This window comes from Musa acuminata, chromosome BXJ3-10 (assembly GCF_036884655.1).
Source record: "Musa acuminata AAA Group cultivar baxijiao chromosome BXJ3-10, Cavendish_Baxijiao_AAA, whole genome shotgun sequence".
NCBI classification, from domain to species: domain Eukaryota; kingdom Viridiplantae; phylum Streptophyta; class Magnoliopsida; order Zingiberales; family Musaceae; genus Musa; species Musa acuminata.
Window position 1 is genome coordinate 656680 of NC_088358.1, and position 144179 is coordinate 800858.

At 38.8% G+C, this 144179-nt stretch overlaps 1 protein-coding gene across 1 annotated transcript; it reads left to right on the forward strand.

Moving 5' to 3' along the window:
• Positions 1–21491: 21491 nt before the first annotated feature.
• LOC103999783 (lipoamide acyltransferase component of branched-chain alpha-keto acid dehydrogenase complex, mitochondrial) lies at positions 21492–84809 on the forward strand. Its single transcript, XM_009421632.3, has 8 exons — positions 21492–21754; positions 21840–21989; positions 23323–23448; positions 24680–25092; positions 26142–26389; positions 52025–52113; positions 83114–83341; positions 84434–84809. The coding sequence occupies exons 1-8, from the start codon at positions 21527–21529 to the stop codon at positions 84545–84547; spliced, it is 1596 nt and encodes a 531-aa protein (XP_009419907.2). The 5' UTR covers positions 21492–21526; the 3' UTR covers positions 84548–84809.
• Positions 84810–144179: the final 59370 nt, after the last annotated feature.

Genomic DNA, 144179 nt, shown 5'->3' on the forward strand with positions numbered 1-144179 from the left:
TCCTTACACACCTCAGCTCAATGGTGTTTCTGAAAGGAGAAATCGTACGTTATTAGATATGGTACGGTCCATGATGAGTTTCGCTGACCTACCCATCTCATTCTGGGGATATGCCCTAGAAACCGCAGCTTACCTTTTGAACAAAGTTCCAACTAAGTCGGTAGTGTCTACACCATATGAGATATGGAAAGGGAAGAAGCCTGATCTTAAGGTTGTTAAGATTTGGGGCTGCCCAGCCCACGTTAAAAGACACAACCCCGATAAGTTAGAATCAAGGACAGAGCGATGCATATTTGTGGGATACCCCAAGGAAACTTGTGGGTATTACTTCTATCATCTCGAGGACCAAAAGGTCTTTGTAGCTAAGAGAGCAGTGTTCCTTGAGAAGGAACACATTCTTGGCGGAGACAGTGGGAGAATGATAGAGTTGAGCGAAGTTAGAGAACCAAGCTCAAGCACCACTCTATAGCCCGAGTCTGTTCAGGTACCTAATACACAAGTTTCAACTTTACGTAGGTCTGATAGAGTATCTCATCCTCCTGAGAGATATGTGGGACATATTAGAGGAGAGGATGCTGAGGATATTGATCCTCAGACCTACGAGGAGGCTATTATGAGTATAGACTCCGGGAAGTGGAAAGAAGCCATGAATTCTGAGATGGATTCTATGTACTCCAATAAGGTTTGGAACCTAGTTGATGCACCCGAAGGTATTGTACCCATCGGTTGCAAGTGGATCTTTAAGAAAAAGATCGGAGTAGATGGAAAGGTAGAGACCTATAAAGCAAGGCTAGTGGCTAAGGGGTATCGTCAAAGGCAAGGTGTTGACTACGACGAAACTTTCTCACCCGTAGCAATGCTAAAATCCATCAGAATTCTATTGGCTATTGCAGCACACTATGATTATGAGATCTGGCAGATGGATGTGAAAACCGCATTCCTCAACGGGAACCTGGAGGAGGAGGTGTATATGATGCAACCTGAGGGATTCGTGTCCAAGAACTGCCCAGATAAGGTGTGTAGGTTGCTTAGATCCATTTATGGACTAAAGCAAGCTTCCCGAAGTTGGAACATAAGATTTGATGAGGCAATCAGATCTTATGACTTCGTTAAGAACGAAGATGAGCCTTGTGTATACAGAAAGGTAAGTGGGAGCGCTATTAGCTTTTTGGTGTTATATGTGGATGACATCCTCATCATTGGGAATGACATAGGAATGCTATCCATAGTAAAGACTTGGTTATCTAGACACTTCTCCATAAAGGACTTAGGGGAAGCATCCTATATCTTGGGGATTAGAATCTATAGAGATAGATCCAAGAGGATGCTTGGCTTGTCCCAGTCCAGGTACATAGAAACCATTGTCAAAAGGTTTGGCATGGAAAATTTCAAAGGGCAAACATGAATATGATACCTTATGCAGGTATCAGGCGGATCCAGGCTTGGAGCACTGGAAAGCAGTAAAGTGTATCCTTAAGTACTTGAGAAGGACTAAGGATCTTTTACTAGTATATGGAGGTAATAGCCTTAAGGTTGAAGGCTTCACTGACTCAAGTTTTCAGTCTGATGTCAATGATAGCAAGTCGAATTCAGGGTATGTGTACACCTTGAATGGAGGAGCAGTGTGCTGGAAGAGTTCCAAGCAAGATACCACTGCTGACTCGACCACAGAGGCGAAGTACATTGTTGCATCGGATGCAGCAAAGGAGGGAGTCTGGATGAAGAAGTTTATCACAGATTTGGGAGTCGTGCCGAGTAACGAGGAGCCGACTTCCTTATAATGCGACAACTACGGGGCGATTACTTAAATAAGGGAACCCGGGTCTCATTAGAAGTGTTCTGAGGAGGTTCCAACTTATCAGAGAGATCGTAACCCGAGGAGATGTAGTAGTGGAAAGAGTTTCATCCGAAGATAACATTGCAGATCCACTTACAAAGCCATTGTCTCAGATTGTCTTTGAGCGTCACAGGGGTCTGATGGGGATCAGACACATAGGTGATTGGCTTTAGGTCAAGTGGGAGATTGCTAGTCATAAGTGCCCAGCAAGCCAATCACGTGAGTGATGGCACGTGTGACTTGATACAGAATCTTTTTGCTTATTATATTTTGGCATATATCACTTTATAACTATTGCATAAATGCATATATATTGTGATGTCCTTGGATTTGTGCAATGGGAATCGGATCGTGATGAGATCACGATAATGAGATCGATTCACCTTTAAACACATATCCTAAATAATCCCGGTCATAGGTTACTCGAGAGGGACATCGTGATAACCGGATAGACTGGTGTGCTGTATACCCGTCCATATGATGGATGCAGCTGGTCTCATAGCTGCTCGTGTAGGGACACTAGGGATACAGTACAGGTGCTCATTGGAGAATGAGTTCACTGATTGATCCGCTTACGGAATGCTGGATGGTTGGTGATGCCTTATTGTCAGACAACAATTCCGTAGTCCTAGTGGTGTATCTGGTTCTTAGACTTGAGACACCAAGGATGTCCTGTATGAGTGCTCCACTCTTTGATACCAGACTTATAGGTTTGGCTGTTCCCAGATCTAGTACAGCTGGTCATTGGGAGTGGTAGTCGACCTTACGAGGGCTATTGAGTGTCGATAGAGGATCATCCACTCTCGGTATCATGAGAGGAATATCCCATGTGTTCTTGCTCAGACAAATCCCTGGCCAGGGTCATTCGGGTTGAGAGAGAAAGAGTTCTCCGGGAGAATCCGATTAGAGCGAGACATGAGTAGAAACCGTATGGGTCTGACAGCACCATGCTCGATATACGGTCTCTGGGATATTAGATGGATGAGGGACTATAGGTACATGGTAACTGAGGACAGACAGGTCCAATGGATTGGATTCCCCTGTATCGTCTGGGGACTACGGCGTAGTGGCCTAGTACTTCCGTAGTCGATGAGTCGAGTGAATTATTACAGAGATAATAATTCACTTAGTTAGAAGGAGTTCTGATAGGTATGACTCACGGCCAGCTCGATATTGGGCCTAGAGGGTCACATACATATGGTAGGCATTGCGATGAGTAGAGGTTCGGATATGAGATATCCGACGGAGCCCTTGTCTTATTGGATGCAGATCCAATACCCACTAGGGAAAGGACCCATTAGGGTTTTGACACGGGATCTCTATAAATAGGAGGGATTCACAGCCTCATAGGCTAGAGTCTTTGCTTGCCCTTCCTATTCTCCTCTCCCTCTCCACCTCAGAGTAGGCCTGGAGTTTTGAGGAGCGTCGTCGCAACCCTGCTGTGTGGATCACCGCTAGAGAGGAGGACGCTTGACCTCCTTCACCCTCTCCTAAGGATCTGCAAGGAAACAGGGATATACGATCTCCCTAGGTAACACAATCTCTATACGCAGTTTTTTGTGTTTTTGCGGATTTTGCGCACCAATCTTCGCACGACGATGAACATCTTTTTGGGAATCGGGGATTTTTGTTTTCTTGTTCTTCCGCTGCGCATATGATGTCGCCCCCCCTATGATTTCCCAACACCCGATGCTGGCGGTGCCACCGCCCAGCTCTCGGGTGCTGGGCGGTGCCACCGCCAGACCATTCGATTCACTTGTTGGGCTTCAAATTTAGCCCAAACCAAGTCTAATTTTGGGCCCAATTGGCCCCTAACTAGGATATAGGATTATCTCTTAATCCTAATCCTAATTACAAGTGAACTACATAACAAAAAAACATCCTAAGCAAGTTTTCAACCGCGAACGTCGAGTCTTGTTCCGGTGAGCTTTCCGACGAATCTTCTTCCGACGGACTCCCAGCAAGCTCCCAAACTTGTGATGACTTTAACGAGTAGCCGAGCCTTCTTGGTGATCTCTGTGAACCTCCGACGATCTCTTCGGTGAACTTCCAAAAATTCCGATAGGTTCCCGATTTCTTCTCGGTTGGTTCCGGCAGCATCTCCGACGATTCTTCGAACTCTTAAGCGTCCATCGAACTTGACTCCGATATTCTTGCTTTGTGTTTTCTAGTTATCGTAGTTAATCCTACACACTTAACTCAATAATATGGATTAGATCAATTAACCCATCAATTGATTTTATCATCAAAATCTGATATTCAACATTATCATCATGTAGTTTTGAAGCTAGGAAATTTAGCAAGTATTACATCATGCTTCGAACATTCAAGCTATCAAGTTTTAGATATGCAAGTTTTACAGCATACAAGATAGCACTTTTGGTAATGTTCAAGATAGCAAGTTCTACATCATGCAAGCCAGCAATATTATAACATATAAGCTAGCAGTTTTGAGATGTTCAAGAAAGCAACTCTTGCTTCTTGAAATACGCAAATTTGTCAAGTTTTGCTAGATGTGCAAGTTAGCATTTTTGCCTCTTGAGATAGGCAAGATAGCACATTTGCTTCTTTTGAGATAGCAACTTTTTGCTTCTCTTTAGACTACAAGCTAGCAATTTTTACGATATGAAGTTTCACAATATACAAGCTAGCAAAAATTTTGAAAGCAAATGCAAGATAGCTTTCTTGTGTAAGCTCATGATTCTTGCTTCCTATTGCAATGTGCAAGTTGCAAGTTTTGCTTCTTGAGATAGGCAAGATAGCACTTTTACAATTTTTGTTTCTTAAGATAGGCAAGCTTGTGATGTTCAAGATAACAAGCTCTTTCTTCTCTTTTGAGAAGTGTCATTTGTGCTTTCTTTGCAAAGTGCAAGCTAGCTAGTTTGCCTCTTTTCATGATGTCCACGCTAGAAATTCTTGCTCCCCCTTTGTCATTGTCAAAAAGAAGGGAAGACCCTTATATCAATTTTCATATTATGACAAAGGTAAGTATTAATCTTATTTGCGCATCATTATGTATTCAAATTAAAACATACATAATTTCAAAAACCTTATTTTTCATGCACGATACCGAAAAATAAATCAATCATCATTAATAGGCATATCATACATGATACTCAAACATTAAAATTTTTAAGCATTTATCAACATGTTGATCATAATACCAAACATTCATCATTTAAAGCATTCATGAGACGCATCATATGCAATAAATACATCATGTACATCATTATCATAAGTATTGCATACATCATTTTAACTTCATGAATATTTCATCATTGCATGCATCATACCAAAACATTTCAAGTCATGCAAGCCATAAATACAAAGAAATCATGTCATGAAGGATAAAATCATTTGAATACCAAAAGACATTATTCATATAGTAAATATCTTCTTTAAATAAAATATCAAGAAAAATCATAGGAGTACAAAGAAGAGATCTTGTTTTAAAAGAAAATCAAGTAATAACTCCAAAAACTCACAAGGAAAAATCATGATTCATTTAGAAAATCTCCTCTTAAGAGAATATCAAGTAAAATCATAGAAGATCGTTTAATGAGAAATTTTGATTTATAATAAAATCTCATGTATCGAATGTCAAGAAATCAAAATGATGATTTATGTAAAAAATATCACAAGTTATATTCAAGAGAAAAATCATCATTCATTTTCAACTCATTTAATTTATCACACCAATATTTCTTAGATATGCATGATACCAAAACATAGTTTCAAATCTTCAACATATAACATGCATAAATTCAAAAATTGAAAGAAGAAGGGAAGAATTCAAAGGTACAAATGTAAGACCAGGTCATGAATCCAAAATTCCATGAATAAAAAAAAATGATCATCAAAGGTAATCTCATGTTATTCCAAGAAATCAATATCATGATTTTGATAAAATTTATTTCAAATTTAAATCATAAAACTCACTTTTATGGTTCACAAAATTCATAACATAGGTAGATTCATGATTTCATAATATATTTTCCCCTTTTTTAAGTATTTGATTTCATGTTAGCAAGCTTTTTCATTTATGTTAAATAAAAACATGCATCAACGTTTAGGATCGAAAAATGAATTTCGTCATAAAACCATCAAGATCAATAGATTCTAAAAAATTAATTGTTATGGTCAAGAAAATCCGAAAATAAAATTTAACACTTTCATGCATTCGGACATGGTTTTGCCATATGTTTTTCAAATACACTCATGAAAATAATACATGCATATCATCATGTATAACTTAAAATCTCATGCATAAAATTGTCAATATCAAAAACATCTAATATTTTCATTACATCGTTATGCATTACTTCAAATCAAACATGATTTCATTTAATAATGTTAATCAAACATGATACACATTATTACTTCTTAACCATGATTTCATAATTTCAATCAAAATTATTTTGTTTGTTTATCATAAAATATGTGATATTATCATTTTCGAAATTACTAGCATGACCATAATTTTTGTATTTTTATTTTTAAACATATAATTTTCAAGAAAATTAATTCTAAATTGAAAAAGAAAATACATCATGAAAGCATCCAGTAATTTCAAAATAAATCAGGGGGATTTCGATTACCTTTTCATTGAAAGCGGTTAAGGCGTAGTTTGCCACCTCGCCTTTCTTAATTTTCTCCTCGTCTTCGGATGAGCTCGATTCAACCCAATTTGTGATCTTCTTCTTTGGCCTCTTCCTCTGTTCAAGTTCATTGTTTATTTTAGATTTATGTTTAATAAACTTATTAAGATTTAGTGTTCAAAGTTCAAGTTCATCATTGTCCTCATCACTTGAGTCATCGCTCAAGTAGTATTCATTTGTCCAGGGTTCCAAATCCTTCCTGTTCTTTGGAAGGTTGTTTTGTTCATTATGTTCATCATATGCATTGTGCACCATTTCATATATCATCAACGAACCAATTAGTTCTTCAAGTGGTAAGTTGTTTAGGTTTTTAGCTTCTTGTATTGCAATTACTTTTGAATCCCACTTCTTAGAAAGAGAACGTAAAATCTTGTTTACGAGTTCAAAATCTGAAAAACATTTGCCAAGAGCTCTTAAATCATTGACGACATCCGTAAAACGAGTGTATATGTCACCAATGGTTTCGCTTGGTTTCATTTGAAAAAGCTCGAAATCATGCATCAAAAAGTTGATTTTTGAATCTTTAACTCTGGAAGTGCCTTCGTGTGTGATTTCAAAAGTGTGCCATATGTCAAAAGCCGTTTTGCACAAAGAAACCCGATTGAACTCATTTTATACTTCTTCTCCAAATCCGACCATTCGTTCATCGATTTAGAGGGAAGTTGAAAACCGTTTTCAACAATATTCAATAAATCCAAATTCATAAAAATCAAGAAAACTCTCATTCGAGTTTTCCAATAAGTGTAGTCCAATCCGTTAAACAATGGTGGACGAACAACCGAAAAACCCTCTTGAAAGCCATGAAGAGCCATTTCTCTCGGGTGTAAATCCGAAATGAGAAATACCGGGCTCTGATACCAATTGTTAGGATCAAGAGCACTAAGAGGGGGGGGGGGGGGGTGCATGAATTAGTGCAGCGGAAAACTTTCAACGATTAAAACTGCGTTCGTTCGATAAGAGCGATTTCGGTAGAAAAGTCAATTCGTAAATCACTTTAACTTGTTATCAAGCAAGATGCAGTTAAAGCGAATCTATAAAAGCAGTTTGCAGTTATGATGGAAATCAGAATGTAAGCACAAACTGAAATATGATGTTCGTACGATAAAACTGATTTACGTCTAAACACCGATTCGGAAAATACTAAACTTTAAAATATGATCGTAAAAGCACAGAAGGTAGTAAGCTATTGAGGAGGTTTGCAGTAAAGATAATATGCTCAAAGTAAATGCAAACCAGAGAGCACCGCGATTTTAGAATGGTTCGGTCAATCTTGACCTACATCCACTTCTGGCTTCCTCCACCGACGAGGTCACCGACGTCCACTAGAGGCCTTCCTTCAATAGGCGAAGGCCAACCACCCTTTTACAGTTTCACTCCTTTTGACGGGCTTAAGAGACAACCCTTATAGAATTTTCTCTCCTCTCTTGAAAGATCAGAACTTGGAAAAAAAGAGGGAGGAGAACTTCTAACTCATACAACTCTTTTGAGCTCTAAAAATCACAGAGTAAGATCAGGATTTCGGTAGTTTTGGTTGCTCTTTTATTGCTGAAAGAGTGGGGTATTTATAGGCCCCAACCCAATTTGAATTTCGAGCTCAAAACTGTCATCTCCAGGAATTCCGGGGTCTGGCGGTTGCACCGCCTGGCAGAGCTCGAAGACTGAGCCTCTGGGTGGTGCCACCTCCTGTCAGGGGCGGTTGCACCTCCTGCCAGAGCTCGGAGACCTCTGTCAGGCAGTTGCACCGCCCAGTCTCACTCGGAGATTGAGCCCAGGTGGTGCCACCGCCTGCCTGGGGTGGTTGCACCGCCCAGCTTTCCTGGGAGACCCTCTCCTGGGCGGTGCCACCGCCTAATCTGGCGATGCCACCGCCTACACTATTTCAGCTCATTGGTTGGGCTCCAAACTTGGCCCAAACCAGTCTGAACCGGGCCTAATTGGCCCCTACGTAGGTTATAGGATTATCACCTAATCCTAACCCTAATTAACATGCTAACTACGAATTTAAAGATATTTCCTAAGCTATTACAAAGTCCGCAAGTCAAGACTTCTTCCGGCGAGCTTCCGGCGAACTTCCGATAGTCTTCCGCTAAACTCTCGGAAACCATTCTGCGGACTTCCAGCAAGCTCTTAGACTTCACGATTTGATCTTGATGAGTTCTGACGAGCTTCTTTTGGCAAGCTCCTGGACTTCTCAGATTTGTTCCCGCAGAACCTCCGATGACCGTCCGGACTTCCGTCGAGCTCTCAAACTCCCAACGCGATCATAGTCTTGACTCTAGCGTAACTCCTACTGCATGTCTTTCTTTCATCGTAGTTAATCCTACACACTTAAAACAAAACTTCGATCGAGACAATTAATCCTAAGTAATTAACCAAGTTGTCCAGCATGTCATTGGTCCCTCGACTCTTCGTCCGATTCTTCGGCGCATCGTCCTCTCTTGCGGTATATTGCCCAATCGGTCATTTGACTCCGCAACTCCGATATCCTTGGCGTAATACCCGCTCTTCTTGGCCCGATGCCCAAGTCCACGACCCGAAGCCTTCTGTCGATACGTCGATCGATCCACCAGCCCGACGTCCAATCTTCTGACATGTTCCTCCAGCACAATATAATTTTTCCTACTTTAATTGTCTCATCCTGATCGAAGCATCCCGCGTTACTTCAAACGTAGATTAAATCATAAACACATATCAAGTGGTTTCATCATCAAAATACGAGATTCAACAAGTTTCTCCATCCACTCAAGCATCTTTAGGACATTGTTCTGAACTGGTATCCCCTCAGTCATCCTAGCGCAGAAGAGGCTCTTAGATATCTCATATCATTAAGCCCTTCCTTGTTCCTCAAACAGTTTATGGACATGTAGGAGAATGGATCTGGCATCCATCTTTTCATGTTGTCTCTATATCTCAGGAGTCATGGAGCCTAACATATAATATTGAGCAAGAGTGGAGTCATCAATGTACTTCATGTAGTGAGGGGTCTCATCCTCGCTTGCCCCTTCCTCGGGCGTCAACATCACTGTATCAAGGACGTACGTAATTTTCTCCGCCATGAGAACAATTCTCAAGTTGCAGAGCCAATCCGTATAATTTGGACCAGTGAGGTGGTTGACATCAAGCATGCTATGTAAAGGATTTGAAAGCGACATTTTTAAAAATAAAGATGTAGTAGAAATAAATAACATACAAATTTTATAAAAAAATAAATAATCAAAATATGGACTTCTATCTTTATCTGCTCCCATTATTTTACTGGCAAGTTACGTGACACCCTCAACACATGAAACGAAAGTCTCCGACAGACTTCTAGTGGAGATCAGGATCCAATTAATATCTTAGGTAACCTCGAGGGACTCAACCAATCATACTAAGCCCAAAAGGTAGGCAACTCTTGCCGATCACAACTCCTTATGATTTCCGTCCTGTTCAGGCTCCGAATCACTATAGTCTCGAGGGACTCGACCAATCATGATGTTCGGTTAAGTCAACACTATCGTTACAAGATGAGTCTGATTCGATGATATACCCTCGAGGGACTTGATCAAGCATACCATGTCTCCAAGTCACCAGTGACATCTCTATACTATAGGCAAGATAGCGACTGAGAATCGGTCCCTACCTATAACAATGGAAGGCCACGTGGGTTAATCTAATTGCCTCACATTTTGCCGACTTAATATTATTGAGAGATGGGTTTCTATGATTTGTTCTCTTAATATGACATGTCACACATATACATATTTAATATATATCTATATCGCATGCAAATATACATACATATATAGTAGATGAATAAGCAATCACACTAGATGATCATGGACCATAGCCTAATGTGATCAAGCCTGAGCTAGTGGGTCTAGTCACTCACATCAAGATCTATGTGTGCAGCGGTGCATCTTCATGCCCTGTGATCGTCCATCTCATCCTCGTCGGTTCCGTCGACATCTCGACGCATCTCCATGCATCGCGATCGTCCGTCTCGTGGGTCCCGCTATCGCTTCCATTCTCCCGCTACGCCTCCTCATTTAATTACAACTTAATCAAAGGCATGCAGGCCCAATAATAAATGAAAAATAAAATGGAGTCTCATAAGCCCCAATAATAATAATCACAAGTACACACATCACACGATCCATGATCATCTGTCCACATATTATACATCACATGTATAAATCATCATCATGTAGGACTACTAGATAATAATAAAATAATAATCAATTAAATATTTTTAATTAATTAATATTTACTAAATTTAGGGATATGTAGAGATTTTTTTTAAATTATGAGGGGTACTTTCATAATTTGGATAAAGGACCAAATTAAAATTTCTTAAATTTCGAGGGGCAAAACTATCTTTTGCCTAGAAACCCTAACTACCCTCCTCCCTCTCCCCTGCTGATGTGGCTACCGCCACCCTATTGGCGGCGGCCCTCTACGGCGAGGGGCGGGGGCGACGCCCTTGCTTGCAGGCGGCTCGCCCGCGGGCAGCACCCTCGTGGGTTGGCGCCCCTACAAGTGGCCTTGCCCCCCGTGAGTGCTATGCCCATGGGTGCAGTGCCCTCAGGCATCGGGCCTATGGGCGAGTACTCCTGTGGGTGGTGCTGGCCCCGTGGGTGCTAGTCCCCTCCCCGCCAACCGCCGGTCGGCTGCTGTAGGTGCACATTTGCTTGCCTATGGTCGTCGCTGTAGTGGTTGCATGCTCGCAGAGGGCAGCAACAATTGCTGTCTTTTCTCGCTTTTGCGTCAATGATTTTAACGTCAAAAGAATTACAAAAACATGACACACGTAGTTCAAAACCAATCTTTCGCGCGAACAACCTAGCTTTGAGACCACTGTTGGGAAATCTTGGGGGTGACATCACATGCGTATCAGAAGAATAGAAAATAAAATCCTCAATTCCCATGAGATATGTTCATCGTCATACGAAGATTGGTGCGCAAAAATCCACGAAACATAAAACTATGTATAGAATAGATTGTGTTACCCAGGGAGATCGTATATCTTTGTATCTCTGCAGATCTCTATGAGAGGGTGAAGGAGGTCAAGCCCCCTCCTCTCTAGCAGTGATCCACACAGCAGGGCTATGATGACACTCCTCAAAACTCCAGGTCTACTCAAAGGTGGAGAGGGGGAGGAGAATAGGAGAGGCAAGTAGAGGCTCTAGCCTATGAACCACTGATTTTCTCCTATTTATAGAGGTCCCTTGTCAACTTAACCCCAATGGATCCTCTCCTATTGGGTATTGGATCTTCATCCAACTACCTAAGCCTCTTAGATTAGTAGATCTCTATCCAATAATCTCTCATGGGCTCTTATTGGATCTCATCCATAGGATCCAATAATTCAGGGGCTTATTGAATATCTAATAAGATAGGAGCTCCGACGGATATCTCATATCTGAAACTCTACTCATCGCAACGCCTACCATATGTGTGTGACCCTCTAGGCCTAATATCGAGCTGACCATGAGTCATATATGTTAGAACTCTCTCTAGCTCAGTAAATTATTATCTTCATAATAATTCACTCGACTCATCGACTACGGATGTACTAGGCCACTACGCCGCAGTCCCCACACGATACATGGGAATCCAATCTATTAGACTTGTCTATCCTCAGTTACCATGTACCTATAGTCCCCTATCCATCTAATATCCCAAAGACCATATACCGAGTATGGTGTTGTCAGACCTATACGGTTTCTACTCGAGTCTCACTCTAATTGGATTCTCCTAAAGAACTCTTTCTCTCTAAATCCAAATGACCCTAGCTAGGGATTTGTCTAAGCAAGAACACATGGGACATACCTCTCATAACACCGAGAGTAGATGATCCTCTATCGACACTCAATAACTCTCGTAAGGTTAACTGCCACTCCCGATGACCGACTGTGCTAGATCTGGGACATCCAAATCTATAAGTCTGGTATCAAATAGTGGAGCACTCATACAAGACATCCTTGGTATCTTAAGTCTAAGGACCAGATACACCACTAGGATTACAGAATCACTGTCTAACAATAAGGCATCATCAACTATTCAACATTCCGTAAGCGGATCAATCAGTAAACTCATTCTCCAATGAGCACCTGTATTATATCCCTAGTGTCCCCACACGAGTAGCTATAAGACCGGCTACATCCATCATATGGACGGGTATATAGCATACTAGTTTGTCTGGTTATCTCGATGTCCCTCTCGAGTAACCTATGAATGGGATTATTTATGATTTGTAAAGGTGAATCGGTCTCATTATCATAATCTCATCACGATCTGATTCCCATTGCACAAATCCAAGAACATCACAATATATATATATATATATATATATATATATATATATATATATATATATATATATGCAATAAGCAATATAAAGTGATAAATACTAAAATATAATAAGCAAAAAGACTGCGTGTAATGTCATATGTGCCATCACTCACGTGTTTGGCTTGCAGGGCACATATGACTAGTAGGTCATGACTATAAAATTGGTGTGTCTCCCTTTTTCTACTTGTTTACTTATTTTGCAACTACTTTACCTTCTTATTCCTACTCTTGTAAATGTTTTAAGTTTAAACGTCTTTCCGATACGATTTTATGGAACGAGATTTTTGAATCGACATAACTTTTACAAAAACACTATTTCATACCCCCCACCAACCCGCCCACAACCCCTCCTCCCCCCACCCTCTCTTAATATCGACTTGATCCTAACATAGATTTGAAAACTATAACAAAAAAATCACAGCAATCGCCCAAAACAATTTCAATGCGATTGAACACAACATATGTAGTTTAAAATCTAATCTTTTGCATGAGTAACCTGGCTCTGATACCACTATGGGGAAATCTGAGATGACATCACATACGCAGTGGAAGAACAGAAAAATAAAATCTCAGAATTCCCACAAAAAAGAAGGTTTCATCATCGTGTAAAAGTTGGTGCGTGAAAACCCGCAAAATAAAAAAACTACGAGTAAGAGAATTACCTAGGGAGATCGTATAATCCTAAAAACCTATAGATCTATGAGAGAGGATAAAGGAGATTAACTATCCTCCTCTCTAGCGGTAATCCACATAGTAGTGGCTATGAAGATGCTACTCAAATCGTTACCCAAAACTCTTTCTCGCGCATACCACACAATCAAGAATGGGCTACCCCTTCTTACTATCCATACACCTTGAATATGGGCTGCAATATGAGGAGGAGAGAGAGAGAGAGGAGAATAGGAGGATGCAGCCAAAAAGAACCTCTAGCCTATGGGTCTTTGGTTCCCTCCTATTTATAGGGCTCCCATATCAACTTAACCCTAATGGATCCTACCATATTGGGTACTGGATCTCCATCTAACTACCTAAGCATTTTAGATTAGTGGGTCTCTTAATCTCTTATTAGCTCTTATTGGATCTCAACCATAGGATCCAATAATTTAGGGGCTTATTGGATATCCAATAAAATAGGGGCTCTAGCGGATATCTCATATCCGACCTCTACTCATCGCAATGCCTACCATATGTGTGTGACCCTCTAGGTCCAATATTGATCTGGCTATGAGTCATACCTATTAGAACTCATTCTAGCTTAATGAATTATTATCTCCATAATAATTCACTCAACTCATCAATTGCAGACATACTACGCCACTACATCGTAGTCCCTATATGATACAGGGAAATCTATTCATTTGGACTTATCTATCCTCAATTACCATGTACCTATAGTTCCTTATCCATCTAATATCCCAAAGACCATATACCGAGCATGGTGCTGTTAGGCTTATATAGTTTCTACACAAGTCTCACTCTAATTGAATTCTCTTGGAGAACTCTTTATCTCTCAATCCGAATGACCTTGGCTAGGGATTTGTCTGAGTAAAAACATATAAAATATTCCTCTCATAACATTAAGATTGGATAATCTTTTATTAACACTCAATAGCTCTTATAAGATTGGCTACCACTCCCAATGACCGGTTGTGCTAGATCTTGAACCGGCTATGCTAGATTTGGAACCTCTAGACCTATAAGTTTGATATCTAAGAGTGGAGTACTCATATAGGACATCCTTGGTATTGTTAGGATCGGAGCGGCACTAAGAGGGGGGGGTGAATTAGTGTAGTGGATTAAAACTCGTAACTTTGAAATCGATTTCGTAAGTGTGTAGAGATTTTGATTTGATAAAAGATGACTTAGCTAAAATAGCTCGAGTAAAGGAAGTCAGGAGTAGGGAGAAGAAAACCAAAAGTTTGCTGCTAAGATGATAGGTGGTTCAGAAAATTAAACACTCACATATTCAAGAAACACAACAATGTAAAGTGGTTCAGTCAAATGACCTATATCCACTTGCGAAGCCTTCTTCGATGAGGCTCTCAACTTCCACTAGCAAATCACTTTGAAGGGGAAAGACCAAATCCCCCTCTTACAACCTTTTTATAAGTGGTTCACACTTTTACAGATTTTCCAAAGAGAAAGAGGGAGGTGAACACTTAAGCTATTGAAAACAAGACTTTACTAAAGTTTTTTCTCAATTTCTAACTTCTCAAAAAGGTGTCATCTCTGCTGAGAATTGAGGGGTATTTATAGGCCCTAAGAGGATTCAAATTTGGGCTCCAAATTTGAATTGCTTTTGGGTTTTCTGGTGCTGGCGGTGCCACCGCCTATCAGTGTCTCACATTAACAGTGTACTGTCGGTGCCACTGCCAGACCTCTCGGGTTCTGGGCGGTGCCACTGCCCAATCCAGCAGTGTACTAGTAGTGCCATCGTCGGACCTCTCGGGTTCTGGGCGGTGCCATCGCCCAGTCCGACAGTGTACTGGCGGTGCCACGGCCGGACCTCTCGGGTTCTGGGCGGTGTCATTGCCCAGTCCGGCAGTGTATTGGCGGTGCCACCACTGGGCCTCTCGGGTTCTGGGTGGTGCCACCACCCAGTCCGGCGGTGCCACCGCCTAGACTGTTCCAACTCACTAATTGGGCTCCAAACTTGGCCCAAATTAGTCCAAACTCGGGCCCAATTGGCTCATAACCGGGTTATAGGATTAACCCTTAATCCTAACCAAAATTATATGCAAACTATGAAATTAAGACATAACCCTAAGCAAATTTTAACTGGCAACGTCGAGTTTCCTTCCGGTGAGCTTTCTAGCGAACTTCCAACGGACTTCCGATACACCCTTAGATTTCTTCCGACGGACTCCCAGTAGGCTCCTAGTCTTGTGGCGAGTTCAACGAGTCTTTAGCAAGTATCCAAACCTTCTCGGTGATCTTTGCGAACCTCCAACGATCTTTTCGGTGAACTTTCAAAAACTTCGGCAAGTCCTTGATTTTTTCTCGGTTGGTTACGGCAGCACTTCTGACGATTCTTCGGACTTTCGGTGGACTCTCGAACACCCATCGAACTTGACTCCAGTAAACTTGCTTTATGTCTTCATACTATCGTATTTAATTATGCACATGTAAAATACACTTTGATCTAGACAATTAATCCTAAGCATCTAATCAATTTGTCCAGCATGTCAGTGATCCCTCGACACTTCGACCGATTCTTCGACGTATCGTTCTCTCCTGCGGCCTATTGTCCAATCGGCCAGTTGACTCTGCAACTCCGATATCCTTGGCGCAATGTTTGCTCGTCTTGGCCTAATGCCTGAATCCACGGCTCGAAGCCTTCTGTCGATACATCAACCGATCCATCGGTTCGACGTCTAATCTTCTGACATGTTCCTCCACCCCAATATGATTTTCCTGCTTTAATTATCTCATCCTGATCGAAGCATCCTACATCACTCAAAACATAAATTAAAACATAAACACATATTGATTGGTTTCATCATCAAAATCTGAGATTCAACAGCTATCTCAAGTATAAAGACCAGATATACTACTAGAATGATGAAATCGTTGTCTGACAATAAGGCATCATCAACCATCCAACATTCCGTAAGCGGATCAATCAGTAAACTCATTCTCCAATGAGCATCTGCATTATATCCCTAGTATCCTCACATGAGTAGCTATAAGACCAATTGCATCTATCATATGGACATGTATACAGCACACCAATAAGTTCGGTTATCTTGATGTTCCTCTCGAGTAACCTATGACCGAGATTATTTAGGATTTGTGTTTAAAAGCGAATCGGTCTCATTATCGTGATCTCATCACGATCCGATTCCCATTGCACAGATCTATGGACATAATAATATATTCATGTAATAGATAAAATAAGCAAAAAGACTACGTGTCAAGTTACATGTGTCATCATTCACGTGATTAGCTTATAAAGCACATATGACTAGCATCTATATATATGATGCCACATCAGTGCCATCGCCATCACCATCGTCGTCTTCGACCCAAAAATAATCTCAATGATTGTGATATTGTTGAGAAAACGAGATAAGATTATGATTGAGAATGATGCTATACAAAAGCCTTGGAAAAAGATTAAAAGAAGGGAGAGGAGTATGAGAGTAGAACGAGAGTAAAAAGGGAAAAGGGGTTGGAGAGCAGGTTTGACAAATTATGTTACTTGTGATGAGAAGAAGGGTTGGTAGCAGTTAAGATATGATGATTTGAGGTGCATAGTGGGATAGAGATATTTTTATTAAATTGATAAAAAAATATAAAATAAAAAATAATTATAAAGACACTATTTAGTAAAAATAGAAGAGTAAACATTTTTTTAAAAGGTAAAATATACTATTTTATTTGGCAAAGCCTCGTTGATAAATCTGCATACATGATGTCGCGTCAATGCTATCGCCATCACCATCATCGTCTCTGACCGATATTGTTGAGAAAACAAGACAATATTATGATTGGGAATGATGTTGTAAAGAAACCATGGAAAAAGAGTAAAAGAAGGGCAAGAAGTATGAGAGGGGAAAGCGAGTAAAAAGGGAAAAGGGGATGGGAGAGTAGGATCGACAAATTATGTTGCTTGTGGTGAGAAGAAGGGTTGGTAGCAGTGAAATAATGATTGGAGGTGGGTAGTGGGAGAGAGAGACTTTTATTAAATTGATAAAAAAAATTAAAATAAAAAATAATCATAAAGGCACTATTTGGTAAAAATAGAAGAGTAAACATTTTTTTATACATAAAATATACTATGTTATTTGGCACTATCGCAATCACCATCACCGTCTCCGACCCAAAAACAATCATAATGATTGTGATATTGTTGAGAAAATGAGACAAGATTATGATTGGGAATATAAGCCATGAAAAAGGAGTCAAGGAAGGGAGAGGAGTACGAGGGGAAAGAAAGTAAAAATGGAAAATGGGGTGGGAGATCATGTCACAAATTATATTACTTGTGGTGAGAACAAGGGTAGGTAGCGGTCAAGATTTGATGATTGGAGGTAAATAGTGGGACAGAGATATCTTATAATTATTTTTTATTTATTAAATTGATAAAAAAATTTAAAATAAAAAATAATTATAAAGGAACTATTTGGTAAAATAGAAGAGTAAACATTTTTTTAAAAGGTAAAATATACTATTTTATTTGGCAAAGCCTTGTTGATAAATCTGCATACATGATATCGAGTCAACGCTATCGTCATCACCATCATCGACCCTAAAATAATAACAATGATTGTGATATTGTTGAGAAAACGAGATAAGATTATAATCGGGAATGATGCTGAACTAAAGTCATGGAAAAAGATTAAAGAAAGGGAGAGGAGTACGAGAGGGTAAAGGTAGTAAAAAGGGAAAATGGGATTGGAGAGCAGGTCTGACAAATTATGTTGGTCGTGGTGAGAACAAAGGTTGGTAGCAATCAAGATATGATGATTGGAGGTGGGTAGTGGGACAGAGATATTTTTATTAAATTAATAAAAAATTTAAAATAAAAAATAATTATAAAGGTACTATTTGGTAAAAATAGAAGTGTAAATATTTTTTAAAAGATAAAATATACTATTTTATTTGGCAAAGCCTCGTTGATAAATCTGCATACATGATGCTACATCAGCGCTATCGCCATCGCCATCGTTGTCTCCGACCGCAAAACAATCGTAATGATTATAATATTGTGTAGAAAATGAGACAAGATTATGATTGGGAATAATGCTGTACAAAAGCCATATAAAAAGAGTAAAGGAAGGTAGAGGAGTACAAGAGGGGAAAGAGAATAAAAAGGGAAAAGGGGGTGGGAGAGCAGGTCCGACAAATTATGGTGAGAACAAGGGTTGGTAGCAATTAAGATATGATGATTAGAGATAGGTAGTGGGATAGAGATATTTTTATTAAATTGATAAAAAATTAAAATAAAAAATAATTATAAAGGTATTATTTGGTAAAAATAAAAGAGTAAACATTTTTTTAAAGGTAAAATATACTATTTTATTTAGCAAAGCTTCGTTGATAAATTTGCATATATGATGTCACATCAGTGCCATCGCCATCACCATCTTTGACCCTAAAACAATTACAATGATTATGATATTATTGAAAAAACGAGACAAGATTATGATTTGGAATGATATTGTATAGAAGTTATGGAAAAAGGGTAAAGGAAGGGAGAGGAGTCAGGATATAATGATTGGAGATGGGTAGTGGGATAGAGATATTTTTATTAAAAATTGATAAAAATAATTAAAAATAATAATTATAAAGGCCGTAAAAATAGAAGAGTAAATATTTTTTTAAAGGTAAAATATACTATTTTATTTGGCAAAGCCACATTGATAAATCTACATACATGATACTACATTAGCGCTATCGCCATCGCCATCGTTGTCTCCGACCCCAAAACAATCGCAATGATTATAATATTATGTAGAAAATGAGACAAGATTATGATTGAGAATAATGATGTACAGAAGCCATATAAAAAGAGTAAAGGAAGGGAGAGGAGTACAAGAGGGGAAAGAGAGTAAAAAGGGAAAAGCGGGTGGGAGAGGACAAATTATGTTAGTTATGGTGAGAACAATGGTTGGTAGCAATCAAGATATGATAATTAGAGATGGGTAATGGGATAGAAATATTTTTATTAAATTAATAAAAAAATTAAAAATAAAAAATAATTATAAAGGTATTATTTGGTAAAAATAGAAGAGTAAATATTTTTTTAAAGGTAAAATATACTATTTTATTTGGCAAAGCTTTGTTGATAAATCTGCATATATGATGTCGCATCAGTGCCATCGCTATCACCATCTTCAACCCCAAAACAATTGTAATGATTATGATATTATTGAGAAAATGAGACAAGATTATGATTGTGAATGATGTTGTATAGAAGTTATGGAAAAAGGGTAAAGGAAGGGAGAGAAATCAGGATATAATGATTAGAGGTGGATAGTAGGATAGAGATATTTTTATTAAATTAATAAAAAAATTTTAAAAATAATTATAAAGGCAAAGAGGGGAAAGGTAATAAAAAGGGAAAAGAGGGTGGGAGAGCAAGTCCGACAAATTATGTTGCTCGTGGTGTGAACATGGGTTGATAGCAGTCAGGATATAATGATTTGAGGTGGGTAGTGGGATAGAGATATTTTTATTAAATTAATAAAAAATAATTATAAAGGCCGTAAAAATAGAAGAGTAAACATTTTTTTAAAGGTAAAATATACTATTTTATTTGGTAAAGCATCGTTGATAAATCTACATATATGATGCTACATCAGTGCCATTGCCATCGTCGTCTCCAACCCAAAAACAATCGTAATGATTGTGATATTGTTGAGAAAACGAGATAAGATTATGATTGTGAATGATGCTATACATAAGTCTTGGAAAAAGATTAAAGGAAAGGAGAGGAGTACGAGAGGGGAAAGAGAGAAAAAGGGAAAAGGGGGTACCAGAGCAGGTTTGACAAATTATGTTACTTGTGATGAGGAGAAGGATTGGTAGCAGTTAAGATATGATGATTGGAGGTGCATAGTGGGACAGAGATATTTTTATTAAATTGATAAAAAAATTAAAATAAAAAATAATTATAAAGGCACTATTTGGTAAAAATAAAAGAGTAAACATTTTTTTAAAGGTAAAATATACTATTTTATTTGACAAAGCCTCATTGATAAATCTACATACATGATGTCGCGTCTACGTCATTGTCATTGTCGTCTTCGACCCTAAAACAATAACAATAATTGTGATATTATTAAGAAAACGAGATAAGATTATGATTGGGAATGATTGAGAAGCCATGGAAAAAGAGTAAAGGGAGAGGAATACGAGAGGGGAAAGAGATTAAAAAGGGAAAAGGGGTGGGAGAGTTAGTTTGACAAATTATGTTGGTCGTGGTGAGAATAAGGATTGGTGCCAATCAAGATATGATGATTAGAGGTGGGTAGTGGTACAAAGATATTTTTATTAAATTGATACAAAATAAAATTAAAAATAATTATAAAGACATAATTTGGTAAAAATTGAAGAGTAAATATTTTTTTAAAGATAAAATATACTATTTTATTTGGCAAAGTCTCGTTGATAAATCTTTATACATGATGCCATGTCAACACTATCGTCATCATTATCTCCGACTCCAAAATAATCATAATGATTATGATATTATTGAAAAAATAAGATAAGATTATGATTGAAAATGATGCTGTACAAAAATCGTGGTAAAAGAATAAAGAAAGAGAGAGACTATGAGAGGAGAAAGAGAATAAAAAAGGAAAAGGGGGTGTGATTATATTGCTCGCCGTGAGAACTAGGGTTGGTAGCCATTGATTATAGGTGGATAGTGGGACAAAGATATTTGTATTAAATTAATAAAAAATTAAAATAAAAAAAATAATTATAAAAATACACTTTGGTAAAAATAGAAGAGTAAATATTTTTTTTTAAAAATATACTATTTTATTTGACAAACCTCGTTGATAAATCTGCATACATGATGCCGCGTCAGCGTCACCCCCATCGGTCCCTAAACTTTGTACTATCCTGTTCCCAGTATCTTCCAGCCAAAAAACAATTATTACACGTTTCGCGCACGCCTCCTAAGTCATGGTTATCTATAAAAACCGGATGTGATTGGCTCGTTTCATTTCTGTATCTCCGTACCAACATGATTCCAAGGCGGTCGCCAAATCCTCTTTTCCTTGCGGCCTCGATGCGCGTCTCTCGCCTGCCGCTCCGCCGCTCTCCGGCCGGTACTCCGGTCTACGCCGCAACACTCCAGCAACCGGTGCCGTCGCCTCCGCTCGAATCCGGACCCTCTAGGTCGGATCTGTCTTCTCTTCTCCCCTTCTCGCCGCTCCACGCCGGCGGTCGGAGCTTCACCCGTCTCTCTTCTGTGAGCATCTACACTCGTTTTCCTTGTTCGAGTTCATTCCGAGTATGCGCCTTGACAGTTTTCTTCGGTCAAACTGATTGCACAGATGGAGGGTTTTTGTGCGAGATTTACGAATCGGCGCTTTTCGAGTCAGGCGTGGGTTGATGTTCCCCGAGGCGAAGTGGTGGACGTGACTCTAGCGCAGACTGGGGAAGGGATTGCCGAGTGCGAGCTCCTGAAATGGTTCGTGAGTGAGGTGAGATAGGTTTCTTCTCTTGTTGTTGTAAATGGCTGATTCCTTGCGGAGATTATTATGCAGACCTTATAAGATGAAGGTGATTATGTTAGTAGATTGGTAGTCGCATTTTTCACCATGGTTGTGGTTCTGTCAGTAGTTCTAAAGAATATGAATTTTATGATAGCCAATAGCTGCACATATTTTGAAATTAACGTAAACTGTAATTAAATCACAATTTCGAAACTTACAAGTCCTTGTGATCAATTTTTATAAATGTTATTTGGAGTTGTTTTTCTATTCAATTGTAATGGAGTGTTCACTATTTTGACACTAGGGAAGTTTGTTGAATATCCATTGGAGGTCTGAATTATTGTTAAGAAAAAAATTGTCAATATACTGTGATAGGCCAAAAAGAGATGTTGGGTCTTTAGTAAACATAAAGGATTACGGGAGTCGAAAATATTGTGCAAACTATTATTCATCAAAATAATGATAAGACAGTGATACATAATCTAATATAAATTGCTTTTATTTTTTTCAATGCAATGTATTATGTTTAGTACATCTTATAAAGTGTGTAACATAAGCAACAGTCTGTATGTATACTACAACATTCTTCTGGCAATGTAATATTCGTGGAGGCTCCTTACATATGTAAACAGCTGGACTTGAACCCTTAATACCTGGTCACAATAAAGAAACTAGTTAACTCACTATAATCATTTAAAATAGCTGCTTGTTAATTGTGATTATGTCAGATAATATTCAAGGAGATTCAAGTTTCCATCTCGTGGACTTTGTTTTCATGCATGAAAATGATAGTGTTCACCAGTATTCAACAGTTCAAAAAGTTAGAATTGTTTGGAACTAAGTGAAGCAAATTATAGACCTTAAATTATTAGATATCTTTAGGAATTTTCTTTTGTGCAAAATAAGCATGCAATTTCTTTTAATAAAAAGCAGGATTGATTACATCTTTGTGGATCTACTTTTGGCTGATATTGCCATATTCTTTAGTCTAAGTACAAGAAGATATGTCATTATACCTGCATAGCCAACTTTGTCCCTTGGGACAACAGATCATGTAAACTTAAGTGGAAAACATTACTTCTCTTCCATTGATAATGAAACATGATGCTTCCTTCACTCATACTCAAGTTAGTTGTAAGGTGCTTGCATCTCACATGAGACCCTTTATTTTTTGTCTGAATCAGATATTACTTATATTCCTGATTGAATTCACTGAGATCTTAACAGAACATGATTTTTGGTACTTGTTAAAAGCTAAAATCATATTCATCTAATAATTTAGTCATGTAATAGATGAATTTTGAAAATTATTTTTGCGCAGGGTGATCTGGTAGAAGAATTTCAAAGGCTTTGTGAAGTACAGAGTGATAAGGCAACTATAGAAATTACCAGCCGATTCAAGGGGAAAGTCGTTCAGATGCTTTATGTTCCTGGTGATATTGTGAAGGTGGGTTGACATGTCTAATTGTCTACAAATGGCCTTGTCATTCATTAATAAAATCCGTTTTCTCATTTCAGGGGTAATTGAATGAATTACATGGTATTCTGTTGAACATCGATGATGTAATAATCAGTGTCAATTGACCTTTTCAGCTGTCACTATAAATAGTCTTTGATTGGGATTTTGATCACCAACATTACCATATGCAGCAGCAAAAATCTGGAGCTTACATGCTAGGAGTAATGTCTATGATATTAAAGATATGGTGCAAAACACTATTACAAAATTGAATAATATACTTTTCTACCACTTGAACTAGGAAATTTAGTTTGATTATCTGACATTACTTAAATGAAGTTTTTAATCTAATCATCTTAGCTATCTTGTTTCAGTTTAAACTGTTTTGGCAATACAGGCACTAAACTGAAAAGATGGGAGTGAGCACCAAGGAAAATTAAAGAACAAAACAGTGCAAGCTTTTAAGACTTCAAATGTTTGTTTCTGTAAATGTAGATTCAGAAAAATACGGAACATCTCCAATTTGTTTTGGATGTAGAATTCCGAAATCACTGTACTGCAGAATGTTTGAGTACAATTTTCCCAAGATCAGTCTTCCTTTGAAAAAAAAATGAATGAATTGAATTGGATTGGTGACACCAGTACAGGTATACTTTTAGTCAATTTAACAGGGCAAAATTCATACTGGCAGTGATAATCCAAATTTTCTTTGTTTGTCATGTTTATTTGTGGTCGTCATGTTTTTTATGTGTAGTATATATGTTGTGTGCTATGCACCATTGACCATTTTGAAATAAGTTCTTGTTGCATATAGTATAGAAATAGTTATCACAAATGGATAGGAGGTGAACATGGTGGGAGGCATTAAAATCAAATAAAATTTGGCTGTCAATTTGAAGCACTACCTAAATAGTGCATTTATTGGAGTTAACATATTCCCTAATTAGTCTGATCTAGTTCACTGAAGATTTATCCTGGTTGTTGATTAGTGTTTATCAGCAGCTTTGTTTGTCAGTATTACCTTTTCTTTTATCTTGATTCACTACCCTACTTCAGTAGTATTTGCCTTCTTAGCTGCTCATGTGATGTTAGCAAAGTGACCTTGTTTATTATCAACCCAGAAGTCAAAGAAACCAATGGATAAATATGCATGCAAATGTATACTTCCTGGATTTTTAAATTCTGGAAGATCCTTCAGTTTTCGAGTTAAAATTTTCAGGTTGGAGAAACATTGGTGAAGATAGTAGTTGATGATGCTCAAACTCCTTTTGGATCTGAGGATGATGAAAATATGACATCTCTGGATGTTGGATCAACTGGTTTAGATTCTCAAAGTACATCAAGGAAACCAGAAGCTTCAGGGGGAGTCCTATCTACTCCTGCTGTCAGGAATCTTGCAAAACAATACAGTGTTGACATAAATGATATCTGTGGAACTGGAAGGAATGGAAGGGTTTTGAAAGAAGATGTTCTGAAATATGCTGCTAGCAAGAATATCTGCAAAGAAGGACCATTTCTTTTGGATGTTGTTGATGAGCATACTGAAGAACTTGAGCTGTTGAAAGATGGGAAAGGATTTCATGTGGATATTGGTGATGCAATGTGTTATGCAGATAAGAAAATTCCTCTCAGGTAAAAAAAAAGGCATTCCTTAGCTAACTCAAATCATAATTCATATGGAGTTCTCTGTTGGCCGCATGTTGAATGACGACCCATAAAGAACATTTCTATTTGATGCTATACAAAACATCATCTAGATTGATAACTTATGAGGAATCATGTTGCATCTAATTGTGAGATAATAAAATGTTTCTTAAACTATAGTATAAATAAGCTAGCAAGCCATGCACCATTGGAATAGTGGGAGAGTTGATTAAACAAGGACTAAGTCAAAGATGAGCGTTTCTGAAAATTAGTTTGGTTTTTTATTAACTTATCAAAGCCCTATAGCAGAGTTGCTAATATTTTGTGATGGGTTTTATAAAGGAAACAAATATATAGTAATATTAATGTGGTATAATTACATATACATATGTATATACATACATATATATAGACACACACGTGCACACAACAAATATATGAGGTTGGGCTAGTACAACAAATATATGAGATTATTAAGAAAGATAGAAGAACAAATATTTTCATTGATACATAGGTGTAGCTCCAAGTAAGATTAGGAAGAACTGTATACGATGGTATGAATAGGCCCAAAGGATAGGGGCCTCCGCCAAGGTTTTAGATATTGGTTCAACATTGCTTTCGGCAACTAGTTGGATTGGTTCTGTACCAATATATGTGATGATCTACCAACTTGAAGAATTAGTTTAAAAAAAAAAAGAATCTATATGATTTGGTACTAATAATTTATTGGACAGTGACTACCCATCAATATGTGCTGGTCTGGCCTATATTTGAAATCTTGGTCTCAACTCAATGAGTTGGGTTGATTAAGATTATAGTATGATGAAGAGATGGAGGGAGACTTATGAAACATTATTAGAAACAATAAATAAATTGATTTCTTTTGATTTGACTATTGAAAAAGTTAATTGGTGGGAAAGGATCCTTGTAGCCAATCCTAAATAGTTGGGATACTACGAGTTCATATTGTTTTCTTTATTTAACTTCATTGATAGAATGTTTGTGGTGAGAATGACCAAATGCTAATGTTATTTCAGGGGATTTCAGAGGTCTATGGTTAGATCGATGACCATGGCTGCAAAAGTTCCACACTTTCATTATTTTGAAGAAGTAAATTGTAATGCTCTTGTAGAACTTAAAGCGGCTTTGCAGAAAGAAAATAAGGATCAGAGTGTGAAGCTTACATTTCTTCCGTTTCTGATAAAGTCTCTGTCAATGACATTGAGTAAATATCCCCTACTAAACAGCTCCTTCCATGAGGAATCCAATGAAATCATCATGAAAGGTGACAAACTTCCTTTTTTCTCATGATTGCTCTAGTGATTTTATGTTGGTCTCCAGTTTGACATTTCCTGCTTAATGTATAGGATTTAGAAGAATTAGCTTTTGTTCTGAGGCACAGATTTATGTTTCTTTATCATAAAATTTTCGAGAGTTGGTATGCTTCTCAGGTTAGGATGTCATTTTGAAAATAATAATTTCTCATGAATGGAGGCAAAAACCCATCCCCTAACTGTTAGCAGGGTCACCTTCTGTAGCAATTTCAGGTTAGGTAGGGCAAACTCCAACTTTGTGACCCTTTCTACCTTTTGGGATACACATTCCATGGAATCAAAAGTTCTTTGATCACATTCCATCCATCAATTTCAACACCAATGTACAGCCTGGGAATGCCAAATATGTTGCAGTGGTCTTAATACAGACAAAAGGTACTCAAAAGAATCTCAAGAGAACATACAAGATGCTAGAGATATGTTGTTCTGTAACTGTATCCTCAGCTAGTGAAAGTGCAGTCCCTGAATAGGTGCTGCATTTTTCTTTTATGATGGGACATAAGCTGCATTTTTCTGAATTGCTCCCTGAATAGGTGATTAACTGCCACTGACTCCAAAAGAACATCCATGGGAAGGTTCTAATAAGGGAAAGCGGTACATGGATCTTCATGTCACACTCTATAGTTGATATGCCTTATGTGGGTGAATATGCAGTTTTCTGTTAAAGTTAAATATATAAGATCTTTAATGAAATATATTTCAAGCACTAATCAATTCAAGGTGGATGACAAATATTAATAAACATGCACAGTATGTCAAGTAACAATATTGTGAATATTGGTTCAAGTGGTGGCTCAAACTGCTGAGAAGTACCAGGACCGACATGTAGTGTGTCTTTGCATGTGCTAGCTCATGTTTAACAATGTCAATGGTTACCATATAAGTGAAATTTTGGTCAAGTCTCCTTGCTGCTCAGTACGGCTTGTATCTATTGGTTCAATGAAGTATCGAGAAGTATTTGTTGGTTCATTGAGCCGGAAAGTGGAGTTGGCGAATGCCATGCAACTAGAGGGCGGAGGCCAAGCAAGTCAGTTGCACTCTAACTTCCTTTCCAGGATCAGGGATAGATTGCACAGTGATCCCCAAGCAGTAACCTTGATGCAATTAATCAAAAAAGGCAAGATCCGACGATTTGGGGTCCAGGAGAAACTCGTCTACACAAAATGGAATAGGGTTTATGTTCCTCAAGCGAACAATTTGAGGCATGAACTCCCGAGAGAGTGTCACGATTCCCTTTGGGCTGAACATCTAGGCATTCACCGAACATTAGCTCTTATGGAGAGGCCATGAGAGAACATTTCCTTAGACTTCATCTCAAGCTTGTCGGCAGTAGGGGGACTCAGATCGATACTCGTGGTGGTCGATCGGTTTTCAAAATATGCAACATTCATTGCTGCACCCCTACACTATTCAGCAGAGGAGGCAGCCAAGTTGATGATGAAGAATGTGGTGAAGTATTGGGGATTCCCGCACAATATCATCAACGATCGAGATGCTCGGTTCTTGGGACGATTCTGGACCGAGCTATTTAAATTGTTAGGGTCCAAGTTATGCTTCTCCACAAGACTCCACCCCCAAACGGATGGCCAAACTGAAAGAATAAATTCGCTCCTTGAGCAATATTTTATTTTCGGTACTACGTGAGTGCCAACCAACGGGATTGGGTAAAGCTGTTGGACATTGCCCAATTCTCCAACAACTTGCAGCAGAGCTCTGCGTCCAACAAAACTCCCTTTGAGATCATTACGAGATAGCAACTGTCGACTCACACCGTGGTGATCGGGTATACCGGGAGTAGTCCGTCAGCATATTACTTTGCGAATGTATGGCATCGAAATATAGATATTGCGTTGGCTTATTTAGAGAAGGTGGCCAAAAAGATGAAGAAGTGGGCAGACTTAGGAAGGCGACCACAAGAGTTTAAAGTTTGCGACATGGTGTTGGTGAAGCTCCAACCTGCATCACTCTAGTTCTTCAAGCAAAAAGTACACAAGGGATTGATGTGCAAGTACAAAGGACCCTTCCCAATCATTAGTAGGGTAGACAATGTCTCCTACAAGTTGCAATTGCCGGCATGACTCAAAATTCACAATGTCTTCCACGCAAGCAACTTGAAAGCCTACCACTCAGATTCACAAGATGCTTCCCGAAGTATTCCAACTTGGCTACCCCCCACTAGAGCCTCCTACGAGAAGCGAGTTGAAGCCATTTTGGTGCTAAAAGTTAGCGCTGAAATAATACATAGAGGTTAGATTACCGAAAAATTTTAGATTCACAGTTTTGTGACTAAACGAGAGAGAAATCATGAGCTAAGCCAAAATATTTCAAATTGTTCACATTTGAGATGAGAATAGAGATCAAGATTACTGTAGGATGATATTAGAACACTTGCCTTTGAAGGATTAGATCCCAAATGAAAGGATTTGAGCAAAAAAAACCCAAAGCCCTAATTTTTCTTCTCCTATTCTTTTCTTCTCCTATTCTCCCTTTTTTCTCCACCGATGGTTGTTCTCTACAACTAGCTGCCTTCTTAGGTTTCTTAAGGAAGAAGGCAGAAATGTTGAGGTGGTGGGATTTGTCTTTTTGTGCTTTTTTTTTTTCAGTTTAGTCCTTGTATTAATCATATTTATGATTAGGTCCTTAGGGTTTACAAATAGGTCCTCAGATTTTTTTTTTACTACTAGGTCTTATAAATAATTCAAAACAGAATATTTCATCACAAATAAGTTCTTATGAAAATTAAAAAATGAGGGATATTACACTCTCTTCCCGTTAAAAGAAAAATTTAGTCCTCTAAATTTGAGGATAAGCTTTCTTCATCGACGAAAAGATGAGGATAAGCTTTCTTCATTTCCTCCAATCGCTCCCAAGTCGTTTCATCCATAGAATGATGCTTTCAAATCACTTTAACTAGAGGAATGATTCTATTTCTTAAGAACTTCTCTTTCTTATCAATAATTTGAGGGGGCTCTTCCATGTGAGACAAGTATTTATCGATCACAATCGGCTCATACTTGATGATATAAGATGGATCTGGTATATATTTTCTGAGCATTGAAACATGAAATATATTATAGATATGATATAAAGATGGTGGCTGGGCAAGCCTGTAAGCGATAGAACCAATTCTCTCAATGATCTCAAAATGTCCAACAAATCTAGGGCTTAACTTTCCTTTATTCCCAAATCTTACCATGTTCTTAGAAGGGGAGACCTTCAAGAATACAAAATCCCCTACTTGGAACTCGATATCTCATCTTCTGTTATCAGCATAGCTCTTTTGATGACTTTGTGCAATCTTTAACTTTTTCCTGATAACTTGAATTTTCTTGGTAGTTTCTTATGTTTTGTCTGGTGCTAACAACGTTCTATCGCCAACTTCCTCCCAACATATAGGTGTTCTATACTTTCATCCATATAAAACTTCATAAGGAGTTATCTGAATGCTTGAATGATAACTATTATTGTAAGTGAACTCAATAAAAGAGATATCCTTATCCCATTCACCTTTCCACTCCATGACATAAGCTCTAAGCAAATCCTCAATCCGTTTGAGGGTGATAAGGAATGCTAAACTTTGACTTTGGTATCTATATATTCTTGTAATCTTCTCTACAATCTAGAAAGAAATCTAAAGTCTCTATCAAAGATAATCTCCTTTGGAACATCATGAAGTCTTACTATTTTATCAGTGTACAAGTTTGTAAGCCTTTTAAGAGAATAAGTTATATTAATCGATAAGAAATGTGCAGATTTGGTTAACCTATCAATAATAACCCAAATAGCATCATGCTTTTTAGAGGTTCTGGGTAGACCCGAAACAAAATCCATAGTTACACATTCTTATTTCCATTCAGGAATATCTAAAGGTTGCAACAAACCTCCAGGTCTCTGGTGTTCTACCTTGATTTATTTACAAGTCAAACACTTTAAAACATATATTGCACTCTCTTTCTTCATGCCTTCCCACCAATGGTGACTTTTGAGATATCTATACATCTTAGTGCTATTAGGATGCACGGTGTACTTAGAATTATGACCTTCCTTCAGGATTTGGTTCTTCATATTTGGATCATTAAGGACGCATACCCTATCCCCAAATCTTAATAGGCCATCCATTGAAACTCAAAACTCTGCTTTATGGCCTCTTTCTACTTTATTTCTCAAGTAGATTAAACGTGGATTTTGGAGTTGTCTTTCTTTAATTTGTTGAATGAGACCAGATTGAACCTGAATAAAGGCCATCGCTATCATTGAGTCTTGCCCTCTCCTCATAACATTCAAATCACAATTTTCTTCCAGTAGCTTCCATTCCTTCACAACCAGACTAGCTATAAAACTTGTAAATTTTCTACGAAGTGCATCAGCTACAACATTAACTTTACTTGGGTGATAACGGATGGTGCAATCATAATCCTTTAGAAGTTCTATCCATCTCTGCTGTCTCATATTTAACTTTTTCCTAGTAAAAATGTACTTTAAACTATTATGATCGGTAAAGATTTCAAAGGTCCGCTCATATAAGTAATGTCTCCAAATCTTTAGAGCAAAAATAATTGCTGCAAATCTAGATCATGAGTTGGATAATTCTGTTTATAACTTTTCAATTGTCTAGAAGCATAAGCATTCACTTTCTCATCTTGCATCAAAACACAACCAAGACCCTTTCTCGAAGCATCTGTACAAACTACAAATCCCTCGTTACCACTTGGGATAGTGAGAATAGAGGTACTTGTCAATCTTCTTTTTAACTTTTGAAAACTTTGCTCACAATCATCACCCCATTCAAATTTTTCATTCTTTTGAGTTAGTCTGGTGAGTGGACTGGCAATTCGAGAGAATCCCTCCATAAATCTTTTGTAATAATCTGCCATGCCTAAGAAACTTCTAACTTCTGTCACATTCATTGGTACTTTCCTTTTAACTACCGCTTCCACTTTCTTTGGATCAACAGAGATACCCTTCTTTGAAATCACATGGCCTAAGAAAGCGACTTCATTCAACCAAAACTCACATTTGTTGAACTTTGCATACAATTTCTTTTTTCTTAGTATTGACAAGACATTTCTCAAGTGTTCTTTATGCTCCTAGTTATTCCTCGAATATATTAATATATTATCAATGAATACAATTACATAATCATCTAAGGGTGACTTAAATATTTTATTCATTAGATCCATAAAAATTATAGGGGCGTTACTCAAACCAAAAGACAAAACTAAGAACTCATAGTAACCATATCGAGTTCTAAAAGCTGTTTTTGGAATATCCTCCTTCTTGATCTTGAATTGATAGTAACCCAACCTTAGATTAATCTTAGAAAGTACTAATACACCCTGCAATTGATCAAACAATTCATCAATTTTGGATAGAGGATACTTGTTTTTTATGGTCACCTGATTCAACTATCTATAATTAATATAAAGCCTCAATGTTCCATCCTTCCTCTTAACTAACAACACTGGAGCACCCCATGGTGAAACACTGGGCCGAATAAAATCCTCATCTAATAGTCATTGTAGTTGCTTCTTCAGTTCCACTAACTCGAGTGGTGTCATTCTATAAGGAGGTTTAGATATTGAGGGTTGTCCTAAGGGCCAAATCAAAAACAAATTCATCCTCTCTGTTTGGAGGTAATCCAGGCAAATCGTCCTAGAATACATTAGGGAACTCTTTGACCACAAGAATTTCATTTAGATTATTTTTTGATCTGATTGCTCCTTTATATATACAAAATAACAAAAATAACCTTTCTGTATAAGACGATGAGTTTAAGGTGTCGATATCAGGCAAGGAGATAAATCATATCTAATACTCTCAAAATAAAAGATGGACTGATCTAGTATGCAAAAAGTGATCATTTTTGTATAACAATCTATACTTGTATGATAAGAAGATAGCCAATCTATACCAAGAATAACATCAAAACTCTAAATCTCTAGGAGAACTAAATCAGCAAGAAGCTCGTGTTCTCCAATAGAAATTGGACAAGATTACCAGATCAAGTTTATTGTCCAAGAATCCCCAATAGTCATAGTTACATATAGCATATAATCCAGTGGTCTGGGTTGAATGCCCAATTGATAATCAAAATATTACGAAATAAAACATAGATTGGAACCAAGATTAAACAAAACTTTTATATTTTCATTAGAAATGTGAATAATACCTTTGATCACTGATTCAGAAGCTTTGGAATCTTATTCAGTGATAGCATATATTCTGGCATGGGTTGATGATCTAGGAGGCAATGACTCTTTCTTCTTGTTCAAAGGGTAATCTTTTATTTTATAATCCTACTTCCCATAAGCAAAATAGGCTCTAGTTACCTGAAAACACTGACTTGTTTCATGATTTAAATCGCATTTTGCATATGATTGAGTCCTCTACGGTGACTTTCCTTTCTAAATCTAGATGTTTTGACCCTCTTGTTATTACTTTCTGATTCATTTCCTCTCTTATTTTCTTTCTGATTCATTTCCTCTCTTATTTTTGTTGGTAAACTTGTCCTTGTTATTCCTGCCCTTGATCTCCTAAAATTCTTTTTATTATTCCTACCAATATGCAGCCTCTACTTCCAACATAAAGGTGGCAAAAGAAATCTTCTGATCATCTGAGCAATTTAAGATATCAATTATTTTCTCTATTAGCATCATCCATCGTTCTGCCACTAATTGGATTAGGTTCACCACTGAAATAGGAAGGACTAAGCTCCTTAAATTATTCCATTCCTAGTTTATTCTAATTTGATGTCCCCAATCAACATTTTCATCCCACTCAATTACTTAGAAGAAGATGAAGCAAGAGGACTAGATGTCCTCAGCATCGTAGATTCCTAAAGGACATTAAAGAAAATTTTCATCGATCTCTATATAATTTATTAAACCTCAATATATTTTGCATATCAAATATATCAAATATCTTAGTGATCCTTAAATCATATTCTGATGCCACCTCTGTCACGGCCCCCAAATTATCACATTCAGGAGGAGAGACCTTGTCTTAAATCAATAATGTTATAATTCCTTAGTAATCTAATCCATGATCCAAACTAACATTTGAGGACACTGAGAAACATTCAAGTCAAAATTCACATCCATAAAACCTGTGCAGTTTATAATCACACACCACATCACTCGATGATTCATAAAATCCGAAGCCAATTCAACAAAACATTAATCACATCATATATCCAAAAATGTGGGAATCTATACAATCATAAAACTAATATTTACCACAAGTTCATATCATTATACAAATTAAACTTAACATTTCAAAATCCTCAACATGAGAGGTCCTTTAAACTTTTATAAAACATATAAGTTCAGATTTACCATTAACATTTCATTAGATGCAAAGTGTACTTATACAACAAAAATATATCAACCAATAAAATTTTGCCCAAAATCTTCTAGCATTCCACTGCCTTGGCTCAATTTTAACATTTTAGCGAGCGACAAACTATCTTGAAAAATTTATATAGCAACAAAGTGAGCATATAAAGCTCATCAAGCGACTAACATATCTATGACAAAAGAGGACAGCTTCAAACAAACAAGATATTAAAATGCAAGGTTGGGATACAAGAATTCATAAATATCCACTCATCGAATACAGAATCGCAATGTCATTTTATTCGAAGCTTGGTTTGTTCATAACAATGAAATAAAGAGTAACTGGAGCATATCAATGACATATAGAATATTTCAAAGCATATCAATAGCGTATAAACATTTTGGAGGCATAAGAGGCATTTCAAAATATATCAATGACATATGAAACATATCGGAGTTTATCAAAAGGACAAATATAAAACAAAAGTTTAAATGTCACATTTGACGTTGTATTCATTTCATTCTTATCCAAAGCGCACAGTAGAAACAAATAACAAAAACTTTGGGTATTATATCAAACACATAGAAGGTGAAGTGGGATCCCAAACATAATCTCCCACGTCTGCGAGCGTCATCCATACACGTTTGGATGAAGCCAAAGGGGGCCGACATAGCATCACGAGCTCTAAAAATATACCTTTTACCATTTCTGGCAAAGGTTCAAATAATCCCTTTACTATTTTTGCAAAAGGTCTAAATAATCTTACAAACACTAGAGTACAAAGGACATTCTGGACTATAAAATTGACATATATCGGAAACACATGCGGAACAACGAAATGTACATGTGCCTTTATGAGTCAATATGATGTAAACATAATCTTTCACAAATGCATTCAAATATGAAAGGAATAAAGAGTAAGAGCAAACAAGCATTCAAAGTAATCACATATAACTTAATTGAAGAAAGAATGCTAGATGAATTTAATGTCTAAAGAGCAGTGATTGCAAAAGGCGCTCGGGCGCTCGCCTAGGCGCTCGGGCGAGGCGAGGGGAGGCCCGAGCGCCTCGCTAATGTCCCAGGCGGCGCGCTTCAATCAGGCGCCGCCTGGGCGCTCGCCCGAGCCCAGGCGCTGGGCGCTTCAGGCGAGCGCTTGGGTAAACCGAACCAGAATTTTAGGTCTGGTTCGGTCCTGGTTCGGTTGTTAGTTGGTTCAATCGAACCAACTAAACCAATATAACCCCAACCCTAACCCTAACCCTAACCCAACACTAACCTGCTGCCGCTGCCGATCCCGATCCCGATCCCGATCGCGATCTCGTCGCTCGCTGCCGCTGCTCGCCGCTGTCGCTGCTCGCGCCTCCCGCGAGCCTTCCCGCTGCTCGCGCCTCCCGCGAGCCCTCTCGCTGCTCGCGCCTCCTGCGAGCCCTCCTGCTGCTCGCGCCTCCCGCGAGCCCTCTCGCTGCTCGCGTCTCCTGCGAGCCCTCCCGCGAGCCTTCCCGCTGCTCGCGCCTCCCTCGAGCCCTCCCGCTGCTCGCGCCTCCCGCGAGCCCTCTCGCCTCCTTCGAGCCCTCCCGCGAGCCTTCCCGCTGCTCGCGCCTCCCTCGAGGCCTCCCGCTGCTCGCGCCTTCCGCTCCCTTTCCCTTTCCCGTTGCCGCTGCCGCCACTCGCCGCCGCTGCTGCTGCTGCCGCCGCTCGCCGCTGCCGCCGCTCGCCGCTGTCGCCGCTGCCGCCGCTCGCCGCTGCTGCCGCTGCCGCCGCTGCTGCTGCCGCCACTGCTGCCGCCGCTCGCCGCCGTTGTTGCCGCTGCTCGCCGCTGCTGCCGCTGCTCGCCGCTACTTCCTCGTTTCTCCGTCAGCAGGTTTACACTGTTAATGTGATTATATTTATTAATTATATTATATATTTTTATGTTTTTATTTAAAATTTTAAATAATTATATTTATTAATTATATTTTATATTTTTATATTTTAGCGCCTCGCTTCGCTCGGGCGAGCGCCTCAGGCGTTTTTGGACCTTGGCGCCTTTTGGCGCCTAGCGCTTTTTAAATCACTGCTAAAGAGATAAAACTAAAATAGGTAAAATTGACAAAGGTTCCATTTTGGCAGAATCTGTGAGGGGCATTTTATAAATAATTCGAACTATCAATTATGCTCCAATTTACTCAATAAAGGTATCATTGGAAAGATATTTCAATCTACTTTCAGATAAAACAAGTTTCATATGAATTGAAGTTTCTAACAATGAGTTACAAATGATTTGGTAACCAAAGGTTAGAGAACAAAATCTTTGTTTTGCAGACTCTATAGGATCGAATTCAACAGATGACTGGGTAAGTTATTGTGCTCTAAATCTTTCAAGTTAGGTACTGAAAGATAGATCTATAAGTCTAGTTTACAACAAAGTATGTTTTGCACAAATCAGAGTTTCCAATAGGGAGTTTTAAGTAGTTTAGTATTGAAATGTCAGAAACTATAATCCTTGTTTTGTAGAATCCATAGGGCCGATTTCAATAAAAAACCGGAGATGCATTTTTGCTCCAAATCTTTAAATTCAGGTATAAAAAAAAAAGATTTATGAGTCTAAAGCAAGTTTTGCACAAATCAGAGTTGGGTGCTAAAAGTTAGAGCTGAAACAATACATAGAGGTCAGATTACCGAAAAATTTTAGATTCACAGTTTTGTGACCAAACGAGAGAGAAATCATGAGTTAAGCCAAAATATTTCGAATTGTTCACATTTGAGATAAGAACAGAGATCAAGATTACTGTAAGATGGGGTTAGAACACTTTCCTTTGAAGGATTAGATCCCAAATGAAAGGATTTGAGCAGAAAAACCCAAAGCCCTAAGTTTCTTCTCTCATTCTCTTCTCCCTTTCTCTCTTTCTTCTCCACCGATGGTTGTTCTCCACAACTAGCTCCCTAAGTTTCTTAGGTTGCTTCAACTCACCAATGACTCTGACTCTAGTGTGGGGTTGGCTGAGTTGTATTGATCCCTGTTGGTTCCTGCGGATCCTCCAGGTGATGGAAAAGACCATCCTTACTGCGCCAGTCTCTCAAATGCCTCATGCTGCTTGAACTGGGTGGATGCTTGTTGGAGCTTTAACGAGCATCGTCTCGCAAACTTCTGAAGTTTTGGGTCCTTCCTCCACAAAATTTGTTCATTGACTCTTCTTTCACTTAGTTGTCACATCCAAGTAGGTTCGCATCACTTCCGCTTTCGATTGGCATTTCATTGGGAAATGAAGCGGACAATCTACTCTCAGTAGCACTGATCACCGTTGGTGAGGATTTGACAACTATTGTCTTCCATTATCTTCGAAGAGACTTTGAACTTGTGCAGAGCTCCTCTGCTGGATAGATAAGAGAATTGAGGTACTCGGTTTCGCCCATTCTCTTAAGGATTGAGAAGGCAAAGGTTACTTGACTTCCCCCGCCTCCTCGAGGTTGTACTCCATGCATCGAGCTGGTTACTGGCCTTCGCCTGCTCTTTGCTCACACTTCTGAAGCACTTGAAGTGTTTGCACTCCTTGTGTTGAGTTAGCTACTGTGATTTACCTTCTCAATGCCATCGAACTTCTGGAATGCAAGAAGTTTTCACCCCAATTTGGAGTAATTCTCTAATAGATTTGGTCGTCTCTGGGATTGTACCGTCTTCTCCATCAACCCTGCCGCCTACTCCCCTGAGTAGCAAAGGTACAGCACCGCGTACTACCTGCTTCGTTCCTTGGTCGTGCACTCTTGCATGACCCGAAGTCCTTCACTTTCGGCTATTTTGATGAGAAGCTCGTTGACACCGGTCTTACGAAGTTCCTTGGCCTCTGCCCTTTAGCCTTGTCTCGGTACTTGGAGATTTGCCTCTGCATGCTCCACCTCCTCGACCCCTTTTCCGACCAAGCGCTCTCCCCCCATGAGAGCAAGGGATTAATGCCTTTCACGGAAGTCCCGCTTCTACGGTACCATGGCGCTACCATGCCCATGGCCCTACTATCCGTCGCCTCGCATCTGCATCCTTTTTCTTCACGATCAGTAGATATGTCTCCGTGGTACTCCTCTGAGTTCACCTCCATTCTAACTGATGCTTGATTTTGGGTAGCTAAGTCCCTCTGGACTCGTCGTCGCTTCCTCGCCCCTTTCGACCCCCTGCTTCAACACCTCTGTGTTATCCAAGCAGCTCCCTTTGGTCGATGGAAAGACAGACTACAACTCTTATGCATGGCCTCTGCCATCACGTTGTAGGGTTTGTACCGATTCTGTTCTCCTTAGCTTCCTTGGTAGCAACGTTCGCTTACTCGACCTTGTCCTCTGACTTGTCGGGCACCCTTAAGCGAATATGAGCTCTGGAGCAGTCCAACTCTCCAGTTGCTTCGATCATACCTCTGTATGATCAAGCCCCTCTCATGGGACTCATTGGTACTTACATTCAAACTTTTCTCTTGGTGGAACACAACCCCCATATGCTGATGACCAAGGCTTTCATCCGATGCAAAATTCGATGCACGCATGGAAGACCCGCCTCTACGGTACCATGGCCTTCACTCCGTGAATTCATGGCCCTTCTTGCCGTCGTGTTGTTCACCGAAGTGGAGCTTCCAGTAGCTTCCGATTATACCTCCGTATGATCTAGTCCCTCACGGGACTATGTCATGTGTATCGCATTGCCACGAACTGTTCCACGATCCGCTGCTCCATGTCGCCTCCTGGTGACATCTCTATTGCATTCTGATCCTTGTGGGATGAACTCGAATTGTGGTCCCTCCATGTGTGGCCTCTGCCAATACATCGTAGGGTCTCTTCCACCTTCGATTTTGTTCGCTCCTTTGACAATCGACCTTTATCCACCCACTCTTGGGTCACACTTAGATGAAGCGCCGTTAGGACAGTCCGTCGCCTAATAGCTCCTGAAGTCCCCCGACTTCGCTGCAATTAGCGCACCATTGTCTGGATCCTGGGCCTCTGCCCTTACCAGCATAATCTTCGCTGCGCACCGCTTCCTTCATGGCAACTTGAATGGCAACACTGCGGTATATTCTTCAAGAGTACCCGCCTCTACGTCCTCTTGCCTCGTGCTAAGGCCTTCCGAACCCAACTTCGCCTCCGCAAATTGAGTCGCCTTAGTTCCTCCATCACATGCTTTTCCGAGATAAGGTGCATGTGCCCAGAAGCTCCCCTCGTCTTTGGCACCATGCAAGATGAGTTCGCTCCGTCAGAATGAAGGACCCATGGAACAACATGATCCTGCTCTTGCCTCTACAAGAGTTCATGTCCTTGACCTTTGTCCAAGGAAAGCACTGTGCCTCTGCTCCATGTTCCATCTTCTATGTTGGCTCCCTTCATGCGGCTTGGGTACTTTGCCAAGTTACACCCAAGTTGCTTCGCTCCTCGTTTTTGCATTGAGTTGATGGTGGCCCTCATGCCCACCATTCCATGGGTCAACCCTCCCTTGAGTCCGATCTCATATCGACTCCAAGTGTGCCTTCATTTGTGTTGCTTTGGGTCGCTCCCCCACTTGATCTCGCAATGCATCTACCAATGCATTCTCTCGAGCGAGATCATGCGACGACTCCTCGCCGCTTTCTCAGTCCATTGAGCTTCGTGGAGTTGTTGTTTGTTGAGGTACTCTTCTTCAACTTGTGAGGTCCGTCCTACATGATTCTCCCTCTTGAGAGTCGAGACTTATCCCTCCTGGATAACTGTCCCATTGGAGCAACATCTCTCTTCGTCTCGGAGACCACCATCCCCTTGGACTACTCCGATCTGCTGAACAAACTGTGCATTGTTCTGCCTCTTGCAAACGCACTTGTTAGATTGCGACTCCACGTCAATACAGCCCCCGCTGCACCACTCAAGGCCTAGCAACATGTTGAACTCGTTGCACACTTCAACCTCCTACGGACGTATCCTTTACATGCCGAAGAGAAAGTTTCAATGCTCCATGGCGTCGAGTTTCGGTCGCCTTGGGATGGCCGCAAACATTCCATCGTCCGCATACAAGCCCATGTATGAGTACCGAATTCTTTGAGTTAGCAATTCCCCTCACCTCTGTGAGCTTTGCACAACTCTTACGGTCGCTGAGCAACTCATTCCACCTTGCATGGTCTCATCCTTTACCAAGCGCCTCGCTTGCCTTGAGCACCATCAAGTATAGTTATCAACGTTGAGCTGTAGCTCAAACTCAACCATCCCAACCTTTGTGCGCTCCACATTCTTCCAAGCTTGCCTATTCTCGTGGTGCCTCTTGCGCGAAGGGTTGGCCATTTCTGAATGCCAATCTCAGATTCCCGCTCCTCCGAGCGACTCTTTTTCCCTACTTCTCCATACCCGTTTTCCCCAAACGATCGCGCGTGTGCTGACTGCCCTCAACGCAGTCCCGCTAGGTCCCCCACATTTGCATGCTAAGTGTTTCTATGAGTGCTTGTCCCGCTCTGATACTATTTGTCACGGACTTAGCTGGTTTTGCCTAAGTCGTGCGGCACCCTTGCGTGTCCGTCCGCAAAGGTCAGCCTCCCCGAAGCCTCCCATGGTCCCTTAGGACCCACAAAAAAGAGAACGGGATAGAGAAAACGCCTCACTTGGGATCCACAAGCAAACATCTCCGAAAACACTTCATAGACAATGCAAATTACAAACAGACTTTATAAACTCTGAACAGATGCACAATAAAGGGTAAAATGGTTCATTACAGACCGAACTAAATGGGACTATTAAGCCTTCGGCTGTCCCTCTACATGCTAGTCAAAGTATGAACATACCAAAAGACACAGACATACATAAGCATTACATCAAACATCTTGTTTAGAAGTTTGTCCGTGACAATATGCCACTCAATCTGATTTTAGTTTTGATAGGATTTGGTTATTTATGAAACTAGATACATTGTATTTGTACTAGTAGGATAATATGTATTGTTTTAATTAAGTTATGATGTACTATGATGCAAGGATTGAAATATCGTACCATACCGGAGTTTCGAGATTCATTCGGTATGATACGGTACTGTATACCGAGAGGTATATCGCTTGGTATACCGGTTGGTATATATATAAAGTAAAAAAAAATTTTTCGAAGTAACGTTGCCTCTCTCTCTCTCTCTATATATATATATATATATGTATATGTATAATAATTTATTTATATATATTTGTATATAAAAGTAAAAAAAAAGTACGATGTCGCCTCTCTTCTCCTCACGCGGGGTGACGTCGCCTTTATATATATATATATATATATATATATTTATTTATAAAAGTTAAAAATAAAAAATTTCTACGACATCGCCTCGTTTTTCTGTGCCATTGCCTCGGTGATGTTGCCCCACGTGGGGAGAAGAGAGGCGACGTCGCCCCGCATTGTCATGGACTTAGCTGGAATTGCCTAAGTCGTGAAACACCCTTGCGGCAAAGTCACGAACTTAGTTGAAGTTGCATAAGTCATGAAGCACCCTTGGGCCAACTCCTCGGATTTAGCTGGGATTGCCTAAGTCATGAGGCGCCCTTGCAACATATTTTTCCGCAAAGGTTTAGCCTAGTTGCAACCTCGTACAAGTCCCCCGAAGGACCTGTAAAACAAAAAGCTTATTAGATTGAAAACGAACGACGGACAAGTCTTGACGTCTCGCGAAGAGGGTGTTGAATCTCGTATTTTGATGATGAAACCAATTGATAAGTGTTTATGTTTTAATCTATGTTTTGAGTAACGCAAGATGCTCGATCAGGATGAGACAATTAAAGCAGGAAGAATCATGTTGTGCCGGGGGAAAACATGTTAGAAGATTGGACGTTGGGCCGGTGGATTGGTCGACGTATCGACAGAAGGCTTCGGGTCGTGGATTCGGGCATCAGGCCAAGAAGAGTAGATATTGCGCGAAGGATATCGGAGTTGTGGAGTCAACTGGCCGATTGGGCAATAGGTCGCAAGAGAGGACGATGCGCCGAAGAATCAGACGAAGCGTCGAGGGACCAATGACATGCTGGACAACTTGATTAATGCTTAGTATTAATTGTCTAGATCGAAGTATGTTTTACATGTGCAGGATTAAGTACGATAGCAAGGCATGAAGCAAAATGAAGTCCCGGAGTCAAGATCGAGATCACGTTGGGAATTCGAGAGTTCGTCGGAAGTCCGGACGTTCGTCGGAAGTTCTAGAGGAACCAGCCGAGAAGTCTCGGAGCTTGCTAGAGAAGCTCGTCAAAACTCGTCAAGAAGATCGTTGTGAAGTCCAGGAGCTTGCCGGGAGTCCGCCGGAATATTGTCGAGAGATCGTCGGAAGTTTGTCGTAAGATCGTCGGAAGAATAGACATAGGGACTTGTTTAACTTAGCAAATGTCTTAGGATTTCGTAGTTAGCATGTAATTGGACTTGGATTTGGGCCAACCCAATTAGGGGCTAGCTAGGCCCATGTAAGAACTGTGTTGGGCCCAATAAGAGGCCCAAACAGTGCCCCAAGGAGTCTCACCATCGTGGCACAGTCTTCGAGACTGTCAGGCGGTGGTACCGCCAGTCTGGGCGATTGTACTGCCCCTGGCAGGGTGCCAGGCGGTGGTACCGCCAGTCTGGGCGGTGGTACTGCCTAGCACTACGCCCCAGGCGGTGGTACCGCCAGGTACCGCCCGTGCCCGGGAAACCCGGGATGGGAAAGTTTTAGGCTCAAAGTTTGAATCAACTTGTAGCCTATAAATATCCCTCTCATCCCTGGTTAAAGCACACAAGAACAAAGAGTTTAAAAGTGAAGAAACACTGTAGAAATCACTTGAGAGATCCCTCCTCTAGCTTTAAACTTAGAATTCTGTTTAGAGAGGAGAGTGAGTGCTTGTATGGGTTATCTCCTAAACCCGGTAAAAGGAGAAGAGGGGTGTAAAAGGTGATTGGCCTTCGCCTATTGAAGGAAGGCCCCTAGTGGACGCCGATGACCTCGTTGGAGGAGGAAGCCGAAAGTGGATGTAGGTCATGTTGATCAAACCACTCTAAAAATCTGGTTTGCATTTACTTCCTGCAATTTACATTAACTGCAAACTGCCTTCAATACGCTCTTACTTCACTTTCAAAGCATTACCTTTATGAAACGTTTTTACGTCGGTAACGGTTTTATCGTACGAAAGTTTTTGAAGACATAATTTTTACCGCTGCACTAATTCACCCCCCTCTTAGTGCCGCTCTTGATCCTAACAATTGGTATCAGAGCCTCGTTTTCTCATTTGATTTAAACACCCAAAGAGAAATGACTCTTTTCGGCTTTCAAGAGGGTCACTCTCTCATTCGTCCTCCCTTTTTCAATGGGACGGACTACACTTATTGGAAAACTCGAATGAGAGTTTTCTTGCTTTCGTTGGGTTTGGATTTATGATACATTGTCGAATCCGATTTTAAAAGGTCTTCTCTTCCAATGAAAGATTGTAATGATTTGGAGAAGAAGACGTTTTCGTTAAATGCTAGAGCTATGAACGCTCTATTTTGCGCTTTGGATAAAACTGAGTTTAATCGGATTTCTATGTGCGAAACGACTTTCGACATATGGTACACTCTTAAAATCTCATACAAAGGCACTAGCAAAGATTCAAATATCAACCTTTTAATGCACGATTTTGAACTATTTCGAATGAAGCCGAGCGAAACCATTGTTGACATGTACACTCGTTTTACGGATGTCGTCAATGGTTTATAAGCTATTGGCAAATGTTTTTCGGATTTTGACCACGTAAACAAGATTTTGCATTCTCTTAATAAGTGTTGGGATTCAAAAGAAACGGCAATTCAAGAATAAAAAAATTTAAATACCTTTCCGATTGAAGAACTAATAGGGTCTTTGATGACCTATGAAATGACGTGCAATGCACATAAAGAACTCAAGAACAACCTTTCAAAGGACAAGAAGGATTTCGAACTTAGAACATTTGAAGACCACTCGATCATAAGCTCAAGTGATGGTGAACTCGAACTCACTAAGAAATTTAAAAAGTTAATAAAACAAAAATTAAAGAACAAAAACAAAAAGAACGCAACTACTTGCTTTGAACGCAAGAAGAAGAACATAAATTGGGATGAATTGAGCTCATCCGAAGACGAGTAGAAAATCAACAAAGACGAGGTAGCAAACTACGCTTTAACGACTTTCGACGTTGAGGTAATAAAAAAACCTTTAATTTATTTCGAAATTACATGATGCTTTTCATAATGCATTTTGTTAGAATAATTATTTTTCTTGAAAATTACATGTTTAAAAAGTAATGAAAATGTAAAAAATAAGGAATCATGCTTATCCTTCTAGTAATTTTTTTTGAAATTGATCATGAAAATTGCATGATAAAGGAACAAAATGTTAGACTTAAATCTAATACTTAAGATAAATCCTATAAATGTTTTAAGGAGCATTAATGTGTATCATGTTGATTTTCGTATTATTTTTCGATTTTGATTGAAGATGCTTCATGTTTAATGAAATTATGTTTAATGATTTAATGATGCATAATGATGAAAACATTAAAAGTTTCGATACCAAGATTGACGATTTTATGCATGAGATTTTAAAGTTATACATGATGATTTTTGTGATTTATTGGTCTTGATTTTTTTTTTATGACGAAATTCAATTTTCGATCCTAACGTTTCGATCCTAAATGTTGATGCACATTTTTTTGGCATAAATGAAATAAATCACATGAATTAAAATAACTAAAAAGAGAAAAGGTTTCTCCTAGAAAATTTTATTTTCTCGATTTTTCCAAAAAGGAGATTAATGAATCTATTTATATCACCTTTATGAATCTCTTGGACCATGAAAATGATTTTGATAAGGTAAATTTAAATGACCCTTTATCCAAATCTTTCATGTATTCTTGAGATTTATGAATCAAAATCTTTTATCTCTTATGCTTCTTTTTGTCATTTACAAAAGAGAAAAATTATCCAAATGAATCTTGAATGTTCTTTCGGTATTCATGAATTGGTTATAACTTGAAAGATTTATTATGAATCAATATTTTTTATTAATCGTTCTCCTACTATTCTACTTGGTATTTTCTTAAGAGGAGATGTGTCAAAATGAATCATATCTTTTGGTATTCACATGATCACATCTTTCATGACATGATTTTTTGTCTTTGTATAACTCCTTGTATTCATCACCCAATTAATTTTTTTTTGATGATATTTTGAATGTGATGAAATGAAATTTATGCATGAAATACAAATGAGAAGTTAATGATCATGTATAATAGGATGTAATGAATTTTGACATTTAGATACCATCATTTGAAAAGCTATGAGCATGTTGTCAAAATGATGTATCATGAATGCTTGAATATCATGTATGATATGCCCATAATGATGATTGATTTATTTGTATCATGCATGAAAAATGAAATGTATGGTTTTAAAATTATGCATGTTTTAATTTAAAAATATAATAATGCATAAATAAGATTGATACTTACCTTTGTTATGATTTAGAAATTAATGTAAAGGGTCTTCCCTTCTTTTTGACAATGATAAATGGGGAGCAAAACTTGCTAGAAAGCAAATTTGCTAGCTCGCACAATTCAAGAAGAAAGCAAAAAATTACACTTCTCAAAAGAGAAAAAATTGCTATCTTGAACATCACTAAGAATTGCTAGCTTGAAATCTCAAGAAGAAGTAAATATGCCAACTTGCACATCTTTAAATTTGCTAGCTTGTATGAAGTAGAACATGCTATCTTACTACCTTGCATATCTACAACTTGATAGCTTGAATATTCTAAGTATGATGATGGCAAAATTGCATAATGATAAAACTTGATATTATGTATAATGATTTGAACTTGTATTCCAAACACATGAGAGTTGAAACTTCTCCTTTTTGTTGATGACAAAGGGGGAGAAGTATGTTGATGTAATGCATGATTTGATCATGACATGATGCTTGGATTTTTGAATCCAAGAGTTTCTATCAATATGGCATATTTATAGGGGGAGTTTGTTTAAACTCCGGGAGTTAAGGTTAACTCCGTCATCAATTGGTTGTCATCATAAAAAAGGGGGAGATTATTGAATCTCGTATTTTGATGATGAAACCAATTGATAAGTGTTTATGTTTTAATCTGCGTTTTGAGTGACGCAGGATGCTTCGATCAGGATGAGACAATTAAAGCAGGAAGAATCATGTTGTATCGGGGGAAAATATGTCAGAAGATTGGATCGGTAGATCGGTCGACGTATCGACAGAAGACTTCGGGCCGTGGATTCGGGTGTCGGGCTAAGAAGAGCGGATATTGCGCTAAGGATATCGGAGTTGCGGAGTCAACTGGCCGATTGGGCAATAGGCCGCAAGAGAGGACGATGCGCCAAAGAATCGGACGAAGCGTCGAGGGACCAATGACATGCCGGACAACTTGATTAATGCTTAGTATTAATTGTCTAGATCGAAGTATGTTTTACATGTGAAGGATTAACTACGATAGCAAGGCATTAAGTAAAATGAAGTCCTAGAGTCAAGATCGAGATCACGTTGGGAATTCGAGAATTCGTCGGAAGTTCTAGAGGAATCAATCGAGAAGTCCCGGAGCTTGCCAGAGAAGCTCGTCGAAACTCGCCAAGAAGATCGTCGTGAAGTCCAAGAGCTTGCCGGGAGTCCGCCGGAACATTACCGAGAGATTGTCGGAAGTTTGCCGGAAGCTCACCGGAAGAATAGACATAGGGACTTGTTTAGCTTAGCAAATGTCTTAGGATTTCGTAGTTAGCACGTAATTGGGCTTGGATTTGGGCCAACCCAATTAGGGGCCAACTAAGCCCATGTAAGAACTGTGTTGGGCCCAATAAGAGGCCAAACAGTGCCCCAAGGAGTCTCACCATTGTGGCACAGTCTTCGAGACTGTGTCAGGCGGTGGTACCGCTAGTCTGGGCGATGGTACCGCCCAGCACTGCGCCCCAAGTGGTGGTACCGCCAGACTTGGGCGGTGGTACCGCCCAGGGCAGTGTTAGTGTTATACTGACATTGGGCGGTGGTACCGCCCAACGCAAGCGGTGGTACCGCCCGTGCCTGGGGAACCTGGGATGGGAAAGTTTTAGGCTCCAAGTTTGAATCAACTTGTAGCCTATAAATACCCCTCTCATCTCTGGTTAAAGCACACAAGCACAGAGAGTTTGAAAGTGAAGAAACGCTGTAGAAATCACTTGAGAGATCCCTCCTCTAACTTTAAACTTAGAATTCTGTTTAGAGAGGAGAGTGAGTGCTTGTAAGGGTTATCTCCTAAACCCGGTAAAAGGAGAAGAGGGGTGTAAAAGGCGATTGACCTTCGCCTATTGAAGGAAGGCCTCTAGTGGACGTTGGTGACCTCGTCAGAGGAGGAAGCCGAAAGTGGATATAGGTCACGTTGATCGAACAACTCTAAAAATCTGGTTTGCATTTACTTCGTACAATTTACATTAACTGTAAACTGCCTTCAATGCGCTCTTACTTCGCTTTCAAAGCATTACCTTTACGAAACGTTTTTACGTCGGTAACGATTTTATCGTATGAAAGTTTTTGAAGACGTAATTTTTACTGCTATACTAATTCACCCCCCTTCTTAGTGTCGCTCTTGATCCTAACAGAGGGAAGCTTTACAAGCAGTTCAGCGAGCACCTTGAGTGCAAGAGAGAAAAGAGAGGAAGGAGAAAACAAGAACTTTAGAAGGTAGAATGAACAGTTGTAAGTCCACAAACGACTACTCATCGGGTGCCGGGTGCGAAGGTAAGTTCCTGTCAAGTTAACGTGTGAACTTGTGAAGATTGTTCAACGCTCGACAATATACCGAAGCCCCATCCAGCCCTGTGCCACTCGGGGGGTTCCTGGGTGCTAAGATGACTGATGTTTCGCGTGCAGCTGCGGTTTGCAAAAAACAAGTCGTGGCACACGAAAACGGAGCCATTTTGTGGTAGTTCGGCTCGGCGCGGTGAGTGGTCGCATTGCAGCACTGCAAACTGTCTTTGCCTACATTTTCCTAGCGAAAATACACAAAACCAAGGCAAAACATGTTGCCATGTCTTTGTATAAGCATGCAAAAGCGACGAACGGTTTGTTGAACGAAGTTGTTGCGGGTGTGCGACGACCGTTCGTGACATTCTCCCCCACTTAAACTGTCGACGCCCTCGTCGACGCTTGTTTGTAGTTGTTGATGATTGCTTCGTCATGTCGTAGGGCATCTTCGGGCTCCCAACTGGCTTCAGTTTGGGGAAGCTTTCGTCACGTCACCAAATATTCGGTCTGCTCAGCTCCATTAGGTAGCTTTATCTTGCGATCTGCTATAATGTTTTCAACTCGCTTCTCGTAGGAGGCCATGGTGGGGGGTAGTCGAGTTGGAATATTTCGGGAAGCATCTTGAGGATCTGAGTGGTAGGTTTTTAAGTTGCTGGAGTGAAAAACATTATGAATTTTGTGCCACGCCGGTAGCTGCAACTTTTAGGAGACGTTGCCCACCTTTGTGTATTTTGTGCCTAAAGAATTGGAGTGATGCTAGCTAGAGCTTCACCAACACCAAATCGCCGACTTTAACCTCCTGTGGTCACCTTCCCAAGTCTGCCCATTTCTTCATCTTTTTGACCGTCTTCTCTAAGTAAGCCTGCGCAATATCTACATTTCGGTGCTATTCTTTTGCAAAGTGATATGCTGACGGACTACTCCCGGTATCCCCGATAGCCAAGGTGTGAGGAGTCGACGGTTGTTGTCCTGTAATGATCTCGAAAGGGCTCTTGTTGGACGTAGAGTTCCGTTGCAAGTTGTACGAGAATTGGGCTATGTCCAACAGCTTCACCTAATCTTGTTGGTTGGCACTCACGTAGCTCGCTTCAAGAACATCCAAGCGGGTTTCCTCCGTTGTGAGTCTCTCCTTATGGCTCTTTTTCTCGGTTGGCGCTCCAGATTGTGTTTCCTCCACTTGCAGAGAGTAGCCAACTTCTCGCTCATCATGTTCGCTGCCATGATCCTCCAAAGCAGCTCCACTAGCATGAGAGCAAGTTTGCACTTGCAGCCCACCTGCAATTGCTTGGGGCAATGGTCCGACTTGCCCTGCCTTGCTCGATTTGCCACGATGCTTTGCCATGGCGAGATTGCGAAGTTTCTTTGCTGCTTGCTCGAATTGCTTGCTCGCTCTGATACCATAATGTCATGAACTTAGTTGGAATTGCCTAAGTCGTGAGGCATCCTTGCGACAAAATTACGAACTTAGCTGAAGTTGCCTAAGTCATGAAGCACCCTTGCGCTAATTCCTCGGACTTAGTTGGGATTGCCTAAGTCATGAGGCGCTCTTGCAACATATGCGTCCACAAAGGTTTAACCTAGTTGCAACCTTGTACAAGTGCTGAAGGACTTGTAAAACAGAAAGTTGATTAGATTGAAAATGAGCGACGGACAAGTCCCGACGTCTCACAAAGAGGGAAGCTTTACAGGCAATTCAGTGAGCACCTTGAGTGCAAGAGAGAAAAGAGAGGAAGGAAAAAACAATGACTTTAGAAGGTAGAATGAACAGTTGCAAGTCCATAAACAACTGCTCATCGGGTTGCTGGGCGCGAAGGCAAGTTCCCGTTAAGTTAACGTGCGAACTTGTGAAGATTGTTCAACGCCCGACAATATACCGAAGCCCCATCCAGTCCTGTGCCACCCGGGGGGTTCTAGGGTGCTGAGATGGCTAACGTTTCGCGTGCAGCTGCGATTTAAAGAAAACAAGTCGTGGCATGCCAAAACGGAGCCATTTTGGGGCAGTTTGGCTTGGCATGGTGAGCGGTCGCACTACAGCGCTGCGAACTGTCGTTGTTTACATTTTCCCAACAAAAACACACAAAACCAAGGCAAAACATGTTATCATGTCTCTGTACAAGCATGCAAAAGCGATGAACGGTTCATTGAACGAAGTTGTTGCAGGTGCGCGACGACCGTTCGTGACAACGTGGGGAGAAGAGAGGCGACATCGCAGATATATATATATATATATATATATATATATATATATACAGTCTGGTAGCGGGCGGTCGGTGTACCAGTCTATTGATGGACCAGTCCGTACTGCCCGGTACGGGCAGTATCATTCGAAATTGAAGACCTTGCTATGATGTGTGCGCTTGATTTAATGAATTATCATATACTAGTTTTTCTATAGATACTATGTTCACAAATATTAGTATGGTCCCGGACTTTATGTATAATCATGATACATATTAAAAATTGCACAAAATAATCCAAAATCAATTAAATCATCAAAAAATAAAAAGAAGAATTGAAAAGGATGGCTATTATATTAACGTCATATTGGGCATATGAGCATGACAAATATGAGTTCAGTACATGATACAGCAATCCACCACCTATATCTGAGAGATTTAGTAGACCTCATGAGACAAGATGTTACCATCCTCACCCTTTTGTTTTGTCTTTTCTTCCGTATTTATTAATCACCAATCTAATCGTATGTCCTTATAAGAGATCATGAGCAAGTAATTAAAATATATGAATAGCATCCTCAGCATTGAGTTAGTGGTCACTGCAGCTCAGTTGCTCTTGTTCACCCAATTCAAGAACTTCTGAAGGACCTATGTAGGGCATGCTACTGATACAGCAGGTGCAGATTGGAAAAAGTATTTTATGTTGTAATTGTCCATTGGAACTGCTGAATTTATCAGAGAATTGAATGCCAAATGTTTGGTTGTGTTGGATTCAGGTGCATTGGTGGAATTTATAAAGAGAATGAGGGAGGACTTGAATGATGAACCGGAAAATGGTGGGAAAAAAGAAGTTGAGTGGAGACAGGTATCAGATTATCCTCTGCTATAATAGTGGTGGGGATGTGGTGGTCAAAGATTGGGGGAAGGAAAATGGTACCATGCTAGATGCTTATTAAGAGATAATGAGCAAATAATTAAACAATGAGGAGAATAGCAGTCTCAGTAGTGAGTTAGTGGTCACTGGAATCAAGATGTTATTGTTTACGTTTCGGTTGCCCCAACAGCAGCAGCAGCAACAGGCTGGATGTCCCAACTATTTCGGTTGTTTCCGTTGATTGTTTTTCAGCACTGGCCTCTGTATAAGGAAAAATCTCTAGTTAAATCAAAAGCACTTAATCTTTTGTTGTTCATAGTAAAGATTTGATTGTCTTCGTTTACCTCTTCTTCCACCAGTAATACTTATTGATTTACATTTTCTAACCATGATATTTATAGGTATGCCTATATCATTTTCAATTTGTTTTACTTACTTTTATCCTCTGTTAGTGTTTTTCTAATTGAATGAAACATGTCTCATTCTATGTTTATATGTGACCTCATGCTGCCTTATTATTTTTCATTCAGCTACACAAACTTGTTGCATTTGTAGTTTCTTTAAATATTCAACCCTCTGATATATAAAGCATGATTATATATGTTAAATGGATAACAAAGGAAGAGTTATCCTTTGTTATCCTTTTAAGTATACATTTGTGGTAATTTGCATGATACTTGGGAGAAAAAATAAATTCAATGCCATTTTTTATAGCATACTTCCACTCTTGAAGTCATATATTACACTTCAAATCTAACAGTAATAGAAACTATAAAGTCATTAATCAATAGTATTGTGAATATCAATGTTAAATATAGCCAACGAATATTGAGAGTTACATTATAGAGAATAGATATGAGGTAAAAGGTAATCCATCACTTTGGATTTGTGTGACTATCCATCATGGCCTAGTTGACAGAAGGAAAAGTTTCTAATATAAGCTGTGTCCATACTGAAAGCAAGAGTCTGGATGATTGTGAATCTTCAGTAGCTAAGTTGAAATATATGTAGATATTATGTGCATTTTTTGCATGGTTTGCATTACCGGTCTATATCGGTGTATCGACCAACTATCGGTATGATATATACTGAGTTGTACCGACACACAGTATACTAAGGTGTATTAATGTACCGCCCATACCAATCCTCTATCGGACCGGTATGTATTGCCTACATTGAGCGATATGCTTCGGTATATCAAACCTTGTATTTTTATACCGTCAAGTATATTGTAGACCTCAAATTGGTTAGAATTTTTCGTGCATCAAACTTTTGCAACAAAATATTTGCTGGATCAAAGTGAACTATTTTGATGCTTTTTCATATGTATTGTCACTATATTGTGGTAATCTCATGGTATTGCTCATTCCAATTTAGCAATTGATAAAACTTATGATTGTTATTGTCATATTGGATACTATTACTACTACCATTGTGTGATTGTTCTTATTCTGTTGCTCTATGCCTAATGTCTTTTCTGATTTATGTAGGTTGCCATAACATTGGTGTAGCGATGGCGACTCCTTATGGTCTAGTTGTGCCAAACATAAAGAAGGTTCAATCACTAACAATATTGGAGGTTTGTTGCAATTAGAGATTTTCAAGATTTAACTCGTTATACCTCCCCTTGAAATTATGGTACTTTATATTGTTGCGAACAATAATTATCATAATCTTCCTGAATGTGAAGTATCTGTAAGGGTAGTAATTACCTAAAGTGGAAATAAAATTGAGGAAGAGAAATGAAATGAAAAGAACAAAATGGGCAGAAGAGTGCGGTCTAGATTTCATATGGTGAACACTAGTTCGCTAGACGCACTGAGTTGAAGTTTTAGTTTATCCCAAACTGGATGGTGGGACCCAACCTTCTGTGGATTGCATGTGATTGATCACTGGATCAAGGATCTCTTTTACTTTTTTGACACCTAAAAGGCTAAAACATTGGTTGTGTGTTGTACCAGATCTACTTATCAAAGGCTAAGGGTTCGGATGAGATATTTTATACGTAAGATATTGATCTGGTGATGGTGTATTGAACTCAGTTATCAAGAGTTGAGGGCTCAAAACTTCATCCAATATATTATTTACACCTAAGACACGGTCCGGTGGTAATGTACCAGACCCACTTACCAAAGGTTGAGAGATTGAAACTTCACATGATATATTTTGAATGTATTGACTAGCTTAACTGGTAGACTTTGACATATCATCACAATTATCATGAGGTCCTGGCCTCTACCTACATTGGATCAAGGTTTCCTTCTTTTGTGCATTTGCTGTATAAGTATTAACTTGATTTGCTAATTTATTGTCATTTCTCCCATGCTGCTAGAAAAAGAATCTGGTCAAAAAAGGTTTACTGAAGAAGTTTCCAAAAGTTAATAGAGTAACCTGCTTTGAACATAGTGATATACTTGACCTAATTGACTAAAGATAGTCGGCTATATCTGACCATGTTCAACTTCAATGAAGTTTGATCTTTCCTATTTTAGCATGTTGCAATCCATGAGAGGGTACCTATATTTGATCTAAATTTATTTTCCAAGGGTCTTAAATGTGCTTGACACTCGAGCCACTTCCCATAATGGCTAGGAGGATTTGAAAGGCATTATGGCATCAAGGTTTCCAAGGTTTAGCCAAGGCTTAGCTTAGGACTCCACCACTCATGATATTTGGTTTAGTATTGTTACCACATGACTTTGGGAGTCATTGAGGAACATAATTTTGGAACATTTTTGTTTCTCACTTTGTACAATTATCTATTATCTTTGTTTCATGGACAGTGCTTTCAAAAGGTGCTCGGGCGAGGCGTTTCAATGAAGCTGCTCAAGCACACATCCGAGCCAAATCAGGTCGACTTTAAGCCTAGGTGAGTAAGTTGGTTCAATTGAACCAACTAATGTCACTTTACCCTAACACCATCCCTTCCACCGCGCCCCCCTCCCCCCCTTCTTCACCCAGTGAAAGAAACCAGAAGCAGAACCCCTAATGCTCGTTCACTTTGTCCGTTCACCATTGTAGCTTGGTACACCACCAGTTTCCACCTTCTTCCATAGCTGTCAGTTACTTCTGCATCTTCTTAGTCCTCTCTTTCTCATTTGATAGGTAATAGTCTTTTGTTGATTAACTTGCTCCACCAACTTGAGGTGGTGCACTATTATAGAACTTAGAAGTTCTAAGTTCACCTAGGTAGGAACATCATATTGATATGAAAACACTGCTTATAACATAATTATTAAAAAAACACTGCTTAACAGTTAACACCCACCTCAAATTTCACCTCCTTTTGAAAACACTACTTAGAACATTACAATATATATTTTTAAAAATTTAATATTCTGGAAAGCCTCTCTTTGTTTGGGTGGATGCCCTTAGGCATTTTGGGATCTTGGTGCCTTTTGACACCTAGCTGTCACGGACTTAGCTAGTTTTGCCTAAGTCGTACGGCACCCTTGCGTGTCCGTTCGCAAAAGTCAGCCTCCCCGAAACCTCCCATGGTCCCTTAGGATCTACAAAAGAGAAAATGGGTTAGAGAAAGCGGCTCACTCGGGATCCACAAGCAAATATTTTTTAAAACACTTCATAGCCAATGCAAATTACAAACACACATTACAAGCTCTGAATGGTTGCACAACAAAGGGTCAAAATGGTCCACTACAGACCGAGTTCTCTCACAAGTGTCCACATGACACAACCTTTATTTACAAGCCTAAAACGACCACCAAACCCAACTAAAATGGGACTGTTAAGCCTTCGGCCGTCCCGCTACATGCTGTGCAAAGCATAAACAAACCAAGAGACACGGACATACATAAGCATTACGTCAAACATCCTGTTTAGAATTTTGTCCGTGACATTCTCCCTCACTTATTCCTTCGACGTCCTCGTCGAAGCCTTTGCCGACACTGCAACTCCTCGCCTTTGTCGAGTCTTCAATCTTTTGCTCCAACTGCAATGCGCCTCTTGGCTCCTAGCTGCTCTCTGCTGCTGTTGTTGAGTAGTCGAACTTTTGATTCGCCACGCTGCTTTAACTCGCCAATGACTCTGACTTTAGTGTGGGGTTGGCTGAGTTGTGTTGATCCCTATTGGTTCCTACGGATCCTTTAGATAAAGAAAAAGATCATCCTTACTATGCGCCAGTCTCCCAAATGTCTCATGCTGCTTGAACCGGGTGGATGCTTATTGGAGCTTAAGCGAGCATCGCCTCGCAAACTTTTGAAGTTTTGGGTCCTACCTCCACCAAATTTTCCCATCGACTCTTCTTTCACTTAGTTGTCACTTTCAAGTAGATTCGTATCACTTCCGCTTTTGATTGGCATTCTGTTGGGAAATGAAATGGATAATCTACTCTCAGTAGCACTGATCACCATTGGTGAGGATTTGGCAACTATTGTCTTCCATTATCTTCGAAGGGTCTTTGAACCTATGCAGAGCTCCTCTACTAGATAGATAAGAGAATTGGGATACTCGGTTTCACCCATTCTCTTAATAGTTGAGAAGGCAAAGGTTACTTGACTTCGCCCGCCTCCTCGAAGGTTGTACTCCATGTATCGAGCTGGTTACTGGCCTTCGCCTGCTCTTTGCTTACACTTCTGAAGCACTTGAAGTGTTTGCACTCCTTGCGTTGAGTTAGCTACTCGATTCACCTTCTCAATGTCATCAAACTTCTGGAATACAGGAAGTTTTCACCCCAACTTGGAGTAAGTCTCTAATAGTTTTGGTCGCCTCTGGGATTGTTCCGTCTTTTCCATCAACCCTGTCGCTTACTCCACTGAGTAGCAAAGGTACAACATCACGTACTGCCTGCTTCGTCCTTGGTCGTGTACTCTTGCTGTCTTGCACGACCCGAAGTCCTTCACTTTCGACTATTATGATAAGAAGCTCATTGACACCGGTCTTACGAAGTTCCTTGGCCTCTGCCCTTCAGCCTTATCTCGGTACTTGGAGTTTAGCTCTACATGCTCCACCTCCTCGGCCCCTTTCACGACCAAGTGCTCTCCCTTCATGAGAGCAAGGGATCGATGACTTCACGGAAGTCTCGCCTCTGTGATACCATGGCACTACCATGCCCATGACCCTACTATCTGTCGCCTCACATCTACATCCCTTTTCTTCACGATCAGTAGATATGTCCTTGTGGCACTCCTCCGAGTCCACCTCCATTCTAATCGATGCTTGGTTTTGGGTAGCTAAGTCTCATTGGACTCATCGTCGCTTCGTCGCCCCTTTCGATGCCCTGCTTCAACACCTCTGTGTTCTCCAAGCAGCGCCCTTTGGTCGATGGAGGGACAGGCTGCAACTCCAATACATGACCTCTGCCATCATGTTGTAGGGTTTGCACTGATTCTGTTCTCCTTAGCTTCCTTAGCAGCAACATTCGTTTACTCGATCTTGTCCTCTGACTTGTCGAGCTCCCTTAAGCGAATATGGGCTCTGGAGTAGTCAAACTCTCTAACTGCTTCGATCATACCTCTGTATGATCAAGTCCTGTTAGGACTCTAGCTTGGAGAGTCCTAATTGAGAGGGACATTCATGTAAAAATATTAGGACTCTAGCTAGGAGAGTCCTAATTGAGAGGGACATTCTGTTAGGACTCTAGCTAGGAGAGTCCTAATTGTGAGGGGCATTCATGTAGGAGGTTTTTTCTTAGAGAAGAATTAGGAGTTGTAAGGGAATAGGAGTCTTGACTAGGAGTCCTATTAGGAGTTGGTTAGAAGTAAGAGTCTTAAGTAGGAGTCCTATTAGGAGTTAGGGTTTAGAAGCCCTATAAATAGCCATGTATTCCTTCCCTTTTGATAAGCAATAGATGAATCTTTTCTGCAGCCTTTGAGCAGCAACTTGGAGGGAGGAACCCCTATAGAGTTCCAAGGAGGCCGATCCCCTAAAGAGATCAACCCTAAGTTTAGAATCTGCAAGGGTTCTAACACCTGGTATCAGAGCAGCGTTCTTGGCGTCTCGTTGCCCTTTCATAGCCATCCATCAACCCTCCACAACCATCCAAAGCAATTCCCACAATTGCTTAAAAGATCGTCACCGAATTCCGCCATCATCTCCACCACCGCGGATCATCCTTTGATCTCCCGGTGAATTGTAACAGGTTCTGGTTTCCTACCTTGCTGCTGTTGCAATTTAGTTATCCTTATTCGAAAATTCACAAAAAAAAAAAAAAATTGTTCCTATATTGCTGCATAAACTTTTCGTCACAAAGTTTTCATCTCTACGACGAAAGATACATTGCAGAATTCCAACCGCATAGCACCATCTGTTTGATCTTGCTACTGTGCTTTTCCTATCCAAATTTCTACGAAATTTTTATGACATCTTTGACACTTCCTAACAGTAGATTTCCCTTTCGTTTCATCAAAAAATTCTCAATATAAACTACTGATCTTTTATGTCTAATCTGCTGCACTTGAATTGCAGAATTCAAGCCGCATAGCACCATCTGTTTGATCTTGCTACTATGCTTTTTCTATCCAAATTTCTACGAAATTTTTATGACATCTTTGACACTTCCTAACAGTGGATTTTCCTTTGGTTTCATCGAAAAATTCTCAATATAAACTACTGATCTTTTATGTCCAATCTGCTGCACTTGAAAATCTATGCTGCAGAAAATTTCAGCTGCATATCGTTGCCTTAACCCATCTATTTGCAATCTTTTTTGAATGAAATTTCTTATACACTTCATAGATCATCTTGGCTTCCATCTAAGATTGATCTATTAAGAAATTCATCTCTAAAAATGATTTTATGTTGCTGCAAATTTTCATCGTAACCCGCTGAAATTTTTCGACGATAATTCTGCAATTGCAACTTGCACCAATTTCCTTGCTGTTATACTGCCGAAATTTTCTTGATTAAATTAGATATCCTTGCTGTCATATAAACTGTGATTTTGCTATCAATTCCCTCCTCAATTCTCTCAAGTTTTTGGTGGAAATTACGTCGAGAAACCGTTGTTTCTTCGACGACAATTCTACTCTTACAAGACAGTACATACTTGCTGCAACTTCCACGGATTTCTGTCAAACCTTTGCTACCATCTACCACAGATCCAAAACTTTCATCCACAGCCCTAAAACTCTACCAAACCACACCCTCAAACTGCACCCAAAACAGCCACAAAACAAGCCTAAACCGCAGCCTACATCCACCAATCCACCAACACTTTCGACCATCACTTCTCTCAACCTATACATGCCTTTAACCCAACAGCAAAAGAGAGATCTTAACATCATTGATTTGGGGCCATATACTATGGCATCTAAGGAGGCAATTAATGCTAAATTCGAAGCCTTGGAGGCACGAATGGAGGATAAGATTCGGACGCTCTTTACCGAACTCAGATTGGGCCGACCACTAAGCCCGAAGAAATCACATCAAGGAGAGAGCTTTGCCCAATCACACCAAGCCCAAAGATATGACTTCCAAGAGAGGGGAAGCTCTATGACCAACCCCAACTATCCATGCATGAGAGTGGATTTCCCTAGATGGGAAGAAGGAGACCCGATTGGTTGGATCTCGCGCGCGGAGCGATATTTTCGGTACTATAAAACCGCGGATGCATCTATTGTGAAAATTGCAGCTATACATCTTCAAGGGGATGCTATACAGTGGTTTGACTGGTTTGAACATACTTATGGAGTCCTTTCATGGCGACAATTCAAAGAAGGACTGCTGATCCGCTTCAAACCAACCGATTACGAGAATATTGACGGAGAACTAGCAAAGATCCGACAAACCTCTACCATTCAGGAGTATCAAACCAGGTTTGAAAGGTTATCTAATCAAACTTATGATTGGTCTCAAAAACAGCTATTGAGGACCTTCATTGAGGGCTTGAAGCCGGAGATCCGAGGAGAAGTTAAAGCGCGACAACCGTATACGCTTATGGCAGCCATCTCTTTCGCACGACATCAAGAGGAGCAATTGAACTATGAAGCTCGGAGGACTAGGGTCACTCCTCAACTAGTAATATTGAAGCCCTCAGCCCCCCCTACTATCGACCAAGTCCCTACACCAAAGAGATTAACAAGAGAAGAGCTTCGGGAGCGATATGCGAAGGGGTTATGTTGGCATTGTGACGAGCCGTGGAGCCGTGAGCATCGCTGTAGTAAAGGGGGACTTCTTATGATTGAACCGATAGAAGAAGAGGTCATTGAACATCCAAAAGAGAGCCTTGAACATGAAGAAGAAGATGCAGAAGAAGAGCCACAACCGACCGAAGTTACGGTACATACACTAGCTAGCTACTCAAACCCGCAAACGATGAAAATTGGAGGCCTTCTCAAACAACAACCAATCACTGTTCTCATCGACACGGGCAGTACTACTAACTTCCTAAATAGTAAGCTTGCTGTTCGGATATCATTACCTATCGAGAATCGCTGCAGGTTTGATGTTAAGGTCACCGACGGACGGATTTTGAATTATGATCATAGGCGCTTGTAGGAGAAACTATTGCTGCAGGACCAAGAGATAATTGCAGATTTCTTCCTTCTCCCTCTTAACAATCATGAGGCCATGCTCAGAATTAAATGGTTGACGACATTAGGTGATATTTCTTGGAATTTTATGAAACTAATTATGAAATTTTACAGTAAGGAGAAATAGGTGACATTGCACGAGAAACGTGGGGGCGACATAACAACGATTTGCACACAACAAATGGAGAATGTTTTGCATAAAGCATGCAGCGGCTTTTTGGTACAACTTGAGCAGCAAACTAAGGGAGAGCCAACAGAATTTGAAGATCCAAATCTACTTCCTTTGCTTGCTGAATTTTCAAATATATTTGACGAACCGCGCAACCTACCTCTTACCTGTCGGCATGATCATTGTATAATGATTCTTCCAGGAGTTATTCGGCCAAGTTGCAACCTCTACTCTTCGCCGGTGCTACTTGTACGCAAGAAGGACGGAACAAGGCGAATATGTGTTGATTACCGAGCTCTCAATGGCATAATCATCAAGGACAAATACTTTATTCCAATAGTAGATGAATTGCTAGATGAAAGGGAGCACAAATCTTTACAAAGCTGGACCTTTGATCCGGGTATCATCAAATACGAGCATGCGAAGAAGACATACGGAAAACCACCTTTTGAACACACAACAACCACGAATTTTTACTTTCTTCAACAAAAGGTGGAATATCGTGGGCATATCATATCAGAGGAAGGTGTGGCAGTGGACCCTTTCAAAATTGGAGTAATGCAAAACTGGCCGACCTCGAGAAACATAAAATTGCTACATGGCTTTCTAGGTTTAACAGGCTACTACTGCAAGTTCGTGAAAAACTATGGAAAGATCAGTGCACCACTTACTTCCTTACTAGAAAAAGATGTCTTCCAATGGTTGGACAGAGCCTCCGCTGCCTTCGACAAACTTAAGGCAGCCATGACGACGACGCCGGTACTAACACTACCAGATTTCAACCGACCCTTCATTATTGAGGCCGACACATCTGGAGTCAGAATTGGAGCTATTCTCATGCAAGATGGTCGACCACTCGCATACACTAGCAAGGCATTATCTCCCTCCGATCAAAATATGTCAACATATGATAAGGAGATGCTCGCCATTGTGCGCGCAGCAACGAGGTGGAGATTGTACTTGATCAAGCGATACTTTCAAATCAAGACCGATCATAAAAGCCTAAAATATCTCTTGGAGCAGAAGATATCTTCCCCCGAGCAGCAAAAATGGGTAACAAAACTTCTTGGATTTGATTTTGAAATAACTTACAAAAAAGGGAAAGAGAATGTTCTTGCAGATGCGCTTTCGCAGCTACCCGAGCAAGTTGAAGTTTCAACCGTTTCACTTCCGACCAGCGACTTCCTTGAGGATATTGCACAGGAGACACTGTCCCTTATGCAGGATCACTTCGTGCGGAATGTGCAGCATATACTACTTTGACAAAAGAACCCCCGTAATGACGGAGGAACCACCAAGGTATGAACCAAAAAACTTGCTTCAAACGCAACAAGATTTCATTAGTCATTGTGAAGCAGAAATAAGAAAGATCAAAATGGCGGTTGAATTTGAACAACAAAAGGCTAAGGAACTTGAAGAAATGCATGCTCAATCCATAGCCACAGCCCAAGAAAATCTCCGTCTGAAGGAGGAGGTGGCGGAACTAAAGGCAAAATATGATAAATTGGAAGGAGAGGTACTGGAAGTAGATCGGTTGAGGCTAGAAAAGGCAGATCTCTTAAAAGAGATACAAAGGCTAGAAAAAAGAAAAACTGAAGAGAGCGAAGAAGAAGAAAGCGAAGGAGCCCTTGTTCTCTTGGCGAAGGAAAGCATATTCCTTGGCACAATTATTGATGGTACTATGAGCGGCTCCCCGGGGCTCAACTCATTTTCCTTAGTAGCTAAGAAAAGCAAATATTTTATCTCACACCTCTTGTCTTTATTTGGCGGCTAAGCAAAGTATATATTCCAGCTGTCTAAAGGCTGAAGCTGGTTGTCCTTTGTGAGACATCTTTTACCAGAGATAGAGCCTCCTCCAGTTGTTGTTGCTGTTGAAGAACGACTGGTAACCAGTCCCTGTACCAGTTGTCTTTTCCACCGCTCCTTCTCTGATACTCTTTAGTCTTGATTAAGTGGACGTCGAGGAATTGTTGCAATGCTTCAAGTGCTTGTCGGGAGGCTTCCTTTTGAATTGATCCGAGTCTTCTTTCAGACAATCCTTCAAGCTTAAATGAGAGTCCGTTACGTGTCCTGGTTCTGAGCTTGTCCATTTCCTGTTGATATTGCAGGAGGAGGTCACCTGGTTTATTAGTTGATTCAGGTGCGTAGCAGCCTTGAGGCTTGGTTTGGCTTGAACTTCCTGGGTGGCTTCCAGAATTAGGAGTAATGATTCGCTTGGCCATCCTGCAATCAAAATATTTATTAGTCTGGATAAAGAGTCGGTTAGAATGTTACTTTCTCCTTCGATGTGCTCAAATTTTACTTCCACACCGCTCCCAGTGATATAGTCTACGAAGGCCATCCATCTGACTCTGGATGGTTTGTTCTGAGCTGACTTGTTAAAGAAGCTTATTATTGCTTGGCAGTCTGTTCTAATAATGATTTCCCTTTTGTCAAGAAAGTAAATCTTCAATGCCTCCAGGGTTTTCATAACTGCATGCATTTCAGCGTCTATAGTAGACTTGATGGGATTGTATTTTCCACTGGCGTAGGCATATATCTTTTCAGTACTTCTGGGGTCATATTTTTGTTTTTTCCATTTACAAATTCCTCCCCATCCTTCCATGCATCCGTCTGTTTCTAGTATTATGAAGCAGTCTTCAGGAGGTACTTCTAGGTCAGGAAGATTTTGTACTAAGCTCTTGATCTTCTTGATCAGTTCCCAATCCTGATTGTTCATCCTTTTCTCACCTGTTGGGCTTGTTTTTGAATATAACGGGCCTAAGAGTCTGCCCAGGTTGGGTATGTAGCTTCTTGCGTAGTTTAGGATCCCTAGCCATGATCTGAGGCCTTTCTTGGTAGTAAGGTCTTCTTCCCGATAATCAGTAATTTTTTTGATAATATGGGGTTGTAGCTTGATCTTGGAATTCCCCAGGATTGCTCCAAGAAATTCAATTTCCTTTACTGTAATTTTCATTTTCATCGGGCTTAAAACAAGGCCGTTCTCTTGGCATATTTTTAACATCTCGGTGAGGTGTTTCTCATGCTCCTTTTCGTTTTCTGAGAAAACAAGGATATCATCAATGTAGACTGCAATGAACTGTTCCGTACCTTTGAAGCAATTATCCATTTTCCTTTGGAATATAGCAGGGGCATTTTTGAGACCAAATGGCATTGCAAGCCATTCATACAATCCTTCAGGTACCCAGAATGCAGTCCATTCTATGGAATCAGGGTGCATAGCGACTTGATGAAAACCAGATTTTAGATCAAACTTTGAGTAAATTTTACTATTGCTGACCTTTTTGAGAATGGTGTTAATACCAGGGAGGCTATATTGATCTTTCTCCGTGATGTCATTGAGCCTTTTGTAGTTAAAAACCATCCTTTCCTTCCCTTTTCTTTCTGCTCCTGTTATGGGGTCCACCGTGGTTCCTGAATTAACAATTATAGCAGTGGTACGGTGCTTGCTTTTGCTTGGTCTGATAACCCCTATTTCCAGTAGTGCTCTTATATGCTTGGAAAAAGCTTCCTTTGCTTGTGGTGTCAAATGTCTGAGAGGCTTGTCTTCTACCACAAAATCTTGATTTTTGATTTCCAACTTGCATGTTATTCCATTCTTTCTCCAATGCTTGAGAGGGTCCTCCCCAATATAACCTTGGGCCTTTAGCTGGTCTTGTAAGCTTCCGAACTTGGCTCTTATTCTTTAATTGCTTTGCTGAGCTTCCGCAGAGCAAAATACTGACTCCTGGATTTGAATATAGTCATCCTCTTCCAAGTCTAGTTCCTCTATTGCTGCGGCTGTTGAGATATAGGGCAAAGTATTAATAGTTGTCAAATTTTTATAGAATGTAACCGTGTTACCTTCGATCCTAACCCCTCCTTGCATTGCCCTTATGAAATTGCATCCTATTATCATCTGAATGTCATCCCCTAGCTTCATTGAGAATGCATAGGTGTAGGGAATTCTGAAACTGTTGTTTCCAATAGTCATCTTGCCTCCCCTTAATTTTTTATTTGCTGTTGTTTTGGAGGTAATCCCGCTGAAATGTACCACATAAGGGTTTTCCTCCATCGCAGCTCTTGGTACAACCTTTTCGTCTATGCAACAAGTGGTAGCACCTGTGTCCAATATAGCATTAACTTCAAAGGGGGGGATATTCAGGATCTCCATATGTACCTTTAGGTTGAAGAGCATATTCTTGGATTTTCTTGATCCTCCCGTTTCCTTCGTTTCCATGGATAGGATTTTTTGAGTTTCCTCCTCCAAGAGAACAAGGGCTCCTTCGCTTTCTTCTTCTTCGCTCTCTTCAGTTTTTCTTTTTTCTAGCCTTTGTATCTCTTTTAAGAGATCTGCCTTTTCTAGCCTCAACCGATCTACTTCCAGTACCTCTCCTTCCAATTTATCATATTTTGCCTTTAGTTCCGCCACCTCCTCCTTCAGACGGAGATTTTCTTGGGCTGTGGCTATGGATTGAGCATGCATTTCTTCAAGTTCCTTAGCCTTTTGTTGTTCAAATTCAACCGCCATTTTGAGCCTTCTTATTTCTGCTTCACAATGACTAATGAAATCTTGTTGCGTTTGAAGCAAGTTTTTTGGTTCATACCTTGGTGGTTCCTCCGTCATTACGGGGGTTCTTTTGTCAAAGTAGTATATGCTGCACATTCCGCACGAAGTGATCCTGCATAAGGGACAGTGTCTCCTGTGCCTTCTCTGTGACTTTCTCTTGCAACACTTGCATCCTACAAATTCTGGTGGTAGCTTCGTGTTGATTTCCCATATATGTCTGCACTCAGCTTGTTTCTGGGAAACTTGTACTCTTGCTCGGTATCCTGTCTCAGGTCCTATCCACCAAGTTCTACTATCTTCTATTAAAGCAAAGATTTTATGAGTGAAGGAGTGAATACCATGCTGCAGGTCTTCTGTATCTTCTCCTTCAGATATTGAATAAATTGCGTCGCTTTGGTTTTCTCCTTCCTGTACTGATAGTATTTCGTATTCCTCCGGAATGTCTAATTGTTCGAACATGGCTACTCTTTTGTCAAAACCTGAAATTAAAATATTTGCTTAATCAATTTAATTGCTGAAGACATAAATAGGATTGCTGAAGACATAAATATTTGGTTTCTCTGAAACCGGGAAGCGGGATCCAAAATATTATAAGAAATGATAAGCACAAAGAACTATAGAAAGCTTAAAATGCTTACAATAGATTGGATATAAAGAAAGCTTGAAATGCTTACAGGGGATTGCTAGAGGATGGATTTCAGCTCAAGTAAGACTCTGGTTTTTAGACCGATGTCTTGCAAGAGACTAAGCTAGAGAATATATAGAGGAAGAGGATAGAACCGGGTGCTCATTGGGCCCCATCGCATTCTTATCCTTTCATCAGATATTTCTCTAACTTCTTGGCGAAGGAAAGCATATTCCTTGGCACAATTATTGATGGTACTATGAGCGGCTCCCCGGGGCTCAACTCATTTTCCTTAGTAGCTAAGAAAAGCAAATATTTTGTCTCACACCTCTTGTCTTTATTTGGCGGCTAAGCAAAGTATATATTCCAGCTGTCTAAAGGCTGAAGCTGGTTGTCCTTTGTGAGACATCTTTTACCAGAGATAGAGCCTCCTCCAGTTGTTGTTGCTGTTGAAGAACGACTGGTAACCAGTCCCTGTACCAGTTGTCTTTTCCACCGCTCCTTCTCTGATACTCTTTAGTCTTGATTAAGTGGACGTCGAGGAATTGTTCTGGATCTTTGAGGAAAACTGCAACCTCGAGCATAGGGTTAAGAACCTCGAATCCTCAATAACAACGTTATCTTTCTTACTCATCGACAACAAACCTCTTACTCAAGCTGATATTCGAAAACTGGTACTGGAAATAACTAAGAAAGAACTAGCTCACAACACGGGAGCTACTTGGGATTGCGTTCTTTCTTAACTTTGAGGGCTTGCGTCAAAGGTCTTACTGTGGTTCCCTGACCTGGTTGCCTTCCTCGGGCTCCTCACAAGTTTTAAACCGTAAGTGACGTTTTACAAAGCAATCTTAGCATAAATATCATAGCAATTCGGTTAGAGACTATATCAAAACAGAATACAACAGGCTCTGATACCATTAGGAATTTGGTTTCTCTGAAACCGGGAAGCGGGATCCAAAATATTATAAGAAATGATAAGCACAAAGAACTATAGAAAGCTTAAAATGCTTACAATAGATTGGATATAAAGAAAGCTTGAAATGCTTACAGGGGATTGCTAGAGGATGGATTTCAGCTCAAGTAAGACTCTGGTTTTTAGACCCATGTCTTGCAAGAGACTAAGCTAGAGATTATATAGAGGAAGAGGATAGAACCGGGTGCTCATTGGGCCCCATCGCATTCTTATCCTTTCATCAGATATTTCTCTAACTTCTTGGCGAAGGAAAGCATATTCCTTGGCACAATTATTGATGGTACTATGAGCGGCTCCCCGGGGCTCAACTCATTTTCCTTAGTAGCTAAGAAAAGCAAATATTTTGTCTCACACCTCTTGTCTTTATTTGGCGGCTAAGCAAAGTATATATTCCAGCTGTCTAAAGGCTGAGACTGGTTGTCCTTTGTGAGACATCTTTTACCAGAGATAGAGCCTCCTCCAGTTGTTGTTGCTGTTGAAGAACGACTGGTAACCAGTCCCTGTACCAGTTGTCTTTTCCACCGCTCCTTCTCTGATACTCTTTAGTCTTGATTAAGTGGACGTCGAGGAATTGTTGCAATGCTTCAAGTGCTTGTCGGGAGGCTTCCTTTTGAATTGATCCGAGTCTTCTTTCAGACAATCCTTCAAGCTTAAATGAGAGTCCGTTACGTGTCCTGGTTCTGAGCTTGTCCATTTCCTGTTGATATTGCAGGAGGAGGTCACCTGGTTTATTAGTTGATTCAGGTGCGTAGCAGCCTTGAGGCTTGGTTTGGCTTGAACTTCCTGGGTGGCTTCCAGAATTAGGAGTAATGATTCGCTTGGCCATCCTGCAATCAAAATATTTATTAGTCTGGATAAAGAGTCGGCTAGAATGTTACTTTCTCCTTCGATGTGCTCAAATTTTACTTCCACACCGCTCCCAGTGATATAGTCTACGAAGGCCATCCATCTGACTCTGGATGGTTTGTTCTGAGCTGACTTGTTAAAGAAGCTTATTATTGCTTGGCAGTCTGTTCTAATAATGATTTCCCTTTTGTCAAGAAAGTAAATCTTCAATGCCTCTAGGGTTTTCATAACTGCATGCATTTCAGCGTCTATAGTAGACTTGATGGGATTGTATTTTCCACTGGCGTAGGCACATATCTTTTCAGTACTTTTGGGGTCATATTTTTGTTTTTTCCATTTACAAATTCCTCCCCATCCTTCCATGCATCCGTCTGTTTCTAGTATTATGAAGCAGTCTTCAGGAGGTACTTCTAGGTCAGGAAGATTTTGTACTAAGCTCTTGATCTTCTTGATCAGTTCCCAATCCTGATTGTTCATCCTTTTCTCACCTGTTGGGCTTGTTTTTGAATATAACGGGCCTAAGAGTCTGCCCAGGTTGGGTATGTAGCTTCTTGCGTAGTTTAGGATCCCTAGCCATGATCTGAGGCCTTTCTTGGTAGTAAGGTCTTCTTCCCGATAATCAGTAATTTTTTTGATAATATGGGGTTGTAGCTTGATCTTGGAATTCCCCAGGATTGCTCCAAGAAATTCAATTTCCTTTACTGCAATTTTCATTTTCATCGGGCTTAAAACAAGGCCGTTCTCTTGGCATATTTTTAACATCTCGGTGAGGTGTTTCTCATGCTCCTTTTCGTTTTCTGAGAAAACAAGGATATCATCAATGTAGACTGCAATGAACTGTTCCGTACCTTTGAAGCAATTATTCATTTTCCTTTGGAATATAGCAGGGGCATTTTTGAGACCAAATGGCATTGCAAGCCATTCATACAATCCTTCAGGTACCCAGAATGCAGTCCATTCTATGGAATCAGGGTGCATAGCGACTTGATGAAAACCAGATTTTAGATCAAACTTTGAGTAAATTTTACTATTGCTGACCTTTTTGAGAATGGTGTTAATACCAGGGAGGCTATATTGATCTTTCTCCGTGATGTCATTGAGCCTTTTGTAGTTAAAAACCATCCTTTCCTTCCCTTTTCTTTCTGCTCCTGTTATGGGGTCCACCGTGGTTCCTGAATTAACAATTATAGCAGTGGTACGGTGCTTGCTTTTGCTTGGTCTGATAACCCCTATTTCCAGTAGTGCTCTTATATGCTTGGAAAAAGCTTCCTTTGCTTGTGGTGTCAAATGTCTGAGAGGCTTGTCTTCTACCACAAAATCTTGATTTTTGATTTCCAACTTGCATGTTATTCCATTCTTTCTCCAATGCTTGAGAGGGTCCTCCCCAATATAACCTTGGGCCTTTAGCTGGTCTAGTAAGCTTCCGAACTTGGCTCTTATTCTTTCATTGCTTTGCTGAGCTTCCGCAGAGCAAAATACTGACTCCTGGATTTGAATATAGTCATCCTCTTCCAAGTCTAGTTCCTCTATTGCTGCGGCTGTTGAGATATAGGGCAAAGTATTAATAGTTGTCAAATTTTTATAGAATGTAACCGTGTTACCTTCGATCCTAACCCCTCCTTGCATTGCCCTTATGAAATTGCATCCTATTATCATCTGAATGTCATCCCCTAGCTTCATTGAGAATGCGTAGGTGTAGGGAATTCTGAAACTGTTGTTTCCAATAGTCATCTTGCCTCCCCTTAATTTTTTATTTGCTGTTGTTTTGGAGGTAATCCCGCTGAAATGTACCACATAAGGGTTTTCCTCCATCGCAGCTCTTGGTACAACCTTTTCGTTTATGCAACAAGTGGTAGCACCTGTGTCCAATATAGCATTAACTTCAAAGGGGGGGATATTCAGGATCTCCATATGTACCTTTAGGTTGAAGAGCATATTCTTGGATTTTCTTGATCCTCCCGTTTCCTTCGTTTCCATGGATAGGATTTTTTGAGTTTCCTCCTCCAAGAGAACAAGGGCTCCTTCGCTTTCTTCTTCTTCGCTCTCTTCAGTTTTTCTTTTTTCTAGCCTTTGTATCTCTTTTAAGAGATCTGCCTTTTCTAGCCTCAACCGATCTACTTCCAGTACCTCTCCTTCCAATTTATCATATTTTGCCTTTAGTTCCGCCACCTCCTCCTTCAGACGGAGATTTTCTTGGGCTGTGGCTATGGATTGAGCATGCATTTCTTCAAGTTCCTTAGCCTTTTGTTGTTCAAATTCAACCGCCATTTTGAGCCTTCTTATTTCTGCTTCACAATGACTAATGAAATCTTGTTGCGTTTGAAGCAAGTTTTTTGGTTCATACCTTGGTGGTTCCTCCGTCATTACGGGGGTTCTTTTGTCAAAGTAGTATATGCTGCACATTCCGCACGAAGTGATCCTGCATAAGGGACAGTGTCTCCTGTGCCTTCTCTGTGACTTTCTCTTGCAACACTTGCATCCTACAAATTCTGGTGGTAGCTTCGTGTTGATTTCCCATATATGTCTGCACTCAGCTTGTTTCTGGGAAACTTGTACTCTTGCTCGGTATCCTGTCTCAGGTCCTATCCACCAAGTTCTACTATCTTCTATTAAAGCAAAGATTTTATGAGTGAAGGAGTGAATACCATGCTGCAGGTCTTCTGTATCTTCTCCTTCAGATATTGAATAAATTGCGTCGCTTTGGTTTTCTCCTTCCTGTACTGATAGTATTTCGTATTCCTCCGGAATGTCTAATTGTTCGAACATGGCTACTCTTTTGTCAAAACCTGAAATTAAAATATTTGCTTAATCAATTTAATTGCTGAAGACATAAATATGACCCCAGAAGTACTGAAAAGATATGTGCCTACGCCAGTGGAAAATACAATCCCATCAAGTCTACTATAGACGCTGAAATGCATGCAGTTATGAAAACCCTGGAGGCATTGAAGATTTACTTTCTTGACAAAAGGGAAATCATTATTAGAACAGACTGCCAAGCAATAATAAGCTTCTTTAACAAGTCAGCTCAGAACAAACCATCCAGAGTCAGATGGATGGCCTTCGTAGACTATATCACTGGGAGCGGTGTAGAAGTAAAATTTGAGCACATCGAAGGAGAAAGTAACATTCTAGCCGACTCTTTATCCAGACTAATAAATATTTTGATTGCAGGATGGCCAAGCGAATCATTACTCCTAATTCTGGAAGCCACCCAGGAAGTTCAAGCCAAACCAAGCCTCAAGGCTGCTACGCACCTGAATCAACTAATAAACCAGGTGACCTCCTCCTGCAATATCAACAGGAAATGGACAAGCTCAGAACCAGGACACGTAACGGACTCTCATTTAAGCTTGAAGGATTGTCTGAAAGAAGACTCGGATCAATTCAAAAGGAAGCCTCCCGACAAGCACTTGAAGCATTGCAACAATTCCTCGACGTCCACTTAATCAAGACTAAAGAGTATCAGAGAAGGAGCGGTGGAAAAGACAACTGGTACAGGGACTGGTTACCAGTCGTTCTTCAACAGCAACAACAACTGGAGGAGGCTCTATCTCTGGTAAAAGATGTCTCACAAAGGACAACCAGCCTCAGCCTTTAGACAGCTGGAATATATACTTTGCTTAGCCGCCAAATAAAGACAAGAGGTGTGAGACAAAATATTTGCTTTTCTTAGCTACTAAGGAAAATGAGTTGAGCCCCGGGGAGCCGCTCATAGTACCATCAATAATTGTGCCAAGGAATATGCTTTCCTTCGCCAAGAAGTTAGAGAAATATCTGATGAAAGGATAAGAATGCGATGGGGCCCAATGAGCACCCGGTTCTATCCTCTTCCTCTATATATTCTCTAGCTTAGTCTCTTGCAAGACATGGGTCTAAAAACCAGAGTCTTACTTGAGCTGAAATCCATCCTCTAGCAATCCCCTGTAAGCATTTCAAGCTTTCTTTATATCCAATCTATTGTAAGCATTTTAAGCTTTCTATAGTTCTTTGTGCTTATCATTTCTTATAATATTTTGGATCCCGCTTCCCGGTTTCAGAGAAACCAAATTCGGATGGAATGGGAAATCAAGACTAAGATTATAAAAAAATTGGAGGAAGCACCAAGCCACATGGCTCATTACAATTGGGACTCAAAAGAATTACACTATAAGGGACGCATTGTGCTTGTGACAAATTCTACTTGCATCTTCAATAGCAGATTTTGGACAAAGTTATTCTATATGCAGGGTACTAAATTGAAAAGGAGTACGACATATCACCCATAAACCAACAGCCAACCGGAAGTTTTAAACAGGTGCTTGGAGACAGCCCAAAGCCACCCACCAAATATGACTACCCAAAGAGAACTCCAGACCCAGCCAAGTGCCATTATTGATCGACGGATCGTGATTCGACGACGACGACCCACTAATGAAGTGCTAATACAGTGGGCGAACCTACCAAAAGAAGATGCCACTTGGGAGAACTATGACGACTTGAAGATCAAATTCCTAGAATTCATGAATCATCAGCCTCGAGGACAAGGCTGATTTGAAGAGGGCGGGTCTGTTAGGACTCTAGCTTGGAGAGTCCTAATTGAGAGGGACATTCATGTAAAAATATTAGGACTCTAGCTAGGAGAGTCCTAATTGAGAGGGACATTCTGTTAAGACTCTAGCTAGGAGAGTCCTAATTGTGAGGGGCATTCATGTAGGAGGTTTTTTCTTAGAGAAGAATTAGGAGTTGTAAGGGAATAGGAGTCTTGACTAGGAGTCCTATTAGGAGTTGGTTAGAAGTAAGAGTCTTAAGTAGGAGTCCTATTAGGAGTTAGGGTTTAGAAGCCCTATAAATAGCCATGTATTCCTTCTCTTTTGATAAGCAATAGATGAATCTTTTCTGCAGCCTTTGAGCAGCAACTTGGAGGGAGGAACCCCTATAGAGTTCCAAGGAGGCCGATCCCCTAAAGAGATCAACCCCAAGTTTAGAATCTGCAAGGGTTCTAACAAGTCCCTCCCATGGGACTCATTGGTACTTGCATTTGAACTTTTCCCTTGGTGGAACACAGCCCCTATATGCTGAAAATCAAGGCTTTCATCCGATGCAAAACTCGATGCACGCACGGAAGACCCGCCTCTGCGGTACCATGGCCTTCACTCCTTGAATCCATAGCCCTTGTTGCCGTCGTGTTGTTTACCAAAGTGGAGCTCCCAATAGCTCCCGATCATACCTCCGTATGAGATAGTCCCTCACGGGACTCCAATCTACGTGTATCACATTACCACGAACTATTTCACCACGATTCGCTGCACCATGTCGCCTCCTGGTGACATCTCTATTGCATTCTGATCATTGTGGGATAAATTCGGATTGCGATCCCTCCATGTGTGGCCTCTGCCAACATATCGTAGGGCCTCTTCCACTTTTGATTATGTTTGCTTCTTTGGCAATCGACCTTCATCCACTCGCTCTTAGGTCACACCTAGATGAAGCACTGCTCTAGGACAGTCCGTCGCCTAATAGCTCCCGAAGTCCACCGACTTCGTTGAAAATGGTGCACCATTGTCTGGATCTTGGGCCTCTGCCCCTACCAGCATAATCTCCGCTGCGCGTCACTTCCTTCATGGTAACTTGAATGGCAACACTGTGGCATATTCTTCAAGAGTACCCGCCTTCGCGTCCTCTTGCCCTGTGCCAAGGCCTTCTGAACTCTACCTTAGTTCCTCCATCAAATGCTTCTCCGAGATAAGGTGCATGTGCCTAGAAGCTCCCTTAGTCTTTGGCACAATGCAAGATAAATCCACTCCATCAGAGTGAAGGACCCATAGAACGACATGATTCCGCTCTTGCCTCTACAAGAGTTCATGTCCTTGACCTTTGTCCAAGGAAAGCTCTGTGCCTCCGCTCCATGTTCCATCTTCTATGTTGGCTCCTTTTATGCGGCTTGGGTATTTCGCCAAGTCACACCCAAGTTACTCCGCTCCTCGTTTTGCATTGAGTTGATGGTGGTGGCCCTCGCGCCCACCGTTCCACGGGTCAACTCTCCATTGAGTCCGATCTCAATATCGACTCTAAGTGTGCCTTCATTTGTGTTGCTTTAGGTCACTTCCCCACTTGATCTTGTAATGCGTCCACCAATGCATTGTCTCAAGCGAGATTATGCGACGACTCCTCGCCGCTCGCTCAGTCCATTGAGCTTTGTGGAGTTGTTTTTGAGGTACTCCTCAACATGTGCGGTCTGTTGCACATGATTCTTCCTCCAGAGAGCCGGGATTTATCCCCCTTGGATATCTATCCCATTGGAGCAACATCTCTTTTCGTTTCCTTCTCTCTGAAAGTTTCAGAGACCACCATCTCCTTGGACTACTCCGATTTGCTGAACAAACTGTACATTGTTTTGCCTCCTACAAACGCACTTGCTAGATTGCGACTCCACGTCAATACAGTCCTCGCTGCACCACTCAAGGCCTAGCAACATGCTAAACTCGCTACACACTTCAGCCTCCCACGGACGTATCCTTCTCATGTCGAAGAGAAAGTTTCAATGCTCCATGGTACCGAGTTTCGGTCGCCTTGGGTTGGCCATAAACATTCAATTGTCCGCATACAAGCCCTTGCATGAGTACCGAATTCTTTGAGTTAGCAATTCCCCTCACCTCTATGAGCTTTGCACAACTCTTTCGGTCGCTGAGTAACCCATTCCACCTTGCATGGTCTTATCCTTTATCAAGCGCCTCGCTTGCATTGAGCACCATCAAGTATTGTTGTCAACGTCGAGCCGTAGCTCGAACTCAGCCATCCCAACCTTTATACGCTACGCATTCTTCCAAGCTTGCTTGTTCTCGTGGTGCCTCTTGCGCGAAGGGTTGGTCATTCCTCTGAATGCTAATCTCAGATGTCCGCTCCTTTGAGCGACTCATTTTCCCTACATCTCCATGCTCATTTTCCCCCAAACGGTCGTGCGTGTTGGCTGCACTCAACGTAGCCTCGTTAGGTCCCACACGTTTGCATGCCAAGTGTTTCTATGAGTGCTTGTCCCGCTCTGATACCATCTGTCACGGACTTAGCTGGTTTTGCCTAAGTCATGCGGCACCTTTGCGTGTCCGTCCGCAAAGGTCAGCCTCCCCGAAACCTCCCATGGTTCCTTAGGACCTACAAAAGAGAAAACGGGTTAGAGAAAGCGTCTCACTCGGGATCCACAAGCAAACATTTCCGAAAACACTTCATAGCTAATGTAAATTACAAACACACTTTACAAGCTCTGAATGGTTGCACAACAAAGGGTCAAAATGGTCCACTACAGACCGAGTTATCTCACAAATGTCCACATGACACAACCTTTATTTACAAGCCTAAAACAGTCACCAAACCCAACTAAAATGGGGCTGTTAAGCCTTCGACCGTCCCGCTACATACTGTGCAAAGCATGAACAAATCAAGAGACACGGACATACATATGTATTACGTCAAACATCCTGTTTAGAATTTTGTCCGTAACACAGCGGTTTTAAATACACTGGTCATGAACACAAGACCCTTTACATATTAGACCTAATACTCATGCAATTTGGTATCCTCATTTTGGTCAACCAATTATTGAAGTATTTATTCGAAGAGGTGATATCGAACCAGTGAATATCGCTTATTCTAGTGTTTATTAGTGGTATAAAAAGGCACTATTAAAGTCCTTAATAGCAGGTTGGTTACGCCAACCAAAATGGAAACCAAACTTTTTGTTGTTCAAAAATGTTGAATCTCATCTAAATCATCATTTGTCATGACTTTTTGAAGTGAGTTCTTTGGCATGGACAGGACATTTAGTTCTTTTTACTATTTCAGGATCCATGGGACAGTATATCACATGGAATGATTTCATAGATGTATTAGCCTATCAGGAAGGGTTGGGACATGGGTCAATGGAATCTTTATGCCCAAAACCTGATTCGAGTAGTCATTTTTTTGGTCAAATTTCTTCCGAAGCATTTGGATTTTTAGATGTATATGATATCTAGATTGATAGATCTTATATAAATCATATGATGAGGTACCCCATGAGTGGATATATAGGAATCTAGATTTGCTAAGTCACTGTTATTATATTCTACATCCTAGATCTTCCCGTTCTGTCATCTGGCTCCCGTTCTTCGTATAATCTGGAGAAAGGAATACTTCTTGATGCTTTTGGTTATAAGGACCTTACATAGTTTATAGGGGGTATAGGTTTGACAAATAGAGAAACTAAATCATACAAAAATTAGGAAACTGATCACCTGAAAAAAATAGAAAAACTAGAAAACTAATCATAACAGAATCAAGAAAATAATCTCTTTGAAATTGGGAAAGTAATTTTCTCAGAATCAGAAAAATAATTTTCAACAAAAGTAAAAATAATTTTCAACAAAATGAAAATAATCTCCACAAATCAGTACTATGTTCACAATAAAATATGTAGCTTTATTTTCTTTATTTGTCAACACTCCCCTCAAGCTGGCGAGTAAATATTTTCCATTCCCAGCTTTCCAGTTGCATCTTAAAATGAATGACTTAAAAGACATTTTGTTACGAGTTGTCTACTTGTTGATACATAGAAATACAAATCAATCTATTATCTAACTTTTCTTTAATAAAATATTGATCCACTTCAACATGTTTTGTTTAATCATGTTGAACTGGATTAAATGCTAAATTATTATCTCCATATAGTTTCATATTTCTGTTTCATTTTACTCCCAGATCATCAAGGATTATTTTCTACCACAATAACTCATGAGTTCCTTGTGCCATGGCTCTGAATTCTGCCTCTGCACTAGGTCGAGCAATTGATTCTTCTCTTTGTCACCAAATTTCCACCTAAGATGGTACAATAGCTAGAGGATGATTTTGGATCAACTACTACATATCGAGCCAATCTACATCGGCATCGGATTAAATGCTAACTTATTATCTCCATATAGTTTCATATTTCCTTTTCATCTTACTCCCAGATCATCAAGGATTATTTTCAACCACAATAACTCACTAATTCCATGTGCCATGGTCTGCCTCTGTAGTAGATCAAGCAATCGTTTCTTCTCTTTGTCACGAAATTTCCTCCTAAGATGGTACAATAGCTAGAGGATGATTTTGGATCAACTGCTACTGATCGAGCCAATCTACATTGACATAGGCTTCTACACTCAATTGCCCATTTTTTTCTAATAAAATGCCTTTTCCTAGACTTCAAATATAATGCCTATTTTTTGTAAATAAAATGCCTTTCGGTATACTTCAAATATCATAGAATTCTATGAACGACTTCAAAATGAACCTCTTTAGGAGAATGCATGAATTGACTTGCTACATTCATTGCGTAAGCAATATTAGGTCTTGTATGAGATAAATAAATGAGTCTCGCAACAAGGCTGTGAAATATCCCCCATCTATCGTCATGTCTTCTACAACATAGATTTTGCTCAATAGGTATATCAGCTGGTTTGCATCCAAGCATTTCTCTTTATTTTAAAAGATCAATGATATATTTTTTGTTGTAAAATAAAAATTCCTTTTTTTGAGTGAGCTGTCTCAGTACCCAAAAAAATTTCAGCTTTCCAGATCTTTAATTTCAAGCACTTTGGCTAGTAAATCTTGGAGTTTCTTAATTTCTTCAAGATCATCACTAGAAATAATTATATCATATCAATATATACAATTAAAGCTGAAATTTTATCACTTGGTGACCTCTTAATAAAAAAAGTATGATCACCTTTACTATGTCGAAATTTCATATCCTTATTGCCTTTGCGAATCTACCAAACAATGCTATGGGAGATTTTTTAATCCATAAAATGCCTTTCTCAATCTCTAGACGTTATTATTTTTAAATCCTTTATCAAACCGTGGAGGTGCTTCCATATAAACTTCTTCCTCAAGATCATATAAGAAAATATTTCTAATGTCAAATTGCTGTAGAGACCAACCAAGATTAGCTGCTAAAGATATACATGTATGGTTTTCATTTTTGTAACCGGAGCAAAGGTCTCCATAATGGCCACAAGCCTAATCTAGTAACTTTCCAAAATCCAAAGTATCATCAACTTTATATTTATTAGTGAATACCCACTTGCATCCAATCAATTTCTTTTCTTTAGGAAGTTCATTGGTATTTCATGTTTTGTTTTTTCTTTAGTACACTCATCTCTTCCATCATGGCTTTTCTCCAATTCTCATCTCTAAATGTCTCTTGAACTGTTTTTGGAATTTCAATTGGACATAGATGTGTAAAGAAAACTGGAGATAATTTATCAAATGAGATATAATTGGAGATAGGATGTTGGGTTCATTTTCTTGTTCCCCTATGACAATAGATAGATTTATGTCTTTAAACTCCGGCAAATGGCTATTTTGTTTGGGTTCATGGGTTCTGTAGTGGATAAAGATAGAGGAGTAAAACTAAAACTAATTCAAGTATCTATTATGGGATCCTTGGTCATGCTTGGGTTCAGGAGTAGAAAATTTTCTTGAATAAACTTGCAGTGGCAATGTAGTGATAATACCATTTATCTCATCCTCATTCGTGGCGTTAGAGTTCGATATAGTTGTTAGAACTATGGAAAGGTTTGATGCAGGAAGATCAAGATCCTAAAGTTCAAGACTCAAGGATTTGTCTTGACAAGAAGAGTTTATTAAAAGAATTAATTTTTAGCAAAAGTAACATCCATTGAAGTGAAAAATTTCTTTGAAGCAGGATAACACTTAATTATTTATGTATGGAGGAATAACTAAGGAATATATATTTAAGATCTTGAGGATCAAGTTCATCATGACGTTGAGAATGAATATGAACAAAAGAGATGCCACCAAATAGAATTGTAATCGGAGCTTTATTTTCTAAAACTTTAGATGGTAATATTAAATAAGTAGTAGTTAGTACTGCTTCTCCCCAGTATGTCTTGGGCATCTTTTTTGAAATAGTATTGCACATGTTACTTCGAGAAGGAGAGGTAACAGGTGTTACATTAAGAAGATAAGGTGACACTTGTTACCTCAAGATGATCATTCTTTCTTTTAGCAACATTGTTTTTTTTGTGGAGTATCCAATGATTGATGTATTATTCCTTCATTTTTTAGAGGACAAAGTATGGTTAAAACCAAACTGAATTTGAATCATCTTATGAAATGTAATGAAGATGAAACTACCATCGGAGTTATTTTTCAAAAGATAAAGTCGTCACTTGAGAATAATCATCAATGAAAGAAACAAACCAATAAGTCCGGTAATATTTGGGATCTGTGAGGGACCCTGAACATTGGTATGAATCAATGAAAATAGATGCGATGATTTTTTTAATCAATGGAACAGAAACACATTGGTAATTAGCCAACTGACAAGCATCGCAATCAGATTCGTTGACATCCAAGCCTTGAATAACGAAGAAGGAAACATGCCTTTCAACCAAGAAAAAAGATGAATGTCCAAGATGCAAATTTGAACTTTATTAAATAATTTTTTTTCGAGGATAGGATGATGGTAAATAGTTATTGCCATTTTTACTGCAATATTCAAGATAGTAGGGCCCCTCCTTTTCCTTGGCATGTCTAATCGTCCTTGTAACTTGATCTTGAAAAGTACAATGGGACAGAAAGAAAGTTACACTGCATTTTGAATCTGTAGTAATTTAATGAATTGATAGAAGGCTTACTGGAAGACTAGGTACATACAATACAGGCTTTAAGGAAACGGAGGGTGTTAGTGTAATTGTGCCTTGGTCTGCTATAGTGTGCTACTTTAATTTTTTGATTTTCGGACGGGATATAAAGTTGATAGTTATTGAGGAGTTGGTCATATCGTCAGTGGGACTCTTGAATCTATTACCCAAGATCCATAACAATAGTCTTTAGAGGCATTTAAAGGTAAGAAATATAATACTTACCTGATGGAGGCATTTAAAATAAGAAATATAATACTTACCTAATTGAGCAAGAGAACAAATGGCACTAGGCTTATTTAGTGAAGTGAGAAAACTCCGAAGCTTTTCAATATCCTCCTAATTTAGTCCCTCAATCTCGGAGTTACTAGACATCGAGTTTCTATGCATAGAGAAGACTTGGTAAAACTTTCGGTAGCTGGATTTTTCAACACTACATTCCTTCCTTCCTTGGCCCCGTTGATTGAGAAGTCTTCGTTTATGGGATGGTAGGACTTTTCCAAGTTAAGAAGCACAAACATGTGACAGGGACACGACGATACACCATTTTTTAAAAAATTAAGATACGGACACAGGGAGGACACATGTATTTTTTAATATATATAATATTAGATTAATATGTTTTATATAATATATAATATATATTACTCAGATTGTTATATTTTATAGTTTACTCATATTGTTATAACAATTTAATCAAAAGCAATAAAAAAGCCTAGATTAAAAATAAAAAATAAAAAAAATAAAAAAATAAAAAATAAAAATAAAAATAAAAAAATAGAAAAATAAAAAAGTAAAAAGTTAATAATATGTTAATAATCAAAATAAGTGTTTTTTATCAGTGAAAAAATCTAAATAAACATTGCGATGCAGCACGACTGAGGAAGAAGCTACGCGTGACACATGATAACAACGGGGTGCTTGGGGCGGAGGGCTCGAGAGCACGCGACGATTATTGAGTCGTAAGTGGGGCACTTAGGGTAGAGGGCCCGATAGTGTGATGATTGTCGGGTCATAGGTGCGGTGCTCGACGAGGAGGGCCTGATAGTGCGAGTGTGCGACGACAAAGGCTTCGCTAGTGCTTGGTGACACCGGTGGGGCACTGAGGGGCGGGGGGCAGAGGATGTTGATGGGACGCTGATTGGACACAAGTGGGGCATAGTTTTAACCAGACATCGGTGAGGATGCTTCGTTGGGGTGCAGGCTTCGCTAGACCTTGATGGTGGACTAGGGGTGGGGCAAAGGCTTCACTTTGTTGAGGAATAAGGGTTTGCTTCGTTGTGAAACCTCCAGTTCGCTCGGGAGTTGAAGCCGAGGTGGTTGATGGGTGGTGGTGGTCTAGAGGCATTCGAGGCGGGGGTAGAGCCTCCTCTTCCATAGGTGGAGCAAGGGCAAAGGCTCCACTAGTGAGGAAGAAGGGTTCGGTAGGGGTAGGACACAAGTGTATTTAACGCCGATGATCCGTTCGTAAAAGGTAAGAAATCCTCCCTGAATCTGTAAGGAAGGATTCTGGAGGTTTCATGATGTCTCCGCACGCAAGCACTGAGAAATCCGGAGTCCAACATGTGAATTTCGTATCCAACTGAATCAAAAGAATTTAAAAAAAACAAGACAAGGCTCGACACATGTATGACATGTGTCTAGTCATGTTGGTGATGAATCCGTGTCTGACACGTGTCGGACATGGGTATGCCACCCAAACCACTGTGTTCGTGCTTCCTAGTTTCTAAGTACTTGAATCTGTGCTTGATTATATTACATGTTAAGTCCGACTAAAAATGATCCTTGCTCTTTCAAGAATCATTAGTAACATAGCAGCATCTTCACTATACTTCATCTTAACATTTTGATAATAATCAAATCCAAGCCACAATCATTTCATAATATTGTAGTACTCAATCACAGATAAAGTACCTTGCTTTGTGGAATGTATCTTAGTCTTGATCTTGTAGATCTGAGCAACACCTTTGACTTTATGCTTTGTCGTACATAGAAACAGAGAAACGCGCACGTTCCACTGATCTCTGGTTGCATTGAGTTCCAGTGTCATGATCATCAAATCTTCTTCATCCGGAGTAACTAATGCGGGTCATCTTCGCTTGGTACTGGTCCAATTAAGTGGCTCAATTTTCCTTTTTCTTTTAGAAAAGTGGATGCAAGCTGGGACCATTCCAAATAGTTTTGACCATTGAGTCCAAAGGAGGGATGAATAGTTTGGAGTTCAGAAGGGAATGGTTGATACATGGTTTGGTTATGGATAGAACCAATAGAGGTTTGGGTTGAAGAGGACATGAGGAAGGAAGAGAGATTTTTGGACAATGAAGAAAAAAGCTTTTGGTCTTGTATGGATAGGCTCTGAATACCATTTAGAAAGGAATACTTCTTGATGCTTTAGATTATGAGAACCTTACAGAATTTATAGGGGTACAAGTTTGATAAATGGAGAAACTAAATCGTACAAAAATCTGGAAACTAATCACCTGAAAAGGATAGGAAATTAATCTTCACAGAATCAAAAGAATAATCTTATCAAAATCGGAAAATAATTTCCAACAAAAGAGGAAATAATCTCTACAAATCAGTAATATGTTCACAATGTAATAGGGAGCTTTTTTTTTTAAATCTGTTGACATAGTATTCAAACTGAATGACTCTGAAATTATGCCTATTACTTTAACAAATCTCGAGACATCTCTTTTTCCCTGGGATCTTTACTATCACAGCTTAGCTTTCAGTTTGTAGTGAATAATCCATCATCCTATTTGAAAGAAGGGGCTCAAACAATTTTGTTTCTCTGTATTATCGTATCTAGTCAATAATTTTCTCTTGAGGAACTACTTAATCACTTGCTGACACTAAACTGTTCTGTTGAGTTCTATCCCAAAGAGGTAAAATTAGATCAGTGATCGATTTCTAGGTTTCGTTGCAAACCTAATTAGTTACTTCCAATTATATAAATTAATAATTCAAACTGCACTCAAAGATAGAGCATTTCCCATTGATATAAGAACTCCTATATTAGAAATAATGGTATATCCAATTATAACCCCTTTGAGATGTAAAATATATATTTTCTCTTCGTGTCCATAGAGTATGAGACAAATGTATCCATTTCGATTAGTCATATTCTATAGTCACGATTTTATAGATGTCTTTTTCACTTGGCCGAAAATCGACTTTATGGTATGATATATGATCTGATATGTTCCATGTTAGTTGGTGGGAAAACGTCTTGGTCAACTTCATATTTGATGGAAAATGAGCCTATTGCAGACTTGAGTTGTCATTCCTCTGCATGCAAAATGAATTTTTGAAGTCTTCATGTGTATACAGTAAATCTCTGTTACAGTCGCATACAATTTGGCATGTAGAATTCATTTAGTTATTATCAAAGATGATCTGACCAATAGGCATTATTTTGTTAGAGATCAGGATAGTTTCATATGTTTTATTATGGGTGTGTAATATTTTGTAGTGCTCTAGCTTATGACAAGTTTCGGTAAAGTTTTTTTAACAGAGGTAAAAGAAAGTGAACAAATCTTTTATCATTGGCCTATGTTTCGGTGGAAAATATTTCATTTGCAACCTAGATACCATCCAACTTGATGCCTGCCCTATCATAGCTGTCAGTGTTGGGTAGGGAGACCCATTTTAAACTAAAGCTGATCTGCAGGATCTTTCATGTGTTGACATTTGATTGGTTGATGTTGTGAGTCATGTCATCTTGGGTTGGTGGAAGTTCCACTTCGCTTACCAAGTTCATGACCTAGGTCATCAGTCCAAGTTGCATGATGTATCACCCAATGATTTAAAAAGCATTAGGCGCCAAGGTCCAAAAATGCCCGAGGCGCTAGGCGCTCACTCGAGCGAAGCGAGGCGCTAAAATATAAAAATATATAATATAATTAATAAATATAATTATTTAAATAAAAAAATATTATTAAATTAAAAAAATTAGGTACAAAATCATAATAAATAAATAAATCATAATAGTATATTTTTTATTTTTTAAATAAAAAATATACTATTAAATAAATAAAAATTAATAGTATTAAAATAAAATAATATACTATTAATATAATAAATAAAAATACTATTATTAGTATACTATTAATATACTGTTAATAGTATAGTGAGAAGAGTGTGAGAAGACTGAGGTGTTGAGGCAACGACAACGGTAGCAGGCGACAACCGTAGCTGGAGGGGGAGCGGGAGCGGTGGCAACAACGGGAGCGGCAACAGCAGCGGCGAGCAGCGATTGTGTCAACGGCGAGTAGTGATAGTAGCGGCAAGCAACGATAGTGGCAGCGGCAGCAGAGAGCAGCGACAGCGGAGAAGAAATCTTGACGGCAAAATCGCGAGTTTTAGGGTTGGGGAAGTCGGGGAAATCGCAAGAGGGAGCCTGATATTGGTGATTTAGTTGGTTCAATTGAACCAACTAAAGCACCAGAGACCAACCAGACCTAAAAGTCTGGTTCGGTTGCTTGGTTTAACCTAGGCGCTCGCCCGAAGTGCCCGACGCTTGGGCTCGGGCAAGCGCCCAGGCGGCGCCTCTTTGAGGCAAGCGCCCGAGCGCCTATTGAAATCACTGGTATCACCTCAGCATAAAGAAATATATTATCTGACAAAAGCATTAGCCATTTGAAATTTTGAGCATTTATCATATGCATCTTCATAGGAGTAGCATCCCTTTAATACACATGAGAAATATGACCTTGATTTGGTATTCAGAAGTACAAACAATGGAAGATATGAATTTTCACTCTATAAGGAATCTACTATCTGCAGTGTACACAAAAAGATTCAAGCAAAATTGGTAAAAGGATCAATGTGTGTTTGGATGTGTCTTTTTATTATAGTGGATAAGTTGACAATTCCTGATCACTTTCGGAGTATCAAATTGGTATATTTTGACTCTCTAGCTCTTATTTAACTGAGCAAAAAGCCCTGTTCGACATCTTATTATTTGACAACATGAATAAGTAGTCATGTTTGGGCACACTGATACGTATGTTTAAGATTGTTGAGTTTGTTGCCAATCCTGGGTGGTCTTGTCATGATAAGACATTCTGTCACTAGCTTACATACTTTATCTGATTTTGATATACTTGATCATTTTTTCTTCGCATCCTATAATACCTTAATGTTTTACTTGTTGCAATGGTTTTGGATTAATTATTAATCTTTTACTCTTAATCTCATCTCACTTATTTGATGTACATCTATACGCAAAATCATTCTGAATGATGTTTGTTCTGTAATTAGATTATGAAGGAATTGGCCAGATTGCAACTGATGGCATTAAACAACAAGCTAAATTCTGAAGATATTACTGGTGGAACAATAACCTTGAGCAACATTGGAGCAGTTGGTGGCATGTTTGGTTCTCCACTTCTTAATTTACCTGAGGTTGCTATCATTGCTATTGGACAAATTCGAAAACTTCCCCGTTTTGATGATGCTGATAATGTTTATCCAGCTTCAATAGCCAACGTAAGTTTTCAATTCAGCCATTTTGACTTTATGATTATTCAGCATGCACTTATAGTTAAATAGTTGCATACTTTGTTTTGGAAAAATTACAATCCAACCCTTTATTTAATCAAAAGCCCTCTGTACCTGTAACTATTCTCTTTCTTGTTAGGATCAATTTTAGATCCATTCCCTCAGTTTTAGTGGGAATATTGATGTCAATATTTTGGTGAATGGATGTATCATTACAATGACAACAACAACAACACCCTTATCCTATATTAGGACTGCTGGCAATAATTTATGAGTATATATGAGAATATTTTTCAGTATATAGTTTGGATAATCCATGGAATGTAGTGTAGGTAGGGGTAGGAACTTTTTACCATAAATTGACAGCAAACAGAAGTTAAGTTGGGTTTGGGTGAGGGTTTTGATATCTGGATTTGATTTGGATTACCCAAATCCAACTGGATATAATGGGTTGGCTATGATGGTATCTGAAATAACTTGACCCATAAAATCTTGAAATTAGGATTTTATGATTTAACTTCTGATGTTGGAAAAGCCGAATTTCTCTTTACCACATTTTCTCATAGATACACATGGGCTTGAGTGCTGGACAATTTGGTCATCAGAATACCTCATTGCCATCAAGATTCATTTGTGTTCCTGTATTTGCTGAAGTTACATTATATTTTTAAGAGTTTGACACCACAAACTTTACTTGGATAGACCAACCTGACTGGATCTTGAATGGGCCGCATGCAGTTTGAATTTTCCATACCCCTGTTGTTGTTGGTCTAAACCCAATCAACCAGAGTTAAACCTGGCCAGTTGACTTTGCCATAATTTTGTCAAACAAGTATTTTGGTTCAAGCCAGTTGCATAAAATAGCACTTCAACCACCATGAATGCATTTTACTGTTGAGGATAAGAAAGATAGGTGGTTGCTTCCCAATCCAGACAATTAGTATTGTGGTGAAACATATGACACAAACTGGATAAGCAACCAGAGAAGGAGATCTCAAAATCTCTAGACACTTGCCTCCGTTTTTAATTCTTATCTAGGTTCATCCACTTACACTTGGAACATGACTCTTCTGGCTTCAGGTCACAATTGGAGCTGATCATAGGATCGTGGATGGAGCTACAGTTGCTAAATTCTGCAATGAATGGAAGCTTCTGATCGAAAAGCCAGAGTTTCTCTTGTTGGACATGCGATGATTCTTCAAACGACACAGTTCTGCTGCTGGTTCAGTAGGACCTCAGCTCCCCTCAAGCACAAGAAAAGAAAAGCATATAGTTTACACAATCTGCTTCTCAGAGGCGGATGCCAATTGGATGTTTGTACTCAAGAGACTTGAACAAGTACAGTCACTTCACAGTGGGGAGGGAACATTGAAGTTAAAAAGCAATGAAAGTCAACAGTTGCATGTCTAACAAATAAAAAAATATTAGTAATAAAAAATTCTAAAGAGTTGAGTGATCCTAAACCTCTTAATATTTCTTTATTTCCTGCTGATTGCCATCACTCTTTGACTCTAATCGGCTCTCCAGTAGAGACAGAAAGTTAATGCAACCAACGAGCGCAACTTCATGCTTGCTATTTCAAAGTGCATAATTTTGGCATTGTAGCGCGGGCATTACTAGTTGCAAACTATATAGTTGCAGAGTCTCAAGTATTGACTGTCCGCCTTCATCTCTCTTAGGAGAGACAAGATCAATTGATTTCTTATGTAGAACGTTGTATTGAAGTCATAAATTTATATACCGTTATCCTCGTGCCCTTTATTTTCCCATAGCTATGTGGGAAGGACTACGCGGAGGTCTACAAGAATAACAGTTAAGGAAGGAAAGTTAATATCATATAACTCTATAAAATCCATATTTTTGTAAGTTAGAATAAAATTTTTAAAAAAAATTTCAAATATGATAGTTCAAGGATCGAATAAAAAATTTTTATAAGTTACGTGGGTCCGACAGAATATCTCATCTTCCTGAGAGATATGTAAGACATATTAGAGTAGTGGATATTGAGGATATTGATTCTTAGATCTACGAGGAGGTTATTGCAAGTATAGACTCTGGGAAGTGGTAAGAAGCCTTGAATTCTAAGGTGGATTCCAAGTACTCCAATAAGGTTTGGAACTTAGTTGATGCACTCGAGGGTATTGTACCCATTGGTTGCAAATGGATCTTTAAGAAGAAGATCGGAGTAGATTGAAAGGTAGAGACCTATAAAGCAATGTTAGTGGTTAAGGGGTATCATCAAAGGTAAGGTGTTGACTATGACGAAACCTTCTCACCCGTAACCATGCTAAAATCCATCTGAATTCTGTTAGCTATTGCAGCACATTATGATTATGAGATCTAGTATATGGACGTGAAAATCATGTTCCTCAATAGTAACCTTGAGGAGGTGTATATGATATAGCCTAAGAGATTCGTGTCCAAGGATAGCCTAGATAAGGTGTATAGGTTACTTAGGTCCATTCATGCACTAAAGTAAGCTTTTCGAAGTTGAAATATAAGATTTGATGAGGCGATTATATTTTATGAATTCGTTAAGTACGAAGATAAGTCTTGTGGGTACATGAAGATAAGTATGAGCACTATCACCTTCTTGGTGTTATATATGGATGACATCTTGATCATTGTGAATGATATAGGAATACTATCCATAGTAAAGACTTAGTTATCTAGACACTTCTCCATGAAGGATATAGGGGAAATATCCTATATCTTAGGGATTCAAATCTATAGAGATAGATCCAAGAGGATGCTTGGTTTGTCCCAATCCAAGTACATAAACACCATTGTCAAAAGGTTTGACATGAAAAATTTCAAGAGATGTCTCATACCGATAAGACATGGGATATCACATTCTAGGAGTATGTCCCTAACGACTCTTGAAGAAATGATGAACATGGATAAGATATAGCCATGCTATGTACCAGCGATAAGGTTTATCATGTATGTCATGCTATGTACCAGCCTAATATAACGCATGCTTTGAGTGTCATGAGCAGGTTTCAAGCGAATCCAAGCTTGGAGCACTAGAAAGTAGTAAAATGTATAATTAAGTACTTGAGAAAGACTAAGGATCTTTTACTGGTATATGGAGGTAGTAGCCTCAAGGTTGAAGGCTACATGGACTCGAGTTTTCAGTTTGATGTCGATGATAGTAAGTCGAATTCGGGGTATGTGTACACCTTGAATGGAGGAGCAATATGCTGTAAGAGTTCCAAGCAGGATACTACTATTAACTCGACCACGAATGCAGAGCATATTGCTACAGTAGAGACAACAAAGGAGGGAGTCTGGATAAAGAAGTTCATCATAGATCTAGGAGTCGTGCCGGATAACAAGGAGCCGATTCCCTTATATTACGATAACAATGGGACGATTGCTCAAGCGAAGGAACCTAGGTCTCATCAGAAGTCTAAGTACATTCTAAGGAGGTTCCACCTTGTTGAATCTCGATTTTTTATGATGAAATCAATTGGTGAATTAATGATCTAATTCATGTCTTGAGATAAGTGATGCAGGACTAACTATGATCGTGAGAAAGGTAAAATGATTAAAGAAGAATCGAATGTTGGGCTGGAGTCAATGATCAGGCATTAGGCCAGATGAATCGGGGGATACACTAAAGGATTGGACAATGTAGTGAAAGCTCACCGGAAGTTCACCGAGAGTTCGTCAAAAACTCGTCAAAAGTTCATCGGGAGTTCACTGAAAGTTCGTCGGAAGTTTGTCGGAAGTTCATAGAAAGCTCGCCGGAAAATCGCTGAGAGTTCGCCGAAAGTTCATTGAGAGTTCGGTTGAACAATTAACATGCCAAACAACTTAGATCCCTTGTATTGTAATTGTTTTAGATTTAACTATCGTAATTAGGACTTTAATTTGAGTTAGTTTTGGGAGAAATCCTACTAACTCAATTAAGGGCCAATTGGGCCCTAAACAAGGCTGAATTGGTCCGGTTAGTTGGCCCATTCAACCACTTGGAGCCACGTCAAGCGATGGCACCGCCCATACTAGGCGGTGGAATCGCTTAAGGCTCAACCTCCCAAGTGGTTTTGGGCAATGGTACCACCCAGACTGGCCGATGGTACCATCAGTCGTTAATACTGTCAAGCGATGGTATCATCCTATCAGGCGGTGATACCGCCTAAGCCCAATCTCCAAGGCTTTGTCAAGCGGTAGTATTGCCAAACTAGGTGGTGGTACCGCAAGTACCCCGGAAACCCGGGATGAGATACTTTTTGGCTCCATTTTTGAAGCCATTAGTGCCTATAAATACCCCACTCTTTTCTACATGAAAAAGTACGAAAAGTGTGAACAAAAAGTCTTGAAATTTTGGTTGTAAAAATATTGTAAAAGTGCTAAGTATCCTCCTCATCCTTTAGCTTTGTGATCAATCTAAGAGAGATGAGGCTTGTAAAAGGTTGTCTCCTAAACTTGTAAAAAGGAGAAAGAGTTGTAAGAAAGTAGCTGGTCTTTGCCCATTGAAGGAAGACCGATAGTAGATGCCGATGGCCTAAACGGAGGAGGAATCAGGAGTGGATGTAGGTTACAGCGATCGTGTTGAATCTCGGATTTTGATGATGAAATCAATTGATGGGTTAATTGATCTAATCCATATTATTGAAGTTAAGTGTGTAGGATTAACTATGATAGCCTGAAAACATAAAGCAAGGATACCGGAGTCAAGTTCGATGGACGTTTGAGGGTCCGAAGATTCGTCGGGAATGTTGCCGGAACTAGCTGAAAATGAGTAGGGAGCTTGCCGAAGGGTTTTCGGAAGCTCGCCGGAACATACGTCGGAAGTTCATGGAGCTCATCGAGAAAGATCGTAGCTTGCCAAAGAAGCTCGTCGGAACTCGCCAAGATCAAATCGTGAAGTCTAGGAGCCTGTTGGGAGTCCGTAGAATATTTTCTGAGAGTTTATCGGAAGACCGCCGGAAGTTCGCCGGAAGCTTGTCGGAAGAAGTCTTGACTTACGGACTTTGTAATAGCTTAGAAAATGTCTTTAAATTCATAGTTGGCACGTTAATTAGGGTTAGGATTAGGTGTTAATCCTATAACCCAAGTAGGGGCCAATTGGGCTCGAGTTAGGACTGGTTTGGGCCAAGTTTGGAGTCCAACCAGTGAGCTGAAATGGTGTAGGCGATGGCACCACCCAGAACTCGAGAACTGAGCGGTGGCACTACCCAGCACCCGAGAGGTCCGGCGGTGGCATCGCCAGTACAACTGTCAGTGTCAGACACTGACAGGCGATGGCACCGCCACCGACAGGCGGTGGCACCGCCAGCCTCGGAAACCCAAGAGAATTCAAAATTTAGAGCCCAAATTTGAATAATCTTGGGGCCTATAAATACCCCTCAATTCTCAGCTGAGATTACAACTTTTATGAAAGCAATAGATTGAGAAAAAGGTCTTAGAAAAGTCTTTAGCAAGTCTTGTCTTAAATTGCTTGAGTGTTCACCTCCGTTTTTCTCTTCAAAAATTGTAAGAGTGTGAACCACTTGTAAAAGGTTGTAAGAGGGGTATTTGTCCTTCCCCTTCAAAGAGATTTGCTAGTGGAAGTTGGGAGCCTCATTGAAGAAGGCTTCGCAAGTGGATGTAGGTCATTTGACCGGACCACTTTAAATTGGCGTGTTCATTGAATGTGTGAGTACTTACTTTTCTGCAATCGTTATCTACACAACAGCAAGTTTTTTGTCTTTACTTTACTCAAGTTATAATCAAAGCAAAATCTCCTTACATTTTACAGAATCATTTTCGAACTTACAAGTTTTAATCCGCTGCACTAATTCACCCCTCCCTCTTAGTGCTGCTCCGATCCTAACAATTGGTATCAGAGCAAGGCTCACTCTCATATTTGGTTTAATACCCAAGAGAGATCGCTTACTCCGGCATGCATGAAGGTCATTCTATCACACGTCCACCTATGTTTAATGGGTCGAATTATACGTATTGGAAGACTCGTATGAGGATCTTCCTCATTTCCATGGATTTCGAGCTTTGGACTATTGTCGAAAACGGATTTCAAAAATCTTCTCTTCCGATGAGCGAATGGAATGAATCGGAGAAGAAGGTTTTTGCTTTAAACGCAAGGGCTATGAATGCCTTGTTTTGTGCACTAGACAAAAATGAGTTTAATCGTGTTTCAATTTGTGATTCGGCTTTTGATATTTGGAGAACTCTTGAGGTCACTCGTGAAGGCACTAGTCGAGTGAAAGAGTCCAAAATCAACATCCTTGTGCACTCTTATGAACTTTTCCAAATGAAACCAAGTGAGTCCATCGGAGACATGTACACCCGTTTCACGGTTGTTATCAATGGACTCAAAGCTCTTGGTAAAGATTTTTCTAACTTTGAACTAGTAAATAAAATCTTGAGATCCCTTCCTAAAAGTTGGGATCCAAAAGTTACGGCCATTCAAGAGGCCAAGGACCTTAAAACATTCCCTCTTGAAGAACTTATTGGGTCTCTAATGATCTATAAAATGATGTGTCAAGATCATGACGAGCTCGAGAACACCCTTCCAAAGAACAGGAAGGATATGACACTCACATCACAAGAAGATCACTTGAAAGGAACATCAAGTGATGAGGACAGTGAAAATGACATTGCACTTTTGACTCAAAAATTTAAAAATTTTTTAAGAAAGAACAAATTTAAAAATAACACTAAAAACAGACTTAAATATAAAAATGACCAAGTGATATGCTATGAATGCAAGAAGCCGAGAAATTTTAAAAATGAATGCCCCCAAGCCAAGAAGAAGCAACCGAAGAAGAAGAAAGCTTTAAAAGCAACTTAGGACGATTCAAGTGATTCCGAAAGTGAAGAAGCTAGCAACAAAGAGGAGGCAAACTTCGCGCTAATGGCTTTAGGAGAAGAGGTATGTGATTTATTTAATGAAGATTTATCTTTTGAAGAACTCTCTATCGCTTTTCATGAATTATTTGATGAATGTAGAACTATTAGTAAGAAGTTAAATATCTTAAAGAAAGATCATGTTTTACTACAAAATAAGTTTGATAGTCTTCAAAATCCTCCATGCTTTAAGTGTAAGCATTTAGAAGCAATAAAAAATGAAAAATTACTACTTAAAGAAACCTTAAACAAGTTTAAGGTTGGTAGCAAAGGATTAGACATGATCCTTGCAAACAAGGGTCATGTCGCAAATAGAAGTGGAATTGGATTTGTAAAAGGATCACATCAAAATCCTACCACTTTCATAAAAGGACCTACATTGTATGTTTCATCCTATATAATGCAACTTTTGTTGCAAATCCGGACATATTGTCTACAAATGTCCGTTTAGGAAAGTTAGTCCACATAAATTAATATGGGTTCCTAAAGGAACTATAAATAATTCAATAATGAATAACTAAATTAGTGGATCAATTTTTGAGACACCCAAAATCATATGGGTACCTAAAAATCATCCTCTTTTGTAGACAAACCCACAAGCTAGGAGCAAGAGATAGTATCTCGATAGTGGATGCTCAAGACATATGACTGGAGATCCATCTCATTTCTCTATTCTCATTAGCAAAGAAGAAGGGTACGTCACCTTCAAAGACAACAACAAAGGCAAAATCATTGGCAAGGGAACCATAAGTAACAAATTAAGTTTTTATATTGATGATGTATTACTAGTTGATGGATTGAAACATAATCTCTTAAGTATTAGTCAATTATGCGATAACGGTTATATCGTTAGATTTGAATCAAATATGTGTATTATTGAAAAACCAAACAATAACATGACTATGATTGCATTAAAACAAAATAATGTCTACACCATCAATCTTGATGAACTAAGTAATTAAATGTGCTTCTCTGTTCTAAATGATGATGCTTGGCTTTGGCATAGGAGATTTGGCCATGTAAGCATGAAACTAATATCTAAAATCTCATCTAGAGAATTAGTACGAGGGATTCCAAATATAAAGTTTATTAAGGACAAAGTATGCGATGCATGTCAACTAGGTAAACAAATAAAAACTAGTTTCAAACCAAAAAATCAAATTAGCACCACTAGACCATTACAATTGATCCATTTGGACTTATTTGGACTAATTGACACGACAAGTCAAGAAGGAAGCAAATATGCTTTTGTAATTGTGGATGACTAACTAGGTACACTTGGACCTATTCCTTAGTTCACAAAAGTGATTGTTTCAAGTGTTTCTCTAAGTTTTGTAAACTCACTCAAAACAAAAAAGGCTTCATGATTTCATCAATTCGGAGTGATCACGGTGGCAAATTTTAAAACCGTGATTTCCAAAATCTTTGTGAAGTTAATGGATACAATCACAACTTCTCCACTCCAAGAAATCCTCAACAAAATGGAGTAGTTGAAAGAAAAAATAGAAACCTACAAGAAATGGCAAGAACTATGTTAAATGAACATAGTCTACCCAAGTATTTTTGGGCCGAAGCCGTGAATACGGCTTGCTACATCATGAATAGGGTTCTAATAAGACCGTCTTCATCAAAAACTCCCTATGAATTATGGAATAACAAAAAAACCAAATGTCTCTTATTTTAAAGTTTTTGGTTGCAAATGCTTTATTTTGAATGAAAAGGATGCCTTAGAAAAATTTGATGCTAAATCCGATGAAGGCATATTTCTTGGTTACTCTTCCGTTTCTAAAGCTTTTCTTGTTTTTACCAAGAGAACCTTAGTTATAGAAGAGTCTATTCATGTAGTTTTTAATGATGTTGATGATGATTTTGGTTTTGATAATTTGAATTTAAATGAACCCCCTCCTCAAAATAACAATTTGGATGCATCTTCTTCCGAAATTTCCTTACCCAAGGAATGGAAGTATATAAATGCTCATCCAAATGAGCTAATTATAGGAGATACATCAAAAGGGGTTCAAACTCGGTCTTCTTTCAAGAATTTTTGTGCTAACGCCGCCTTCCTTTCTCAAATCGAACCTAAATGCATTGACGAGGCCTTGAAAGATGATTTTTGGGTCATTTCAATGCAAGAGGAATTGAACCAATTTGAGAGGAATGAGGTATGGAAGCTTGTTCCTAGACCTAGTGACCATTTAGTCATTGGTACTAAATGGGTCTTTAGAAACAAGCAAGACGAATGCGGTATAGTGGTTAGAAACAAGGCTAGATTAGTGGCCAAAAGTTTGAACTAAGAAGAAGGTATCGACTACGAAGAAACCTTCGCTCTTGTGGCAAGATTAGAAGCCATTAGGATGCTCCTTGCCTATGCTAGTAGTAATAATTTTAAACTATTTCAAATGGATGTCAAAAGTACCTTCTTGAATGGTTTTATTTCTGAAGAAGTATATATCGAACAACCTCCCGGATTTGAAAACTCTCTTCTTCCTAATCATGTATTCAAATTGACTAAGGCTCTCTATGGCTTGAAACAAGCTCCTAGAGCTTGGTATGAAAGGCTTAGTTCCTTTCTTATTTTAAATGATTTTACCAAAGGTAAGGTTGATACTACATTGTTTATCAAACACTTTGAAAATAATTTTCTTATTGTGCAAATTTATGTTGACGATATTATTTTTTGTTCTTCGGATGAATCACTATGTGAGTCATTTGCCAAATGTATGAGTCATGAATTTGAAATGAGTTTAATGGGTGAATTAACCTTCTTTTAAGGATTACAAATCAAACAACTTAGTGATGGTATATTTCTTAACCAATCTAAATATACATTAGAATTGTTAAAACGATTTAACATAAATAATTCAAAAGCGATAAACACCCATATGAGTACTTCGACTAAGTTAGATATGGATGAAAATAGTGAAAATTTCGATCAAAAAACATATAGGGGAATGATAGGTAGTCTACTCTACCTCACCACGACTAGACCGGATATCATGTTTAGTGTAGGACTTTGTGCTAGATTTCAATCTAATCATAAATTATCTCATCTTAAGAGTGTTAAAAGAATATTTAGATATAAAGGAACTCCAAATTTAGGATTGTGGTATCCAAAATCTGATAAATTCGATTTAATAGCTTATGCAGATGTCGATTTTGGCGGATGCAGGATAGATAGAAAAAGTACATCCGGAACATGTCAATTTTTAGGACATGCACTTGTTTCTTGGACTTCCAAGAAACAAAATTCAATTGCACTATCTACAGTGGAAGCCGAATATATTGCTGCAAGTGCATGCTGTGCATAAGTTGTTTGGATGAAAAATACATTAGAAGACTATGAAATTCACTTGAAAAATATTCCCATAAAATGTGATAATACAAGTGCCATATGTCTTACCAAAAATCCAATTCAGCACTCTAGAACTAAGCATATCGATATTAGGCATCATTTCATACGCGATCATGTCCTTAACAATAATGTCATTCTAGAATTTATTGACACAAAGCATCAATTAGCAAACATTTTTACAAAAGCCTTAAATGAAGACCAATTTGAATTCATTAGAAGGGAACTAGGCATGTTAAATTGTCCCTGAAAATAAGCTTGTTTGAATGTATTTTTCGAAAAATGTCTTATCCTTGTTCCGTTCTTTTGTGGATTTGATTTCATCCTTCTCTTTCGATTCCAAATGATATATTAAAGTGCAACCCAATATCTTAACCTATCTTGAGTCAAACATCTCTAAAAAACAAAAGGGGGGAAGAAAGAATTTTTTTCTTCTCTTCCGCGGTATGCCAGCGGTGGCACTGCCAGAACCAGCGGTAGCATCGCCTAAGCGCTCGGGCGCCAGGTGGTGGCACCGCTCGTTTTGGCGGTGGCACCGCCTGAGAGTCTCTTTATAAGCCGAAGGGTTAGGGCCGGCGGTGACACCGCCCCCAACCCGTGAGAAACTGGCTCAAGCTCTCCCACAACCTCTCTAAACCATCATTCCAACCTTTAGAAGTCTTGGAGAGGAATTCGTATTGGTCCAAGCTCTCCATCTTGCAAGAAATTTTCTATAAGGTAAAATCTGAAATCTTCCCTCTCTTCTCATTATTTTGCCTACTCTTTACAGTTTCATCTATCATCTTGTCTAGATAATGGCTCCTAAGAGATCAAAAGGGAAAAGGGTTGAAGGAGATTCATATGACCAAGATCATTTTATATCCAAAGAAGTAGCTCTTAGGTTTCCAAATTTCAAAACAAGATGTATCCATAAGGGTAAACACGTTGATCTCAATGAACTAGGAAACCTAGAACCCATTAGGTGGTTTGCACATTTAGATGCCCTACCTCTCCTACAAATAAATGAACCAATTTCTCCTAGGTTAGTTAGGCTATTTTATGCAAACTTATATGTAGATAACGATAGCCTAAGTACTTATCTACTAGGAACACAAATTAGAATTTTTGATAGTGCTATCTGTGAACTAATTGGAATCACTGAAAAGGATAGGGGCTGTTATTTTAGAGGTAAATGAGATGTCAATATAATCGGAGCAACTTACTCCGAAGCCATCGAAACTATTTTTGCAAATCCGGACCTCGACATAATACCCAAGAGTTGCGAGCACTTACTGCCGTTTAACTCTAAAAGTCTTTATCGTATCATAACAAGCATACTATTCCCTAAACAATTTCATCTTGATGAAATGAGTCAAATAGAGATAAGCACCATGTATTGGATTATGATCGGTCAACATAACTGTTTTGGATACTCAATCCGGCAACACATGCAGGATATTATAGCTAAAGACACTATGTTGCCATATGGAGGGTTAATCACTCGATTCCTACTTGCTCATGACATTTGTATCCCACCCGATGAAGAAACAATTCAAAGTGATCGATATAACATCATCAATAAAAATCTGCTTAAAAGACTTAGGTGCATATTTAGCAACGGTATATGGGTTAGGCAACCTAGAAGGACCGATCCAATTCCCCCACTAGTAGAACACCCCGAAACACCAATTCTTAGAGGAAATGAATCTCCTCCTCCTAGCCCCTTTGGCGCAACACCTTTAGCTCCTGTTTCATCCTTCGAAGAACTCATTATGGCAGAATTGTATCAGATCAAATCATAGCAAGACCAACTCAAATCGCAGCAAGAACAAATTCAAATCCAACAAATTGAAATTTTGAAGGAACTACGGCAAATGAATCAGAAAATAGATATCATGTATCAGCACTATGGATTACCTCCTAAGGAGTAATCGTTGTACCTTCTTATTCTATTCTATTTACTCTTAATGTCAAGTTAGAAGTTTGTCATCTTCTTTTGAACGAAATCTGAATCTTCTTTTGAGATGTATTTTTAAATTCTAGATAAATGCTGATTTGTTCTAGATGAATGCTGAATTTTTTTTTTAAGCTAAATTCTGGATAAATATTTTCAGCGAGATTAATTTTGAATGATGAATTTTGTATGATTAATCTTGATGTTGAATTCTTTTTCTAATGATTTTATGATCACAATTTGTATGCTTCAAGTCTCATCTCCTTTTTGTTGATGACAAAGGGAGAGAAGTGATGACTTGTACCATTTCGATAGCATGACTTAATGAAAATGTCTTAGCATGACTTAATGAAAATGTCTTATGTGCATCGATAGCATGACTTATATGAATTGCAAAAGCTTGTGTAATACAAATGTCTTATATGCCTTGCAAAATCTTTGAGTATATCGCAAGTTCTTAGATTGGTTGATCATATGAAATCATGCCTCACATTTATATCATGAAATTCATGTTGAAAATTTTTATCTCTCGTCATAGTAAAAATTGTCCCTTATCATTTGACTTAAAAATAATTTTCATAGCTGAAATACGAAGTTTTGTATTTGCTCATGCTTAATGAGAATAACGATAAGTTCAACGGTTAGAACTTATCGGTTTATGCTTGAATTCAAAGGGATGGAATTCAAATATTTTTAACTTCTCATAATATGGCATATAGATTGGGGGAGTTATTTTTAACTCCGTCATAAATTTATTGTCATCATAAAAAAGGGGGAGATTATTGAATCTCGGATTTTGATGATGAAATCAATTGATGGGTTAATTTATCTAATCCATATTATTGAAGTTAAGTGTGCAGGATTAACTACGATAGCCTGAAAACATAAAGCAAGGATACCGGAGTCGAATTCGATGGACGTTTGAGAGTCCGAAGATTCGTCGAGAATGTTGCCGGAACTAGCCGAAAATGAGTAGGGAGTTTGCCGAAGGGTTTTCGGAAGCTCGCTGGAAGGTACGTCGGAAGTTCACGGAGCTCACTGAGAAAGATCGTAGCTTGCCAAAGAAGCTCGTCGGAACTCGCCAAGATCAAATCGTGAAGTCTAAGAGCCTGCCGGGAGTCCGCAGAATGTTTTCCGAGAGTTTATCGGAAGACCGCCGAAAGCTCGCCGGAAGAAGTCTTGACTTACGGACTTTATAATAGCTTAGGAAATGTCTTTAAATTCGTAGTTAGCACGTTAATTAGGGTTAGGATTAGGTGTTAATCCTATAACCTAAGTAGGGGTCAATTGGGCCCGAGTTTAGACTAGTTTAGGCCAAGTTTGGAGTCCAACTAGTGAGCTGAAATGGTGTAGGCGGTGGCACCACCCAGAACCCGAGAATTGAGCGGTGGCACCGTTGGACTGAGCGGTGGCACTGCCCAGCACCCGAGAGGTCCGGTGGTGGCACCGTCGGACTGGGTGGTGGCACCGCCAGTACACTGTCAGTGTCAGACACCGACAGGCGATGGCACCGCCAGCCTCGGAAACCCAAGAGAATTCAAAATTTGGAGCCCAAATTTGAATCATCTTGGGGCCTATAAATACCCATCAATTCTCAGCTGAGATTACAACTTTTGTGAAAGCAATAGATTGAGAAAAAGGTCTTAGAAAAGTCATTAGCAAGTCTTGACTTAAATTGCTTGAGTGTTCACCTCCGTTTTCCTCTTCAAAAATTATAAGAGTGTGAACCACTTGTAAAAGGTTGTAAGAGGGGTATTTGTCCTTCCCCTTCAAAGAGATTTGCTAGTAAAAGTTGGGAGCCTCATTGAAGAAGGCTTCGCAAGTGGATGTAGGTCATTTGACCGAACCACTTTAAATTAGCGTGTTCATTGAATGTGTGAGTACTTACTTTTCTGCAATTATTATCTACACAACAGCAAGTTTTCAGTCTTTACTTTACTCAAGTTACAATCAAAGCAAAATCTCCTTACATTTTATGGAATCATTTTCGAACTTACAAGTTTTAATCCGCTGCACTAATTCACCCCCCCCTCTTAGTGCCGCTTCGATCCTAACAGATCGAACCACTATAAAATTAGTGTGCACTTTCTTGTTGCTCTTCATTACTGTTATTTTCTGCCTTAATTGCTTATTGCTATTATTCTAAGTCAAGTATACTTTCAATAACTTTTTTGATTTGTTTTTATTAAGCCAAAAGTTACGTATCGACTTAATTTTTATGATAGCACTAATGGGACGAACTACACGTATTAGAAAACTAGAATGAGAATTTTTTTACGTTCTATGGATTTCGAATTGTGGAACATTGTTGAAAGCAGTTTTGAGAAGTTTTCCAAACCAATGAATGAATGAAATGATTTGGAAAAGAAGACTTTCTCTTTGAATGCTAAAGTGATGATTACTTTGTTTTGTGCTCTCGATAAAAACAAATTTAATCGAGTTTCTATATGTGAAACTGTAATGATATTTGGCACATAATCAAAGTCACACATGAAGGCACAAGTAGGGATAAAGAGTCAAAAATTAATCTTTTGGTTCATAGTTATGAGTTGTTTTGTATGAAACCAAGCAAGGCCATTGGAGAAATGTATACCTATTTTACGGATATTGTCAATGGTCTAAAAGTACTTGGTAAAAGTTTTTCTCATTTTAAACTTGTTAACAAGATATTAAGATCCATTCCAAAAAGTTGGGATCATAAAGTAACGACAATACCAGAAGCAAATTGCCTCAATAACTTTTCGCTTGAAAAACTTATTGGGTTCTTGATGACCTATGAAATGACGTGTATAACATATGATGAACTTGAGAACAACCTTCCAAAGAACAGGAAGGACATAGCACTTAGAACTAAAGAAGGCCACTTAGGTGAAAACTTAAGTGATAATAATGATGATGATGACTTGGCACTCCTTATAATAAAGTTTAAAATTTTTTAAGAAGGAACAAAATAAAACAAGACATTAAGAACAAAAGTGAACTAAAAAATGACTAAATAATATACTATGAATGCAAGAAGCTGGGGTACTTCAAAAATGAGCATCCCCAAGTGAAGAAGCTACTAAAAACAAAGAAAACGCTCAAAGCTACTTGTGATGACTCAAGTACCTCTGAAGATAAAGAGTCAACCAACAAAGAAGAAGTTACTAACTACGCATTAATGGTGTTTGGCAATGAGGTAAGTGACTCAATCAAAGCTCATTTATCTTTTGATGAATTATTAAATGCTTTTCATGATTTGTTTGATGAATATAAATTAGTTAGTAAAAGATATAAATTATTGAAAAATGATTATGCTTCTCTTTCCAGTGAACTTGAAAAATTAAAAAATGAGCATGATAAGTGTATGTTAACTCCCTATATTAAATGTGAAGAATTAGAGTCATTTAAAAAGATAAATTTGGTATTATAAGAAATATTTAAAAATTTTAAAATAGAGAACAAATATTTAAACATGATCCTTGCTAATAAGAGTCATATTTATAAAAAGGAAAGAATTAGCTTTATGAGTAACACTCAACAAAAGCCAACTATCTTCATTAAATGACCTACATTATATGTCTCACCGAGAAAAAAATATAATTTTTGTGAAAAATATAATCATTTTGCCTACAAATGTCTATTTAAAAGGTATAGTCCACACAAATTAGTTTGGGTTCCTAAAGGAACCATAAATCACTTAATGATAGGTAGATCTATTTACAAGGGATCAAAGGTTAAATTGGTATATAAAAGAAAATCTCATTTCTTGTAGATGTGTTTACAATCATAAACTAGGAGCAAGAGATGATACCTTGATAGTGGATCCTTAAGGCACATGATCGGAGATCCAATACACTTCTCTAAGCTTACTAGCTAAGATGAAGGATTTGTCACATTCGGAGACAACAATAAAAAAAATTATTAGTAAAGGAAATATAGATAACAAATCAAACATTTTAATTGAAATTATTTTATTAGTAAATGGTTTAAAACATAACTTACTAAGTATTAGTCAATTATGTGATAAATGTTATAATATCAAATTTGAATCTAATGCTTGTATTATAAAAATACCATACATAAATAGATCTTTGATTGCCTTAAAAACCAACAATGTCTATACTATTGATCTTGATGAGTTTTGTGATGAAACTTGCTTTTCGATTTTAAATAATGATACATGGCTCTAGCATAGAAGATTAGGCCATGCAAGTATGAAACTAATTTCACAAATTACAACTAAAGAACTTAAAAGATGTATGCCTAAAATTAAATTTATCAAAGATAAAGTTTATGATGTATGCCAACTAAGAAAATAAATAAAAAGTAGTTTTAAATCAAAGAATCACATAACCACTTTTAGACTACTACAATAGATCCATATGGATTTATTTGGACCAATTGATATAACAAGCCTAGGAGGTAGTAAATGTGCTTTTATAGTTGATGATTATAGTAGGTACACTTAGACATACTTCTTGACACATAAAAGTGATTGCTTTAAATAATTTTTAAAATTTTATAAATTAGTTCAAAATAAAAAGGGTTTTGTGATTGCCTCTATTCAAAGTGATCATGATGATAAATTTCAAAACTATGATTTTAAATAATTTTATGATTTAAATGGGTAAAACCATAACTTCTCCACTCCAAGAAACCTTCAATAAAATAGAGTTGTTGAGAGAAAAAATAGGAATTTACAAGAAATAGTATGAACCATGCTTAATGAACATAGCCTATCCAAATATTTTTGGGTCAAAGCCTTTAACACGACATGCTATGTCATGAATAGGGTTCTTGTAAGACCATTACTTTTTAAAACTCCATATGAATTGTGGAATAATAAAAGACTCAATATTTCATATTTTAAAGTTTTTAGTCGTAAATATTTTGTTTTAAATGAAAAAGATGCCTTAAGAAAATTTCATGCAAAATCCGATAAAAGGTATTTTTTTTTATTACTCCTGTATGTCTAAAGCTTTTTATGTCTTTAATAAAAGAACTTTGGTTATAGAGGAATCAATTCATGTTGTTTTTAATGAACTTCTCAAATTTAAGAGAAATAATTTTGATGATGACTTTAATTTAGATACTTTAAATTTAAATGAAAACTCTCCTTCCACAAGTAACTTGGATGCATCTTCTTCCAAAGTGTGTGTGTGTGTAATAGTTAATATAAAGTGATAAATGCTAAAATATAATAAGCAAAAAGATTCTGTGTCAAGTCACACGTGTCATCACTCACTTGATTGGCTTATTGGGTACCTATGACGTGCAATAGCTACTCGTGTGGGGGTACTAGCGATATAATACAAGTGCTCATTGGGGAATGAGTTCACTGATTGATCCACTTGCGAAATGTTGGATGGTTGATGATGCCTAATTGTCAAACAACGATTCTGTAGTCCTAATGGTGTATCTGGCCCTTAGACTTCAAACACCAAGGATGTCCTGTATGAGTTCTTTATTCTTTAATACCAGACTTATAGGTCTGGAGGTTTTATATCTACCATAGCCGGTCATCGGGAGTCGTAGCTAATCTTTTGAGGAATATTGAGTGTCGATAGAGGATTATCCACTCTCGGTGTCAAGAAAGGAATATCTCATATGTTCTTGTTCAGATAAATCCCTAGCCAGGGTCATTCAAATTAAGAGAGAAAGAGTTTTCTAGGAGAATCTGATTAGAGTGAGACTCGAGTATAAACCGTATGGGTCTGATAGCACCATGTCCGGTATACAATCTTTGGGATATTAGATGAATTGGAGACTATAGGTACACGGTAATTAAGGACAAATAGGTCCAATGGATTGGATTCCCTTGTATCATCTAGGGATTGTAGCGTAGTGGCCTAGTATGTCTGGTGTCGATGAGTCGAGTAAATTATTATGGAGATAATAATTCATTGAGCCAAAGGGAGTTCTGATAGGTGTGACTCACGGCCATCTCGATATTAGGCCTAAAGGGTCACACACATATGGTAGGTGTTACGATGGATAAAGGTTCGGATATAAGATATCCGCTGGAGCCCTTATCTTATTAGATATCCAATAAGACCTTAAATTATTGGATCCTATGAATGAGATCTAATAAGAGTCAATGAGAAATTATTGAATAGAGATCCGTTAATCTAAGAGGCTCCGGTATTTGGATGGAGATCCAATACCCAATAGGGCAGGATCTATTAGGGTTAAGTTGATAGGGGACCTCTATAAATAGGAGGGAACCAATGTTTCATAGGCTAGAGTCTCTCTTGGTTGCCACCTCCTATTCTTCTCTCCCCCTCTCCTCCTCAAATAGTAGGCTTGGAGACTTGAGGAGCATCGTCGTAGCCTTACTATGTGGATCACCACTAGAGAAGAGGATGCTTGACCTCCTTCACCCTCTCCTAGAGATCTGTTATGATTCAGGGATATATAATCTCCCTAGGTAACAATCTATCTCACACGTGGCTTTTAAGTTTCACGAATTTTGTGCACCAATCTTTGCATAATGATGAACACATCGATGAAAAATTTGAGGATTTTGTTTTATATTTGTCCGTTGCACTTGTGATGTCACCCCATGGATTTGCCAACAATTATCACTCACGTGATTGGCATGTAAGAAACTTATGACTAGTAGAGATTTGGGTAGCGATATCAGGAGCATCTTCGTAGCCCTTGTAATGTGGATCACTGCTATAGGGGAGGGTACTGTTAGAACCCTTGCAGATTCTAAGCTTGGGGTTGATCTCTTTAGGGGATTGGACTCCTTAGAACTCTATAGGGGTTTCTCCCTCCAAGTTGCCACTCAAAGGCTGCAGAAAAGATTCATCTATTGCTTATTAAAAGAGAAGGAATACATGACTATTTATAGGGCTTCTAAACCCTAACTCCTAATAGGACTCCTACTCAAGACTCCTACTTCTAACCAACTCCTAATATGAATCCTACTCAAGACTCCTATTCCTTTACAACTCCTAATTCTTCTCTAAGAAACAACATCCTAACCCTAGCCGGCCTCTTCACCTCTTTAATAGGGGTCAGCTTAGGTAGGTTTTATATGAATGTCTCTCTCAATTAGGACTCTCCTAGCTAGAGTCCTAATATACCCGCCCTCTTTAAATCAGCCTTATCCTCGAGGTTGACGAGTCATGAATTCTGGGAATTTGATCTTCAAGTCGTTATAGTTCTCCCAAGTGGCATCTTCTGTTGGTAGGTTTTCCTACTATATTAGCACTTCAGTAGTGGGTCGTCGTCATCGAGTCATGATCCGTCGATCAATAATGGCACTTGGCTGGGTCTGGAGTTCTCCTTGGGTAGTTATATTAGGTGGGTGGCTTTGGGTTGTCTCCAAGCACCTATTTACAACTTCCATCTGGCCATCTGTTTGTGGGTGATATGTCGTACTCCTTTTCGATTTAGTACCTTACATATGGAATAACTTTGTCTAAAATCTACTTGTGAAGATGTAAGTAGAATTTGTCACAAGCACAATGCGTCCCTTATAGTGTAATTTTTTTGAGTCCCAATTGTAATGAGCCATGGAGCTTGGTGCTTCCTCCAATTTTTTTATGATATTACTGGTCTCCGGATCTTCCTGCCATTCCCTCTTAATACACTTAAGGAAGTCACTAGTCGAAAGCGAAATGACCAAAAATTCAGCTTGCTTGGGTAGCCGTGAAAATGTATCTGCAACAACATTCTCTTTCCCCTTTTTGTAAGTTATTTCGTAATCATATCCAAGAAGCTTTGTTACCTATTTTTGCTGCTCGAGGGAAGATATCTTCTGCTCCAAGAAATATTTTAGCTTTTATGGTCGATCTTGATTTGAAAGCATCGCCCGATCAAGTACGATTTCCACCTCGTTGCTACGTGCACAATGGCGAGCATCTCCTTATCATATGTTGACATGTTTTGATGGGAGGGAGACAATGTCTTGCTAGTGTATGTTAGTGGTCAACCATCTTGCATGAGAATGTCTCCAATTCTGACTCTAGATGCAGTGGCCTCAATGATGAAGGGTCGGTTGAAATCTGGTAGTGCTAGCACCAGCATCGTCGTCATGGCTGCCTTAAGTTTGTTGAAGGCAGCGAAGGCTCTGTCCAATCATTGGAAGACATCTTTTTTTAGTAAGGAAGTAAGTGTTGCACTGATCTTTCCATACTTTTTCACAAACTTGCAGAAGTAGCCTGTTAAACCTAGAAATCCATGTAGCAATTTTATGTTCCTCGGGGGTCGACCAGTTCTGCATTACTCCAATTTCGGAGGGGTCCACTGCCACACCTTCCTCTGATATGATATGCCCAAGATATTCCACCTTCTGTTGAAGAAAACAAAAATTCGTAGTGGTCGTTGTGTGTTCAAAAGGTGGTTTTCAGTATGTCTTTTTCGCACACTTGTATTTGAAGATTTGTGCTCCCTTTCATCTAGCAATTCATCTACTATTGGAATAGGGTATTTGTCCTTGATGGTTATGCCGTTGAGAGCTCGATAATCAACACACGATCGCCATGTTCCATCCTTCTTTCGTACAAGGAGCACCGGTAAAGAGTAGGGGCTACAACTTGGCCGAATAACTCCTATTTTGAGCATCTCATTTACAATCCTTTCTATTTCATCCTTCTGGAGATATGGATATTGATATGGCTGAGTATTTGCTGGAGGTTTGCCTGGAAGAATCGTTATATAATGATCATGCTGACGGGTAAGAGGTAAGTTGCGTGATTCGTCAAATATATCTAAAAATTCAGCAAGCAAAGGTAGTAGATTTTGATCTTCAAATTTCATTGGCTCTCCCTTAGTTTGCTGCTCAAGTTGTACCAAAAAGCTGCTGCATGCTTTATGCAAAACCTTCTCCATTTGTTGTGTGCAAATCGTCGTTACGTCGCCCCCACGTTTCCGGTGCAGTATCACCTGTTTCTTCTTACTGTAAAATTTCATAATTAGTTTCATAAAATTCCAAGAAACATCACCTAATGTTGTCAACCATTCAATTCTGAGCATGGCCTCATGATCATCAAGAGGGAGGAGGAAGAAATATGCAATTATCTTTTGGTCCTGCAACAATAGTTTCATCTGTGGGCACCTACGATCACACTTCAAAATCTGTCCATCGATGACCTTAACATCAAACCTGCCATAATTCTTGATAGGTGATATGGACAAAAATGGCAGTGTGACACACCATCCCCCTGAGCAACACACTGCCCGAGACTCGCCATACCCTGCAGCAGCTCGGCCTCCCACGCAACCAAAGGTACAGTCCTGCCCTGCAGACAGCTACATCAGGTAACATCAAACCTCCTCTATAAATACTCCCGAGCCCTTGGCAAAGAGGGGGAGGACACACTCAACACACCACACGGAGGTTTCTTCTCCTCCTAAACCCCCCCACATCTTTCGCTAACTTGATCGTCGGAGGGGTCGGGCCGAGCTCCCGGCCCGACCTGTGTGCAGGTGCGAGACGGTGTCGCCTCTTCCCGGCGCTGCGGCGGAGCTTCTTCCCGACCCGACCTACCGACCCGACCCACCGACCCGACCTCCCGACCCAAACCACCGAGCTCGGCCGCCGGGAGACCCCGAGGAGCATCCCCAGGAAGATCCCCGTCATCCGGACCCGAACCAAGCCGCGACGGCCCCCGAGGCCACGGCTAAAAAAGTTACTTACCGTAACAATAGGTAAGGCCATCCGGGCAGCGACTTACTATTTAGGAAGTTATTAGTGATGCCCGTGTCGATAAGAATAGTGATCGGTTGTTGTTTAAGAAGGCCTCCAACTTTCATCGTTTGCGGGTTTGAGTAGCCGGCTAGTGCATGTACTATAACGTCGGTCGGTTGTGGCTCTTCTTCCGCATCTTCTTCTGTATGTTCAAGGCTCTCTTCTAAATGTTCAATGACCTCTTCTTCTACTGGTTCAATCATAAGAAGTCTCCCTTTTCTACAATGATGCTTATGGCTCCATGGCTCGTCGCAGTGCCAACATAACCCCTTCGTAGATCGCTCCCCAAGTTCTTCTCTTGTCAAGCTTTTTAGTGTAGGGACTCGATTGATAATAGGGGGGGCTGAGGGCTTCGATATTACTAGTTGGGGAGCAACCCTAGTCCTCCAGGCTTCATAGTTTAATTGCTCCTCTTGAAATCATGCGAAAGAGATGGCTGTCATAAGCGTGTACGGTTGTTGCGCTTTAACTTCTCCTCGGATCTCTGGCTTCAAGCCCTTAATGAAGGTGCCAAATAGCTATTTTTAAGACCAATCATGAGTTTGATTAGATAACCTTTCAAACTTGGTTTGGTACTCTTGAATGGTGGAGGTTTGTCGGATCTTTGTTAGTTATCTGTCAATGTTCTCATAATCGGTTGGTCCGAAGTGAATTAGCAGTCTTTCTTTGAATTATCACCAAGAGAGAACTCTATGAGTGTGTTCAAATAAGTCAAACTACTGTATGACATCTCCTTTAAGATGTATAGCTACAATTTTCACCATAGATGCGTCCGCGGTTTTGTGGTACCAAAAGTAAAGCTCCGCGTGCGAGATCCAACCAATCGAGTCTCCTTCTTCCCATCTAGGGAAGTCCACTCTCATGCGTGGATAGTTGGGGTCAGTCATATAGCCTCCCCTCTCTTGGAAATCATCTCTTTGTGCTTAGTGCGATTGGTTAGAGCTCTCTCCTTGATATAATTTCTTCGGGATTGGTGGTCGGCCCAAACTGAGTTTGGTAAAGAGAGTGCGAATCTTATCCTCCATTCACGCCTCGAAGACTTCGAATTTAGCATTGATTACCTCCTCAAATGCCATAGTATATGCCTTCATATCTGTGATGTTAAGATCTCTCTTTTGTTATCAGTTTAAAGGCATGTATAGGTTGATAGAAGTGATGGTTGAAAGGGTTGGTGGATTGGTGGATGTAGGCTGCGGTTTAGGCTTGTTTTGTGGCTGTTTTGGGTGTCGTTTGAGTGTGTGATTTTGTGGAGTTTTAGGGCTATGGATAAAAGTTTTATATCTGTGGTAGATGATAGCAAAGGTTTGATAGAAATCAGTGGAAGTTTGCTGCAAAATTGTGTTGTCTTGTAAGAGCAGAATTGTTGTCGAAGAAACAGTGGTTTCTCGACGAAATTTTCACCAAAAACTTGAGAGATTTGATAAGAGAATTGACAGAAAAATCTTAGTTTATATACAGCAAGGATGTCCAATTTAATCAAGAAAATTTCAGTACTATAATAGTAAGGAAATTGGTACAAGTTGCGATAGTAGAATTCTTGTCGAAAAATTTCAGCGGCTTGCGACGAAAATTTGCAGCAACACAAAATCAATTTTAGAGTTGAAGTTCTTAATAGATCAATCTTAGATAGAAGCCAAGATGATCTATGAAGTGTATAAGAAATTTCGTTCAAAAAGGATTGCAAATAGATCGGTTAAGGCAACAATATGTGGCTGAAATTTTCTGTAGATTTTCAAGTATAGCAGATTGGACGTAAAAGATCAATGGTTTATATTGAGAATTTTTCAACAAAACCAAAGGAAAATCCACTATTAGGAAGTGTCAAAGCTATCATAAAAATTTTGTCGAGATTTGGATAGAAAAAACATAGTAGCAAGATCAAATAATCTGTGCTATGCGGCTGAAATTTTACAGTGCAGATTTTCAAGTATAGCAGGTTAAACGTAAAAGATCAATGGTTTCTATTAAGAATTTTTTGACAAAACTAAAGGGAAATCTTCTGTTAGGAAGTGTCAAAGCTGTCATAAAAATTTCATTGAGATTTGGATAGAAAAAACATAGTAGCAAGATCAAACAATATATGCTATGCGATTGGAATTTTGTAATGTATCTTTCGTCATAGAGATAAAAACTTTGTGACGAAAAGTTTATGTAGCAATTTTGAAACAATTTTTTTTTTTGGATTTTCAAATAAGGATAACTAAATTGCAGCAGCAGTAAGGTAGAAAACTAGAACATGTTGCAATTCATAGGGAGATCAAAGGATGATCCGTGGTGGTGGAGATGACGACGGAATTTGGCGACGATCTTTTAAGCAATTGTGGGAATTGCTTTGGGCGACTGTAGAGGGCTTATGGATGGCTGTGGAAGGGCAGTGAGATGCCAAGAATGCTGCTCTGATACCATGTGGTAGAACCCTTGTAGATTCTAAGCTTGGGGTTGATCTCTTTAGGCGATCGACCTCCTTGGAACTCTATAGGGGTTTCTCCCTCCAAGTTGCTGCTCAAATGCTGCAGAAAAGATTCATCTATTGCTTATTAAAAGAGGAGAAATATATGGCTATTTATAGGGCTTCTAAATCCTAACTCCTAATAGGACTCCTACTCAAGGCTCCTACTTCTAACCAGCTCCTAATATGACTCATACTCAAGACTCATATTCCTTTACAACTCTTAATTCTTCTATAAGAAACAACCTCCTAACCCTAGCCGACCTCTTCACCTCTTTAATAGGGGTTGGCTTAGGTAGGTTTTACATGAATGTCCCTCTCAATTAGGACTCTCCTAGCTAGAGTCCTAACAGGTGCTTAACCTGCTTCATCCTCTCTGATAGATCTACGGGAATTTAGAGATATGCGTGTAGGGAAATCTAGGGGTAATATCATATGTGTAGTAGAAGAACAGAAAATAAAAGTCTCCAAATTTTTTAAAAACATATTTATCATTATACGAAGATTAGTGCACAAAATCCACGAAACTAAAAACCATGAATATGATAGTTGTATTACCTAGGGAGATCATACATATTTGAATCCCTATAGATCTATAAGAGAAAATGAAAGAGGTCAAGCGTCCTCCTCTCTAACGGTGATCCACACAATTGGGCTGCGACGACGCTCCTAGAATTGCTGTCAAAATCTCTATACCTACTATCTAAGGAGGAGAAGGGGAGAGGAGAATAGTAGGTGGTAACCAAGAAACCTCTAGCCTATGGGTGTTTGGCTCCCTCCTATTTATAGAGGCCCCTCATCAACTTAAACCAAATGGATCCTACCCTATTGGATATTGGATCTTCATCTAACTACCCAAGCCTCTTAGATTAGTGGATCTCTATCCAATAATCTCTCATCGGCTCTTATTGGATTTTATCCATATGATCCAATGATTCAGGGGCTTATTTGACATCCAATAAGATAGGGGTTCTAACGGATATCACATATCCGAACCTCTACTCGTCACAACCCCTACCATATGTGTATGACTTTCAAGGCCTAATATTTGTTGAAAAATCTAGGGCGACATCACATGCATAGTGGAAGAATATAAAAATAAAATCCTAGAATTTTCGCAGAAAAGAAGGTTTCATCATCGTATAAAAGTTGGTGCACAAAAACTCGTAAAATCAAAAAACTATGCATAAGAGAATTAGCTAAGGAGATCGTATATCCCTGAAAACCTACAGATCTATAGGAGAGGATGAAGGAAGTCAACTATTCACCTCTCTATCAATGATCCACACGGTAGGGGCTACGAAGATGCTCCTCAAATCGCTGCCCAAAACTCTTCCTCGTACGTACCATGTAATCAAGAAGGGGCTGCCCCTTCTTGCTGTCCATACGCCCCAAATAGGGGCTATAGTATGAGGAGGAGAGGGAGAGAGGAGAATAGGAGATAACCAAAAAGAATCTCTAGCTCATGGGTCTTTGGTTCTCTCCTATTTATAGAGGTCCTTTGTCAACTTAACCCTAATGGATCCTACCATATTGGGTACTAGATCTCCATCCAACTCCCAAAGCCTCTTAGATTAGTGGGTCTCTATCCAATAATCTTTTATTAGCTCTTATTGAATCTCATCCATATGATCCAATAATTTAGGGGCTTATTGGATATCCAATAAGATAGGGGCTTCAACGAATATCTCATATTTGAACCTCTACTCATCGCAACACCTACCATATGTGTGAATTATCATCTCCATAATAATTCACTCGACTCATTGACTATAGACGTATTAAGCCACTATGCTGTAGTCCCCAAACGATATAGGGGAATCCAATCCTTTGGACATATCTATCCTTAGTTATCATGTACCTATAGTCCCTGATCCATCTAATATCCTAGAGATCGTATACCGGGCATGGTGCTGTCAGGCTCATACAGTTTCTACATAAGTCACACTCTAATCGGATTCTCCCAGAGAACTCTTTCTCTCTTAATCCAAATGACCCTAGCTTGGGATTTGTCTGAGCAAGAACACATGAGATATTCCTCATATAACACCAAGAGTGGATGATCCTCTATTGACACTCAAAAGCCCTCGTAAGGTTGGATACCACTCTTGATGACTAACTGTGCTAGATCTGGAACCTCCAGACCTATAAATCTAGTATCAAAGAGTGGAGTACTCATATAGGACATCATTGGTATCTCAAGTCTAAGGACCAGATACTTCATTGGGATGATAGAATCATTATTTGACAATAAGGTATCATCAACCATCCAACATTCCATGAGCGGATCAATTAGTGAACTTATTCTCCAATGAGCACTACACTATATCCCTTATGTCCCCACATGAACAACTATGAGACCAGCTGCATCTATTATATGGACGGGTATACATCACACAAGTTTACCCGATTATCTCGATGTCCCGCTAGAGTAACCTATGATCGGGATTATTTAGGATATGTGTTTAATGACAAATCGGTCTTATTATCATGATCTCATCATAATCCAATTTTTATTTTACAGATCTATGGATATCACAATATATTTATATAATAGGCAATATAAAGTGATAAAATGCCAAATAATAATAATAAGCAAAAAGATCACGTGTCAAGTCACACGTGTCATCACTCACGTGATTGACTTGTAGGGCACCTATGACTAGCAATATTAAGCTGGCTATGAGTCATGCCTATTAGAACTCATTCTGGCTCAGTGAATTATTATCCTCATAATAATTCACTCACTCATTGACTGTGGATGTACTAGGCAACTACGCCGTAGCCCCCAAATGATACAAGGGAATTCAATCCTTTGGACCTATCTGTTCTCAGTTATCATATACCTATAGTCCTTCATCTATCTAATATCCCAGAGATCATACACCGGGTATGGTGTTGTTAGACCCATATGGTTCTACTCGAGTCTCCCTCTGATCGGATTCTCCCGGAGAACTCTTTCTCTCTCAATCCGAATGACCCTAGCTAGGGATTCATCTAACACATGGGATATTCCTCTAATGACACCAAGAGTAGATGATATTGAATCTCGTATTTTAATGATGAAACCAATTGATAATTATGTTGATGTTTTAATCTGTGTTTTGAGTGACATAGGATGCTTCGATCAGGATGAGACAATTAAGGTAGGAAAAATCATGTTAGGCCGGAGGAACATGTCAGAAGATCGGATGTCGGGCCGGTAGATCAGTCGACATATTGACAGAAGGCTTCAGGCCATGGATTTGGGCATCGGGCCAAGAAGAGCAAACATTACGCCAAGGATATCAGAGTTGTAGAGTCAATTGGCCGATTTGGCAATAAGCCGCAGGAGAGGACGATGCACCGACGAATCGGATTAAGCGTCGAGGGACCAATGACATGCTGGACAATATGATTATTGCTTAGTATTAATTGTCTAGATCGAAGTGCATTTTACATGTGTAGGATTAACTATGATAGCAAGGCATGAAGCAAAATGAAGTCCCGGAGTCAAGGACGCGACATTGTTGGAAGTTCGAGAGTTCATCGGAAGTACAGATGTTTGTCGGAAGTTCTGGAGGAACCAGTCGAGAAATCTCAGAGCTTGCTAGAGAAACTCATTGGAACTCGCCAAGAGGATCGTCGTAAGTCCAAGAGTTTGCCGGGAGTCCGCCGGAACATTACCGAGAGATCGTCGGAAGTTTGCAAGAAGATCGCCAAAAGAATAGACTTACGAACTTAGTTTAACTTAGAATATATCTTAGGAATCATAGTTAGCAGCATAATTGGGCTTGGATTGGGCCAACCCAATTATGGGCCAGATAGGCCAATGTAAGAACTGTGTTGGGCCCAATAAGAAGCTCAAATAGTGGCCCAAGATGTCTCACCATCGTGGCACAGTCTTCGAGACTGTGTCAGGTGGTGGTACCGCTAGTCTGGGCGGTTGTACCACCCCTGGCAGGGTGCCAGGCAATGGTATCCCCCAGCACTGCCCCCCAGGCAGTGGTACCACCAGACCAGACTGACATTGGGCGGTGGTACTGCCCAATGCAAGCAGTGGTACCGCTCGTGCCCGGGGAACCTGGGTTGAGATATTTCTAGGCTCCAAGTTTGAATTAACTTGAAGCCTATAAATACCCCTCTCATCCCTGGTTAAAGGTGTTGAATCTCGGATTTTGATGATGAAGTTAATTGATGGGTTAATTGATCTAATCCATATTATTGAGTTAAATATGCAAGATTAACTACGATAACTTGAAGACATAAAGTAAGTTTACTGGAGTCAAGTTCGATGGGTGTTCGAGAGTCCACCGAAAGTCCGAAGAATCGTCGGTAGTGCTGTTGGAACCAACCGAGAAAGAATCAGGGACTTGTCGAAGTTTTCGAAAGTCCACTGAAAAGATCATCGGAGGTTCACGGAGATCACTGAGAAGGTTTGGATACTTTCCAAAGATTCGTTGAACTCACCATAAGACCAAAAGCCTGCTGGGAGTCCATTGGAAGAAATCTGAGGGTGTATCGGAAGTCCGCCGGAAGTTCGCTGGAAAGCTCGTCGGAAGGAAACTCGACGTTGCCGGTTAAAAATTTGCTTAGGGCTATGTCTTAATTTCATAGTTTTCATATAATTTAGGTTAGGATTAAGGGTTAATCATATAACCTGGTTATGGGCCAATTGGGCCTGAGTTTGGACTGGTTTGGGCCAAGTTTGGAGCCCAACCAGTGAGCTGGAATAGTCCAGGCGATGGCACCGTCGAACTGGGTGGTGACACCGCCTAGAACCCGAGAGGTCTGATGGTGGCACCGCCAATACACTATTAGTGTCAGACACTAACAGGCGGTGGCACCACCACTGACAAGCGGTGGCATCGCCAACACCGGGAAACCCAAAAGTAATTCAAATTTGGAGCCCAAATTTGAATCCTCTTGGGGCCTATAAATACCCCTCAATTCTCAGTAGAGAACACATGTTTTTGAGAAGTTAGAGAGTGAGAAAAAACTCTAGCAAAGTTTTGTTTTTAATAGTTTAAGTGTTCACCTCCCTCTTTCTCTTTGGAAAAAATCTGTAAGAGTATGAACCACTTGTAAGAAGGTTGTAAGAGGGGTATTTTGTCCTTCCCCTTCAAAGTGATTTGCTAGTGAAAGTTGGGAGTCTCATGGAAGAAGGCTTCGAAAGTGGATGTAGGTCATTTGATTGAACCACTATACATCGTGGTGTTCCTTGAATGTGTGAGTGTTTAATTTTCTGAACCATTTCTCTATTTAGCGGCAAATCATTCGATTTTTATCTCCCTACTCTTGACCACCTTTACTCGAGCTATTTTAGCTAAGTTATCCTTCGTCGAATTGAAATCTCTACACATTTACAAAATTGATTTTAAACTTACGAGTTTTAATCCGATGCACTAATTCACCCCACACCCCCCCCCCCCCCCCCCTCTTAATGCCGCTCTGATCCTAACAATTGGTATTAGAGAGAGGCTCACTCTCATATTTGGTTTAATACCCAAGGGAGATGGCTTACTTCGACATGTAAGAGGGTTACTCTATTACACGTCCGCCTATGTTTAATGGGTCAGATTACACGTATTGGAAGACTCGTATGAGGATCTTCCTTATTTCTATGGATTTTGAGCTTTGGAATATTATCGAAAATAGATTTCAAATATCTTCTCTTCCGATGAGCGAATGGGATGAATCGGAGAAGAAGGTTTTTGCTTTAAACGTAAAGGCTATGAATGCCTTGTTTTATGCACTTGACAAAAATGAATTTAATCGCGTTTTGATTTGTGATTCGGCTTTTGATAATTGCAGAACTATTGAGGTCACTCATGAAGGCATTAGCTGAGTGAAAGAGTCCAAAATCAAAATTCTTATGCATTCTTACGAACATTTCCAGATAAAACCAAGTGAGTCCATCGGAGACATATACACCTGTTTCACGGATGTCATTAATGGACTCAAAGCTCTTGGTAAAGGTTTTTCTAACTTTGAACTAGTAACTAAAATTTTAAGATCCCTTCCAAAGAATTAGGATCCAAAAGATACAGCCATTCAAGAGGCCAAGGACCTTAAAATATTTCCTCTCGAAGAACTTATTGGGTCTCTAATGACTTAAAAAATGACGTGACATGCTCATAAAGAGCTCGAGAATCCCCTTCCAAAGAACAGGAAGGATATGACACTTAGAACACAAGAAGACCACTTGAAAGGAACATCAAGTGATGAGGACAATGACGATGACATTATGTTAGGATCGGAGCGGCACTAAGAGGGGGGGGTGAATTAGTGCAGCTGATTAAAACATCGGTTTTGATAAATCTTTCGTACGATAAAAATTGAACTTGGAAGTGCTTAACTTGAAAGCGTATTCGTAAAGTTATGCAGCAAAGGTAATGAGGAGATAAAGCACGTAAGAAGGTTTGCAGTAATGTAAATAGCAATAATGAAATGCAAACCAGAGATCACGCCGATTTTAAAGTGGTTCGGTCAAATGACCTACATCCACTTGCGAGGCTCTCTTCGATGAGGCTCCTGTTAGGATCGGAGCGGCACTAAGAGGGGGGGGGTGAATTAGTGCAGCGGATTAAAACTTCGATTTTAATAAAATCTTTCGTACGTTAAGAACAAAACTTGAGAAATTTAACTTGAAGGCGTGTTCTTAAAGTTGCGCAGCAAGAGTAATAAGGAACTAAAGCAGTAAGAAGATTTGCAGTAATGTAAATGACAATAATAAAAAGCAAACCAGAGATTACGCCGATTTTTAGAGTGGTTCGGTCAAATGACCTACTCCACTTGCGAGGCCCCTCTTCGATGAGGCTCCCACCTTCCACTAGCAAGTCTCTTGAAATGGAAGGGTAAACACCCCTCTTACAACCTTTTACAAGCAGCTCTACCTCTTACAAATATTCAATAAGAAAGAAGGAGGAGAACTCTCTAGCAAATTGAAAACAAGACTTGCTAAGACTTTCTAAGACTTTTCTCTCAATCAAAATGCTTCTCAAAAGTTGTAACCTCAGCTGAGATTTGAGGGGTATTTATAGGCCTCAAGAGGGTTCAAATTTTGGGCTCCAAAATTTGAATTCTCTTAGGGTTCCCGGTGCTGGCGGTTCCACCGCCCAGCCAGGCGGTGCCACCGCCCAGCGCTCGGGTGCTGGGCGGTGCAACCGCCCAGCCAAGGAGGTGTCACCGCCCAGCTAGGCGGTGCCACCGCCTACAGTGATTTCAGCCCGACTACAGTGTTTTCAGCCACTAGTTGGGCTTCAATCTTGGCTCTCTAGTTCGCTGGTTTAGCTTAATTTTTAGCCTAAACCAACTCTGACTTTGGGCCCAGTTGGCCCCTAACCAGGATATAGGATTATCTCTTAATCCTAATCCTAATTACAAGTGGACTACATAACCAAAACACGTCCTAAGCAAATTTTCAACCGCGAACGTCGAGTCTTGTTCTGGCGAGCTTTCCGACGAACTTTCTGCCGACGGGCTTCTAGCAAGCTCCCGAACTTGTGATGACTTTAATGAGTAGCCGAGCCTTATTGGTGATCTCCGCGAGCCTCCGACGATTTCTTCGGCGAACTTCCGACACGTTCCCGATTTCTTCTTGGATGGTTCCGGCAGCATCTCCGATGATTCTTCGGTCTCTTAAACGTCCATCGAGCTTGACTCCGGTATCCTTGCTTTATGTTTTCTGGTTATCGTAGTTAATCCTGCACACTTAACTCAATAATATGGATTAGATCAATTAACCCACCAATTGATTACATCATCAAAATCCGAGATTCAACAATCTCCCCCTTTTTGATGATGACAATCAATTGATGACGGAGTTAAACGTAACTCCCCCTATCTATATGCCATATTATGAGAAGATAAAACACTTGAATTTCATCATTGAATTCAAGTATAAACCGATAAGCTCTAACCGTAGAACTTATCGTTATTCTCATTAAGCATAATGTAAATGCGAAACTTTGATGAAAATCTTTTTCAAGTCGAAAGATAAGAGACAAATTTTACTATGACAAGAGATAAAGATTTTCAACTTGAATTGCATGATTATACATTTTAGACATGCATTCAATATGATCAATCAATCTTACGATATTTTCAAGGATTTTGCAAGGCATATAAGATAATCATCGATCGATCACTTTTCTCAAGGATTTTGCAATTCATATTTTGTCATGCTATTAAGAATGATATAAGTCATCACTTTTCTCCCCCTTTGTCATCAACAAAAAGGAAAATGAGACTTAAGCACATATTTTGTCATACAACGATTTTATCATTGAAAATTAAGTATGCAAAACTATTTACGCAGAGTTCATTTTAGAGGAAAATTCAGCATGCATTCATATTATCTAATCTCTTCTTTCTATGAATAACAGAAATTGTAGATGTATAAGAGAGAGATTGGGATAAAAAAATTCAAGTAGTAATTTCACGAAGTCAAGATCATAATTCGAATACAAACTCATTCAAATCGTCAAATTAATGAAAATCTCAACATTACTTTTTAATCATCACATAAGGCATTTAAAGAATTTTTGAAACATAGGAGAATGATTAATTTAAGCATACAATGTTTCAATCAAATTCAAGTCATGAATGCCAATACTTTCATATTTGTAAGTATCAATTCATGAATGCCAAAAGATATTATTTGTGATTCCAATTTTGCAAGATCAAGATTATGATTTAGATAAAACTTATTTAAATCAAATCGCTAACTTGAAATTCATAATAAGTCATCAAAGTCGATTTCGAGATTTCACAACATGTCATATGGAATTTGAAAGAGAATGAGAGATAGAAAGAAGATGAAAAACTTTACGGAAAATCCAATCAAACAAGTTTATTGTTTAGGGACAATTTAACATACCTAATTCCCTTCTAATGAATTCAAATTGGTCTTCATTCAAGGCTTTTGTGAATATATCTGCTAATTGATGCTTTGTGTCAATGAATTCTAGAACAACATTATTGTTAAGGACATGATCGCGTATGAAATGATGCCTAACGTCGATGTGCTTAGTTCTAGAATGCTGAATTGGATTTTTAGTAAGACATATGGCACTAGTATTATCACATTTTATGGGAATATTTTTAAAGTGAATTCCATAGTCTTCTAATGTATTTTTCATCCAAATGACTTGTGCACAACATGCACTTGCAGCAATGTATTCGGCTTCTGCCGTAGATAGTGCAACTGAATTTTGTTTCTTGGAAGTCCAAGAAACAAGTGCATGTCCTAAAAATTGGCATGTTCCGGATGTACTTTTTCTATCTATTCTGCATCCGCCAAAATCGGCATCTGCATAGGCTATTAAATCAAATTTTTCAGATTTTGGATACCATAATCCTAAATTTGGAGTTCCTTTAAGATACCTAAATATTCTTTTAACACTTTTGAGATGAGATAATTTAGGATTTGATTGAAACCTAGCACAAAGTCCTACACTAAACATAATATCCGGTCTAGTCGCGGTAAGGTAGAGTAGACTACCTATCATTCCCCTATATGTTTTTTGATCGAAATTTTCACTATTTTCATCCATATCTAACTTAGTCGCAGTGCTCATAGGGGTGTTTATTGCTTTTGAATTATCCATGTTAAATCGTTTTAACAATTCTAATGTGTATTTAGATTGGTTAATAAATATACCATCCTTAAGTTGTTTGATTTGTAATCCTAAAAAGAAAGTTAATTCCCCCATTAAACTCATTTCGAATTCATGACTCATAGATTTGGCAAATGATTCACATAGTGATTCATCCGAAGAGCCAAAAATAATATCGTCAACATAAATTTGCATAATAAGAAAATTATTTTCAAAATGTTTAATAAACAATGTAGTATCAACCTTGCCTTTGGTAAAATTATTTAAAATAAGAAAGGAACTAAGCCTTTCATACCAAGCTCTAGGAGCTTGTTTCAAGCCATAGAGAGCCTTAGTCAATTTGAATACATGATTAAGAAAAAGAGTATTTTCAAATCCGGGAGGTTGTTCGACATATACTTCTTCGGAAATAAAACCATTCAAGAAAGCACTTTTGACATCCATTTGAAATAGTTTAAAATTATTACTACTAGCATAGGCAAGGAGCATCCTTATGGCTTCTAATCGAGCCACGGGAGCGAAGGTTTCTTCGTAATCGATACCTTCTTCTTGGTTGAAACCTTTGGCCACTAATCTAGCCTTGTTTCTAACCACGATACCATTTTCGTCTTGCTTGTTTCTAAAGATCCACTTAGTACCTATGACTAAGTGGTCACTTGGTCTAGGAACAAGCTTCCATACCTTATTCCTCTCAAATTGATTCAATTCCTCTTGCATTGCAATAACCCAAAAATCATCTTTTATGGCCTCGTCAATGCATTTAGGTTCGATTTGAGAAAGGAAGGCGGCATTAGCACAAAAATTCTTGAAAGAGGAACGAGTTTGAACCCCTTTAGATGTATCCCCTATAATTTGCTCCTTTGGATGAGCATCTATATACTTCCATTCCTTAGGTAAGGAAATTTCGGAAGAAGGTGCATCCAAGTTGCTATTTTGAGGAGGGGGTTCATTCAAATTCAAATTATCAAAACCAAGATCATCATCAAAATTATTTTTCTTTAAATTTGAAACTTCATTAAAAACTACATGAATAGACTCTTCAATTACTAAAGTTCTTTTATTAAAAACCCGAAAAGCTTTAGAAACGGAAGAGTAACCAAGAAAGATGCCTTCATCGGATTTAGCATCAAATTTTCCTAAGGCATCCCTTTCATTTAAAATAAAGCATTTACAACCAAAAACTTTAAAATAGGAGATGTTTGGTTTTTTGTTATTCCATAATTCATAGGGAGTTTTGGATAAGGATGGTCTTATTAGGACTCTATTCATGATATAGCAAGCCGTATTTACGGCTTCGGCCCAAAAGTACTTAGGTAAACTCTGTTCATTCAACATAGTTCTTGCCATTTCTTGTAGGTTTCTATTTTTCCTTTCAACTACTCCATGTTGTTGAGGATTTCTTGGAGTTGAGAAGTTGTGATTGTACCCATTACTTTCGCAAAAATTTTGAAAGTCACGATTTTGGAATTCACCACCGTGATCACTCCGAATTGATGAAATCATGAAGCCTTTTTCGTTTTGAGTGAGTTTACAAAATTTAGAGAAACACTTGAAGCAATCACTTTTGTGAGCTAAGAAATAGGTCCAAGTGTATCTAGAGTAGTTATCCACAATCACAAAGGCATATTTGCTTCCACCTAGACTTGTTGTATCAATTGGTCCAAATAAGTCCAAATGGATCAATTGTAATGGTCTAGTAGTGCTAATTTGATTTTTTGGTTTGAAGCTTGTTTTTATTTGTTTGCCTAGTTGACATGCATCACATACTTTGTCCTTAATAAACTTTATATTTGGAATTCCTCGTACTAATTCTTGAGATGAGATCTTAGATATTGTTTTCATGCTTGCATGGCCTAATCTCCTATGCCAAAGCCAAGCATCATCATTTACGGCGGAGAAGCACATTTCATTACTTAGTTCATCAAGATTGATGGTATAGACATTATTTTGTTTTAAAGCAATCATAGTCATGTTATGATTTGGTTTTTCAATAATGCACATATTTGATTCAAATCTAACGATGTAACCTTTATCGCATAGTTGACTAATACTCAAGAGATTATGTTTCAATCCATCAACTAGTAAGACATCATCAATGGAAAAATTAAATTTGTTACCAATAGTTCCCTTGCCAATGATTTTGCCCTTGTTGTTGTCTCCGAAGGTAACGTACCCTTCTTCTTTGCTAGTGAGCATAGAGAAATGAGATGGATCTCCAGTCATATGTCTTGAGCATCCACTATCGAAATACCATCTCTTGCTCCTAGCTTGTGGGTTTGTCTACAAAAGAGGATGATTTTTAGGTACCCATTTGATTTTGGGTGCCTCAAAAATTGACCCACTAACTTTGTTATTTATGATTGAATTCTTTATAGTTCCTTTAGGAACCCATATTAATTTTTGTGAACTAATTTTCCTAAATGGGCATTTGTAGGCAATATGTCCGGATTTGCAACAAAAGTTGCATTTCATATAAGAGGAAACATGTAATGTAGGTCCTTTTATGAAAGTGGTAGGATTTTGATGTAATCCTTTTACAAATCTAATTCCATTTCTATTTGCGATGTGACCCTTGTGTGCAAGGATCATATCTAATCCTTTGCTACCAATCTTAAACTTGTTTAAGGTTTCCTTAAGAAGCAAATTTTCATTTTTTATTGCTTCTAAGTGGTCACACTTAGAGCATGGAGGAGTTTGAAGACTATCAAACTTATCTTGTAGCAAAGCATGCTCTTTCTTTAAGATACTTAACTTCTTGCTAACAGTTCTACATTCATCAAATAATTCATGAAAAGCGATAGATAGTTCTTCAAAAGATAAATCTTCATTAAATAAATCACATACCTCTTCTCCTAATGCCATTAGCGCGTAATGAGCAACTTGCTCGGTGTTGGACTCCTCTTCTTCGGATGCGCTTGAATCATCCCACGTTGCCTTGAATGCCTTCTTCTTTGATGTTCTCTTTTTGGCTTGAGGACAATCGTTCTTATAGTGTCCCGGTTTTTTGCATTCATAGCAAATCACTTGGTCCTTCTTTTGTTCAAATTTATTTTTTATATTATTTTTAAATCTGTTCTTTCTTAAATATTTTTTAAATTTTTGAGTCAAAAGTGCAATGTCATTGTCACTGTCCTCATCACTTGATGTTCCTTTCAAGTGGTCTTCTTGTGATTTGAGTGCAATATCCTTCCTGTTCTTTGGAAGGGGGTTCTCGAGCTCGTCATAAGCTTGACATGTCATTTCGTAGGTCATTAGAGACCCAATGAGTTCTTCAAGAGGGAATGCTTTAAGGTCTTTGGCCTCTTGAATGGCCGTAACTTTTGGATCCCAACTTTTAGGGAGGGATCTTAAGATTTTAGTTACTAGTTCAAAGTTAGTAAAATCTTTACCAAGAGCTTTGAGTCCATTGATGACATCCGTAAACCGGGTGTACATGTCTCCGATGGACTCACTTGGTTTCATTCGGAAAAGTTCGTAAGAGTGCACAAGGATGTTGATTTTGGACTCTTTCACTCGGCTAGTGCCTTCATGAGTGACCTCAAGAGTTCTCCAAATATCAAAAGCCGAATCACACATTGAAACACGATTAAATTCGTTTTTGTCTAATGCACAAAACAAGGCATTCATAGCCTTTGCATTTAAAGCAAAAACCTTCTTCTCCGATTCATTCCATTCGCTCATCGGAAGAGAAGATTTTTGAAATCCATTCTCGACAATAGACCAAAGCTCAAAGTCCATAGAAATGAGGAAGATTCTCATGCGAGTCTTCCAATATGTGTAATCCGACCCATTAAACAAAGGTGGTCGTGCAATAGAATGGCCCTCTTGCATGCCGGAGTAAGCCATCTCTCTTGGGTATTAAACCAAATATGAGAGATAACCTTGCTCTGATACCACTTGTTAGGATCGGAGCGGCACTAAGAGGGGGGGAGTGAATTAGTGCAGCGGATTAAAACTTCGATTTTAATAAAATCTTTCGTACGTTAAGAACGAAACTTGAGAAATTTAACTTGAAGGCGTGTTCTTAAAGTTGCGCAGCAAGAGTAATAAGGAACTAAAGCAGTAAGAAGATTTGCAGTAATGTAAATGACAATAATAAAAAGCAAACCAGAGATTACGCCGATTTTTAGAGTGGTTCGGTCAAATGACCTACTCCACTTGCGAGGCCCCTCTTCGATGAGGCTCCCACCTTCCACTAGTAAGTCTCTTGAAATGGAAGGGTAAACACCCCTCTTACAACCTTTTACAAGCAGCTCTACCTCTTACAAATATTCAATAAGAAAGAAGGAGGAGAACTCTCTAGCAAATTGAAAACAAGACTTGCTAAGACTTTCTAAGACTTTTCTCTCAATCAAAATGCTTCTCAAAAGTTGTAACATCAGTTGAGATTTGAGGGGTATTTATAGGCCTCAAGAGGGTTCAAATTTTGGGCTCCAAAATTTGAATTCTCTTAGGGTTCCCGGTGCTGGCGGTTCCACCGCCCAGCCAGGCGGTGCCACCGCCCAGCGCTCGGGTGCTGGGCGGTGCAACCGCCCAGCCAAGGAGGTGTCACCGCCCAGCTAGGCGGTGCCACCGCCTACAGTGATTTCAGCCCGACTATAGTGTTTTCAGCCACTAGTTGGGCTTCAATCTTGGCTCTCTAGTTCGCTGGTTTAGCTTAATTTTTAGCCTAAACCAACTCTGACTTTGGGCCCAGTTGGCCCCTAACCAGGATATAGGATTATCTCTTAATCCTAATCCTAATTACAAGTGGACTACATAACCAAAACACGTCCTAAGCAAATTTTCAACCGCGAACATCGAGTCTTGTTCTAGCGAGCTTTCCGACGAACTTTCTGCCGACGGGCTTCTAGCAAGCTCCCGAACTTGTGATGACTTTAATGAGTAGCCGAGCCTTCTTGGTGATCTCCGCGAGCCTCCGACGATTTCTTCGGCGAACTTCCGACACGTTCCCGATTTCTTCTCGGATGGTTCCGGCAGCATCTCCGATGATTCTTCGGTCTCTTAAACGTCCATCGAGCTCGACTCCGGTATCCTTGCTTTATGTTTTCTGGTTATCGTAGTTAATCCTGCACACTTAACTCAATAATATGGATTAGATCAATTAATCCACCAATTGATTACATCATCAAAATCCGAGATTCAACAGCTCCCACCTTCCACTAGCAAATCTCTTGAAGGGGAAGGGCAAATACCCCTCTTACAACTTTTTACAAGCGGTTCACACTCTTACAAATTTTCAGTAAGAAAGAAGGAGGTGAACACTCTAGCAAATTGAAAATAAGACTTGCTAAGACTTTTCTAAGACCTTTCTCTCAATCAATTGCTTCTCAAGAAGTTGTAATCTCAGTTGAGATTTGAGGGGTATTTATAGGCCTCAAGAGGATTCAAATTTGGGCTCCAAAATTTGAATTCTCTTTGGTTCCCGATGTTGGCGGTGCCACCGCTTGTCAGTGTCTGACACTGACAGTGGACTGACGGTGCCACCGCCCAGCCAAGCGGTGCCACCGCTTGGCTCTCGGGTGCTGGGCGGTGCAACCGCCCAGTCTGGTGGTGCCACCGCTAGACCCTTCGGTTCACAGGTTGGGCTTTAATTTCAGCCCAAACCAAATCTAATTTTAGGCCCAGTTGGCTCCTAACCAGGATATAGGATTATCTTTTAATCCTAATCCTAATTACATGTGAACTACATAACTCAAAACATCCCAAGCAAGTTTTCAATGTCGAGTCTTGTTCCTGCGAGCTATCCAACGAACTTCCGGCGGACTTCCGATATGCTCTCGGGTTTCTTCCGACGGACTCCCAGCAGGCTCCCGATCTTGTGACGACTTCAACGAGTAGCCGAGCCTTCTCAGTGATCTCCGCGAACCTCCGACGATCTCTTCAGCGAACTTTTGAAAATTCCGACAAGTTCCTGATTTCTTCTCGATTTGTTCCGGCAGCATCTCCGAGGATTCTTCGGACTCTTAAACGTCCATCGAACTTGACTCCGGTATTCTTGCTTTATGTTTTCTAGTTATCATAGTTAATCCTACACACTTAACTCAATAATATGGATTAGATCAATTTACCCATCAATTGATTTTATCATCAAAATCCGAGATTCAACAATCTCCCCCTTTTTGATGATGACAATCAATTGATGACGGAGTTAAACATAACTCCCCTTTCTATATATCATATTATGAGAAGATAAAAACACTTGAATTCCATCCCATTGAATACGAAATTATCGTTATTCTCATTAAGCAATAGTAAATACGAAATTTCGATGAAAATCATAAGTCAATTGATAAGGGACGATTTTTACTATGACAGGAGATAAAGATTTTCAACATGAATTTCATGATATAGATGTAAGGCATGCTTTCAATATGATCAATTAATTTTGCAATTCATATCACATCCATATCACACAAGCTTTTGCAATTCATATAAGTCATGCTATCAAAATGGTACAAGTCATCACTTTTCTCCCCCTTTGTCATCAACAAAAAGGAGATGAGACTTTGAAGCACACAATTTGTAATCATAAAATTATTAGAGAAAAAATCCAGCATTAAGATTAATCATTCAAATTTACTAAAAATATTTATCCAGAATACATCTAAAACAAACATTCATCAAGAAAAAAAAAATCAGCATATATCCAGCATTTTTAAAAATACATCTAAGAAGAAGGTTCAGTTTTGTTCAAAAGATGACAAGCTTCGAACTTGATATTAAGAGTAAACAGAACAGAATAAAAAGATACATCAATTAATCCTTAGGAGGTAATCCATAGTGCTGATACATAACATCTATTTTTTGATTCATTTGTCGTAGTTCCTTCAAAATTTCAATTTGTTGGAGTTGAATTTGTTCTTGTTGCGATTTGAGTTGGTCTTGTTGGAATTTGATCTGAGACAGTTCTGCCATAATGAGTCCTTCAGAGGATGAAACAAGAGCTGAAGGTGCTGCGTCAAAGGGACTAGGAGGAGGAGATTCATTTCCCCTAAAAATTGGTGTTTCTGGTTGTTCTACCGGTGGAGGAATAGGATCAGTCCTTCTAGGTTGCCTTACCCATATTCCATTATTAAATGTGCACCTAAGTCTTTTTAGTAGATTTTTATTGATGATGTTATATCTATCACTTTGAATTGTTTCTTCATCGGGTGGGATGCAAATGTCATAGGCACGAAGAAATCTAGTGATTAACCCCCCATATGGCAACATCGTATCTTTAGCTATAATATCCTGCATGTGTTGCCGTATTGAGTATCCAAAACAATTATGTTGACCGGTCATAATCCAATACATGGTGCTTATCTCTATTAGACTCATTTCATCAAGATGAAATTGCTTAGGGAATAGTATGCTTGTTATGATATGATGAAGAATCTTAGAGTTAAAAGGTAGTAAGTGTTCGCAACTCTTGGGTATTATTTCGAGGTCCGAGTTTGCAAAAATAGTTTCGACAGCTTCGGTGTAGGTTGCTCCGATTATATTAACATCCCATTTACCTTTAAAATAGCAGCCCCTATCTTTTTCAGTGATTCCAATTAGTTCACAAATAGTATTATCAGTAATCCTAATTTGTGTTCCTAAAAGGTAAGTACTTAGGCTATCGTTATCTACCCATAGGTTTGCATAAAAGAGCCTAACTAACCTAGGATAAATTGGTTCATCTATTTGTATGAGAGGTAGGGCCTCTAGATGAGCAAACCACCTAATGGGTTCTAAGTCTCCTAGTTCATCGAGATCAACGTGTTTACCCTTATGGATATATCTTGTTTCAAATTTTGGAAACCTAAGGGCCTCTTCTTTGGATCTAAAAAGATCGTGGTCATATGAATCTCCTTCAATCCTTTTCCCTTTTGATCTTTTAGGAGCCATTATCTAGACAAAAAGATCAAAAGGGAAAAGGATTTTACCTTATGTAAAAAAATGAAATTGTAATGAGTAGGTAAAACAAGAAGAGGAAGGAAAGATTTTACCTTATGGAGTGTTTCTTGGAGGATGGAGAGTTTGGACCAAGAAGAATCCCTCTCCAAGACTTCTAGAGGTTAGAATGAGAGTTAGGAAGATTTTGTGAGAGTTTGAGGGAGGCCTTCACGGGTTGAGGGCGGTGTCACCGCCGGCCCTAACCCTTTGGTTTTTAAAGGGTGTCTCGGGCGGTACCACCGCCAAACCGAGTGGTGCCACCGCCTGGCGCCCGAGCGCTCAGGCGGTGCTACCGCCGATTCTGGCGATGCCACCGCTAGCATGCTGCGGAAGAAGGAAAAAAAACTTTTCTTCCCCCTTTTGTTTTTCATAGATGTCTGACTCAAGATAGGTTAAGATAATGAGTTGTACTTCAATATGTCATCTTAAATCAAAGGAGAAGGATCAAATTCACCGAGGAACGGAGAGAGGATGAAAAACTTTACGGAAAATCCATTCAAACAAGTTTATTCTTAGAGACAATTTAACATACCTAATTCCCTTCTAATGAATTCAAATTGGTCTTCATCCAAAGCTTTTGTAAATATATCTGCTAATTGATGCTTTGTGTCAATGAATTCTAGAACAACATTATTGTTAAGGACATGATCGCGTATGAAATGATGCCTAACGTCAATGTGCTTAGTTCTAGAGTGCTGAATTGGATTTTTAGTAAGACATATGGCACTAGTATTATCACATTTTATGGGAATGTTTTTAAAGTGAATTCCATAGTCTTCTAATGTATTTTTCATCCAAACAACTTGTGCACAGCATGCACTTGCAGCAATGTATTCGGCTTCCGCCGTAGATAATGCAACTGAATTTTGTTTCTTGGAAGTCCAAGAAACAAGTGCATGTCCTAAAAATTGGTATGTTCCGGATGTACTTTTTCTATCTATCCTGCATCTGCTAAAATCGGCATCTGCATAAGCTATTAAATCGAATTTTTTAGATTTTGGATACCACAATCCTAGATTTGGAGTTCCTTTAAGATATCTAAATATTCTTTTAATACTCTTAAGATGAGATAATTTAGGATTAGATTGAAACCTAGCGCAAAGTCCTGCACTAAACATAATATCCGGTCTAGTTGCAGTGAGGTAGAGTAGACTACCTATCATTCCCCTATATGTTTTTTGATCGAAATTTTCACTATTTTCATCCATATCTAACTTAGTCGCAGTACTCATAAGGGTGTTTATTACTTTTGAATTATCCATATTAAATCATTTTAACAATTCTAATGTATATTTAGATTGGTTAAGAAATATACCATCACTAAGTTGTTTGATTTATAATCCTAAAAAGAAAGTTAATTCACCTATTAAACTCATTTCAAATTCATGACTCATACATTTGGCAAATGATTCACATAGTGATTCATCCGAAGAGCCAAAAATAATATCGTCAACATAAATTTGCACAATAAGAAAATTATTTTCAAAATGTTTGATAAACAATGTAGTATCAACCCTGCCTTTGGTAAAATTATTTAAAATAAGAAAGGAGCTAAGCCTTTCATACCAAGCTCTAGGAGCTTGTTTCAAGCCATAGAGAGCCTTAGTCAATTTGAATACATGATTAGGAAGAAGAGAATTTTCAAATCCGGGAGGTTGTTCGACATATACTTCTTCGGAAATAAAACCATTCAAGAAGGCACTTTTGACATCCATTTGAAATAGTTTAAAATTATTACTACTAGCATAGGTAAGGAGCATCCTAATGGCTTCTAATCTTGCCACAGGAGCAAAGGTTTCTTCGTAGTCGATACCTTCTTCTTGGTTGAAACCTTTGGCCACTAATCTAGCCTTGTTTCTAACCACGATACCATTTTCGTCTTGCTTGTTTCTAAAGACCCATTTAGTACCAATGACTAAATGGTCACTAGGTCTAGGAACAAGCTTCCATACCTTATTCCTCTCAACTTGATTTAATTCCTCTTGCATTGCAATAACCGAAAAATCATCTTTTAAGGCCTCGTCAATGCATTTAGGTTCGATTTGAGAAAGGAAGGCGGTGTTAGCACAAAAAATCTTGAAAGAGGAACGAGTTTGAAACCTTTTTGATGTATCTCCTATAATTAGCTCCTTTGGATGAGCATCTATATACTTCCATTCCTTGGGTAAGGAAATTTCGGAAGAAGGTGCATCCAAGTTGCTGTTTTGAGGAGGGGGTTCATTTAAATTCAAATTATCAAGACCAAGATCATCATCAAAATCATTTTTCTTTAAATTAGAAATTTCATTAAAAACTACATGAATATACTCTTCTATTACTAAGGTTCTTTTGTTAAAAGCCCGAAAAGCCTTAGAAACGGAAGAGTAACCAAGAAAGATGCTTTCATCGGATTTAGCATCAAATTTTCCTAAGGCATCCCTTTCATTCAAAATAAAGCATTAACAACCGAAAACTTTAAAATAGGATATATTTGGTTTTTTGTTATTCCATAATTTATAGGGAGTTTTTGATAGGGATGGTCTTATTAGGACTCTATTCATGATGTAGCAAGTCATATTTACGGCTTCGGCCCAAAAATACTTGGGTAGACTATGTTCATTTAACATCGTTCTTGCCATTTCTTGTATATTTCTATTTTTTCTTTCAACTACTCCATTTTATTGGGGATTCCTCGGAGTGGAGAAGTTGTGATTGTATCTATTAACTTCACAAAAATTTTGAAAGTCACGGTTTTGAAATTCGCCACCGTGATCACTCCGAATTGATGAAATCATGAAACCTTTTTCGTTTTGAGTGAGTTTACAAAATTTAGAGAAACACTTGAAACAATCACTTTTGTGAGCTAAGAAATAGGTCCAAGTGTATCTAGTATAGTCATCCATAATTACAAACGAATATTTGCTTCCTCCTAGACTTGTCATGTCAATTAGTTCAAATAAGTCCAAATGAATCAATTGTAATGGTCTAGTGGTGCTAATTTGAGTTTTTGGTTTGAAACTAGTTTTTATTTGTTTACCTAGTTGACATGCATCGCATACTTTGTCCTTAATAAACTTTATATTTGGAATTCCTCACACTAATTCTCTAAATGAGATCTTAGATATTAGTTTCATGCTTGCATGGCCTAGTCTCCTATGCCAAAGCCAAGCATCATCATTTAAAGCGGACAAGCACATTTCATTACTTAATTCATCAAGGTTGATGGTGTAGACATTATTTTGTTTTAATGCAATTATAGTTATGTTATGGTTTGGTTTTTCAATAATACACACATTTGATTCAAATCTAACGATATAACTTTTATCGCATAATTGACTAACACTCAAGAGATTATGTTTCAATCCATCAACTAGTAAGACATCATCAATAGAAAATTTTAATTTGTTACTTATGGTTCCCTTGCCAATGATTTTGCCTTGGTTGTTGTCTCCGAAGGTGACATACCCTTCTTCTTTGCTAGTGAGCATAGAGAAATGAGATGGATCTCCAATCATATGTTTTGAGCATCCACTATCTAGATACCATCTCTTGCTCCTAGCTTGTGATGGTGTATGTTTCTACAAGAAGAGATTATTTTTAGGTACCCATTTTCTTTTGGGTGCCATAAAAACTGATTTAACTTGTTCATCATATTGCATAGAATTGATAATGGTTCCTTTAGGAACCCAAATTAGTTTATTCGGACTAATTTTCTTGAATGGACATTTATAAGTTTTATGACCATATTTGCAACAAAAGTTACAATTGCTTTGGTGCCAAACATGTAAGATAGGGCCTTTAACGAAGGTGGTTGGATTTTGGTAAGGACTTCTCACAAATCTGATTCCACTTCTTTTAGGAACATGACCCTTATTTGTAAGGATCATGTTTAAAGACTTGCTACCAACCTCGAATTTCTTCAATGTGTCCTTAAGTAGCATGTTCTCCTTTTGGAGAGTTTCTAGATCATGGCATTTTATACATGAAGCTAAACTATCATGATATTCAGTCTTTAATTTATCAACATTACAAGTGAGACTATCATGCTCTTTTTTTTAGCAATTTGTATTTTCTACTAATTGTCTTACATTGATCAAATAACTCATGGAAGGCATTTAATAATTCATGATAAGGTAAATCTGCATCAATTAAATCCGTTACCTCTTCTCCGATGGCCATTAGGGCGTAATGAGCAACTTGCTCGATGTTGGACTCCTCTTCTTCGGACGCGCTTGAATCATCCCACGTTGCCTTGAGCGCCTTCTTCTTTGATGTTCTCTTTTTGGCTTGAGGACAATCGTTCTTGTAGTGTCCCGGTTTTTTGCACTCATAGCAAATCACTTGGTCCTGCTTGTGTTCAAATTTATTTTTTGTATTATTTTTAAATTTGTTCTTTCTTAAGTATTTTTAAAATTTTTGAGTCAAAAGTGCAATGTCATTATCACTGTCCTCATCACTTGATGTTCCTTTCAAGTGATCTTCTTGTGATGTGAGTGTCATATCTTTTCTGTTCTTTGGAAGGGGGTTCTCGAGCTCGTCATGAGTTTGACATGTCATTTCATAGGTCATTAGAGACCCAATAAGTTCTTCAAGAGGGAATGTTTTAAGGTCTTTGGCTCTTGAATGGCCGTAACTTTTGGATCCCAACATTTAGGGAGGGATCTTAAGATTTTAGTTACTAGTTCAAAGTTAGTAAAATCTTTACCAAGAGCTTTGAGTCCATTGATGACATCTGTGAACCGGGTGTACATGTCTCCGATGGACTCACTTGGTTTCATTCGGAAAAGTTTGTAAGAGTGCACAAGGATGTTGATTTTGGACTCTTTCACTCGGCTAGTGCCTTCATGAGTGACCTCAAGAGTTCTCCAAATATCAAAAGCCGAATCACAAATTAAAACACGATTAAATTCATTTTTGTCTAGTGCACAAAACAAGACATTCATAGCCTTTGCGTTTAGAGCAAAAACCTTCTTCTCCGATTCATTCCATTCGCTCATCGGAAGAGAAGATTTTTGAAATCCGTTTTCGACAATAGTCCAAAGCTCGAAATCCATGGAAATGAGGAAGATCCTCATACGAGTCTTCCAATAAGTATAATCCGACCCATTAAACATAGGTGGACGTGTGATAGAATGACCCTCATGTATGCTAGAGTAAGCCATCTCTCTTGGGTATCAAACCAAATATGAGAGTGAGCCTCGCTCTGATACCAATTGTTAGGATCCGAGCGGTACTAAGAGGGGGGGGTGAATTAGTGCAGCTGATTAAAACGTCGGTTTTGATAAATCTTTCGTACGATAAAAATCGAACTTGGAAGTGCTTAACTTGAAAGCGTATTCGTAAAGTTATGCAGCAAAGGTAATAAGGAGATAAAGCACGTAAGAAGGTTTGCAGTAATGTAAATAGCAATAATAAAATGCAAACCAGAGATCACGCCGATTTTAAAGTGGTTCGGTCAAATGACCTACATCCACTTGCGAGGCCCTCTTCGATGAGGCTCCCACCTTCCACTAGCAAATCTCTTGAAGGGGAAGGGCAAATACCCCTCTTACAACTTTTTACAAGCGGTGCACACTCTTACAAATTTTCAGCAAGAAAGAAGGAGGTGAACACTCTAGCAAATTGAAAACAAGACTTGCTAAGACTTTTCTAAGACCTTTCTCTCAATCAATTGCTTCTCAAGAAGTTGTAATATCAGCTGAGATTTGAGGGGTATTTATAAGCCTCAAGAGGATTCAAATTTGGGCTCCAAAATTTGAATTCTCTTTGGTTCCTGATGTTGGCGGTGCCACCAGCCTGTCAATGTCTGACACTGATAGTGGACTAACGGTGCCACCGCCCAGCCAAGCGGTGCCACCGCCTGGCTCTCGGGTGCTGGGCGGTGCAACCGCCCAGTCTGGCGGTGCCACCGCCAGACCCTTCGGTTCACAGGTTGGGCTTTAATTTCAGCCCAAACCAAATCTAATTTTAGGCCCAATTGGCCCCTAACCAGGATATAGGATTATCTTTTAATCATAATCCTAATTACATGTGAACTACATAACTCAAAACATCCCAAGCAAGTTTTCAACGTCGAGTCTTGTTCCGACGAGCTATCCGACGAACTTCCGGCGGACTTCCGATATGCTCTCGGGTTTCTTCCGACAGACTCCCAGCAGGCTCCCGATCTTGTGACGATTTCAACGAGTAGCCGAGCCTTCTCGATGATCTCCGTGAACCTCCGACGATCTCTTCAGCGAACTTCCGAAAATTCCGACAAGTTTCTGATTTCTTCTCGGTTGGTTCCGGCAGCATCTCCGATGATTTTTCGGACTCTTAAACGTCCATGGAACTTGACTCCGGTATTCTTGCTTTATGTTTTCTGGTTATCGTAGTTAATCCTACACACTTAACTCAATAATATGGATTAGATCAATTAACCTATCAATTGATTTTATCATCAAAATCCGAGATTCAACACATTACACTTTTAACTCAAAAATTTTAAAAATTTATAAGAAAGAACAAATTTAAAAATTACTCCAAAAATAAACTTGAACATAAAAAAGACCAAGTAATATGCTACGAATGCAAGAAGTTGGGGCACTTCAAAAATAAATACCCCCAAGCCAAGAAGAAGCAATCGAAGAAGAATAAAGCTTTAAAAGCGACTTGGGACGACTCAAGTGATTCCGAGAATGAAGAAGCTAGCAACAAAGAGGAGGCAAACTTCGCACTAATGGCTTTAGGAGGAGAGGTATATGATTTAATTAATGAAGATTTATCTTTTGATGAATTTTCTATCGCTTTTCACAAATTATTTGATGAGTGTAGAACTATTAGTAAGAAGTTCAATCTATTAAAGAAAGAGCATGCCTTACTATAAAATAAGCTTGATTGTCTTCAAACTCCTGCATGCTCTAAGTGTGAATACTTAGAAGCAATAAAAAATAAGAATTTGCTACTTAAGGAGACCTTAAACAAGTTTAAGGTCGGTAGCAAAGGCTTGGACAAGATCCTTGCAAATAAGGGTCACGTCGTAAATAGAAGTGAAATTGGTTTTGTGAAAGGATCTCACCAAAATCCTACCACCTTCATTAAAGGACCCACATTACATGTTTCACCTCATTTGAAATGTAACTTTTGTTATAAATCCGGACATGTTATTTACAAATGTCCATTTAATAAAATTAGTCCATATAAGTTGATATGAGTTCCTAAAGGAACTATAAATAATTCAATGATGAATGACAAAATTAGTAGATCAATTTTTGAGGCACCCAAAATCAAATGGGTACCTAAAAACCATCCTCTTTTGTAGACAAACTCACAAGCTAGGAGTAAGAGATAGTATCTAGATAGTGGATGCTCAAGGCACATGATCGGAGATCCATCTCATTTCTCTATGCTCACTAGCAACGAAGAAGGGTATGTCACCTTCGGAGATAACAACAAAGGTAAAATCATTGGTAAGGGAACCATAGGTAACAAATCAAGTTTTTCAATTGATGATGTGTTACTAGTTGATAAATTAAAACATAATCTCTTAAACATTAGTCAATTATGCGATAAAGGTTACATCATTAGATTTGAATCTAATATGTGCATTATTGAAAAACCAAACAATAACATATCAATGATTGCCTTAAAATAAAATAATGTCTACACCATCAACCTTGATGAACTTAGTAATGAAATGTGCTTTTCTGCTTTAAATGATGATACTTGGCTTTGGCATAGGATATTAGGTCATGCAAGTATGAAACTAATATCTAAGATTTCATCTAGAGAGTTAGTACGAGGGATTCCCAATATGAAGTTTGTTAAGGACAAAGTGTGTGATGCTCGTCAATTAGGAAAACAAATAAAAACTAGTTTCAAACCAAAAAATCAAATTAGCACCACTAGACCATTGCAATTGATCTATTTGGACTTATTTGGACCAATTGACACAACGAGTCTAGGAGGAAGCAGATATGCCTTCATAATTGTAGATGACTATAGTAGATACACTTGGACCTATTTCTTTGCTCACAAAAATGATTGTTTCAAATGTTTCTCTAAATTTTATTAACTTACTCAAAACGAAAAAGGCTTCATGATTTCATCAATTCGGAGTGATCATGGTGGCGAATTTCAAAACCGTGACTTCCAAAGTTTTTGTGAATCTAATGGATATAACCACAACTTCTCCACTCCAAGAAATCCTTAACAAAATAGGGTAGTTAAAAGAAAAAATAGAAATTTATAAGACATGGCAAGAACCATGTTAAATGAATACAGTCTACCTAAGTATTTTTGGGCCGAAGCCGTTAATACGGCTTGCTATGTCATGAATTGAGTTCTAATAAGACTATCTCTATCAAAAACTCCCTATGAATTATGGAATAACAAAAAACTAAATGTTTCTTATTTTAAAGTTTTCGGTTATAAATGCTTTATTTTTAATGAAAAGGATGCCTTAGGAAAATTTGATGTTAAATCCGATGAAGGCATCTTTCTTGGTTACTCTTCCGTTTCTAAGGTTTTTCGTGTTTTTAACAAAAGAACCTTAGTTATAGAAGAGTCTATTCATATAGTTTTTAATGAAATTTTTGAGTTAAAGAAAAATGCTTTTGATGATGATCTTGGTTTTGATAATTTGAATTTAAATGAACCCCCTCCTTAAAATAGCAACTTGGATGCATCTTCTTTCGAAATTTCCTTACCCAAGGAATGGAAGTATGTAGATGCTCATTCAAAGGAGCTAATTATAGGAGATATATCAAAAGGGGTTCAAACTCGTTCTTCCTTCAAGAATTTTTGTGCTAAAACCGCCTTCCTTTCTTAAATTGAACCTAAATGCATTGACGAAGCCTTGAAAGATGATTCATGGGTTATTGCAATGCAAGAGGAATTGAACCAATTTGAGAGGAATGAGGTATGGAAGCTTGTTCCTAGACCTAGTGACCATTTAGTTATTGGTACTAAATAGATATTTAGAAACAAGCAAGATGAATGCGGTATCGTGGTTAGAAACAAGGCTAGACTAGTGGCCAAAGGTTTCAACCAAGAAGAAGGTATCGACTACAAAGAGATCTTCGCTCCTGTAGCAAGATTAGAAGCCATTAGGATGCTCCTTGCCTGTGCTAGTAGTAATAATTTTAAACTATTTCAAATGGATGTCAAAAGTGCTTTCTTGAATGGTTTTATTTCTGAAAAAGTGTATGTTGAACAACCTCCCGGATTTAAAAATTCTCTTCTTCCTAATCATATATTTAAATTGACTGAGGCTCTCTATGGCTTAAAACAAGCTCCTAGAGCTTGGTATGAAAGGCTTAGTTCCTTTCTTATTTTAAATAATTTTACAAAAGGCAAGGTTGATACTACATTGTTTATCAAACATTTTGAAAATAATTTTTTTATTATTCAAATTTATGTTGATGATATTATTTTTGGTTATTCAGATGAATTATTATGTGAATTATTTGCCATGTTTATGAGTCATGAATTTGAAATGAGTCTAATGGGAGAATTAACCTTCTTTTTAGGATTATAAATTAAACAACTTAGTAATGGTATATTTCTTAATCAATCTAAATATACATTAGAATTGTTAAAACGATTTAACATGGATGGTTCAAAAGCTATAAACACTCCTATGAGTACTTCCACTAAGTTAGACATGGATGAAAGTGGTGAAAGCTTTGATAAAAAAATATATAGGGGAATGATTGGTAGTTTACTTTACCTCACCGCAACTAGATCTGATATCATGTTTAGTATAGAACTTTGTACTAGGTTTCAAGCTAGTCCTAAATTGTCTCATCTTAAAAGTGTTAAAAGAATCCTTATATATCTTAAAGGAAATCCTAATTTAGGATTATGGTATCCAAAATCCAATAATTTTGATTTAATAGCTTATGCAGATACCGATTTTGGCGGATGTAGGATAGATAGAAAAAGCACATCCGGAACATGTCAATTTTTAGGACATGCACTTGTTTCTTGGACTTCCAAGAAACAAAATTCGATTGTACTATCTACGGCGGAAGCCGAATATATAGCTGCAAGTGCATGCTGTGCACAAGTTGTTTGGATAAAAAAAACATTGGAAGACTATGGAATTTACTTAAAGAACATTCCCATAAAATGTGACAATACAAGTGCTATTTGTCTAACCAAAAATCTAATTCAACACTCTAGAACTAAGCATATTGACATTAGGCATCACTTTATACGAGATCATGTCAATAATAATAATGTCATTCTAGAATTTATTGATACAAAGCATCAAATAGCAGACATTTTCACAAAAGCCTTAAATGAAGATCAATTTGACTTTATTAGAAGGGAATTAGGCATGTTGAATTGTCCTTGTGAATGAGCTTGATTGTATATATTTTTTAAAAAAAATTTATCCTTTTTTTGGTTTTCGTGGATTTGACTTCTTTCTTTTCGATTTTGAATGACATCTTAAAGAGTGATCCAAGACACTGTCCTATCTTAAATCAAACATATTAAAACTTCTGAAAATAAAAATAATAAAAAAAATCATTTTTTAACGTGCCAGCGTTGGCACCGCCAAAACCGACGGTAGCACTGCCTGGGCACTCGGTCCCCAAGCGGTGGCACCGCTCGGTTGGTGGTGGCACCGCCCGAGAACCCCCTTATAAAGAGGGGGGGTTAGGGTCGGTAGTGGAACCGCCCTCAACCCGAGAATTTCCTCCCTAGCACTCTCACAAAGCCCTCTAAACCTCTCACAACCTCATTCTAAGCCTCTAAAAGCCTAAGAGAGGGGTTCTTCTTAGATCAAGCTCTTTACCTCCCAAGGAAACTTATATAAGGTAAGATCTGAAATTTGTTTTCTTCCTCTCATTATTTAGCCTATTCTTTAAAGGTCTCTCTTAATCTATCATCATGATTAGATATGGCTCCAAAGAGATCATCAAGAACCAAAGGAAAAAGGGTAGAAGGAGATTCCTATGACCAAATCCTCTTTAGATCTATTGAAGTAGCCCTTGGTATCCAAATTTCAAAACAAGAACAATACATAAGGGCAAACATGTTGATCTAGATGAACTTGAAACCAAGAACCCATTAGATGGTTTACAAATTTAGATGTCTTATCTATCCTACAAATCGATGAACCGATTTACCCTAGGTTGGTTAGGTTATTTTACACAAACTTAAGTGTGAACAATGATAGTTTAACTATCTACCTCTTATGAACATAAATTTGAATCTTTGATAGTACTATACGTGAGTTAATTGGAATTACCGAAAAGGATAGGAGTTTTATTTTAGAAGTAAATGGGATATTAATGCAATCGGAGCAACTTACTCCAAAGCCTTATAAACTATTTTTGTAAATCCAAACCTAGGCATAATTCCCAAAAGTTACGAGCACTTGTTGCCCTTTAACTCTAAATTTTTTCATCACATCATGATAAGCATCCTACTTCCTAAACAATTTCATCATGATGAGATTAGTCAAATAGAGTTAAATACTATGTATTGGATTATGACCAGCCAAAATAATTATTTTGGATTCTTAATCCGGCAACATATGCAGGACATAATAGCTAAAGACTCAATATTATCATATGGGGGGTTAGTCACTCGATTAATGCTCGCCCATAATATTTGTGTCTCACCCGATGAAGAAATAATCTAGGTCGATCGATTTAACACTATCAACAGAAACCTACTCAAGAGACTTAGGTGCACTTTTGACAATGGTATATGGATTAGGCAACCTAGAAGGACTGATCCAGTTCCCCCACTAGTAGAACACCCTAAAACACCCATTTTTAAGGGAAATGAATCTCCTCCTCCTAGTCCCTTTGGTGCAGCACCTTTAGAACCAGCTCCTGCTTCATCTTCTGAAGATCCCATCATGGCAAAATTAAATCAAATCAAATCACAACAAGAGCAACTCAAATCACAGCAAGAGCAAATCCAATTATAGCAAGTTAAAATTTTGAGGGAACTACGACAGATGAACCAGAAGATAGATGACATATATAGGAACTCTGAAATTGCTCCTAAGGAATAATTATTGTATTAAACATTTCTTATTATTATAAACCTTTATGCTACCTTAACATGCGTTTGACATTATCCTAGTATATGATGTTAGATGTTTCTTTTCGAAATTTTGTCAACATTTTGATAGCACCTTCATGTTATTTTAGATGATTTGATGTCTTCCTTGAATGATCGATCTTAATGTCAAGTTGAAGCTTTGTTAATTTTGACATCTCCTTTTCAAGATTTTTTTTCTTATGAGATGATTTTATGAATGGCTTCAATGATCACGAGTTTTATGCTTGAAAACTCATCTCCTTTTTGTTAATGACAAAGGGGGAGAAAATGTGCAAAAGATTGATGACTTGTACAAATATGAAATTAGCATGACTTATATGTATCGTATTGTAATAGCTTATATGTTGTATAATGCAATGAAAAATGTCTTATATGTGTTATATTCCTTAAAAGTAATTGCAAAACTTTTTTAGCATATCGCATAAGAAAGTTTTTAGATTGGTTGTCGTATCATGTTTATCATTTTTTTTATATATATGATAAGCAATCATCTCATGATCATATGAAATTATGCCTTACATTTATATCATGAGATCCATGTTAAAATTTTAAATTATTATTATTTCTTGTCGAAATGATAATTGTCTTTTATCATTCAGCTTGAAAATAATTTTCATGCCTTGAAATTATGAGAAATACGAAGTTTCGTATTTGCTCATGCTTATTAAGAATAATGATAAGTTCAACGGATAGAACTTATCGGTTTAGGCTTGAATTCAAAGAGATTGAATTCAAGTATTTTTATCTTCTCATAATATGACATATAGATAGGGGGAGTTATGATTAACTCAATCATCAATTGATTGTCATCATCGAAAAGGGAGAGATTGTTGAATCTCGGATTTTGATGATGAAGTCAATTGATGGGTTAATTGATTTAATCCATATTATTAAGTGTGCAGAATTAACTACAATAGCTTGAAGACATAAAGAAAGTTTACCGGAGTCAAGTTCGATGGGTGTTCGAGAGTCCGCCGAAAGTCCGAAGAATTGTCGGAAGTGTTGCCGGAACCAACCGAGAAAGAATTAGGGACTTGCCAAAGTTTTCAGAAGTCCGTCAGAAAGATCGTCGGAGGTTCACGGAGATCACTGAGAATGTTTGGATACTTGCCAAAGACTCGTTGAACTCGCCACAAAACCGGGAGCCTACTGGGAGTCCGTCGGAAGAAATCCAATGGTGTATCGGAAGTCCGCTGGAAGTTCACCAGAAAGCTCGTCGGAAGGAAACTCGACGTTGCCGGTTAAAAATTTGCTTAGGGCTATGTCTTAATTTTATAGTTTGTATATAATCTGGGTTAGGATTAAGGTTCAATCCCATAACCCGATTAGAGACCAATTGGGCCCGAGTTTGGACTGGTTTGGGCCAAGTTTAGAGCCCAACCAGTGAGCTGGAATAATCTAGGCAGTGGAACCGCCCAGAACCCGAGAGGTCCAACGGTGGCACCGCTAGTACACTGTCAGTGTCAGACACTAACAAGCGATGGCACCACTACTGACAGGCTGTGGCACCGCTAGCACCGGGAAACCCAAAAGTAATTCAAATTTGGAGCCCAAATTTGAATCCTCTTGGGGCCTATAAAAACCCCTCAATTCTCAATAGAGAACACACCTTTTTGAAAAGTTAGAAAGTGAGAAAAAACTCTAGCAAAGTCTTATTTTCAATAGCTTAAGTGTTCACCTCCCTCTTTCTCTTTAAAAAAAATCTATAAGAGTATAAACCACTTGTAAGAAGGTTGTAAGAGGGGTATTTGGTCCTTCCCCTTCAAAGTGATTTACTAGTGGAAGTTGGGAGTCTCATCGAAGAAGGCTTCGAAAGTGGATGTAGGTCATTTGACTAAACCACTATATATCATGGTGTTCCTTGAATGTGTGAGTATTTAATTTTCTGAACCATTTCTCTACTTAGCTGCAAATCGTTCGGTTTTCATCTCCCTACTCTTGACTACCTTTACTCGAGCTATTTTAGCTAAGTCATCCTTCGTCGAATCGAAATCTCTACACATTTATGAAATCGATTTCAAACTTACGAGTTTTAATCCACTGCACTAATTCACCCCCCCCCCTCTTAGTGCCGCTCTGATCCTAACAAAAGGATACAAGCATAGAGAATTTGAAAGTAGAAAAATGCTGTTGTAATCTCTTGTGAGAATCCTCCTCTTTGAGTCTAAGTGTTAGATTAGTTTGAGAGGAGTGAGTGTTTGTAAGGGTTATCTCCTAAACCCGGTAAAAGGAGAAGAGGGCTGTAAGAAGGAGGTTGATCTTCGCCTAGTAAAGGAAGATCATTAGTGGATGCTGGTGGCCTCGACAGAAGAGGAATCGGAGGAGTGGATGTAGGTCACGATTGACCGAACCACTATAAACTACCGTCTTCTTTGGTTTGCATTTTATTCTTGCCATTTACATACTGCAAAATACTTAGATAGTCACTATGCTTCCTTACGCTTCCATGTTATTAACTTTCACAAATCGATTTTCAACGTAAATGACTTTTATCGTATGAAGGTTTTTTGAATCGACGTAGTTTTTACCGTTGCACTAATTCACACCCCCTCTCCCCCCCCCCCCCCCCCCTCTCTTAGTGCCGATCCTAATACTAACAATTGGTATTAGAGTCATGGTTTTCTAATTTGGTTTAACACCCAAATAGAAATGGCTCTTTTTGGCTTTCAAGAGGGTCACTCTCTCATTTGTCCTCCCTTTTTCAATGGGACGGACTACACTTATTGGAAAACTCGAATGAGAGTTTTCTTTCTTTCGTTAAATCTCGATTTATGGAATTTAGTCGAAAATGGTTTTCAAATATCTTCTCTTCCAAAGAACCATTGGAATGATTTGGAGAAGACGTTTTTTCTAAATGGAAAGGCTATGAATGCCTTGTTTTGCGCCTTAGATAGAAATGAGTTTAATCGTGTTTCTACTTGCGAAATGACTTTCGATATTTAGCGCACTCTTGAAATTACTCATGAAGGGACTAACAAAGTTAAAGATTCAAAAATTAATTTTTTAATACATGATTTTGAGATGTTTTGTATGGAACCAAGAGAGACTATGAAAGACATGTACACCCGTTTTACGGATGTTGTCAGTAGTCTAAAAAGACTTGGTAAAACCTTTTCGAACTTTGAACTTGTTAGTAAAGTTTTGTGCTTACTCTCTAAAACTTGGGATTCAAAAATAATCGCTATTCAAGAATCAAAAATTTAAATACCTTTTTAATCGAAGAACTTATCGGATCTCTGATGACCTATGAAATGATGTGCAATGCACGTGAAGAATATGAGAACCACCTTCCAAAAAATAGGAAGGATTTGACACATCGAACGAAAGAAGACCACTCAAGCATAAGCTCAAGTGATGGTAAACTTGAACTACAAATAAAATATAAAAAGTTCATAAAACAAAAATTAAAGAATAAAAAGAACGCAACTACTTGCTTTGAACGCAAGAAAAAGAACAAAAAGTGGGATGAATTGAGCTCCTCCGAAGACGAGAAGAAAATCAACAGAGGCGAGGCGGCAAACTATGCCTTAACGGCTTTCGACGATGAGGTAATCGAAACCCCTTCATTTATTTCGAAATTACATGATTGTTTTCATGATGCATTTTCTTTTTTTTATTATTTAGCTTAAAAAATTTATTTTTTGAAAATTACATGTTTAAAAATGTAATGAAAATGTAAAAAATTGGGATCATGCTAGTAATTTTGAAAATGATAATAAAAATTACATGTTTAATAAAAAAAAGATTTTGATTAAAAATACCTTATGAAATCATGCTATATGTGGTTATGAAGTAATAATGTGTATCATGTTGATTTCCATTGTTATTTCTCGATTTTGATTAAATGAAATCATGTTTGATTTGAAGTAATGCATAATGATGTAATGAAAATATTAAATGTTTTGATTTCATGATTGACGATTTTATGCATAAGTTTTCAAAGTTATACATGATGATTTTTATGATTATTTGATCTTGATGATTTCCATGATGATATTTGCTCTTTCGATTTTAAACTATGATATATAGTTTTCATACGAAAAACTTCAGCAGGCTTATATGAAATCAATCACTTAAAATGTATCACATGAAAAGAAAATTATATTATTGGATTTAAAATCATGATTCTATTTATGAATTTTGTGAACCATGAAATTGATTTTGATGATTTGAATGAGTTTCATGTAATCACGATTTTTTTCTTAATTTTTCAAAATTTATGACTTAAGATTTCTTATGCAAGAATCAAGATACTATAATATTTGACGTCCTATATTTCTTTTTGATATTTATAAAAATTAAGGAGATTTGTTGAAATAAATCATGTCTTTTGTAATTCAAGTGGACTTATCTTCGATGATATGATTTCTTTGTATTTATAGCTTGCATGGCTTGAAATGTTTTGAAAAATACATGCAATACTATGATTTTTTAAAATAATATGAAAATCAATAATAATCATTTTCTGAAATAATACTCTAGAATGATGATTTGGAATCATGCATGTAATAATGATTTTATATCTTATATACATGATGATTTGGCATTATGCATGCAATACTTTAACTTATGATAATGATGCATGCAATGATGAAATATTCATGATTAAAATATGAGATGAATTTTCATCTATGCTATTTACCTTTATCATGATTTAGAAATTAACGTAAAGGGTCTTCCATTCTTTTTTACAATGACAAAGAGGGAGCAAAACTTGCTAGAAGGCAAACTTGCTAGCTTGCTAATCTAAAAAAGGAAGCAAGAAGCTATCTTACAAATCTCATGAGAAGCAATGTTTGCCGAGTTACACATTTCAAAAAGAGGCAAAATAGTTTATCTTGCACATCTCAAAAGATGTAAAATTTTGCTTATTTTTTTATGTGTAAAAGTTGATAGCTTGTATACTATAAATTTGTATACCAAAAGTGCTATCTTGCCTATCTCAAAATGCAAAACATGCTAACTTGCACTTTGCAATGAAAGAAAATTGTTAGCTCAAACATTGCAAAGGAAGCAAAAATTTGCTAGCTTGCAACTTGCATATTTCAAGAAGCAAGAGTTGCTTTCTGGATCATCTCTAATTTGCTAGCTAGCATGATATAGAACTTGCTATTTTGAACATTATAGAGAAATGCTATCTTGCCTATCGCAAAGAAAAGCAAATATGCCAACTTGCACATCTTTAAATTTGCTAGCTTGTATGAAGTAGAACATGCTATCTTACTACCTTGCATATCTACAACTTGATAGCTTAAATGTTTAAAGCATGATGTAACACTTGCCAAATTTTCTAGCTTACAAATTGCATTATGATAAAACTTCATGTTTTTCATGCAACGATTTGAATTTATGTTTAAACACATGAGAATTGTACTTCTCCTTTTTGTTGATGACAAAGGGGGAGAAGTATGTTGATTGTATGTCATGATTTGATCATGACATGTTGCTTGGATTTTTAAATTCAAGAGTTTCTATCAATAAGGTATATTGATAGGGGGAGTTTGGTTAAACTTCGGGAGTTAAGTTTAACTCCGTCATCAATTGGTTGTCATCATAAAAAAGGGGAAGATTGTTAAATCTCGTATTTTGATGATGAAACCAATTGATAATTGTGTTGATGTTTTAATCTGTGTTTTGAGTGACGCAGGATACTTCGATTAGGATGAGATAATTAAAGCAAGAAAAATCATGTTAGGTCGGAGGAATATGTCAGAAGATTGGATATCAGGCCGGTGGATCGGTCGACGTATCGACAGAAGGCTTTGGGCCATGGATTCAGGCATTGGGCCAAGAAGAGCAGACATTGTGCCAAGGATATCGGAGTTGCGGAGTCAACTGGCCGATTGAGCAATAGGCCGCAAGAGAGGACGATGCGCTGAAGAATCAGATGAAGTGTCGAGGGACCAATGACATGCTGGACAACATGATTATTGCTTAGTATTAATTGTCTAGATCGAAGTGTGTTTTTCATGTGCAGGATTAACTACGATAGCAAGGCATGAAGCAAAATGAAATCCCAAAGTCAAGGACGCGACATCGTTGGAAGTTCAAGAGTTCGTCAGAAGTCTGGACGTTCGTCGGAAGTTCTAGAGGAACTAGCCGAGAAGTCTCGAAGCTTGCCAAAGAAGCTCGTTGGAACTTGCCAAGAGGATCATCGCAAGTCCAGGAGTTTGCCGGGAGTCCGCCGGAACATTACCGAGAGATCGTTGGAAGTTCGCTAGAAGATCGTCGGAAGCTCGCAGGAAGAATAGACTTATGGACTTAGTTTAGCTTAGAATATGTATAAATCATAGTTAGCATGTAATTGGGCTTGGATTGAGCCAACCCAATTAAGGCTAGCTAGGGCCATGTAAGAACGGTGTTGGGCCCAATAAGAAGCCCAAACAGTGCCCCAAGAAGTCTCAGCGTCATGGCACAGTCTTTGAGACTGTGTCAGGCGATGGTACCGCCCAGCACTGCCCCCCAAGCGATGGTACCGCCAGACCTGGGCGGTGGTACCGCCAGACCTGGGCGGTGGTACCGCCTGTGCCCAAGGAACCCGGGATGAGATATTTTTAGGCTTCAAGTTTGAATCAACTTGAAGCCTATAAATACCCCTCTCATCCCTAGTTAAAGGATACAAGCACAGAGAGTTAGAAAGTAGAAAAATGCTATTGTAATCTCTTGAGAAAATCCTCTTCTTTGAGTCTAAGTGTTAGATTAGTTTGAGAGGAGTGAGTGCTTCTAAGGGTTGTCTCCTAAACCCGGTAAAAGGAGAAGAGGGCTGTAAGAAGGAGGTTGATCTTTGTCTAGTAAAGGAAGATCATTAGTGGATGTCGATGGCCTCGACGGAAGAGGAATCGGAGGAGTGGATGTAGGTCATGATTGACCGAACCACTATAAACTACCGTCTTCTCTGGTTTGCATCTTATTCTTGCCATTTACATACTGCAAACTACTTAGATAGTCACTATGCTTCCTTACGCTTCTATGTTATTAACTTTCTGAAATC

Bases quoted from the DNA above. Each gene is read 5' to 3' on its own strand.
- LOC103999783 (XM_009421632.3), top strand. From the start codon at position 21,527: ATGATTCCAAGGCGGTCGCCAAATCCTCTTTTCCTTGCGGCCTCGATG. The intron at 21,990-23,322 runs GTGAGATAGGTT...ATTTTTGCGCAG, and splicing joins TGAAATGGTTCGTGAGTGAG to GGTGATCTGGTAGAAGAATT. The intron at 83,342-84,433 runs GTAAGTTTTCAA...TTCTGGCTTCAG, and splicing joins ATCCAGCTTCAATAGCCAAC to GTCACAATTGGAGCTGATCA.